The 144,179-nt window shown below is 42.1% G+C and overlaps 4 protein-coding genes across 8 annotated transcripts in view; 3 read left to right on the top strand and 1 right to left on the bottom strand.

Moving 5' to 3' along the window:
* nmbr (neuromedin B receptor) overlaps positions 1-45,042 on the bottom strand; it is a 53,303-nt gene extending 8,261 nt beyond the window's left edge. Inside the window, exons 1-3 of the mRNA XM_041959096.1 lie at positions 44,615-45,042; positions 19,005-19,146; positions 16,839-17,054 (exon numbers count right to left, since the gene is read on the bottom strand). Of these exons, the coding sequence (XP_041815030.1) occupies positions 16,839-17,054; positions 19,005-19,146; positions 44,615-45,042 (786 nt within the window). The remainder of the gene's footprint in view (positions 1-16,838; positions 17,055-19,004; positions 19,147-44,614) is intronic.
* Positions 45,043-50,172: 5,130 nt separating this feature from the next.
* On the top strand, positions 50,173-53,426 carry gje1 (gap junction protein epsilon 1). Its single transcript, XM_041959373.1, has 4 exons — positions 50,173-50,211; positions 50,930-51,112; positions 51,839-52,036; positions 53,229-53,426. Exons 1-4 carry the CDS (start codon positions 50,173-50,175, stop codon positions 53,424-53,426), a joined length of 618 nt encoding a protein of 205 aa, XP_041815307.1.
* A 7,330-nt stretch (positions 53,427-60,756) lies between these two features.
* vta1 (vesicle (multivesicular body) trafficking 1) lies at positions 60,757-120,913 on the top strand. 3 transcript variants are annotated; one of them, XM_041958571.1, is made up of 8 exons: positions 60,757-60,935; positions 77,405-77,499; positions 83,655-83,782; positions 90,737-90,812; positions 95,518-95,632; positions 104,498-104,740; positions 107,615-107,686; positions 118,471-120,913. In XM_041958571.1, exons 1-8 carry the CDS (start codon positions 60,845-60,847, stop codon positions 118,614-118,616), a joined length of 966 nt encoding a protein of 321 aa, XP_041814505.1. In that variant the 5' UTR covers positions 60,757-60,844; the 3' UTR covers positions 118,617-120,913. The 3 variants fall into 3 exon arrangements, with proteins under 3 accessions (XP_041814505.1, XP_041814504.1, XP_041814506.1); XM_041958570.1 differs by having other exon boundaries at positions 107,612-107,686; positions 118,471-120,912; XM_041958572.1 differs by lacking the exon at positions 107,615-107,686.
* Positions 120,914-124,382: 3,469 nt separating this feature from the next.
* Positions 124,383-144,179, top strand: part of adgrg6 (adhesion G protein-coupled receptor G6) — a 101,705-nt gene continuing 81,908 nt past the window's right edge. For all 3 annotated transcript variants that reach the window (XM_041958292.1, XM_041958290.1, XM_041958291.1), the window contains exons 1-2: positions 124,383-124,489; positions 137,390-137,481. In XM_041958292.1, the coding sequence (XP_041814226.1) occupies positions 124,488-124,489; positions 137,390-137,481 (94 nt within the window). In that variant the 5' untranslated portion in view covers positions 124,383-124,487. The remainder of the gene's footprint in view (positions 124,490-137,389; positions 137,482-144,179) is intronic.

Raw genomic sequence — 144,179 nt, 5'->3', positions numbered from 1 at the left:
AATCACTGAGTGGCTCTCACTCTACTGTGGACTTGTTTGTGTCTTTAATCTTCTTTTATTCCCAGGTTTTAGCATTTTTTCCACTATAAAAGCTCAGAAGAAGCTCTTATTGTCACCTCACACCTGCCACTCCTTGGTTAAGAGTTGAGTTGCTGCTTTTAAAGTGCTGCTTGCAGCATTTAGCCACAAGATCAAAGGTCCCCACTTGATGCTGAAGAGCTGCAGCTCCGTCACACTCAGTGGCTTTAAAGCAGGGATGTCAAAGTCAAAATACACAGAGGGCCAAAGAAACAGATTTGCTACAAGCTGAGGGCCGGACTGGTTAAATTTTTTTAAAACATATTTTAATAATTGCACATAGCCTATTAAACTAAGATCTAACACAATGTATATTATTTAATGATTAAATGAACAATCCAATATTCTTTTATGGCTCTGTCAGTAATTTCGAGTGTAAACATTTTTCAACTGGCACACAGACAAAAACAAACTTCCTTCAAAGAAAAAAAGTCCTGTGCATTAAATGAATAAAGCAATATTTTCTTATGGCTCTGTCAGTAATTAAGGGAAAACATTTTCAACAGGCAAGTTGAGTTCAACTGAAAAATAAATCTAAATAAATAAAATAAATTAAAATACAAAAATCTATAGGACACAGACAAAACAATACTTTCCTTTTTGGGGAGTGGGTAACTGAAAGTTAACATCTGTTCTGGCTGCTGATGAATCATGAAGCCGATACCTGTTTCCCGCGCTGCAGTGAGTTCGCGGGCTACCGTTGCATTGTGGGGAATGTAGCATTGGTGCGTGCAAAACACCAGCGGGCGGCTGCAGCCAGTTCTAATATTAATCAAATATCATCCGGGGGGGCCGCATATAAATCATTTGCGGGCCACATCCGGGCCTTGACTTTGACATATGTGCTTTAAAGCTTCTGCAGAGACGCAACTGCTCACCTTCAGTCAAACAAATGAGACAATGTCCAACATGCTGTTTTTTGGCATGACTTTCCATCGTTATCTTTCCTGATGCTGCATTCATGTGACGTGGGAATATCCAGACTTTATAGTTCAAAGCAGCCCTGGAATCCCCCCCCCCCCCCCCCCCCCGGCCATTCATTTGATTTGATTGCATTCATTGTTCTCTTCGCAAACACTCATGTCTCTGCTGCAGAAAGAAGCTGCAAGTGTCAGACGGTGAAGAGTCTGAGCTCCCTTCAGAATCTACTTTATGTGTGTCTGTTAAACCATGCTGCAATAGTACTAATACTTGAAAAGGTAATCAGAGCCTATGGGAGTCAGTAAGTCATGTGACCCCTCGTCTAGCAACTGTCTTTCTACGACAGGAAGTTGTCGTCTGTATCTTGTTGATGAGCAAACAGATGATTAAAAAGACTAAAATGACCAAAATTAAACTAAAATACTTCTGGTTTTCTTTGACCGAAATTAGGCTAAAATGCGTAAAGTTCTGGTTGACTAAAAAAATGGATGAGGTCAATTAATTATGATAAAAACCAACCTGACAGAAGAGTAAGATTAACTCTAATAAAACAAATACTTAACCAAAAAAACATTTTACTTCAGATATTGATCCACACACACACACACACACAGTTTGTACATTTGAATGTTTAATAAACTGAAGAGGAAATGAAAAATTGAAAGACGTCATATCACTCTATTGTATGATTGTGCACACACACACACACACACACAGTCTCCTGCAGCTTATTTGTGTACGCTGTGTGCTGCTGGAGAGTTTTTTCTGGCTTTTCTTTTGTCAAGGTTTCATAAATAAACATGAACTCTTGTCATTGTTTTTGTATGAGAGGCAGAAAACAGAAAAGTGTGAGTTGCACTGCTGCAATGAGCGTTTGTGTTTCTTAATGTTGTTGCTTTTGGAGTTGCTGCAGCTGGTCTTATTTCGACTAGTGTTGCAGTTTTGTCGGTCGGAGCCCGGTAATGGCTGCACATGGGAGAACAATATGTGTATTCTGAGGCATATATTTATAATGAGAGGCTGATGTGAGTCCACTAGTCCACAACTGGAGATTTTGGCCAATCACAAGTCAGAGAGATGCTGTCCCTTTTGGCTGTTCTACAAATGTAGATTGCCCCTTAATATGGTGAAAGCTCAAATCAATAGCAGAAAATCCTGCAACTTGTGATTATTTCCCAACAGCTTCTTTGCCTTCAGTGGCGTACAGAACAGAACACATGTGAACACGTTCCAGCTCATTATGCTCGATGCCGCAGCGCTCATATCAACGAGTGGCAAAGAGGTGTGATGACAAACAGAGGGGAATAGCTTTTGAGTGTGTGTGTGTGTGTGTGTGTGTGTGTGGTGCACTAGTCTCTCGTCCCTCTGTTGGATGCCCGGGGGCGCTCTGCCCTCAGGCCGCGAAGCGCTGCAGGGGCGCCTTTGAGAAGACGAGTCGTGGCGAGGGGGGCCGGGGTCGTGGCGAGGCTCATGCCGTGGAGAGCGGGCCCTCAGAGGCGTGAGGTTTCACAGGGTAACCGACCCCTTCTGCTGCCGTTTGAACCTGTGGCTTTGGTGGGCGGGGCTTAGCAGAGTGATATGAGGCAGTACTGCAGCGTTAATGCTGAGTGTTTTTAAGAACTTGACCAGAAAAGACAAATTGTTCTGGTTTTTCTACAGTAAAGCACCTTTTTTGGATATGATGGCCATCTTCCTTGTGGACACTGATACAGTGTCAAGACAAAGTGGTGGGTGGTGTTTCCAATTCTGGCAACGTCGAGAGACTGATATAGGTTTTACAGTGTGAAAATCCTCAGTGTACTTTTGTTATGAATAAATAACTGAGTTTGCTCGCTCGCTGTGTGTTTGGAAGAGGTGGCGTTTTTTAATGATATTTCAGAAGTACTTCAAAGGAGAAGATTTGAGTATTGAAGCAGCCGTGTTGATGGACACTATTTTCCCATAATGCAGTACAGAAAGAAAATAGCAGCTGGATATTAGTTGAGGATGGTTGGGAAGCAGCAAGAACACCTCAGAAAACCAACAAATAACTACTGCATCTGTAATAGCTGCATCTGTATGAAGTGACATCGTGAAGCTGCAGTTTGCATCATTTCCTGTCAGGTATGTTTATTACTTATGTACTAACCACAAAAACTCTATGCTATAAAGATTAGTGTATTAGTACACACTTTACATAGTTAATAGGTCATATGGATTTGGACATTTTTCCTTTTGGTAATATTTGCTATTTAGAAAATGCAGGTGAAGATGATACAGTCATGCTACATGCTACATGCTATATGCTACATTTGTGCCACAAACAGATCATTAAACCAGGAGCACAGAGTAGTGACGCCTGCAGATCTGCCTTTGGGAAGCTTCACCTCTCAGTGTTCAGATGATTTCACTGGAAGCTGAGCCATTAAATTCAGCACATTAAAAAAATCCTCCCAGTGCAGCTTTAAGGGAAAGGTTAGTCTTTTACTGAGCCTGTCGTTTTTATTACAACTTGTTACTGTCAAGACCTGAAAGTTGCTGCTGAAATGATGACATATCTGCAGACAAGACGCACTGAATCATTGAGCTTGTGGTGATGCACCTGCAGGGAACCAGTGAGGAAACTACATAAGCAACCAGTAAACTGCCACTGCATCCATGTTTTTAGGACAGCAGAGGGGCGAGAGGGGACGAAGATGGAACATCAGAGACCCTTAGAGGACGATCTGCCGAAAACTAAGTTAATAGTTGGTGTTTTCAGTTGCAGCCTCAGCTCATGACTTTCACTTTATTGATTTTCAAGTCCTGGAACTGCAGCTTTTTAAAATGCTGCTGCTGTTATTTCTGGTGTCGTGTGCTTCCAGATGATTCTGCAGTGTCTCATGTCACCGATGTATCTTCATTTGTTTTGTGTTTATTAAGATTATATTTCTCTGTTTGTGTCTGCCTGTTTCTGTTTGTTTGCTTTTAAGATGAACAGTGAGCACATTATTACATTATTGTGTACAGAGGCGCTCGAGCCTGGTGCCTGAGGTGAGATCTTAATGTACAGCCCCCTCTCAGTCCATTTTTTAGAGTCAAGCAAACAAAGATCTATGAGCTCTAATAACAACATAAGAGCCGATCGCATCAGCTGCTCATCGTTTTTTAACCCTTTAAAAGCAGCAGACAGTTGAATGAGATCAGGAGAAAATCACTTAATTAAAAATGTTGCATTAGTCACGTCAGTGTACACATGTGCACAACAATGCCACGACTGTAACTACCCCCAGCCACCTCCATACACTGCTGACACTCAAAGGAAAAACTGTACAAACTTGACATATGTGTGAAACAGCTGATAAGTGAGTGAAGAAAGGACAGAAGGTCAACGGCTGTTGATTTTCTTACTTTTTCGGAACGATTAAATAGTTATTGAAGAAACTTACAGTGAGATCTGTGCATCAAATTATACTCAGAGTGACGCAGATGCAACGTATTCCTGCTGCTGTTGTGTCACTAAATGTCACACCGCGGTGAGGTTTGTCTTGTCATGGGTTTTTTGTCTTGTTATTTCTTGTTTTATTTTGAAGGCCTAACTCTCCTCTCGTTTCAGAGCACTTGCCCTTCCTCATGTGTCCCGTGTGTCCGCCCTGATTACCTGTTGTCTCCACCTGTTCCTGATTACCCTCCACGTGTTAAATAGTCTGCGTCTCCCTTGTCTTGTGCCAGTGTGTCTTTGTCCGTCAAGCAATTCACCCGAGCCTGTCATCTCCCTTGCCCGTACCACAGCCACAGTTATTGTCGTAAGCTCTTGTTTCCTCTTCGTGAGTGTTTTTTTGTTGTAATTTTGATAACTTAGTTTTTGGTTTATTTTTGTAAGATTCTTCTTAGCCGATTTGTTTTCCTCCTTGTAGAGTGATTTTCTGTTGTGATAGTTTTGTCTTTTTGTTTCCTGTTCCTCCATTATTTTAGGAGTAGATTTTGAGTTCATTGTTTTCCTTACCTAGTCTTGTTTAGTCATAGCTGTTTGAGTTTCCTCCTTTGGGAGCGATTTTTGTTTCTAGTATTCATAGTCGTAGAGTTCCTTAGTTATTCCTCTTAGTGAGTGTTTTCCGTTCTTTGTTATTTTCCTTATTATAGATATTTATTATAGCATTTTGCCTAGATTAATTTTATAGCCGGTTTGTTTAACACTTCGCGAATTGGTTCCTGAGTGTTCAATAAACTTCTGTGTGTACTGATCTCTGCGTCTGAGTCCCGGCCTGACACTAAAACACTAATTAGTCCACTCAGGTGTCCTTACAACAGGTGAGTCTCATCATTGTAGGCTTGTAAAAGTGAGCAGCAGCAAAACTCTTGTTTGGATTCGGAGAGGTCTGAGTGAAACCTCAGCCAACCAGACATAAAAACTGCCACACTCATAATATTCACCTTCAGAAAGGTGAATTGTCTGCCCCTTCAGGTGTGTTAATTGATGTCTCCTCCTCCTAGTCCAGACTATTGTTGGCCCTACGAAATAAATAAATAAATAAATAAAACTCCAATGAGCATTTTTTAGATAACTCTATAAAGGTGTATTGTCCTCTATTAGGTCACATGTGTTGATAATTGATGATGTTTTGATTAGTTTGATCTGATGAGAGCATGTCTCAGAATATGAATTGGATGTTTGAATGTGAAGTGTGCAGATACAGATTGGAGGTTTGCGCTTAAAATCAAGTAAGTCAGATGGTTTGTTGCACAGAGACTCGAAGTAAGTCGAGGTAGGAAACTGTTTGGAAAAAGACAGACTTTTCAGTATTTGATGGTGATTGGATGAAAGACCGGTGACCGTCTAACAAGCTAACTTCAACCAATCAGCTCAGCGCACCATGTGATAAGGTAGAAGAGCAAAACTTTTGACGAAGCCAGTTGAGACAAGAGCAAAAACATCTTTTCCATCGAGAAAACCCCTCAGAAACGTTCTTCGCTCTTCTTTTAATTAAGAAACACGAATATAACTGATGCTATAGCAGCATCTGTGCTAACCTCTTGAGGTTGTTTTCAGACGGAACTACCTGCAGTCTCACAGACTACACAACACACCAGAGATCACGAAACCTAGGCGCCTAAACCTCAGCGTGGGTGTTAGCATGTGGTTGGTAACTCCTGTGTGTCTTCAGAGACACCTACTCCACCTTCAGTCCTACAGTTACTACGCTATCTCACATCTAAAGCACGCCTGCCTGTGGCGACCAGTAGTTCCTCATTGGATGCGGATTGGTCCAAATGACTGTTGTGCAGCCACAAGTGCATGAACCTGTCAAGGTGGATTCTTGTGTGATCTTGCGAATCCGGCGACCTCGCATCAGGACATCTCACAGGTTATAGCGACGACAAACTGAATCGACCTGATTTTAGCTGCAATCCAGAGAATAAATGTCACCTCATGCAGCAGAACAGAACATAATTGTTGCTGCTGGTGCATTTCTGAAGGTGCTGGAGGACGTAGTTGACCCCGTCCTTTCTGCGCTGAAAAAGCCTCCATCAGTAGAGGACATGGAGAATGGCGGTGATGATGATGACGATGACGTTAGCTGGCAGTTGAAGCAGGGAAGTAAGGAAGCCTGTTGAGCTTGTGTATTACATCCCAGAGAGCCTCAGTCAGTAAGCGACGCGGCGCAGTTTGAAAAGATTTTAGCTTGTAAGGGGGCTTGAATTCTCAGAAGTGGAAGGCTGGATCCACCAAAGTGTTTCATGAAGTGACAAGTTATCTCTGCAAACTTTTTAAGTTTTCTCTGGTGAGAGTTCACTGACCCGGATGCCCCAAAATACCTGAAACCTGCCTGTCACCTGTTGGGTACTGGCAAGCTCCACATGAACACCCCTCTGCTCATACTGCCATCTGTAACTGACTTACTATCTAACATTCTGTAGTCGTGAAAATCGACTATCGCTAAGCAACATTTAACTCTTCCAGCCTCTTCTATAATTACATGCTAACACCTTTTTGACGTTTCCCTGGGTACGGCAAACCAGCTGTTCTCCCATAGTAGAAAGTCGGCTGCAGTGTCAGTGTGTCGACGCAGAATCACGCATGTTCAAAGAGGAACATTTCTTTTCTTGAATGCCGTAGCCATACCTTCAACCACCTCTTTTACCTGGATGAGGAAAAACACCTGTTAATGCAGGTGTAAATGCGTGCAAAACAAACGAACCACATTTGGGGGTGGCCTGGCTCCCATTGTGATCACGTCAGCAGATACAAGTGCTATGCAAGCACCAAACAGGTAGCTGCAAGTGTCCCTTCCCTTCTGTTCCTAGCATTGCCTCTCTTGACCTCTGACCTCTAACTAATGTGCATATTAAGATCTGATCACCATGTGGGCACAGTCAAGATGACGAGAAGACATTATAATTTAAGTAAATGGATCTGATGTGATTATCCAAATAACCCATCTAGAAGCAGATGACATGTTAGAACCAGGTTTAAATGGGGCCTTGGTCTCGCTCTGTTTCTGCCTCTGAGCTCCAGTGAAGAGAACCCTCAATGCTGCAGCACACTGTGATATCTGAGCAGCAGAGCCCTGACCTAAACCCGATCCAGCACCTTTGGACACTGTGTGCCAGACCTGATCATTCAGCACCAGCACCGGACCTCACTGATGCTCTTTTGTCTGAATGGGAGACAAACCTGCAGCAGTTCAACATACAGCTGCAATCCTAACATGTCCAAATACCTCTGGACATACAGTGTGCATCATAAATTTAAACTAAATTATCTTCCAAAACAACCAAATCTCAATCTTCAACGTTTCTTAAACTTTCTCGTATGTCTTGCATGTTATGAAAACCTTTCCAGACCAACGTGTTGCGACTTCTTCTACACCTCGTGACTTTCCTTTTCCCAGTTCTTGTTCCATGAGTCCAGAGTGCTAGAAGGTGCTGCGTTGTTTGTCCAGCCAGAGTCATGGCTGCCTGTCAGCTCAGAGTGTCCTGCGCTCTGCATCACCAGCAGCCATGCCACACTGACACGGATGATAGGTTTTAGGCAGGTTCTGTCACCCGCCTGCTTGTGGAATCATTTTGTCAAATCCTGCAGCTGTCAATCAGCTGTCACTTGTCACATGCTGCTGCTGCGCTGCCGACTCAGTAAGCACGAGCTAACAGAAACGAAAGCCTCGACTGCGTACACTCGAAGTAAAGCAAATGTAAATCTAATTCTAATTTTTCCTCAAGAACAGGCCAAAAGCACGACTGATTTTAAATTAAAGCTCCACGAATAACATTTTCTTAATCGGATGACGACTCCATACTCTAATGTGACAGACTGAGTCTCAGTGACGGGAGAATCGTCACCAGCTCAGCATCTCAGCAGAGCTTTTCAGCGGCAAACACTGAAAATGAGAGCAGCTGAAGCTCTGACGGAGGGAACGTGCACGACCTGCTCGGCAGCGAACAGCAGACGCAAACAGTTAGAGATTAGCTGGTGGAGAAAAGAGACGGATATTTTTGGCAGGAGTCGATGGAGACCAAACCTGAGCTAAAAGAGAGTGAAAATTGGATTTACGTCCATCAGGTGGATGGTGCTGTGTCTGCAGAATGTGGAAGTAAAACTATTTTTTGTTCCAGGTACCAAACGTTTTTATATGGGGCTCTATGGGGACTAACTCGCCTTGGGAGCCAGCCTCAAGTGGCCACTCGAGGAACTGCAGTTTTTGCCACTTTTTCAGAAGTCGATGCTTGAAATGAACCTTTTAGTGTCGATACTTCAGAACTCTTTGTTGTAGGTTTATCTGCCCCCAAACTGTCAAAAACAAAATCCGAATACAAATTGACTTTATCTTTAAAAGGATGGACTAAGGAAAGGTTTTCTTCATGCAAAACTAAAAGCTCTTTAGTAAAATGATGACTTCAGAAACAACAGTAAACATCCTCAGCGGTGTCGGGAGTTGAACCCCGTTTGCTGGACGTGAAGGTGAACAGATCATCACGAGCAATTACCTGGTTTATGTGAAGTGTGGGAAAGCTCTGCATACCAAAACGCTGACCCGTATCTAAAATCAATAGCACTTCCCACCTTCTGCCTCAGATTTTTCATTAGTCATTACCAGTATTTTTGACATTTGTTGGACCTCCTGTGGGGGTTAAGCAAAGCTGTTTTCTGTTCGCTTTTGATGTTGCACGGCAATAATTGAGTTCAGTCCGCACCACCTGCTAAGTCGATGTCCGTAGAGCCTCCAGTCTGATTGATCCTGCAAATCTCACAGAAAATGATAATGTCATGACCCGTGCCATGCACGGCGGTTTTGTTTAGTTTTCCTCTCGATGTTTTGCCTTATTCAGTTTGTAAGTGTTCATTGTAGTGTTCTTTGTTCATGTTCGTTTCTCTGTTCTACTCTGTGTATTCATTATGTCTTCTAGTCATGCCATGTGTTATGTGCTTGAGTCTTGTCTTAGTCCATAGTCATGCCATGTTTTATGTAAGAATTTTGTATTGTCTTAGTTCTCTACCCTTGCCCTGTCTTGTTGGTACTTTTGTTAAGTTTCCCATTGTGTCTTGTCTTTGCCTGGTTTTCGTTACTTCCTGTTTTATTTTGAAGGTTCATGTTATGTGTCCTTTTGTTACTTTACTTCCTGTGTTTTCCCTCCCGTGTGATTGTCTGATCGTTTCCACCTGTGCGTCATTAGTGTTTGCCCCTAGTGTATTTAAGTCCGTGTCTTCCCTTTGTCCTTGTCGGTTCGTTGTCTGAGAAACCTTAGCCAAAGTCATAGTCTGTGTTCTTGCTATAACCCATGCCATAGTCCCCTCGTGAGTGTTTGTTGTGTGGTTTCTTTGTCATGTCCGAGTCTGGTCTCACGTAAGTGTTTCTGTGCTGCGTTATCTTTGATCACGTCCGTGTCGTGTTTCATGTGTATGTCTCCTTGGTTTGCTCTTGTCCTTTGTTTCAGTCCATGTAAGTGAGTTTACTTTGTTCATGTCCAGGTCTTGATTTATGTAGTGTTCCCCGCCCTCAGTATTGTCCTGTCGTGCGTGTTATTTGTTTGAACGTGCATAACTTAGTTTCTGTTTTCTTTTCATAGTTTTGTGGCTTGCCGATTTGTTTTCCTCGATAAAGAGAGATTTTGTGTTTGAGTACTTTTGATATTAGATTCTTGTTTCATTCTGTTTTTAAGAGTGAACTTTGAGTTGATAGTTTTTCTTACCTAGTTCTGTTTGTTGCATATCATAGCTTTTGTGTTTTCCTCCTTCGGGAGCGTTTTCTGTTCTTTATTTTATTTGTAGTTTATTCCTAGTCATGTCTATAGTCTCCCACAGTTTATGTAATTGAGTTTCTTGTCTTGTCGTAGTTCCGCCAGGTTTTGTGTTAGTGCTTTTTTCAGTTGCTCAGTGTTTCCCTGTGTAGCCTTGTGTGTCTAGCCCTTAGAGTTTGTGTTAGTTCCCTTAGGTGTGTCTTATTTGTGATTAATAAATTTGTTAATTTAAATCTAGTGCCTCCCTTGGTTTGTCTGTGTTCATGTCCTGATTGTGTTGCCCTAGTCTTGTCTCGTTGTGTTGCGTGTTATTGTTTATCCATAGTCTACGTCCCCTTTGTTTGTCTGCATTTGGGTTCAACCCTTAGTTCCCCTCTTAGTTTCCCTCCTAGTTTCCCCTTAAGTCCCCACCTTCCTGACAGATAATAGTTTTTATGGTTTTTTTTTCTGTCAAACACCTGAGCACAAATGATTTTGTTGTTTTGGAGCTGTCACTTAAAATAAGAGTCAAGCCTGCAGCTGAAGTGGAGAGTCGGTAATGAGTCATCTGAAGTAAAGTAGTGTTTAACGCTGGTCACAAGTTTTAATCAGAGCCTTCCAGGTGTTACACAGGTTGTCTGATACTGCTGATACGACAGCTTACAAAATGTAGAAAAATGGAAACACACTCCAAATTTCTCCGTCTTGTAATTTTTTTTTTTATTTTTTTTTTGGAGAGCCTGAAAAGAAGCTCATAACTCATTTTTTTTATTTATTTATTTTTTAAACTCACTTATTTTCCCTAAAATGTTGTTTCAAAGCTCCACACTGCAAAGACTGCAACTGAATTTATTTCACTATTATTACTATTTAATAGTCTTTCATTCAAATGTATGTTTTCCTAAAACAAATTTAAAAACACTGAACTCTTAAATATATATAAAGATTAAAATTGAGTTCAGAAAACACAGAGAATTCTATGACACTGTATCTGCTGTCATGGTAACCACATCCCGTACCGTATCATTGTCCTATAGGTCCACAATAGCTCTGGTTCAGTCTGTCAACAGTTTATCTCTGCATGTGTATTATTTGTATGATTTCTAATTTTTTATCTGAAATGAGCTTCCATACATGCTGCATGTCGCGTCTCCTCTGCTGTCACATTAAAACGCCACGTCGGTAAACGTGAGGGGCTGCTGCAGACGCTTAGCTTGCCCACCTGCCTTTAAAACGCTGATAACTACAAACCTGTGGAGTTAGTTTCAGCTGCATTTAACCTCCAACATCTGCTGAACGTTAGAGATGCTCCTCCGTCACGTCGCTCTTTCACTTCATTACAGCTAAGTACATCCTTCGGTCTGAAGCCATGGAGCGATGCTATGAGTGTTTTCTTTAATGGGGTTCAAGGTCTTTTTCCAACACACACACACACACACACACACAGTCATGTTTCCATCATTTTTGAGGACCTACATACACTGACATTCATTTCCTATACTAGAACCATAACCACTGCTTGGCTAACACTAACCTAAACCTAAACCTAACCTTAAACCTTCACCCTAACATTTAATGACTTACATTACGGGGAACCCATAAGGAAGGCGAGTCCCCACAATGTGACTGTGTAAACAGATTTGTGTCCCCACAACATGAGTAACAAACATCCACACACACACATACACACTAATGTCCCAATATCCACCTACAGAATCAGACGAGTATTATTCTGAATTTAAATGTCTAAAACATTAGAATGTCGGTCTTTCTGTACCAAATTTAAAATGCAGTTCCAGTGCAAAACAGTCTGTTATATTAATATTATTTAACTCTCATATTATCTTTGGGGTCAGTTTGACTCCAGTAAAAATTTAGTCTCTCTAAATTAATGAACAGGTAGCTTTTTTTGCATCATATTTCATCTAACAACGTTAAAGTTCACATGTTTTTAATGCATCTGTGCTCTGTGGGCTCAGTTTGCTGTTTTAACTGTGTGAAGGAACTTGAAACCTTTTTCACACACTTATTTTGGTTGTGTTGGCTGAAATTTTATAATCTTTATAAACCGTCTTGATGCTTTAGAGCTTTAACCGAACGTAACCACACCTGAAGCACTGCTGAGAACCTCTGATGGTTCCCACAACATGGGAGAACGCTGATGCTTCCCGTGCCGGGTCGGAGGGGAAACACGTTGCTCAGCAGCCTTCGAAACACTCCTCTTTCTCTCTCTCTGCACTGAAAATGACCTTTAAGCAAAGGTTTTCTGCCAACGAGGTTTCGTCGCTGCTGTTCGAGAGTGAGAGTGACACAGGGAAGAAGGAGGAGGACCCCGATAGCGAGGCAGCCTCCTCTGATGAGACCGCCGGGTTTGACCCTGTTTCCTCTCGACCACCAGCGCGTTCTGTTCTGTTAACTCTCCTCACGAATACAGCAGAACACGTCTAAAGAAAACGTCTCATTTATTTGATCCCAGCACTCGCCTGGTGAGCCTCTGAACATCTTCATCTTCCTGTGTGGCTAAATTCTAACTTTCTTTTCCTTTCTTTTCTTCATTTTGTAGTAGCCTTTCTGACCCTTCTTACTTATTTCATTTATTTAATTCTGTTTTCTCCTGCTTTGAGTTTCTAGGAGAGGTCCCTACACAAACCTTTAGCTTTCCTGCATAAGCTCTTGTTGGCATTAAATGAATGTATTTCTGAATATACAGCATGTATGTTAACATTACATGTGTGCTAGTATCTTGGGCCATCTTACAGATTTTTTTACTACTTATATATACTTCACTTATATATTTTTTACTTTGTTATATATTTTCTATTTTCTATAATTTACATATATATATATATAGTTTGATTTTGTATTGAATCCTTTTTATTCTCTATTTGTTTCTTTCCTACATCTCCTTTTTAACAACTTTTCCCAGCGTGGGACCATTAAAGTTTTTCTTATCTTATCTACATAAGTATTTGTACATGTGTGAATGTATTTGTGAGGATATCATATCTTTGATAATAAGCGTTTTTTTTTTTTTCCAAATGAACATCAAAAACCACCAACATGAGTGTTTTCAGATGTCGTGGGCTGAACTGTAGCTTCCCATTCTGGTGTGTGTGTGTGTGTGTGTGTGTGTGTGTGTGTGTGTGTGTGTGCGTGTGTGTGTGTGTGTGTGTGCGTGTGCCCGCTAATCTATTTCTTATCTCTGGGAACATAATGAATTAGCTCTGCTCTCAGATAAGATAGTAGGCGTGTTTGGTATTGACGTGGGCGTCTGCAGTTAATGTAGCAATTGGCTTCCAACCTCAACAGATGTGGAGATACAGGCGGCGTGTGAAGAGGCTTTTCTCATTTAAGAAAGGGCCGATAGCATCGCTCCCCCACGAGAGGGCAGAGATGGATTCAACTGTAATGAGATGAATTAAACACAAGATGTGACGTGACAGAGCGAGACACAAAGGGGGGAAGACACGAAGAGACATAAAAAGGAGGGAAAGATCTTCATGTATTTGATGGGCAGGGTACATGAGAATCAATCTGTTATCACACGCTGCTATCGACTGTTTCTAAAAACGGTTTCTAAAACCATGATCGTTCATGTGCTGCTTTATCTGCCTCCACGCTTCTGATTTCAGTCTTTCCTCCAGATGTTGAGCCTGATTTGCTCCCGTTCAGGTCCAGCACTGATGTTGGGCGATCAGGTCCGGCTCACAGGTTGGATGGACCAGTCAAGTCCACAACAAAGAGGGAAAGTCTGTCACTTCCAAACATTTCCTACTAAATGGTTGAAAGTTTCCTGGAACTTGCTTTGTAATTTGGAGCTAATTCTTGAGAAGTCAGAGGTAATAGCTGCTTAATTAATTAATTAATTATTAAAAATTTAGCCTTCATGTGTGTGGAATTGTGTGCTTGCCAAATTATACATCTTTTGCATGTTCACCGGACCTGCTGTGCACTGTTGCCTGGAACTAATGAAGTGAAACTGTACCAACTGAACACTGACACTGTTATAAATAGGGCCCATTGAAGTGGTTCGTTCCACAAAACCTCCAGTGAAACCAACAGGAATTTAAGGAACTGCCGTATAAAGTGCTAGCAGAACCATTTCTTCAAGGACCTCGCTTTGTGCATGGGGGCACTGTATTAAAACAGGAAAGGGTCTCTTCTAAACTAGTATGAAATAATAAGAGGAACACTATTGCATGCTGAATCAATCAGCAATAAGCTTAAAACACACCAAAAGCCAAAGGACCAAAAGTGCATAGACAGGGGCGTCCACATACATGTGGCCATGAGATCTGGGAAACAGAAGCATGTGTTGCTTGTGTTTTTTCTCCACAGAGTAGATGTGGTGGTTCCGTCGTGGGAACAGACAAATTGATCAATAACGTCTCATTGGGGCATATTTTGAATATCTCTCAGGCTGTTTTTTGCTTCTGATCTTTACAATCTATGACTGCCTGCTTGTAAAGATCTTTAGCTCTAGTGTGCCTCACACACTGGCGGACCATCAGCGGGTATTTTTCATATCTCTGTGATTATCTCCGATGATCCTGCTCTTCTCTCAGCTCTCAGGGGTTGATTCACTGCTTGTTTGTCAGCGACTCTCCATTAACCCTGAGTGTGTCGGGGTCAACTTCAACTGCAAAGAGTCCCCTTCAGACCCGCAGAGACTCTCGGGGCTGCGGCAGAGAGACGACTTCCCTCTTTAGTATTCATGTGTTTTTAGGATGACACTTACAGATAATGGGCTCCGCACAGAGCATGAAAAAAGAAAAGCAAGTCGTAATTACAAATACAACTCGACCACTGGTTGTGTTGCAACTCTGATTCCAAAAACCGTGCCGTGTAAAACGCAGAATGTGATCACTTGCTGATTCTTTTTGACATAAACTCAACTGAAAACAGCACAAAAACAATATATTTAATGCTTTTCTTCATCAGCTTCTTTGATTTTTGTAAGTATCTCCTTATTCTGAATTTGATGCAGCAACGTTTCAAACAAGTTGGAACGGGAGCAACAAAAGACTGGATCTGAAACGGATCCTACTGAATGTATCATCGCCATCATCACATCCATCTCTAAAAAATTCAGCTCCCCCTGACCTCTCCTCCATCTGTGAAGATCAAGCTGGTGTAAAGTGATTACTCACTCTGGCTGCCACAGTCCTCCACTAAACCTCCCTCATGGCTGAAATATTTACTGAAGCCGTGGGAGTGGGAGGTGTGGGTGCGAAAAGCATCGCGTCCCAGTCCATCCTGTTAAACTCAACTTCTAGACTGGTTCACTTCAGCAAGAGCAAGAAATCTGCTCTTGACTAGTTTTGTTGTCAGGGGACACTTTTTAAAATAAAAATCAAATTTGAAAAAGGGCCTGCACGGTGGCTCGGTGGGTAGCAGCGTCGCCTCACAGCTAGAAGATCCCTGGTTTGCGTCCCAGTAGGGACGCCTGGGATCTTTCTGTGTGGAGTTTGCATGTTCTCCCTGTGCAGCGTGGGTCTTCACCGGGTTCTCCGGCTTCCTCCCACAGTCCAAAAACATGCTGAGGTTAATTCATGATTGTAAATTGTCCGTAGGTGTGAATGAGAGGTATGCTTGATTGTCTCTATGTGTAGCCCTGTGGTAGGCTAGTGACCTGCCCAGGGTGTCCCCTGCCTTCGCCTTGGGATAGCCCCCCCCCCCCGTGACCCTGCAGAGGATTAAGCAGTGCATAGATAATGGATGGAAGTTTGAAAGAATGGAAACTAGCATGTATTTCCTTCAGACTAACTGGAGTGCAACCCACGAGTCAAATCTAGCTAACAAAGCTCAGCTCAGGCGGCGTTTATTTTCTCTGTTTAACGTTACCAGAGAAACCAACAGCATCCTTCTCACAGAGCAACAGGTAATACAATACATGCAAAAACAATGGAAATGTAATGTTGTAATTCTTGACGTTTGCATCATGAAACTCTTTTTTGTTCAGCATCTTTTTTTCGCCCATTCGATGCACATCCGTCTCACCTTTCCCAGATTCAGCTGGCACGAAACGAAGCTTGCAAATGCGGGACATTAAGGCTGGTGCATGCACACAATCATGCAAGTATTGGCCTGTTGTCACATTGTCAACTGACTTTGACATTTACAGCAGGTGTAAAGTGTAAAGATCAATATGTTCATTTATTTATGAGCAATCAATCTTTTCAGCCTGTGGTTTGTTTGGCGGCTCAGAAAACACATCCATCACGTGTCTGATCCCTCGTCTGTTGCTCTTCCTGAGCTTTTTCTTTTTCGTGTTCTTCCTTGTCTGATTGGGGGGTCTGTGGATGGGTGTTATTGGCTTGTATAAGGACATCCGGATTGATTTAAATAAATGCATCAGCTGTTCTTCTATTTTATTTCTGACAGAGCAGCTGCTTGTTTTTCGCGCTCAGTGGTTGGTTCATGTGTCATTTCAAACTTCAGTCAGTGACCTGTTGCATTAAAACAAACAAAATCAATTAATGTGTGTGTCAAGTGCATTTTTGGGCTTATTACGTATTCTGTAGTGCACAATTAGCAGCTCATTTGTGCTTCTCTTCATTTTTTAGTAATTTTCTTTACTACGTGAAGCTTTTTCTCACCACAGAAGGACCTCACGTGCCATAAACTGCATTTCTCTTTCATTCATTCATTCATCCATCAGTCACCTGTCTTTTGGTGTGTTCGCTGACTTCCCCCGGCATGTCGTGGGCGCTCTTAATCAGTGTGCGGGCGATGTGGTAGTAATACACCGAGATGATGGCCAGAGGGATCAGGAAGTAAACCAGGAAGATCATCACTGAGTGAATCTTCGGATGCATCTGATTGGACAGCGGGTAGGGCACGCAGTTCACAAAGGTGACATTAGTGTTGTCTCTGTGACCCTGAGAGGAGAGAGCAGAGAAGGAGAGAGGAGATGAGAGGAGTGGGGGAGGAGAGAAGAGAGGAGAGGAGAGAAAAGAGAGGACAAAGGACAGAGGACAGAGGAGGGGAGAAGAGAGGTGGGGAGGCAGTAGAGGACGCAGAGGAGGTAGGGTGAGAGGTCAGAGGAGAGGAGAGGAGAAAGCAGAGAAGGAGAGAGGAGAGGACAGGAGAGAGGACAGAGGAGGGGAGAGGAGAGGAGGGGGCAGTGGAGGACGTGGAGGAGGCAGGGTGAGAGGAGAGGAGGGAGGGTTAAAGGTCAGAGGAGAGGAGAGGAGAGGAGAGGAGAGGAGAGGAGAGGAGAGGAGAGAGCAGAGAAGGAGAGAGGAGATGAGAGGAGTGGGGGAGGAGAGAGGAGAGGAGAGGAGAGAAAAGAGAGGACAGAGGACAGAGGAGGGTAGGCAGTAGAGGACGCAGAGGAGGTAGGGTGAAAGGTCAGAGGAGAGGAGAGGAGAAAGCAGAGGAGAGAGGAGAGGACAGAGGAGAGGAGAGGAGAAAGCAGAGAAGGAGAGAGGACAGAGGAGAGGAGAGGAGGGGGCAGTGGAGGACGTGGAGGAGGCAGCGTGACAGGAGAGGAGGGAGGGTGAAAGGTCAGAGGAGACGAGAGGAGAGAGGAGGGGAGGAGAGAGAAGAGAGGAGTGGAGACAAAACAAGGAAAGGAGACAGAGGAGAGGACGTGGGGAGAGTAACAAGTAGAAAAGGGGAATGAGGAGAGGAGGAGAGGAGACAAGGAGAGGAGAAGAAAGGAGAGGGAATGAGGAAAGGAGGCGAGGAAAGGGTACATGGCCGAGGAAAAAAGGAGAGGAGAGTAAATGAGGAGAAGAGAGGAGACAAGGAGATGAGAGGAAATTAGGAGATGAGATGAAACAAGCACAGGAAAAGAAAAAGGGAGAGGAGTTAAGGGAGGAGAGGAAAAGAGAGAAGGACACATGCGTAAAGATCATAAAACAGACTGAGGAGTTAAACAGATGCACTTGTCATTCATAAATCTGACTCTGAAAGAGTTTATAGCTGTTTGTCTGACGGGAAACTCGATGCAGCGCAGTGATGAACCTTCAACAGGAAGTGATGAACAGCACACATTCAGTCTGTTACACTCACATTACGTGCTCATGGTTAAATGTAGCCGCTGTTAGCCGCCGTTTGATCATTGTGTCACAACGATCAGTGCCGACAGATTTCAGGAGCAAACCCTACAGAGTGTTAACAGGTTGCAGCGTTTCGGGTGGTGTCGTGACCACATCTGTAATCAGCATAATGCCTTTGTTTTTGTTTAATTGATTAATCTGAGTGCCTTCCTTTCAACATGGGCTCTCGATGGTTATTGTTGGCTGTGGAGATCATGTGGCATTAATAAAGGTTAAAAAAAAAAAAAAAAAAAAAAAACACCAACAGCAGAGCTACAGGAGTAAATATTGAGCTTAGAGTCATCAGGTGGACACAAACACGACTCCAAATTATTAAAATGTTGCTCTCTTAACAGCTGGATGTGGAAATAAGCAACTGTTTAGTAACAACTTCACCATATAACTTAATGTTGACTTATTTTTCGCTACATAAGCTACGTAGCGCATGTTAATAGTGATGTATTTTAACCTATGATCTCTTCCTGAACCAAGTAGTTTTGGTCCCTGATTCTAAGGAAACTGCAACCGCCTAACAACAGTATCAATGTTTAGACAATGTTTCACATAAGATGATCGTATCATCATGATACAACGTACGTGATTCCACTAAAATCTGATAAAGGATAGTATAATGATAGTAACCCCAAGTCGAGTCTGGCAATCCTAAAGAACCAGAGCAGAACTGATTCCCTGAGAAGAATGTCCGGAGCTTAGCCGCAGTGGTTCGGTGGTGGTTGTTGTATCAGTGCAGCAGCATTCGTTGTATCTTCAGTGTCTTTATTTTACCTGCATGGTGACAACTTGTGAGAAAATGGCCTCAGGGACAGCCAGCAGGACGGACAGCAGCCAGATAGAAACAGCCTTCAGACACGTCCAGAAGACGGCGCTGGATGTCTGGATGTCCATCGGGTTCACTATCGCCTTGTACCTGATGGCCACAGAGAGAAAAACATCAATTTAATATGACATAACAAGTAGCTTCACAATCAAACATTTGTCGTGTGATCAAATGTGGCAACAAGCACTAAACTCAGTCCCAACGTCAAATACAGAAACAGGCCAAAACCTTAAAGCTTGTGCTCTGTCAGAGAGGGATTATACAAACGAGAGCAGTGCAGCACAGCTAATGGGTAGCTAGCTTCCTCTGTTTTGGACTCATTGCTGCTCTGTTCCCTTTAAGGTTAGCACTGTGAAGGCGGTTTGCTATTAACAGCACAAGTTTGAATGTCAAAGTTCACAAAAACTCAACTTGTTTATTGACTTTAGACTTCAGTGTGGTGAATTTAATTTTAACCAGCTCCATCATAGTGTTAGCACCGGGGTCCTCTTCGCTTGTTGATAAGTTTCTCAGTTTTTACAGTTTGCTGATGAATAAAACATGATCATCAGCAAATATCAGAACAGGACTGAACAAAACTCCCACATGAACACAATGAGACATCTTCATTAGGCACATACAAACATCATCAAAACCATAAACACGCCTTGCAGCAGCTGTAGCATAGCAGCAGCAGCAACAGTGAACCTCCATCTAGACCTTTCACCTCCCAAAGCCACCAGACCAAACACAAGTAATTTCTTCTTCATGTGATGCTGAGGGACTGCAGGCTTCAACAAGCTTCCTGTCACAACATTTTATTATTCTGCAGCACACACACAGATACTTTGGCCAAATTTCAACATGGATGTATGAATAAACAGACTGAATTAGACTTCAAAGGGTTGCCACTGTGAATATCCACACTAAAAAAAATGTCAAAAACCATTATGAAATGAGCTCATCGCCCCTCTTCAGGTTTTCTGGGCTGAAACCAGACATAAATCATCTAATAATCATATCAGTTTTCTTTTGACAGCATTAGTGGCTCCAGGCTCATTGTTAGTTAATGAGAAGCTGCAGCAGCCATTGGATAGTTGTGGCTGAAGTGTGGATGATAACGAGAGGAAACAATAGGATTTTGTCACTGTAATATTAATTATTCTTCATATGTAATCACTGAGCTGCAATTTAAATTCTTCATTAGAAAGAGCTGATCTGTGATTCAGCTGGAGGGGGGCATAATGTAGGACTTAATTATACTGCATAGAACATGGATGTAGTTTCCATGAAATCACCCATAGGTTTCTGAGGAGCCATTGTGCAACTCAGTGACAGTGGCTCCGGCTGTCGCCATCTTGAAGCCTGGTTGCTGAAACCTAGCAGCTCGCTCTCACTCAAAGCTGCCACTCCCAGTTAATTTAAACACAAGATACTTGTGCTCAAAAAGAGGATTCATTCTCAGTGAAGAACCTTGGAGCTCTAATCTGCCTCTATACCTGCCAAAGAGCAGTGATTCCTAACACGTCTCTGGGGGTCATCAGGTGGAAACCTCCCTTCAACAGTGTTTCGCCTACTTAGTCCCACTACACCTCCAGGAGGTTAGGCAGTGAACTCCGGTGTCCCAGAGTCACCCCCCCTAGTGCCAGTTCACACTGCTCCTACACAATCCAAACAGCACCGCCACGTTCAACTGACCCAGAGATGCTCCAGGTAGTGGCCAGTACCGATGCTACCATTTAACTATTGCTAATGCTAATGCTAACCGCTAGGAAGAACAGAAGAAGACAATACAGTTCCGATGCTACCATTTAGCTAATGTTACGTGCTAACCGCTACCTGCTAAGAGGAACAGAAGAAGACAATAAAGCTAGATTCACCTATACTGTTAATGTTAATTGCTAGCTACCAATACTAACTGCTAAGATACTATCATACTCTCACCGCTTTAGCTATTGTTAGCTGCTACAATGCTACCACAGGCCTAGATGCCACATGTAACTGCCGATTGCCACACTACCATCATCTACCCCTGCCTCTCACCAACTGCACCAAGAAAAAGCGGGGTGGGAATACAAACCCTGGTTCGGGTAGGGGATAGAAAATAAAGAGGTAGAGTCAAAAGATGAAAGTAGGGATTGGATACAGACCCTTGTTCGGGTAGGGGGTGGAAAATTTAGAGGGTGCTGACGGTGGAGGCCTAAACCACAGACTAGATTTAACAGCCTCTTCTAACATTTCCTTCAAGAAGCAGCAAACCCTACCATTTCCTTCAAAAAGCAAACAGAGCAGGAAAACAAACCCTAACATTTCCTTCAAGAAGCAAACAAAACAGGAAAACAACCAAAAAGATCCAAAACCAAGCCAACTCTGTATCTTACCACGCAAACTCACCTGAACAGGCCGCATGGTCCCAAAGAGAGACTCTAGCTGGCCACACCCCCACCTTATCTAAACTTCCTGGTTCTCTTCCTATTGGCAGAGCGAGAAGATGGGGCGGGGAAAGCAGAGCAGAGGAGAGGTGTCTTGTTCAGACTTTAACCTCTTCTCTTGCCGGGTTAGGCATGCATGTCCTCTGCCCCCCCCCACCCCCCTCACTGTCCCTATTTCACCCCCCAACTACTATTATTTCTCCTGATCCATATCCACTGACTAGACCTAGCAGCCTCATCTGACATCTCCCTCACTGTCTTTCTTAAATTTTGCCCATGCACTCCCAGCTCCCTCAACAGTGAAACAGCTGACCCTGCAACAAAACCTCTACACCCCACTTCAACCGGACAGACCCTGGTCTTCCATCCCCTCTGCTCAGATTCTGTCTTTAAATCTGCATACTTAGTCTTCTTCCTTTCATAAGCTGCCTCCACTGAATTTTCCCAAGGGACTGTTAACTCAATAAAATGCACAGTCTTTTTACTCATGGACCATAAGACAATGTCTGGCCTCAGATTACTATAAACTATTTCCTGGGGCACAACTAGCTTTCCTCCCAAGTCGACCAGCATTTGCCAATCATCAGCCCCTACCAGGCAGCCACCTACCTGCTTCCTCCCTGACTTAGCAGCTCTATTTTCCTCCCCCTCTCGAACAAACTGCACATCTAACCTCTCCTTTCTAGAACTTCCAGAATTCACCTGCTTCCTTCTCTCCTCAATGCCTGCGGCTAAGCTTCTCAGCACCTGATTATGCCGCCATGTATACCGGCCTTGTGATAAGCTAATTCTACAACCTGACAAAATGTGCTTTAAACTTGCTGTACCTGAGCAGAGTGGGCACGATTGATCGCCCTGTACCCAGAGACTTAGGTTCTGCGGGGTTGGCAACACATCGTATGTCGCCCCTATCAGAAATTTAATACGGCCTTCCTCCATCTTCCACAGGTCCCTCCAACTAAGTTTCCTCTTCTCAACACCTTCCCAATTCAACCATTGTCCCTGTTTGGCTTGACCAACTGCTTTTGCCCCTCTTAACAACTCCTCCTGCCTACGCACCTGTTCCACTACAAGCTTTCTTTTCTCCTTTAGACCTGCTTTATTCCACACTGGTTTGCCTGGGCCAAGCCCCAAGCCTCCCCGGCCAAATTGAACATTTCCTACTATTTCTGCATGCCTAAGAGCTGCCTCTGCCTCCTGCACTGCTGCCCTTGGGTTCCATTTCCTCCCCCCAGAAGGATTCGGAACCACATTGCTAACTAACATGTCCTTACTCCCAGATAATAAAAGTTCTGTCCTAACCTTAGTGCATTTAAACTCCTCTGTTAGACTGGATACTGGCAGCTGAAGCATTCCTTTCCCATACAGAGCTACATTGCTTAAGCACCTGGGAGCACCCAACCATTTTCTAATATAAGAGCTAACTAGCCTTTCCATTCTCTCTGCTACAGATAATGGGACTTCAAATACTGACATTGGCCACATTAACCTAGGATACAAGCCAAACTGCAAGCACCACAACCTCAGTTTTCCTGGGAGCCCTGATTTATCTATTTTCTCCAGCCCTTCTGCAACATCCTTTCTAAATTGCACAACCTGTTCAACATCATTCAGGTCCACATTGTACCACCGTCCTAGACTCTTAACTGATTTCTCCCTAATTGTTGGGATATCCTCACCATCTATAGCAAACTTTCTATCACTTACTTTCCCTCTGTATATTGAAATACTCCTTGACTTACTAGGCTTAATCTTCATACTAGCCCACTTGAGATTCTGATTGACTTTATCTAACAACCTCCTTGTACATGGCACTGTTGAAGTTAGCAGTGTCATATCATCCATATATGCCCTAATTGGTGGAAGACGCATTCCATTCTGCCGTCTCTCTCCACCTACGACCCACTTGGAAGCCCTAATAATTACCTCCATAGCCATTGTGAAAGCTAGCGGGGACACTGTACATCCTGCCATAATACCAACCTCCAATCTTTGCCAGCCTGTTGTGAGCTCTGCGATACTTGCACACAGTCTGATGTCTTGGAAATATGCTTTCACCAAGTTAATAACTATCTCCGGCACTTTAAAGTAGTCAAAGGAACTCCAAATAAGGCTATGTGGCACTGACCCAAACGCATTAGCCAGATCTAAAAATACAACATTCAAGTCTCTTTTTTCCCTCTTAGCTGTCTGAATCTGTGTCATGTCTCGTCAAATCTGTTAAGTGTTTTTGTTCACTAGCGTCATGTCTTGTCATACACTTCCTGTTTTATTGTGAAACCTAACTCTCCTCTCGTTTCAGGCCCTTGACTTCCCGGTGTGTTTCCCGCCTGTCTGATTGTCTACCCCGCCCTAATTGTCTCCACCTGTTCATTGTTACCTCGTGTATATATAGTCCGCGTCTCCCTTTGTCCTGTGCCAGATTGTCATGTGCCTTGTCTCGTACTCGCCTTGCTCTCTAGCGTCCTTGATCCTTGTCTGTGTAAGTCTAGTTATCAGTATTGCCTGTAAGGTCTTTTGTTTGATACTTTGCATCTAGTCTAGTTTGGTATATTTGTTTGTTACTTTGTTATCGCCTCAGCCTTCGAGCTTGATTATTCATTTTCTAGTTTTCCAGTTATCCTTAGCGTTTTCTGTTGTACTTTGTATCTCCTTCAGTTTGCCATTCATTGTTTATCCTGAGCGCTTTGAGTTAAATAAACCTTTTATTTTGAAACTCTGCTGAGCTGTCTGTGGTCTGCATCTTGAGTCCTCAAACCTTGTGCCTCCGGGCTTGTCAGTACAATCTGGCCAAACATGGACTCAGCAGACCCTAGCCAGTTAAGAACAGCTCTTACAGCTCAGGGCAGCCTCCTCCACCAGCACGAGGACCAGCTGCGTAGTATTCAGCAGGGAGTAAAGGATCTCTCAGACAGACAGAGCGAGTTACAGAGATCAGCCATGGCACAAATAAGTCTACTCACAGAACAATTCCACCGGATGAACATCCACCTTGCCAACGCTGCTTCACCTGTCGGAGAATCCCACGCTGAGCCGACCGCCATTCCGCCGGTCCGCGACCAAGCTTTGGCCGCTCCGCGCCTCGCTGCTCCGGAAAGATTCTCAGGAGACTCCGGTGGATGCAGATCCTTCCTGGTGCAATGCGATTTGCATTTCAAGCAGTATCCCGGTGCGTATCCAAATGAACAATCCAAAGTGGCATTCATGATCTCCCACCTGTCGGGGCGAGCTTCCGCCTGGGCCACGGCCGAATGGTCCAGAGAATCTATGATGTGTCAAGATGTTAAGACATTTTCCAAAATGCTGTCCAAAATCTTTGATCATGAGTCACCAGCCCATGACGCCTCCCGGGCGCTGCTGCGCCTGAGGCAGGGTCAGCGCAGAGTGGTTGACTATGCCATAGACTTTCGCAGGCTCGCCGCCGACAGTGGGTGGAACAGCCCGGCATTAAACGATGCCTTCGTCCACGGCCTGTCCGACGCGCTGAAGGACCAGCTGGCTCCGCTGGACCTGCCCTCGGATCTGGAAGCCATCATATCGACGGCCATCCGGATCGACTCCCGACTACGCGATCGGGAGAGGAATCGCCGGTGGGACAACGCGCGCCGAGGAGACGGCTGGAGACAACCTCCGAGGAAGGAGGACCGCCGCTTCGAGCTGCAGTCCGCGCCTCCGCTGTTCACGCCCACACCGCCGCCTCCTGGAACGGAGGAGCCCATGCAAATTGGGCATACCAGGTTGACGGCGGAAGAGAGGAGCCGCCGCCGTAGGGAAAACGCCTGCTTCTACTGCGGTGAACAAGGCCACCTCTTGGCAACCTGCCAGGTAAAAGAGCAGGCTCACCAACTGAAAGGAGGTCGCTGGTGAGCCGTAAGCCTGGACTGAATCCTCCTCGGGCATTGACAAAGGTAACATTGAAAATAAATCAGAAGTTTTGTGACTTAGAGGCACTGATTGACTCTGGGGCTGATGAAAATTTCTTGGACTGGCAATTAGCCAGGGATTCACAGGTAGCCGTTAAGAAGCTATCACAGCCCATAAACGCCAGCGCCTTGAACGGGCGTTTCCTATTTCAGATTACTCACTGCACCGAACCATGTGAGCTGACCATAGACAATGCACACAGAGAAACTGTCAGTTTTCACCTATTCGTTTCAGCTCAACACTCGATCATTCTGGGTTTGCCGTGGCTTCGCAAAAACAACCCCCACATAGACTGGGAAACTGGGAAAGTCCTGGGGTGGGGAAGGGAGTGCATGACAAATTCTCCATGCTTATCTGTCCACAGCATAGAGACCCAGAGCATGGCAGCTATCGACGTTTCGAAGGAGGAGAGTGAGCAGTATCCGGACTTGGCCCGGGTGCCGCGGTGTTATTGGGATCTCAAGGAGGTTTTCAACAAGAATAAAGCAACATCGTTACCTCCTCACAGATCCTCAGACTGCGCCATCGAGCTGCTCTCCGGAGCTCCCATCCCCAAGGGGAGACTCTATTCACTCTCGGTGCCTGAGCGTAAGGCGATGGATGAATACATCCAAGCTTCGCTCAGGTCCGGAATAATCCGACCCTCATCCTCCCCCGCGGGGGCAGGGTTTTTTTTCGTTGGAAAAAAAGATGGGTCCCTCAGGCCATGCATAGACTACAGTCCGCTTAACGATATCACTGTTAAGAACCGCTATCCCTTGCCGCTAATGTCCTCTGCTTTTGAGCTCTTACAACAGGCCCAGTGGTTCACCAAGCTGGACCTTCGCAACGCCTATCACCTGATCCGCATCAGGGAAGGGGACGAATGGAAAACCGGGTTCAATACCCCCAGCGGACACTACGAATATTTGGTAATGCCTTTTGGACTGACGAATGCCCCAGCAGTGTTTCAAGGGTACGTTAATGATGTGTTGAGAGAATATTTGAATGACTTTGCTTTCGTGTATTTGGATGATATCCTGATATTCTCGCCTGACTTGGAGTCTCATCAGCGCCATGTACGCCAAATACTCTCTCGCCTACTTGAACACCACTTGTATGTTAAAGCTGAAAAATGTGAGTTTCATGCTAACCAGGTGTCATTCTTAGGCTATGTGATCACCAAGAACCAGATTGAGATGGATCCGGAGAAAGTGAGCGCGGTGGCTAACTGGCCAGTTCCGACTAACAGGAAAAAATTACAACAGTTCTTGGGCTTTGCTAATTTTTATAGAAAATTCATCAGAAACTTTAGCTCTGTTGCTGCTCCTCTCCATGCTCTCACCTCTGCCAAATCAGTATTTCAGTGGTCTCCCGAGGCTGAGACGGCCTTCCAGCGTCTGAAAACAGCCTTCATCTCCGCTCCTGTCCTCACGGTACCTGACCCGCAACGGCAGTTCGTGGTCGAGGTAGACGCATCCAACGAAGGGGTAGGAGCAGTTTTATCTCAACGATCAGCTAAAGACAATAAGATTCACCCATGTGCATATTTATCACGCAAGCTAAACCAGGCAGAAAGAAGATACGATGTGGGCAACAGGGAGCTATTAGCGGTTAAGACCGCTCTCGAAGAGTGGCGGCACTGGCTGGAGGGAGCAGAACAGCCGTTCCTAGTGTGGACTGACCACAAAAACTTTAAGAATATTAAGACTGCCAAGAGACTCAATGCTAGACAGGCCCGATGGGCGCTGTTCTTCAGCCGGTTCCGGTTCACTTTGTCGTACAGGCCCGGGTCTCAAAACACTAAACCGGATGCCTTGTCACGACTTTACGAGCCGGAACCGGCCGCCAAGGAGCCCGAAACCATCCTACCACTGAACTGTGTGGTCGGAGGGGTCTCCTGGCAGATAGAAAAGGATGTGCAACAAGCTACTGAGGGTGATGAAATCCCTGCAGGCTGTCCCAGCGACCGGTTGTTTGTACCGGCTCGTCTGAGGTCACAGGTGATCCATTGGGCACACACATCCTTGCTTACATGCCATCCGGGGGTAAAAAGGACAGGTTATGTGATCAGGCAAAGGTTCTGGTGGCCCACCATGAATAAAGACATTTTGGAATATGTGCAGGCTTGTGCAATCTGTTCCAGGAACAAGACTCTCCGTCAGAACCCGACCGGACTCCTTCAACCCCTGCCTATCCCTCAGAGACCCTGGACACACCTCGCTCTGGACTTTGTCACCGGCCTGCCCACGTCGAGAGGTAACACAACCATACTCACGGTGGTGGACAGATTCTCCAAAATGGCCCACTTTATTGCATTACCCAAACTACCGTCAGCCAAAGACACAGCTACTGTTATGATCAGGGAAATATTTCGCATACACGGACTACCTAAAGACATTGTTTCAGACCGAGGGCCACAATTTATCTCCAATTTCTGGAAAGAGTTCTGTCAGATGCTGGGTGCTACCGTAAGCCTGACATCCGGGTACCACCCACAATCCAATGACCAGAGTGAACGAATGAATCAGGACCTAGAAACTTGCCTCCGTTGCCTGGTCTCCCAAAATCAAACTTCCTGGAGTGACCACCTTACTTGGGTGGAATATGCACATAACACTCTTCCCACAGCAGCCACTGGAATGTCTCCATTTCATGTGGTGTATGGATATCAGCCCCCTCTGTTTGAGGTAAACGACCGTGAGGTGACCGTCCCTTCAGCCCACGCCCTGGTAAGAAGATGTCGACGCATTTGGGCAGCGGCACGAAGCATGCTGTGCCGTAACCAGGCACGGGTGAAGGCAGTGGCGGATCGACATCGTAAAGCGGCACCACAGTATGTTCAGGGCCAGAAAGTTTGGCTATCCACCAAGGATCTTCCTCTCCATGTGCATTCCCGGAAGCTGGCGCCCAGGTTTGTGGGTCCCTTTGCAGTATCCAAAGTCATTAACCCTGTGTCTGTCCGATTGAAACTCCCCAGGTCCATGAGAGTCCACCCCACTTTCCATGTGTCTAAACTCAAACCTGTTCGTGAAAGCAACCTGGTACCCCCCACCGACCCACCCCCACCTCCTCGCCTAGTAGATGGAGGCCCCGTCTACACGGTGAAAAAGTTGCTCGCTGTGCGCCGTCGGGGACGGGGATTCCAGTATCTAGTGGACTGGGAGGGGTATGGTCCTGAGGAGAGATCCTGGGTCCCCACAAGCTTCATTGTAGATAAAACGCTTATAGAGGACTTTAACACACAACACCCCGATGTCCCTGGGCCGTCAGGTGCCGGCCCTAGAGGGGGGGGTACTGTCATGTCTCGTCAAATCTGTTAAGTGTTTTTGTTCACTAGCGTCATGTCTTGTCATACACTTCCTGTTTTATTGTGAAACCTAACTCTCCTCTCGTTTCAGGCCCTTGACTTCCCGGTGTGTTTCCCGCCTGTCTGATTGTCTACCCCGCCCTAATTGTCTCCACCTGTTCATTGTTACCTCGTGTATATATAGTCCGCGTCTCCCTTTGTCCTGTGCCAGATTGTCATGTGCCTTGTCTCGTACTCGCCTTGCTCTCTAGCGTCCTTGATCCTTGTCTGTGTAAGTCTAGTTATCAGTATTGCCTGTAAGGTCTTTTGTTTGATACTTTGCATCTAGTCTAGTTTGGTATATTTGTTTGTTACTTTGTTATCGCCTCAGCCTTCGAGCTTGATTATTCATTTTCTAGTTTTCCAGTTATCCTTAGCGTTTTCTGTTGTACTTTGTATCTCCTTCAGTTTGCCATTCATTGTTTATCCTGAGCGCTTTGAGTTAAATAAACCTTTTATTTTGAAACTCTGCTGAGTTGTCTGTGGTCTGCATCTTGAGTCCTCAAACCTTGTGCCTCCGGGCTTGTCAATCTGATGCCAAATCATGCTAGTATGCTCTAAGCATCCCGCAAATCCTGGTATCCCTGCTTTTTGCACTGTCGTATCTATCATACCATTCCTTTCTAAGTATTTAGCCAGCCTCTGTGCTACGATACTAAAGAAAATCTTTCCCTCAACATAATTATGTTGTAATTAATTAATTATGCATACCTCTAAGCCTTAATTATAATATATACAAGTGAGTTATATAAAAATTCCAATTTTTTTTTGGTACCAGGCTTTAAACGTTTATTTCTGCTGTAAAGTTGGGCATTTTAATATGGGGGTCTATGGGGATTGAATCACTTTTGGAGCCAGACTCAAGTGGCCATTTAAAAAACTGCAGTTTTTGGCATTTCTAAACATCTTCATGTACCAACTGGCAGGAAGCTGAGAAGCTCGTCCATTTGTTTTATTACTTTATTATTTATCTTATGCATTGATGTTTATGACTTCTAGCCTGTATTTGATTTGACTTTTTTTTTGCATTTTCACATACATCTGATCAAATCTGTTTGATTGTTCTCTTCATATTTCACGCGTTTTAAAATAGATATTTTTTACCCTCATGTTTAAAATGTGCTGCTGCTGCTGTCCAGAAGAAAACACATAATAAAAAACACAGTGAGGCACTTCTCCAGGTTAAATAAATGTATACCAACTGTTGCAAAGAAGACGTTATTTTATACTACAGCATCATTTGTGTAGAAATGTGATATTGAGCTCTCTTTCATCCTGGTGATGCTTGTATTAGACTGTCAGGATGTTAAACCGTGTTTAAGTAACTCTGACTGCTTCCAGAGCTGCTTTCCTGACTGGATCTTGTTATTTCCACCAGGATATCATGCACTTGTGTTCTGTCAGATGCTGTATCATACTCAGATGCAGGATCGCAGCGAGGTCAGCTCAATCCAGTGTTTCATTCTGTCTGCACAACGACTCATTTGACTGCACCTCACTCTCTGTCATACACCTGTTGCCCATAAATCTAACATCACTGTGCTGGACCTCGCTTTATATATTATTGATGTAATGGTTCATTCAATATTAATGTCATGTAGGAGCTTATAAGTTCCACGTTTTGTCCGCAGGCAGTAAAGGCTGGTACATAAAGTCCAGGCTGATGCATGTGTGTGCATGTGTCTATAAGGACCTGGAAACACTGCTGAACAGTAGAAACAATATGAAAGCAGATAATAACATAACAGAGGATTGTGCAGACTTGGTGGCAAAACACAAGCTGTTGACACAAAGTTAGAAGAATACTGTTATTAATCTATAAATCTTGTTCCCTTTTTTTCCCCTTCATTAGAACCAAGAGACCAAACCAGGAAAAACAGACCTTCAAAGCAACTGAATGCACCCTGAACAACAAAGCTTATCACAACATCAGCAAACAGTGGGCAGTGAAGGACGGGACGACCTTCTGGGACAGTCCCTCAGGAGGTGTTTTTCATTGAAAAGCTGCATTGTGCACCTCAGTTCCAGGGTCAGTATCATCTGTCTGCATCTGCCCAAACGCTCAGAATGATGGTGCACGCCCTTCAAATAAAATAAATCACTGTCCCAGTTCTTTTATTTGCAACCGTCTCAACGCCCGAGCAGGACTGAGTGTAAAAAAGCAGCTTCTGCTCCTCAAAGTTATCCAGATAACTCAGTGATTGTGCTTGTTGGATCAGGCCCTATTTATTTTTCGTTACATTCCTGATTTAAACTTAAAAGAACTTTGTTTTAGTTGCTGTCTGATGTTAGATATTACATTAAAAGACCAGTCGATCTATTAAGAATGAGAGCAGGTTCCACCCTATGGAAGCACATTGCATGACTCCAATAAACCCCAAAAAGAAAGAAAAAACCTCTTGGACACTGTCTCACTGTCTGATCTGCACGACACTCATTAAAGTTGTTTTAATTAATTAAAGTTTTTCACTTCACAGAACATCTTGAAATTATGACTCATAAGTCTGGGGAAAAGGCTCATAATGATAGAAGTCTTTTCTTGTAATTTTGAGATACAGATCCCACTGTCGTCCAAAAACTATTGATAACACATTATTAAGCCATACTGTTCCACTGGCTGATGTTCCTTCATCACCATGAACACACATACCATCATTTATTTTGACTCAGTCCCACACACACACACCATCCTGCTGCCACAAATGTTCACTCGAGCACCAAATGTAGATCAATCCGCTGCTGAAAATAGTCCCTAGCAAATGCTCTATTTCATCCTGTTTGTCTGATAAAAGCAGCTGTTTTAGGAAATTACTTGGACTTTTTAAAAGTGAAACTATATATTTGTGAGCTGTTTTTAAGGATTTATATATTCAGTAGAACTCGTGTTTATTACTCCCAGCACTGAAACATATGTAGCTGTTAGCATTTTGCTAAACTTTTGTATTAATGGGGTATACAGTCATCTTTTAAGTTCTCCAGTGTTTTTGTTGTTGCTGTTGTTTGGTCGATGGCTGGTTGCTTTTCTTTCCGATGGAAAAAAATTCACTTCCACATAGTCCTGTATTTTGTTTTTGTTTGTTTTTTTCCTATTTGGTTCTGTTAAAAAGTCTTTGGAACTGTAGATGAGTGATTTATTAGCATATACAGTGATCCTACACTGGAAATACTCTGGAAAGCTGTGAATAAAGCGTGTACAGGTAAAGTGGCCGAGGATTGTGTGTGTGTGTGTGTGTGTGTGTGTGTGTGTGTGTGTGTGTACATACTCATACAGTGATATATCAACCTCACCTGTGTGATTATACAGTATGATTCAGGGGCAATGAATGCAGGACAGAAACACAAAGTCAGACCTTGAGCATTTGCTGATCTGAACACCTTCTATTTATCACACCTGGTCTGCTCTCTACAGCTCTTCTTCCGTCCCCTTTTATAGTTTAATGACCTCTCCTACTCATTCCACTTCTCGACTTTCTTCTACATCCTTGTTTTTTCCATGTGGAAATGTGTCTTTCTCATGTGGTCTTTGACATTCTTTCCTCTGACCACCCTTTACCTTTGAGAACAAGCCATCTTCTGCCATTAAAACCCTTTGTCAGGGTTTTTATAGACTTCACCATCACTCCATAAAGCCGAGCGGTATATCTTCCTGCTCTTCAGAGCTCCTGCTGTCAATGCTTTAGTGGCAGAAAGCTGAGAGAAAAATCGATTCCGCGAACAAAGCTGGTAAGAAATCTTTTCTTCCTTTCCACTTCAGCTTTGATTCCTTTTCCTGCCAATTCTCTATCACACAAACCCGTCCCACAGGCCTGCAGGAATATTTTGCTCTCTGTTGTCAGGATGATCTCGAGTCCTTGACGTCTGCGCTGGTTGCTCAATAATGCTGGTGATCTAACAGTCAGTCTCTCAACAAGGTATCACAAAAGCTAAAAGGGATGTGGCAGACGGAAGGACAGCTCTGCCTTCTGATTAGATACTGGTGGTGCTCCCATACCAACACAGGTATGAAACCTGGATTTTGGTGGATCTTTGCACTCCAGTGGGTGTCTTCTAGATGACAATGACACTGTATGAAAGCGTCTGTAACGAAACTGTCAAAACAGGTCAATGTTGTTCTTAAAGTCAAACTGAAATAGAAACCAGCTGGAGGCCATCACCTGTTGCTTACTCCCATCATGGGGGAAAAGTATCCTGAGGTTACAGGATTTCTCATCGCTGTGAGTATTGACAGTCTGGTCATTTGTCATGAACACAGCTGGACCCATGAGAGAGACATGTAATGAAAGCTGGAAGCTCTCTGTCGTATAATACCGGATGTGTGTGAGAGGCGATGATGACTCAGCAGGTGATGAAAAGTCGTCACTGCCTCCTCCGTGGAGGTCTGAGAGCGTTTTTTCATGTTTTAGTGAAAATGTTAAACAATAACAGGCTAATTAGGCCTAAATAAATTTAAAAATCTTCCGAAAGTCCAGTATCAACAGTTTTTGCTTAAACATTTTTTTGGTCCTCGGACAAAAGGATCGAGTGGAACTCATTTATACAACTTGTTAGATTTAAGCTTGAACTTAATCTTGAGATCATTTCTAAATGCTGACATTTGATTCATAAAAGCTGCTGAGCATTAAAAGAAGTGCTTGAGCAGATTCCTGCGCTCTCAAATAAACTTAAATTAATGTACGTAGTTTTGTAACTTTGATAATTTTTTTTTTACTTTTTAAGTCTTTTATCCCTGTTTCAAACAGTGTGTTGAGCAACTTGTGCTGCAACAAAGCAATTTCCTTGTGGGGGTCAATTATGTTTTTTTCTGAATCTGAATTTCCAAACACAGAAAGTGAGAATTAAAATTTCATTAAAGTTTATTAGTGAGAAAGACTGTCTTAAACCTCATCAACACATGAACAAAATACTGAGTTTGATGTTTACAGCCAGCAGCAGCACTGTAGAGGGGTAGTTCACTTGTACACTGTCAATAGCAGCATGGTTCTAGGGACAGTCAGTCAGCCGGTCCACCACTTTGGTCCACAAAGAAATATGTCATAAACTATTAGATTTCCAATTTTGCACAAACATTCATGGTTCCCAGATTATGAACCTTAATAACATCGATGATCCTCTGAGTTTTCCTCTGGGGCGAAGGGTGGCATTTGTGGTTTGAAGCAGATTGCCATAAAATTTGGTACTTGGTAATTTGCTGGTACATCCATTCTCATTATGGACTGTAATGATTTGGTGATGCTTTACCTTTTAATCTAGTGCCATCATCAGGTCAGTTTTGTTGTAGATACATTTTGATGTATCTAGTGGTTCTAACAGACCTCAAGCTTGCAGTAGGTTGCTGTCAGTCTATTTTGGAAATAGTCAATTTACAGTTTGGGAATAAACAGACCAAGTCAAAAATCTTTGATGTTTTCTCTTCTCTATTTTGATTTTTGTGGCAAACTGTTACTGTTTTACCACCTGATTACAGAAACTACCCAGCAGCACTCAGCTGCTGTGGACACATTCAGCTGAAAACTGTGTTTGTGTGCATCATCTTGATAGGAAGTGATTGGGGCACCAGTCGCCACTCCAATCATTATGCTAATCATCCATTAGGCTCGTTATGCTTGTTGAGGGCCTTCAGGCAAGTTAGGAGTTGTTATGTGCCCGTTAGTGGCCTCTAGTCTCGTTAGGGGCTCATTAGAGGCCATCAGGGTCAGATACAGAGCCAGATCGTTGCCCACAGCTGTGTGATGAGGAAATGAGTTTCCTGTTAACAAGCTGAAATTCAAGCGTTTTAGACGGACAATGACGCTGTCTGTTGGTAAACAAACTGGCGGGAGGAGGAGTTCTGCAGCTTCCACTCATGTTGGACTTTAGAGCCAGGAAATAAAAACAAATCATTCATTTAGCCTTCTGAATTCAGGAGACTGGCTGAAATAACTGATGCTTCTGTGGCTCTGGGAGGGCATTGCCCAGTAACAACATTTGCTTATGTTCAAGTGACAAAGGAGGAAATACTGTGATGTTGTTACAGAGCCACAGAGGCAGGAGGTCAGGATGGCGATGGAGGGCGAGTCTTACCTAATATGAGCCTGCCAAAAGAAATGACAATCCTTGTGCCTAAAATATACTCGACGACTTTCTGTCTGCATCTGTATTTTAACCTAAACAAACTGAAACCAAGGACAAGCTCAGTCCCCTGGCTTTCAGACAGACCTGTGTCCCCTCTGGCATTAGCAGCTGAGTGATTCATCATACGCGATGGCCTGTTAGTAGCTACTGCAGCCATAAGGCTTCATGGTTATTCATCCTCTAGACGCAAAATCAAAACTCAAATAATTCCATCAGTGCTACCTGTGCCATGACGTATATCCCATCAATAATTCAAACTGATTAACTTTATCGTTCTGAAACATTTTGGTCAAGTGACACATGAACAAATAAGGTGAAATCAGATCCATTAAGGGATTGAAATGGAATTGAATTTGATAAATTCTATTGAAGCCAAATGAGAGAGAATAAAGAGTAAGAAGAAAAGATGTTCATTTCATTTCAGTGCCCCTTTGGTCAGCTAGTATCAGTGCTCTCACTTTTTAAACTATGTGATTGCCGAGATTAACGTGTACGAGGTCTCCTGTCTTGAAAATACGGCCTCATTTGAACGCAGCATCAGAGAACACCAAAACTCCGCTGATTGTATTGCAAACTGACAAACTTCTGCTCAGTTAAAAAACGAATAATCACAGAAAACAGCACCTTCCAACATGAGTAACACAAACAAAAAGTTAACATTGATTTTAGCATTAGATTTCATGTTTGATAAACAGTTAACGTAGCTGCAGCTGACTAATTGGAATTTTCTTTAATTTTCCTTTCTATGTTTTTGACCGCTGACTCCCCTCAGCTAAACTGTTTAATAATGAAGCCATAAAACACTAAACCTCAGAGACAGCATTTTAGAGCATTTCAAACCTGGTCCAAAGATGTTAAAAACCAAGACATGCTGTCCCCATTAGGTAGGCAAGTCCCCGTAATGTGACTGTGTCAGCAGACATAGGTCCCCACAACGTGAGTAGTACACACCCACACACACACTGCACCCTGAGTTTCACTTGTAGCTACAAAGTCTGTCCCCTGAGGTCTCTGCTGTCTGACCTTGAGCCAGAGGCAGAAGTGTTTCTGTAAGTGTCTTGTTTTGTTGACTTGTGTCTCCTGCAGCATGATTAAGATACATGAATACCAAGCACTTCCATTTCTGCAGCTACAAATAAAATACACCAATACAAGAAGAGGTGCAAACTTTGGTCCCGAGCTAATACTGACACCACTCTGGCCTGAAAACCAAATCATATATTTCAAAGTCAAACTCTTTCTCAGACACATGCACATGTACAGCTACACAGATGCTGGCAAACATCTCTTTCAGTGCAACATATTCTTTCTCTTTATTCTCCAGTTCCAGCGTAATTACCAAACTGTGAAAGGTTCGACTCGCAAACTTAAAAATAAAAGCTATTTATCCAATCCCTCGTGGTCCTTTGAATTGATTACAAGCAGATTATAGATGACTCCAGTAATAAGGCAGACATGTACAAAACATTAATGGTCATGATGAGTAATATGTTAACGTTGCAGTCCTTTTTCTGCTGCTTTTGCATTTATAAGAAATGCAAACAATACAATCAAAGTAGGCATTCATTTTGTTTGCAGTCACTCTACATGCATCTTCACTGTCTGCACTGAATTCTCCTTATTATATACACAATACCTTGTCGACCTGCAGGAGAATCTCCTCCAGGCGCCATGCTCCATTCTTTTTGTTTCCATTTCATTTATTTCATTTATTGTTTTTTTATTTCATCTTCTTGTGTTTTGTAAATATGATAGATTGTTGTGGATTTTTACATCTAATTGTTCCTGGAGATACTGAAGAATTCACACAAGAGGCATTTTTAAAGGTTAAAATTACTTGTTAATTTGCAGAAAAACACATCACTGAGCAAGGATTTCTTTCGATAAATGAACAATGGGATTAACAATGAACAATGGGGCAGATGGTGGGTAAATCCTTGTCTCTGATTGGCTCTCCCAGCTAGTTGTGATAAATACAGGCCCTGCTTCTATTTCTAAACCTCTTTTCTGTCAGATTTTCAAAATTTAGATAAAACTTGACTGTTGACACATTCAGTGAATGGTGAACAGTGATTTTCAGTGCATTTCAGATACACACTGTTTGTCATGAGCACTCTATCCTCAGGAGTCAGTTGCTAATCCCCCTCCTATTAGGTGCAGGTGATCTAGGTGGGATTAAACACCTGATGCTGAGAGTCTGCAGGGACACACTTGTTGTCATATCATTAATCAAAACTGCTGGCTGCTGCATGTTGTCACCCTGCAGTTAATGTGCTCACTACACTGCAAAAAAATGATCTATACAGGAACATGTATAACCAGGTTACTCGCCATGCAAACATCTTGAATATCAAAACCGGGATTTACTGCTGTTGCATGGTGCATTTGTTTGCACAGGTTCATCCTCAACGCATGTCATGTAGCAGTTAGTCCTCAACAATACGTCATCATGATAAATTATGATATTTTATTATCAATATTGGTATTGACCATAAAGCCAGATGTTGAAACTAGACAATGTTGTCAGCCATTTGTTTTAATTAATGTTATGACAGCCAGCAGCAGTGAGCAGGGCTGAAAGATCTGCTTCCTGTTTAAAAAAGGTTCTTTTCCTTCTGTTTTTGCTGGTGAACTACCGCTGTACAGCACTGTTTGCAGCACTGTTTATTTTGCTAAAGCTAACTTTGAAGAGTGTCCTGATCCAGTGCAGATCTTTCTGCAGCAACAGAACAGTTAAATTCTTTTTCTGTGGACATTAAAAGGGAATACTTTCATATGGTTTCACACCATATGAAACCATGAAGGGAAAGGTGTGATGCAGTATTTTTTAATGCAGAGCTATCTTCTATGAAACATCTAAATTGCTCATTTTACACTGGTTTACTGTAAGAGTCTACATGCTAACAGCTCTGTGAGGCTCAGCTAAAGCAGCAACAGCATGCTAACATGCACATGGTGGCAATGCTAACATCCTGATGTTAGGCAGGTATAATGTTTAGCATATTCACCATCTTAGCTTAGCATGTTAGCATGCTAATATTTGCAAATTAGGCCTAACCTTAAAGTACAGTTGAGATTGATGGGGATCAGTTTTGCAGGTATTTAGTTATAAACTGAATTAATGACAAACTGATGATGCGGCCAGAAGAAAAGTCAGAATATCACCAAAGTCAATACAGCCTAATTTATCCAGAGGGGAACATGAGAGCCTGAACCAAACTCTATAGTAAGTTTTTGAGGTATTTCACTCAAAACCCCTAACGTGAACCTGCTGGTGGCACGCGAACAAAAGCCAGAGAATCATCAAAGTCATTAGAATTCATCCTCTGGGACCATGAATGTCCATCCAATAGTTGTTGAAATATTTCTGGACCAAAGCCGTGGACAGAAGTCAGACACTGATAATATTTACACCTCAGTACAGACATGACAGAGACTGTTAAAGTCACAGAAATTCCACAGTCAATCAGAAACTCGGTAATGTTAGCATCATACGGGATATGCAGGTCGCTTATGTTTCATATCACATCCTGAACATTATCATCAAATCAGGAGACGTTACAGCAGACAGCAGTTTTCCTATGAAGGTCGCCTGCAGCTTAAAAACTTGTTCTTGTGACAGACGTGCTCCCTCTGTTGCTCCAGCATCCAGCTGTAGGCTAACAGTTATTAATAATGCAAGTATTGTTCTGATTGCTTTCCATTCCACAGTCTTGGCTTCTTACTCCTGTTTTCAGCCTCTCTCTCCCTGTCTCACCCCTACTTTAATAGCCCCCCCCCCCCCAAGCTCCACTGCAGTCCCTTCATCTTTTATCTCCAGTCAGCTGGGGTTAAAAATGCTGTGAGACGCTGTTGGATTTCTCATAATCATTCATCGAAGCTTGTCGAGCAGTCAGAGCTGCACTTCACAAACATGCATAGGCGACTTCATCCTTGCATTTAGTGTCAGATGGCTTCCTATTCAGACATTAACAGTCACAGCGCCGCTCGCCACGTCTGGGTGACCCTGACGGACTCTTCAGGCGCCGCTCTCCTGAGCATGTTTCGAAATGAATCTTTTCATCCAGCAGAGGTGGGACACAGTTTGAATTTTTAAGTACATTCCTGCAAATTCTATTAACTTCTAACCAACATGCAAATAACCGAACGCACATGATGGATTTCTGCTGAACTTGCTGCAGAACCGAACAAAATGGGTTCAGTATGCATTCATATTTCCAGAAGGCGTGACGCATCGATTAGGACTAATGGGTGAGTCATTCAGCATGACTCCAGTCCTGACTGTTATCCAATTTCATTTACAACCTATATGGATAGTTTCGTTTTGAGGGAAGTACATGTAAAAGTATCTGCCCACATACTTTAGTGAACCTTTGTTGCAGGTCTGTTCTCAGTTCCCTGCATGAAGCCAAGACCCAACAAGGCCTCCAAATGCAAAAATGCATTTCTGTTTTTGTAATCATCATCAAAAGTGACTTCTAAAACCTGTTTAAAAAATCACTGTTAGGAAGATTAAAGTGTTCGCGATGGTTAAGACGGCGGTTTATTGTCTATTAGAATTAGAACTGAGCAGATTTGGATGTTTTCTTCACCCTGACCTCCTCCCACTGTGGACTACGTGGCTCTACAACATTGCCACCAGATTCATAATTTGCGTGGCCACTCGAGGTCGCTTTCACTGTGGGGTAATACTGACCTCAAACCCTGTCCAACACCTCTCAGAAGAACTGGAGCCAGATCCAGAATAGTATTACCTCACTGATGCTCTTGTTTGGTTCAACACCTGGTGGAAAGACTGACGCCAGAAGAGTGGACATGCAGTGGACATCACTTCCTCTGTGTCAGGATTTAGAAGTCTTTCACCAGCTGCCTGAAGTCTGAATCATTGTTGTGCTGTGGTAGCTCAGGAGATCAACAACACTACAGCTGAAACAGTCAGTTAAATAAGTTGATCATTAGAAAGACTCTGGAAACTTGTTATGGGCATTTTCAAGTATTTTCAAGCAGTTCATAAGTCAGTTCATTGAATAGTTGATAAAGTATTTGGCAGATTCATCCATATCAAAATTATTTTTAGCTGCAGCACAAATTTCTGCCACTTCTTAAACTTTTCCTCTCTTCCCCTCTTGTTGTATTCAGCTAATTTTATTTTTTAACCTTATTTGAAAATCCCAAATTCTCTCCTGCACGCCTGCCGTGCTACATGTATGTTTTATTGATGTTGCAGTGGTTCATCTGCTTTGCAAACGGTGCAGGCAAATTGAATTTCACCTCAGAAGCCCATTAGTCCGTGCGCCACCCTGAGGGAGATCTGTCAGCTCTGGTTTACGTCCAAAAACGCGACCAGATTCTGGCATTTTCTTGTTTTCTCCCCTCTGTTTGTGAGCTGCTTCTTTTGTATAGTTTCCCAACAGAGCTGACCTTGGATTTAGAGCAGACAGCAAGTCTTAACCACCACTCCCCGTTTATTTTAAGAAGTCGTGCCGAAGTGACACAGACGGCTAAATATATCATAGAGAATTAGGATGTTAATTGCAAATTAAGGGAGCGTTTCATGCGTCATCAGAGTGTTTCATTGGTTAGGAAGGATTAGTTTCTCTCCACCGTGCAGACAACGGCTGATCACTGGTCAGGAGTAATGACGTGACGAGCCGACAGGAAACAGCGTCCTTCACGGTGCCACCGGTTGCAGATATCGCACACCGAGACCCGAGAGGGAATACGCACATTCAGCCGCCAGCTCGGATGCAAATTAGAAACCTCTGTGCATCTTGAGTGTTTGTCTAGTGTCAGTGAGTTGTTGCCATCTGCAGAGCCTGAGTCAGCCTCCACACCGCTGAGAGCATAAATTAAAAAGTGGTTCTGCTCTAAAGGGCTGGGAAACCGGCGACTTCACCTGACGGGGGACGGACATCAGAGGATTTACAGCCAGGTGTCGCCTCGGCAGCGCAACTACAGTAAATCCAAAATCTGATCCTGTAGTTCTCATTAGTTATTGATGAATTCAACCTCCCCTCCAACGTGAAGTATTTGTGGAAAGTTTATAACACCTCAGCCAGGGATCTGCGTTTACTCAGAGTGTTTGCTTTGTCCAATAAATCGTAACACAAGAGCTCGGCTGAACAGCACAAAGATTCCATAAAGATCAATCAGCTGCTATCTTACATAAACAGTTTTGCCGTGTTTCATGCAGTGTAAAAACTTGCAGCGCTACATCAGTTGAGGGACAAAGAACACAACAGGTGTTCTGCACAGACAGAAGAGGAAGAAGTAGTCGAGGTTCAGGAGCCTGGAAGTGTCGGTCTAGGCAGTGAAAGTCATAAAACTGTTGCCTTTTGGAGACTATGTACAGCAGTGCAGTGGTGAATTAATGTGGATCATCCAGCAGAGAAGCATGTCAGATTGTCAGGCACAGACACAGTTGGTTCGCAGGCAAACAAAAAAATCACAAAAACGCACCCAGTAAAGCATTAATCTACCGAAATCTCTTCTTGTGTGTCTTCCAACAACTCTCCAAATGTTGAACAGCATCAGTGCTATTTATGTCCAGCGCTGATGTTGTAAAATTCATGCTCTCTGCAGTATCTGTGCAGGCTGAGGGAAAGATTCAAATGAACTCAAACTTGATTACGGTTGGCGAAACGTCATGCTGACATTGATCCTTCATTTGGACACGCTACGCGTCCGGCCACCACCCGGACCTCCGCACACACCTTCCACTTTGAGACATGAAGGACACGCTGCCTCTTTTATTGACGCTGACGGTTGTTGCAGAATCATCCAATATGGCCGCAGCCAGCAAACACTCATGTCTGCATCAAGTCTATATCAGCTGTTAACATCAGCCTGCAGATGCAGCTGTCAGTCATCACACTGTCTGCATACTACAACAAATACTACTGCTGCTAGAACTGTTGATTACCACCTACCATTACTAAGACAACCACTTATTGGAGTATTGCTGTGTTATTTTCTTTCACTCGTCCTCTGGGTCGGCCTCTTGCTCTCTGATCATTCATATATTTACTTTCATCCCTCTATTATCCGCATCCATCTGTTCAAACTTAAAAGACCGACTCCCTTCTCTCCACCCGGTCAAGAAAGCCTAAAGCTGCCGCTGCTTGGCGAAGCCAGTTAGCTTCACCCGGAGCTCCTGGTGCTGATGTCAAGCATGTGAACACCTGCATCAAGGTAACCCTGATCCTCCAGAATCTAATTTAAAAGCCGCTCGCACTTTCTTTCTGCCTATCAGACTCAATTTCTCATTTTGGATTTTCAGTTTCATCATCCTGTCATCATCAATTTTTCCTCATCATAATCATTTCATCTCTCTCTCTCTCTTATACATATGAGAGTACACGCTCACTGTGTGCATAAACACACACACAGAGGTTAAAACCACGAATGATTGACTGGACCCAGAGTTGGACAGACATCTTTAAACATGACGGAGATCATAAATATTTCATGTTCAGCGGTATGAGTGAGCTCCTGCGGGACTGACAGCTGTATTTCTGAACTGTATTTCTGTGAAGACCCTGACTGACGGAGCTCGGTCTCCAGCCTCGACCTGAACCACATCAGAATTTCAACCAAAAAAACATGGATGAACCCTTAATGGCGCTGTGAAGAAGTGAGGACTGTGCAAAATGTCCCAACTTTTTTAAAAATGTCCTCAGTTCTGTCTCTTCAAATGTCCCGACTAACTTCACAAACTTGTTCTTAGTTCCTAAAATGTTTCCACCTCCCAAAAATGTGCTTGTCTCTACTCTCTAACGTTAAAAAAACATTATAAAATTTCCTAATTTTGAAAAATTTTCCTAATTTTCGAAAATGTTCTGACTTCTCAAGAAAAATGTGCTTCCTTACTAAAACTGTCCTTGCTCTCCTAAAAACAACCCTAAAGCTCTGAAACTCAAACTGGCCCTCGTAAAGATAGAAGGACACACACAGACAGACTTCTTTCATCTTTCAAACGGGATGAAAATATGAATAATCTCTTTCTACTCTGTTTTATTTTTGCTGTAATCCTGAAAAGCCTCCTCTTGCATCACAGTTTCTCCTTTCTGTTGCTGCTCCTTTACTCCCTTATCATCTCTGTACGCTCCTCCTCTTCATTCAGACCAGAATGGACATTATCTAATACTAATCAATGCTGCGCCACAAATTAGCTTAAGCAGCGATAATTATGCTGCACAGTAGTTACACACAAGGTTCCAGAGGCTCTTTGTCTGCAGCTCCTGCTCCTCATTTTAAATCTGACATCCAGCTACAAGTCGGGTGGAGAAAGTGTCTCTTTACCTGCAGCCTGAACTAATCTACAGCTACACAGGCTGCCCGCCGTGTAGCGCCTGCTGGGAATGAGTATCTCATCCCTCCACTATTTCCTCACAGCGAGGAAATGTGCATTAGATTCTGTTGCGAAGGAGTGACAGCGAGTGAAAGCAGCTGCAGCTCAGTTCATCAGTCAGAGCAGCAGAGTCCTGCTGAGACCACTGAGACGAGATGAGAGGACAAAGGATGCAAATGTTCCTGATAATATTAGGAGATTAAAAATACCTCAAAGATACCTAAGATCTCTGCACAGTGACAATATAATCCAAGAATATTATATGACCTTTTTTTAAAAAAACAGAACAGTGGTGGAAGAAGTACTCAGATCAAAGTACCACAGTGAAAACACTCCATTATAATCTGTACATGCAGAATTATGCAAGTATTATCAGCAAAATGTACAGAAAGCATCAAAAGTAGAAGTGTTTATCATGTGGAATGGCTGGAATGGCTTCCACAGATTTTCTTTACAGCTTTGCACCCAAGAAAACTCCATCATTATTGGCTAATGATGATTAATGTTACAAATAACCACAAGTTACATCTTGAAATTTAATGTGGCCTGTTTGATGCTATAAATAAATAAATGGAGGAGGGTAACTGCAGTGGAGTACAGAACAATATTCCTCTCAGAAATTTATAGGAGTAAAAGCAGAAAGTGCCATTAAATACAAGTAGCTTCAAACTGTATTTAAGTAGTTCGTAATCGACAGTGTTGAAGGAGGAGGACAATGAGTTCTGGTTCCAGCACATTTAACTCAGACTGAGAGCAGTGGAGGAGGATGTTTCCAGATCTGTTCAGACCTTGGAAAAAAAGTACTTCAAGTAAAAACATACTCTGTCGTTCATCAAAATGGAGCTGATTTGAATTATTTCATACACTTTGAGGTGGCTTAATCTATAATGATGCAACATATTTTATATGATGATGCTGTAGAGTAAAAAGTACCAATATTTCCCTTTGAATTGTAACAGAGTAAGAGTGTAAAGTGGTAAATAAGTGGTTCTCAGTGAATGTATTTTATATTCCATCACTGCCAGACATAAAAAAACATTATGCATTATATGTTATTATACCACACAGGCATTTAAGATCCATATAATTTAGAATTATATGAAATAAAACTAGGAATTTACTAGGAAATAAAACTAGGAATTTTAGTCACTTTGTAAGAACTACAAACACTTGTAGTGTCGCTATATGAGAAGATTGCACGATTATTATAAGAGTTGGTAATCAAAGAATGCTCACTGAGAAACCGCGTAAAAGATAAGATGGGCAAGAAATATGAAAATTAACAGTGAGACATCAGCTCAGTAATATAAGCATGTCATAGTTCGTTGGAACACTGCAGGAAAAAGATGACAAGCGCCTTAAAAAGTAATTTCAGAACGACAAGCAAGAGATGGAGGATGACAAAGTGAGGATGAGGGCATCCTCCCGTCCTACCTGTCCGCGCTGAGCGCCGTCAGCGTGAACACGGACACGCCGACCGAGGTGAGCTGGATGACGGGGATGAGTTTGCACGCTGCCTCGCCGAACACCCACTCCTCGGAGAAGTAGCGGAAAGCGTCCACCGGCACGCAGGTGACCAGCAGCAGCAGGTCTCCCGCCGCCAGGCTGGAGATGAAGATGTTGGGCACGCTGCGCATGGCGCTGTTGGTGATGAAGATCTTCACCAGGGTGATGTTGCCCAGCAGACCCACGGTGATGATCAGGATGTAAACCGAAGTCATGACGCAGCACACGACGAAGTGGACCGTCTCCCCGCTGTCCGAGGACGCCGACCAGCCGGGCTCCTCGGTGGAGTTGGGGCTCAGGGCCTCGGAGAGTCCGGACAGAGCGGGGGTTAAGTTGGAGAGGAACTCGTCGTCCATGGCCGCGGTGCGCTCTTGGTGCGCAGAGCCGGAATATCCAAAGGAGCGCTCCGGCGGAGGGAGAGCGGTGCAGAGGGTCCGCGCGGCCGGGCGCGCAACGGGATGCTCCGCGCGTAAAAACGCAACGCCAGCTGGAGACTTTTATTCCCAGACAACCTGCCGAGAGACAGAAAAAAACTTTTTCTACCAGCTGTATCTGACTGAGAACTGTTCATCTGACGGTGCCACACTGAAGGGTGAGAGGCGACTGACGCTCTGCAGACCAGGAGGCATTACTTTGACACTGGTAACACAGACTCTCCCCCCACTCTCTCTCTCTCTCTCTCTCTCTCTCTCTCTCTCTGCTCTCAGTGTGCGTGAGAGAGAGAGAGAGAGAGCAGGAGAGCAGAAGAGTGGGAGGAACGAGAAAGCATATGATGCAAATGTCGATAGATAGATAGATAGATAGATAGATAGGGGGAGATAGTGGATGAGAATGATAAAGAGGAGCAGGTGGAGGACACACTATGTGGTCAAAAGTATGTGGACAGTTTGGTCTATACTCCTGACTGCAATGTAGGCAAATCTTGTTGCCATAAAAAAAATGTTTTCCCAGTTTGGTGGTCTGCACAGACAGACCTCATGGCCACCCAACACCTTAGGGATGAGCTGGAGCACCGACTGTGAGCCAGACCTGATCAGCCGGGATCAGCGTTAGACCTCACTGATGGTGCCTGAATGGGAGCAAATCTCTGCAGCAGGTTCAATATGTGGAGGACAGACTGCAACCAGAGGAGTGCAGGTTGTTAGAGCAGAGCAGTCCGGAACAGGGTGCACATGTGGTTGCAGTGTTCAGTTATTTGGTACTTTTGACCATGGGGGGGGGGGGGGGGGGGGGGCATAATGATGATGAGACAGAGGTAGAGAGAGACTGGGAGATTGAAAGAGAGATAGTGGGAATGATGGAGAGAAAGAGAACTGAAGGCTGGTGGAGAATAAATGAGCGCTGTCCAAATTCTCGCAATAAATTAATAGTGTGTGTTTGTGTGTGTGTGTGTGTGTGTGTGTGTGTGTGTTTGTGTGTAAGAGAGCTATTCATGGTTGCTTCTACTTTATGCATGAACCATAATAGTTTCCTTCTAATTGCATCTTTTTAACATTGACATCTCAATGCTAACTTCAGAAGTTAGCTTCATTAGCGCCAGTTCCCTCTGTAAACTGTGTTTAATACAACTAATCTGCATTCATGAATAGGCTGTGCTGAAAAGCGTAATCGCTGCCTGGATTATGTTCAGAGTCGACGTTTGTTTGAGTGAATGAAACATTTATGTCCAAAGTTCAGGACTGTGGCACCAACGTTAACCAAAGCTGAATAAAGCTGTCGTCACCATGAGTGGACGGTGCATTGCAGCAACAAATAAAATCCGTTGTCAGTCAGGACCTGGCAGATATGGAAACATATTTATTAAACTTTCTTACATCTATGTGACTCCATTTCTCTTCAACAGCAAATCACCAAAATCGTGCTCATGACCTGCTTGAAATTTTCACCTGGATCTCAGCTGAAAGCAGATTCGCTCACAGCGCCCCCTGCCTGCTTTGTGCTGCAAGGCAGCAGCTTCCCTCCACGTCTGGTGAGGATGATAAAAGCTTTTCGATGTGTTTTGTTCATAATTACCATAAAAGCCTGAAAACTACTGTTGCAGCTGTGTGTCGATGGTCTTACGGGGACATTATTTCATTGAGGTTTTTGAACCTGCAGCATAATGAGGGAAGCTGCAAGTGATTCCTGCTCACGGGTCAGCAAACGATCAGAGGGAGCACTGATCTCACGCGGTCTTTATGAAATGATTTCCTCTCATCAGATGCACCTTCCCAACAGATCCTGCAAAAGGCTGAGATGCATTTTTAAGATTCTCCCACAAAACCCTGTCAGTGATCGGGCTTAAAAAGCTGCAGGTAGGCGACGAATGAGATTTAACAAACATCCAGGAGTCCACAACAGGCATGAAGAGTGGGATAAAATACACTGATGGCCTTATCTTCCACTAACACCTGCATGTTTTTTTTAACCCAGCAGTTCACTTTGTGTGGATTAATTCACCATATCATTAAATGACCAGGTTTCCTACACATCTTTAACACTAGAAGAGTACATCCTCTGATCCTCTGTGTTTCCATCTCTATCAGGGATGTAGAGGGAAATAAACAGGAGAGAAAACCACAAATACAAACAAATATCAGGTTCTTGTTCAGAAATGTGTTGAGTTCTTAAAATTTGTCCTGTTTTCTAACCACATAACTTCTTTTGGCTTGATGCTGCTTATTCTGAGAGCTCTATTCAACCAGTCGACTCTGGCCTTCATCGTCAGATTCGGTTGTTTCAGTAGAACATGAGATGAATGCACTTAAAGAAAAGCAATAGGGGAAACAGTGGCAGGTTCAGGGATCGAGTCCCACAAAAAACAGCTCTGGTGTCACTTCATTCCTCCAAAGTGCTTTTTTGGTGACTAACGTCCATGAGACAGAGCAGGCTCACAGCATAATCGTCATGAATTATGATTCATCACATGATTCGTGAGGTTTTTAGCTGCACTTTCTCCTTTTCAAACTTTTGTCTCTGTACCAGAAGGTCTTAAGATCGAGGTTGCCATCTGGAGCGTGTGATTCTGGCGCTTCAGGAAGCACAAACAGACTTAAAGGTTCACTTTTCCAGGCCGGGCGCATCTCTGCCTGGGTTGTTCTCAGTCACAGATGGCAGGGTTTCCATAGAGCGACTGATGGCTCCACGTGAACATTTCATAATGAAGTTCTTAACTTTAAAAAACCCAATCTGTAATTTTTGATCACATAAATTTGATGTTTGATCAGATACATCATTTGGGAGTCATTAGAAATCTGCCTTTTCAGAGTTTATCAGCTCACCAGATCTACTAATCTGCCAAATGTCTGGACTCACATTATTCCATGTTTGATGAGAATCATCATAAGATGAGAATTTAACAAGATTTTGCATTTTCAGATGACTTTTTGAAAACGTTTAAAAACTGAATAGAGTTAAAAATAAAAGGAAAGCATCCGAATCTCTAGTTGTGTGCTTTAGTTTGGACTGTTCAATCGACGTGTAACAAGGTAAATGATGGCTGAGCATTAAATTTACTGCACTGTGTGTGGTTTTAAATGTAAATAGGAAAAACGATTAAAGAAAATCTGCTAACATTACGTTATATTAGGTCGGTTTATAATGGCTCATCTCATTTGGATTAAAATAATAACAGATAACAAAAATAACATCGAGCAGGATGGAATGACACCAGCGGCACTCGGGGGGACTGAACGGTCGCCTCAGTCCTGGAGGCACAGCCTCCATCTCTTCATGGAGTTTGACCCTTGGGCAGACTGCAGCTCCAGATGTTGCCCAGCCGCTGTTCAGCAAAGAACACAGAGGGATGCGTAGCGTATTTTTAACGGAATTGATCGTGACCCACATCAGCGACGGACCTTGCGGATGCTTTGGCGTCTGAATACCAGCAAATGCCTGCAGCAGGTTTAATATGTGGACAGACCCCTCCACCACGGCGCCATCCCCAACATGTTCGCACGGCTATGACCTCATATCACACCTGTCAGTCATGTCGTGTTTGTGACGCCATCACTTCCCTCTGACAGCCGGAGTCCGAGCCAAGGCGCTTTTACGCACACGGTCCTCCTGTTCCGGGGCGCACAGGCGGCACGAGCCAGCACAAGTTGGCTGCCAAAGTTGCATCAAGTAAGACACAGTTAGTAAGGGTGATGCCGGAAGCTGTAGGAGGGGACTTTCAAAATAAAAGTATGAAAACTCCACCAAGGTGATCATATGAATGATGGAGAAGTCTCTCGTGTTGCCATACCAAGTGTCGAGCTCGTGGACACTTTCACAGTGTGAATGGGACTACGGCAAGTTGACACATAGTTTTAGAAATAAGTTGCTCTATAACTTAATCTGGCTGTGATTCTATGGATTCTATTTGTTTTCTCCTGTATTAATATTGGCCAATTGCATCAACACGATGTCAACACAAATAATTTATTTTCCTCTTGTTTTACTTTCATTTCTGTTGTTTCTTGGTTGTCATAGTGATCTCCTAGCCTCCCCATTGTTTAGGCTTTCCCTGTCAAACGCGTCTTTATTTTGAAACACGCGACCGGAAGTGCCCCAGGTTGATTCCGCCTGGCTTGACTCTGCTCCGTGTCCCGCAAGGTCCCGCAACTGGCATGAGTTTAGGATCCCTGAGTGGAAAAAGAGGGGGGAATGAACAACACGCCGCCAGGATTACGGTTGGTGTGTGGACTTCCATTTTATTTCACTTTGTCCAGTTTTGGTTTTTGGAATTTGAATTTTGATCGGGGTTTCTTTCTGTGTTGGTGGCTGGTCGCTCGTAGCTCGCCAAGGGACTGTATTTGGGACAACAGCAGCTCCGTCAATGCTCTTCCAGAAGTATTTGCAGTGCAGGGTGTGTTGCCATCACTCTTGTTTTTGACTTTTTATTTTCCTGATCGTGATTTAGTCATGTGCTCACGTAAACAAACTCCACAAAACCTAAAAGTAAGCTTTGTGTCAAAGTAGCTAAATTACCATGAATAATATATTTATTGCATTTAAAGTAAAGAGTTGATTAGAATTAACACATTTTAATTAACACATGTGTTTTTCAAAATAAAGCTCCAAATCTTTACAATAACAACAACAAAAAAAGGCTATTAAGTTCAGCTGAGCTCCTTTACCCAACCGGGTACATTGTATTTTTGTTGCATGTTTGCCATCTCTCTCTCTCTCTCTGCATTGTGTGTGACAGGAGGTTGTTTTTTTGCTGACATAGTTCTATAGGGATTATAATGCAGGGACCACATGCCCCCCCAGTCCATTGTTGGCCCCTCTGTCTCTGTTGTCCCTTTTCTACTGAGTGAGTCAATTGATGGAGGGATAAAAGGCAAAAAAAAATATGCATTGACATGGGCTTTCAGGGCAGAGAGAGAGAGAGAGAGGGAGAGGGGTCAGTTGGAGATTTTGTAGCCCTACTGTTGGTGGCCTTTAACTGGTGCCAGCAGCAAACCAGCCATGAGGGCCCAGAGCAGCCCTGGAATTAAACAGGGGACATCGACAGGCAAACCATGTCTTTAAACTACATCAAAAACTTCTACGAAGGATGCGTAAGTAGATCACAAAGGCCGATTGTGGCGCTTTTATTGTTACTTTCAACCAAGCCCACCTCGCTGACACTTTTTACCTTTCAGGATTTGACAGTTACAGAGGAGCGACATTGAACAATTATCCCTCCCGAGGCTTTAAATGAAAAGACATTGATCTGGTTTCATTCTCAGCTTTTTAATCCATCTCCTTTTTTGCCTCCATCTCCATGTAGCTGAGTGACATATTTGTAAGTCAAAGGGCTCTTTTCTTTGTTAGTGTGTCATTTGGGCCTTTTTTTCTGACTCAGTGTTAGTGTCAGAACAGAGCAGGTAAAGAGAAGAGATGGGAAATGTTTCCTCTGAATGGGTTTTGTTTTAGCCTTCAGAGCTCAGGGCCTCAGTGAGCCTCTGTTGCAGCTGCATTTATCTGGCTGACAAAAGCTATTTTCTCTTTGTCTGTGTGTGTGTGTGTGTGTGTATGTGTGCACATTTGTGTGTTGCATGTTTGTGCAATGAAAATGTGAATACCTGTTTGTGTGTGTGTGTGTTTGTGTCTGTGGACGATTTAAAATGCCTTTGTGTCCGTGTGTGTGTCCATGTGTGCACATCTGAGTGCTCTTGCTTGTGTGTGTCCCTGTCTGTGTGTAACCATGCCAACATTGATGTGCATGTGTGTTGCATTGTATATTTGGGTCTGTGCTTACCTGTGTGTGTGTGTGTGTGTGTGTGTGTGTTCCAGCTCAGGCCTCCTACGGTGATAGGCCAGTTCCACACCTTGTTCTTCGGCTCGGTGCGGATGTTCTTCCTGGGCGTCCTTGGCTTCGCCGTCTACGGGAATGAGGCACTGCACTTCAGCTGCGACCCTGATCGCAGAGAACTCAACCTGTACTGCTACAACCAGTTCAGACCGATAACCCCTCAGGTAGGACTTAACTCAACTAAAGGTACGATTAAATTAAACAGAGATGTATTGGTAGAACTTTTTCAGCCCGCTACTATATGCCTGAAAAAGCTGCTCCTAGTGACAAACAAAAACGATGCTGTATGTCAAAATGCCGTTCATTACTGCATCACATGTGCAACTGATATAACACAAGCTAAATTATGCTAAAATAAGATGAGAAAATAGTATAGTTAGCACAAACAAATGAGACTAATCAGCTTTTAATCACTGGCAAAATTCTACTATCCTATAGATCAGGTAAATTCTGAATATTCTCCAGTCAAACAAAAACATTTGCAGAAAACAGTCACAGGTTGTGCTCAGCATGATGGTTTTTCCATATTGGTAGAAAATGCAATTTAGGAGAGGTGAAACATCGCAGCAATCATTGAACTCGGCTGGATTCCTGCCAGCCTCAGTTACCAAAGACACAAATACCATAAACCTGCATTATCTGGATGACCAATGTGTCAAGTGATGAAAAATGAATGTACAAATATTCTTTTTCCTTACTTATTCTTGTTTTGTCTCTCCCTGCTGAACCTCTTTTCCTTTCCTTTATCCCTCCAACCCCACCACTTTCTTCCTTCACTCACCCACTCCACTGAATATTTTCTTCTTTCCTCTTTCTTCTATTATATATTTCAGAACTCCTCCATTCTGGCTATTGTCATTCATCCCTTTCCTTCTTTCTGCCCTCTCCAGGTGTTTTGGGCGTTACAGCTGGTAACAGTGCTAGTTCCTGGGGCAGTGTTCCACCTCTACGCCGCCTGTAAGAACATTGACCAGGAAGAGATCCTCGAACGACCCATCTACACCGTCTTCTACATAATCTCTGTTCTTCTACGCATTATCCTTGAAGTCATCGCCTTCTGGCTACAAAGCCACCTCTTTGGATTCCAGGTCTGTACATTTCTAATCATTTAAAATTTGATGAACTCAGTAAAGTGCATGTCCATGTCACAGTTATGCATCCAACCATTTTCAAGTTGCCTCACATGGTCATGGCCGTGGTGACAAAAGGGTACCCCTTACTGTACAACCTTTTCCAAAGCTCTTCCTGGCCAGCCAGAAGCTTCAATTCTCCAGCATGTCCCAGGTTGCCAAGGCTTCCTTTCCCAGTTCTTCATACTTGGAACACCTCTAAAGAAATGGGACAATGGGGACATCCTTACTGTCCCTGAATCACATAAACTATTCTGTTCATGTGATGGAACAGCAGCTCAATAGCAGATTTACATCGTCATGATCCTTAACATAATGAACTTAAAATGGCAAACCATTTTTAAAGAAAAATCAGCGCAGTTGTCAAGATAGCCTGGTTCCACACCAAAAGTTAGGAAGTTCTTCCTTGCCCAGTGGCCGATCTTTCTGCAAGGTTGTGCACAAATTCTATGTGAAAATTTTTGAGACACTCCACTGAGAGACATCAGAAATTATTTGAAACATGCAATCATGTAGGTTAGCAGCAGAGAACCTTTGAGCTCTGCTCCTGTCAGCAGTCAAGAAGAAGAAAAAGAAATTCAGTCAACCAAAGAGGTGTATTGAAGAGTGCTGTTGGTAGGGTCCAACATGAATCCATGCATCCACCCTGTCTGGTGTCTGATGTGGTGATATCAGGTCTGGTCTTTTATTTTATTCTGACAGCTGGATGGTGTCCCAGATGACAAAAGCTCTTAACATTTCAAGATCCTGGAACATGACGGTGACATCATTGTCCTCCAATACCCTGCACAAAACTTCATTACAAAACAAAAGAGTGCCTTTGTGCAGGAGGCACCAGAAAACATTTGCAACATGACTGTGCTGATGAAACGAATGAAGATTCTGCCTTGCCTCTTCTCTAATTGGTGGTCTGCCTTGGCTCTTCTCTAATTGGTGGTCTTGCCCAGTACATGCTAGGTACTAGCTAGCAAGTACTGGGTAAGAACCAACTCGAATATCATTTAGTAGTAAGACTGAGAAAATTAGTAAGCAGACTTGCACAGTGCCTTCCATTTAAATCAGAGAGACGTTGAAGAATTTTACAGTCAGGGCCTGGAAGTTCAGACAGTCATGAAAGTATTACCACCTCATGTTTCTCCTTTTCCCCCAGGTCCACCCACTGTACATGTGTGATGCCAGTGCTTTGGAAAAGGCCTTTAATGTGACCAAGTGTATGGTGCCCGAACACTTTGAAAAAACCATCTTCCTCAGTGCCATGTACACCTTCACTGTGATCACCATACTCCTCTGTATTGCTGAGATATTTGAGATACTCTGTCGACGGCTTGGTTATCTCAGCAACCAATGACACATACACAGAACCACACATCAAATGACTAAGGATGAAAATATATGACACTATTTCTGCCAGTTTTTATCAGGCTCCTCGTTAGCTACTGCTGGACTTTTATCAAACAGGAAGCTAACGTAAGAGCAAAACCTCACCTGTGGTCCATCGTGAGTCAGTTGCACCAAGAAACTAGAAAATGTGCGACAGTGTCATAACTGGCAAGTCTGAAATATTCTCTAGGTGTTTTTTGCCCTTAGCTATAGAGTGATCATCCCTAGTTGTATTTCAGATATCAGTGGGTCTGTACTGGCTGTGTCCACTGGTGTTGTATGGACGTGTTGGCCAGAGAATATGTACCTCTGACTCTGAATTGTTGGGGGATGGAATAGAAAGATTTCTGTTTTTCTTATTTTCCACAAGATGGCTGAAAGACAGGTATCAACTTCAGGGTGCTACTAAAACCTGTGGCCATGGTCAAGTTACAGCACAAAGTAAGCCTAGTTTGATAAGAGTTTAAGGGTCCCTAAAACACTTCTTGGAGTTGTACCCAGTTGTACCTCAGATCTGATATTCTTATGGAAAAAGACCTTGGAAGCATTAGCTGTACACATTTTTGCAGGTGTGCGCTAAATGCATCAAGATTCATCCAACAAACTTGATGCACCTCCTCTGGACTTCACTCGTAGAGTTCCAACAATGGACCTGAACAGCTCTATTTCAGGAGATTTCTAAAGTTTCAGTTTTAATCGAAAGGCATAAAGTCTTCATGTAATGTAATAACAGCAAACAATGCAAATAATTTAGCTAGTCACATGATTCTGTATCAAAGTGCAGAGAAATACTATAGTTTAGCTTGTCTTCCAGGTGCTGATCAAATATGACAGGCAGACTATAGAGCTGGTAGTGGATTATCACCAATGTCTTTCTTGAGAAACTGTGATCCAGTAACTTTACCCATGGGCAAGTGAAATGCAGGTGCCATTGCTCCTCACACTTCCATGTGTGACAGTTATCGCTTCCAATATGTGCCTGCTATTGCTTCTAGCTCGTTCTGACCTTACTGCCATCAACATGAGTACCACAACTCTGCTGTGGACCTTTGATGGTGTTGTCTGCTTTATCAAATATCTGTTTCAGTTTGGTGGGTCTTAAACAACTTGGCTTGTAGAATGGATGCCACCAATCTCATGCCCCAAAAAGGCGACAACAAATGGCTCAGTTTTCTTCCATAGATGTAAAAGCGTCTTTGAACAGTAATGCATTCTGACAAGGACGTCACTAAAAATGGTTGTACTCTTTGAAGTAAAGTTACGGAATTATTACAAAAGGGGTTCGTGTAAAAATCTAAAAAAAAAAGAAAGGAAAGAAACTTGAAAGAAATTTGTAGACTGAAGGATTACTGACAAATATTTAAATTTGGATATACAAATGTGTTGGAATGAAAATATTTTTAACAGTACTACAAGTTGCAATGTCCTTTAAGTATCTGAAAAACACAGCAACTGCCAGTAAGATGAAATACTGCACACTTTTTGAGCTCAGATTTTTAATACAATTGTACAAACAAATTGGTCCCAATATCCAAGGTGAGATGATGAGGTCTCAGCTAGTGTTAAAAAATATCACTGTGTACAGTAATTCTTAACAGACATGGACAGAATCAGCATAGAAATTTGAAGTTTATAGAATTTCAAGGCCCTTTTGGTCTCTTATATAATGTGATAACTATTATTTTTATGGATGAAAAGCAAATCTAAGCACTCATTCACTCCAGATATATTTGACTCAATGGTTGAGTGTTTGTCCATGTCTGATTCTCAACCATCTCTCCTCTACCCCCACTCTTTATTTCTCTATATCGCCTTTTCCAAGCTTGTAGTACTGAACATAATACTCTATGTAATTTCGCCTTCAGTGTTGCTGTCAGTGTATTCTGAAAATGATTACCTCTCATGTTTTGTAATGTATTTTTTTTTAATCAGACATCCATCCAACTTTTGTTATGAAGTTTTCAGCAATCTGTTTATCATCTCAGGTACAAAGTTGCATTACCAGACAAAAGTGGATCAAACCATCATTTCAAATCCTTTTAAACCTTTCGATAAGCTTTTCCAGCACTGAGGGACCACTCCAATTGATCCCAACCTTCAGTACCAAAGACTGGGTAGTCTGAAAGGCTTTAAGAGGATTTGAAACAGGTATGTGACTCCTGTGATTTGGGTTCGTCTGCGTTCTGGTATCTGTGGAGGATGGTTTTAAATTTTGCCTCTAAAAGTTCTGTCACCAAGACTTAGGCCTTGTTTACATTGAATAAAAATGTAGAACTCCACATCTGAAGTGTTCAGCTCATGTAGGAGAATGTGATGTTAATCAGTTTGATCAAATCTGGGGTCATTTGGTGGAAATATAGGCCTTATCCAAGATCGTCATCTACTATTCAGTCTTGAATAGCCATCTCCTGTAACACTGACTTTCTGTCTCATAAAATCTACTATGGGAATAATGTCAAAAATAAAAACTCAATGGGTATTAGACAGCCTTCTAAGAAAAAACCTTGGACACATGACTTGTGGCTTAAAACTTGCCTCGTTTTTCTGAATTTATCTCTAGGTCTTATAGCCTGGTCTCGACAACGTTTAAAACAGCATAATTCTGAAGCAAAATTAAGTCATCTAAATGTATTCACTACAGTTATCTGTAAGAATCTTTCACTTTGTGTTAAACTAAAATAATACCAAACCATTTTGTCAGGCTAACCATTAAGGGAACACAGAAAGTCCACAACAGAGGAAGCTAATAGCTTATTAGCTGTGTGACGTCATCGTCTTTTACCTGCTCTGCTGGAGTATGAATTGTTTCATAGTTTGCAGACCATTATGAGACAAAAGTCGATGCAAACATGTTCTTTTAGCAATCCAACTAGCGTGGAGTGCTATTGTGACTGACTAGTGCTAGCCTGTTTCCAGCTGGCTTGCAGGCTAGCAGCTAGGTTGCCAGCGACAGTAGCTTGCCAACTTTCCCTGTGAGTAACCGAGTCAATCCGCCACCAGGCCTCTAGCACCACCTACTCCATGGGGATGCATGGACTAGCTGTGTCACACGAAAGCTAGTACTTTTAACATCTCTAATCTTGCAAGAGCTAACCATTTAAAATAAACACTCAAACAGGTCAAACCTTGCTCAGGTTGGCCAATAAGGTTCAGGGGTTTCCTCTGTTTCGCTTATACTCAAAGTTTTTCCACAGGCTTAAACCTATGGGCTAGTCTTGGTAAAGAACTTCTTCAGATTTGTACATGAAGCTGTGGTCAACTGTCTTAGAATGACTGATTTAAAGTTAGTAACTTGAAAAGCAAATGGTGTATTTTGGCAAGTTTGAGTCATTAATAAGATTCTGGTGAATAACTGTTGAGATTGGAATATATTATTATTAGTCTGATGCAGAACTTAAAGATACACACCCTGATTTTTTAAATAGCACCACCAAAACCCAAACTGTTCTTTGGATGAACTCAACCGTGTTGTAAAATATCAACATCACACTGGGAGGTACTGTATATTGGGTTTTTGGTACTATTGAAAACTATTTACAAAATCAGGGACTGTATCATTAATGTCTTGATGCTTATTTTCACCACCAGTATCAGGGTCATTTGTGAAAATTCATCAGCTATGACACATCACAGTACACTACATTTAAAATTCACCTTTGATTTTTATATCTTTGATTTTTACTAATGTTGTTACAGGTTAAAGTGGAGCTACGACTCATTTCATTTTTCTTCAGCTGTCTGTGTCTGTATTGAACTCACTTTGTCCATCACCTCGCGGCTATGTCAAAGGAAAAGAGGCACATTTTATGACCAATATTGAAACAAAACTGTCTTTCTGTTTGCTTCTGTTCAGATGACCAGTTATTCTCCTGTTTGTTTTGTCTTGAGATGATTGATTAAAAATGTCCTACAATTGTCTTTGTTTCATTTTTGATTGTATTTCGTATGTTGACGTATTTACCCAAAAAATGAAGCTACAAATCAAGCAGCAGTCATTAATTGCCTTTTTATAACATCACACAAAACCATTTTGATTATGCATGATCTATTTTTAGCTATAATAGTAATGTGTGGCTTTATGGTGGAACTATCAGCCCCATTAACACTTACAGTACATTTTGATACAAAAATAATTGATCCCTTGAGGATGATTTCCAGTGACGATGATGACTCCCTGACAATTTTTGTAGTGGTTAGAATGTTAACAAATGTTAAGCATTTCGATATGTCGAACATTAAAAGCTAAATGGATGGTACCAAGCACAATATTATGGTAATTATTGCATTAAGGCATCAAAGTTCATCTTGAGTCTAAATCTGTAGAGCTAGGCCTGAAAACCTGAACCTGAGATGTCCTAAAATAACCACTGTACAGAGGATAAACCCTGGTGATGTAGGCAACAACATGGTAAATAAATTGTTCGGTGCAATGGAAGAAAATAGACACCGATTGTAATGATTTTGATCGTTTATTTACCAAAAAATGTAAACAATCACTGCCCCAAATGTGATGGTTTGCTGCTTTTCTCTGTTTTTATCAGTCTAATTGTCTGTTTTAGGGTTTTGGACTCCAGTTAGTTAAGTTAAGAAATATGAAGACATCACAGTCACTTCTGGGAAACTGAAGGTCATCTTTACCATTTTGTGGCATTTAATTGTCAATGAATCTTACAAAAAATGATCAAATAAATTAGCTGTAAGATTAAATGGGGCCATACCTGTTAATAAACTAAGAATTACTAATGGTCTCCCATCATACAGTAGAGGATTAGATAAATTGATAGAGAGAGACATTGATTCCTTGCAGGAGAAAGTCACTGGGTACATAATCCATGTCTAGCGCTTCTCAGCAGTAAACAAAGCCCAGCCCCATTTTAACTGACAGGTCTCATAAATCAAATTACATTAATTTATAAGGTGCTTTATCCAAAACAAGCTTGATAGAAGTCAAAGAAAGGACACAAAGTTAGTGTAGGTGAAAAGAAGGAGGCGCACTTCCAAACATTTGCATCATGATGCCTCTCTCTCTTTGGATCAACCCAAATGTTCACCTCTGGACTCGTGGACAGAGCGCTCACAAACTTTGGTCACACATACGATGCTCACCGTCATCATGATGTGAAATCTGCAAAGGCGCTGGACCTCAAGGGGAAAAACTAGCTATGAGATGGGACTTTAAGTGTCATTCATTTCAGTGGATATGAATGCAAGTTCTTGACCCCATGACCCAGCTCAAAGTGTGTTCCTGAATGTTTCTCGACAATGGTAATTTATGCAAGATGTGTTCAGGGTCTGCACTTTATACAACAACATGGAAATTTGGACTAATATTGTGTATAACATAAATTGGTTATTCTTTTATTATTATATATTACCGTACGATTATTCCTTTTTTGTACATAATCACATCCATATTGTAAGTCTACCACCGACATCAGATCTTAAGAAAGTCCACAGACAGTTCGTTTGAGTCCTCTTATGGAGATGATGAATGTGGATTTGGACAGCCCTTGGCACTGAAGGACCTCACAGGAACCTGTATGCCCACAAGTGTTCAAGAGCAAGGAAGCCTGGAAACAAGGAGAACTGGCCTGGTATTTTTAAAACTGAATAGAATAAATGTCCTCTAACTGTCCAACTGCCATAATCCTTGAGAGATTCTCTGTGTGCATAAAAATGTTGATCATTGAAGGCTGCCTTTAATTATTACTGTGCACTCACAGCAATACTCTGTATGAGCAGCAGCAAGCGTTTTAAGGACTTTTTTTTTGCCCTGGTTTTTCCTGTCCGACTGCATGCATACGTATTCAGCCACAGAGGAGTAGCTGCGGGCAATTTTAAAAAAAGCACTTGCACCTCCTTGTTTTCAAAAATCTAATATGATTAATTGCAAATGTTTTTAGGGGTTTTGGGGTTTTTTTTGTTGGTGGGTGTTTTTGTTATGTTTTTGAAGAACTTTTGACTTCAGTGTGTCCCCCAGCAACTCCCTTGTCTAGGATTTGGATTGATCTCAGCCAACATCAGTACATTGTCATTAGTCTGGTCAACAAATAACAGGATGAAGTCTGGTTAAATGTCTTGTACAGTATGAGCCGAAAAGTGCAAAAATGAATCACCAAGGAAGTGGGTGGGCTTGGAGGAGAGTTGTCATCTATCTATCAGCTGATGGATTCTCCTGAAATCAGGATCCAAACCCTTAACCACATACTGGTCTCCAAACTTCATGTGACTTTTGCTTCGAAGCCACAGTTCACTTGGAACAGGGCAGTGTGAACCTAAACGAACCACATGCAACAAAGATTTCCACCATGGTCTGGACCAAAGAAAACACCAGCAGACGGGCCTTTACCAGAGTCTGAAGAACTTGAAATTGTTATAGTCTGCCCTTTGCTGTGCCTCTCAGGCCACAGGTTCATCCAACCACAAGCTACGTTGTCAGTTTTACCACTAGCAAGAGACTCTCTTAACTGTAACAGGCGATCGCTCTGCTCCAAGGCCACCCACTGTCTGAGAAATGATGCAATTTTGTTCAATATGTAGCGCTTTTTGTGATTTGCCTTGTTCAGTTTGTCTTCATTTTGTATATTGTGAATATGTTTTGGCTCGTATGTCTGTCTGCAGACTCAATTGGAGGGGTCATGGTCTTAACCTGATCTCAAACCTGAATATTCTGAGTGCAACTATTAAACAGACCTAGTCTTTTGTCATCCAAAGTCTACTTCTGTCGGCCTCCAAGTGTTCTTTATCTGATCAAAATTCAGTTACCGTCTTCAGGTGTGTGTTTATGGTTAGTTATTTGTCAAGACTGGCTTAACAAGTATTTTTTTTATATATATATATATATAAGGGAATTTCTCCATTGTGAGATCAGTAAACAAAAATATAACTTTTCATTAACATCTTAGACTTTGGTTTCATATTCGGACAGCTCTTGGCAGTCCATGCCTTTGTGTGTAGTTTATGTTGCACTGGAATAATAAAAGCAGATGTACTTTGAAAATATGATCTTTGTCCATCTTGTTGCCTTCAAAATTCAAAATTATCTCCTTATCCTGTATGTTTATTTGAGAATATTTCTGCTAATAAAATGCTCAATATCATTCCTATTCCAAATGGCAAAAACTTTTTTTTAATATCAGATGTCACAAGAATGTTGAATATCCAGTCGAAACTTCTCCAGTACATGTTTTATTGGACAAAGAAAACTTCACTGTCATGAACCAGGAGGGGCACCTGAACAGCTGGTGACGTCATCTGTCCCGCGTGGGCAGCCGCTCCTATTGGATATACACGCGGAAGTGAGGGAAACACTTGCTAACAACAACAGGGAACCTGTTCTCACTGTCAGTGTTGTGTTTTTGTCTCCTGGGGGATTTTTAAACAGAAATGGCTTTACCGGCCCAGTTCAAACCCATCCAGCACCACCTGCGGACCGCGCAGGAACACGAGAAACGGGACCCGGTCGTGGCTTACTACTGTAAGTTTATGTGCTGGCTAATGTTAGCCGTGTCTGCTATTAGCATCCAAGCTTTGTTTACCTGAGCCGACAGATGAGAGTGTGTTAGCTTAGCCTCTAACTTCTGTTTAAACTGAGGGTTTATTCATAAACTGGTGACAGACAATGACTGTTAAAAATCATTAACGAGCCGCCGAGCTGTGGGTTTAAATCATTATGTACTCTGACGTTAGCTAACCAGAAGTTTGCCAATGTTAGCTTTGATAGTTCAAACTTCATTAGCCGGCTAACGTTTCCGTAACGCCACAACAACTGTAACGTTAATTGTTTCAGAGTTTCCCAAACAGTTTCATTACCGAGGCAGACATTTAGCAGCCTGTCTGGGACTCATACATCGTGGTTTTATATGGCTTCACTCGCCCTGTTTTTATCTAGCTGAATCTCAAGTTAATCGTACTTGCTGCCTGCCGTAGAGGTCTACAGTTAGTGGACGGTCCCGACTGGTTGCGGAGGTAAAGTCCTCGTCCAGCTTGTTTCATGCTGGCATTGTGTTTGGTGCGTTAGATACAGTGACAGACAGTCATGAGTCTCCACAGTCAGGCGGGGCTGATTCAGCTCGAAAGAATGGGCTCCACCCCACTGCCCTGCAAGATCAGTTCATCAACTCTGCCACATTATCAGTCAAATGAGTGTGTAACTTGCTTGTAGTTTGTAATAGTCTAGTAATTGTACTGATTTAAATCTGATATTCTATTGATGCTAGAAGTGAAATTCTGTAGTTTTTCCACTTACTGTTACTTCTGTGACACCACATAGTGCTGTTACCATCCCTTACATCCCCGTTATGAGATTCAGTATTGATAAAACAATCCTAACTTGAAGAAAAAACATGTTTTCCTACAAAAGGCTTTCTTTCATTTAACAAAAAAAATTCAAGAAAAGCTCTCGTGATACTCATTGTTTTCTTTTTTGTTCTTATTATGTTGCCCGAATTGATTCTGCTAATAAGTATTGTCTGTGAAGCAAAAGCCTGGTCTAACTTATACCTCTGCTTCATAAAGCTCCACTAATGACATGTTCATTCAGTTTAGTTATTTTGCCCAGTCCAACATTCACCAACCTGCTGCCCCAAACACTCACAGAGCACCAAGTCTGGAGTAATTAAAAAATATTAGCATTAGTTTAAAACTACAACTACAGCATTTTAGGAAATTGCTGAACCTTTTAAAAAAATCAAACTATATGTTTGATTCATTCCATCTTCATTAGAAATGTAGGGAGCTGTATAAGACCAGTGCCTGATTCAAGTGAACTACCTCATCTTACGTACATGCCACCTATGCTAATATCATAAAAATGTAATACACTTTCATGAAATATAATCATATCTTTGAGAGTGAGCAAATGTGCTATTTGACACAACAAATGCCATATATTTAAAAAGTGTGACTATTATTTAGCCTATTTTGTAACTAAACTAAATTGGTCATGAGATGGGATGTATTATCATTACAATTCTTATTGCTAAAGCCTAGTCTCAAAATATTGACAATTCTTTGTTCAGCTTTGTTGTGACTATAATTGACAAGATTGAACAATGATATGTAGCTTTAGCCCATGCATGCTACACACACTGAAATCAGATAATAAAATCAGAAATGGCATTTATCATTTACAGCTATATTACCTAGCACTAGTTATTTTTCCATTTGCCTATGATGCTCAAGTGGAACAACAATTAACAGCTAAACATAAGAGCACCCTAGCATTTTCTCGTGTATCAAGTAGCCCAAAGCATGAAGTAGGGTAAGCTACCTGAGATTACTTTTGATTGATAATATAGAGTGCACAGGCTTTAATACAGCAGGGGTCTGCATCTGACCTAGTTGAGCTATGACATGAGGCGCTGCTTGAGGCAGGATGCACATGAAGAGGAAAAGCAGAAAAGAAAGACAAAGAAACCTGTCAGATCAAAACCATGTGTCCAACATGCTGACAAAGATATGTGCCCGTTTCTTCTGACAGCAGAGGGAAAGCTTTTCATCCTGGAAAAGTAAGAATTATTTACTTGATAAGTGTGTTGCATTTTGATTTTCAGCTATAATAAGTCCATAATTTGGCATTTTACCAAGTGACTTTTTCTTTTGTTGTTATTAGGCAAGACTAGAAAACAGGTGTAAAATGAACTGTTCTTACAACTGATCATAAAGTTGTTTTTTGTTGGACAGGATCAGGTTGAATTGTTAATGGCACATATCTAGATGTTGTAGTTTTTTCATAGTTAGACTCACTGATTTGAGAAATACTGCTGTTAAAGATACTGAGTACATTTGGCTGACAAGGTGTTGAAATTTGAAAACAACTAGCTTCTGCTCCATTCAGCTCACAGTACTTGCTCACTCAAAATTGTTCACATATTTAGCATTCAAGGTCTTGCTCAAGAATACAATTCAATGTACAACACAATCAATCTCAACTATTCTCAGCTGCTGCTAGCAACAACAGCTGCAGCAGAGCTGCTCTCCTGTACCGTTTCACTCAGTCATTATTTGGGTGCACCAGTGACTCTCAATTCTGATGTCGAAGTAGGAAAAGACGCAGAGTCATTAACATCCGACTTAAAGAGCAGCAGTGTACAAAACATTCATGTACCAACTTCTGATGTTTTGCACACTGTGATGGTACAAAAAAGTAACTGAACACATGCTAACACATTTGTAATAATACTAATAGCCATGGGTGAGGAACAGTTGAGTTTCTTCCCTGTCGTTTCATCTGTGCAGCCTTTGGTTGAAAATCTGATTGTAGATCTTATGGATATCAAATGTATAACATAGATCATATTGTTTTAAGGGTGGGATGTGGTATTGAAAAAGTATTCAAATATCAATCCATTTGGAACCAGCTGGAACCAGCTTGGACCTTCAGTAGTGTGAACCAGCAGATTCAGAGAATGCCATCTCCACTGCCCTCCACTTTGTCTTCACCCATCTTGAATCTCCCCCATGAAAGTGATTGGCAAACTTGACACTCTGGGCTTGAGTGCCGCACTCTGTAACTGGATATTCGACTTCCTCATTAACACGGCGTCGACAGTTCGGATTGGCGGTCATGCCTCTTCCACTCTTGTGCTCAATCGCAGAGCGCCTGAGGGCTGTGTGCTGTAGATCTGTCAAAACTGGCCAAAAATGACATTCAAATATTCCTTCTGAAAAAACCCCACATAGGTTCAAACTAGGGATGCAGGATAATTATCGGGCCGATAAATATCAGGCCGATAACAGGAAATTATGACGTCATTCCGATAAGTCCGATATCATCACGAATAGCCCCGATAACATATGTGTTTTTGTCAGCACGGCATGCCTCGCTCCCACTATACGTTATCCCGCTTAGAACACAGCTTACTACTAAAGCATTCAATAGTGTGACACAAAATACTGATTAAAACATATTTTATTGATTTAAAATGAGTCTACTCTCGTCTGTCACCGCTCTCACTGCGCAGCGGCTCTGAAAGTAAACACAAAGTTGCGAAGCAGGTGTTTGGTCCTCTTCAAACAAATTAAAAATAATGTACGGAAAATGCTCCATATTATGCCACTCAAATCAGCTGGCGATTTGTTATTGAGCTTGGTACATTAAGGGATTGCTCCTTTAGTCTGTGACTCTTAGGAACACCGCTGATTTTTCGCAATTGACCAATCAGAATTGAGTATTTAAGAGTGCCGTCTTCTAACTTGTGTCAGTACATCATGCACTGTGCATTATTTTTGTTGTCATTGGGTAGTGCACTTTTTCAGTTTGTTTAAATAGAAATGTTTGAATCTAACTTGTGTCAGTGCATTAATTTTCTATGTATATTTATTTTTTGTAAACTTCTGGAATGCACTTTTTCAGTTTGTAATCCTGATGCATGTATTTGCATCATTTCAAGGGGCCTTTATTTTTTATATCAGTAAGTAATGCACCTTATTTAAATTGATGTGAGGTATCAGATAGGTTTGTTTGATAGCTTTAAGAACATATTTGAGAGGCTTGCCAGTAGTTTTTCATTGGAAAAATAAATATCTCTTCATTTAAAGAGTCAAAACTGTTTTTGGTTTTGTTCGTGGTATTGATGTCATGATGTTAGGTATATGTGTGTGTTATCGGTTATCGGTATCGGCCTTTAGGAGCTGAAAGTTATCGGTTATCGGTATCGGTTTTAAAAAACAGTTACCGTGCATCCCTAGTTCAAACTTTTTGAATATATATTTTTGCACATTATGTCCATAAGGGGGCAAACCAATACAGCAAGAGACATACATATTTCAACACACTTCTCTTAAAATATTTACATACCTACACATTACAAAATAAAGAAACAAGATACGTGTTGTTGAATTTTTTGCATGTTTCAGCTTGACCTACTTTACGTTTTCAATCAATGAAAGTGATGATGTGTGCAGAGTTTCCAGTTGGTGCCACATGTCCTGCTTTACTGTCTCTGCTTTGGATTTGGGGTGGGCAGAGTGATGTTACAATCCAACCCCCGCAAGGTCACGGGATTCGGGCCTCAGGACTGCTTCCACGTTCTCACTTGAGAGCGACAGTTGGTGGTGATGACAAACCTCTGTTGCATCTCTCTTGTTCACATTTGGAACCCAAAAGTGTCTATTTTAAAATAATGTGCGTTTTACTTTTTTGAGTCTTTTGTTTTTAATTCAAATGTAGTCTCCTTCGGCAGTTGCTTTTGTTTGCATGGAGTTCCAGATCAAAGAGACAATAATCAAATTTGATTTAGCATGGTATAGTATGTTTTTTTTTCAAGCCCCCTCTTAATTGAATTTACAGAACAGATACTCTATTGTGATATATATTTTTACCATGACATTTAATTACATGCACTCGTTGTACCCATCTACTGAGCATCAGTGATATCGATGAGGTGAGGCCCCTGCAGAGAGCCCGGAGGATACTTAAAGACAATACCCACCCAAGCCACAGCCTGTTCACTCTGCTGCCATTTGTTAAGCGATACAGCTGCTGTGCTCTCAGACTACAGAGTGGTTTCTTTCCTCCGGCTGTGAGACTCCACAGTTCTCTGCCATAAATTACAGTTTATTTTTATGACTTGTTATTTATTTATCCATTTATATCGTTTTGGTTTTGTGAGTAGCATAAAGGGACAACAACTTGCATTTCGTTATGTAGCCCTGTGTTGTAGACGGACGCAGAAATGTACCTTGCAGTTTGCATTGGCAGATAGCCAATATTAAATGACTTGGATTGGGACCAGGGCCAGAAAACTTGATTAGGACATCCCAAATTAAAACTGTGTAGTCAAGATGTTTTTGATGGCATGATACATGTCACTTGTGTGCTTCACAGTGACTGGGCAAACAGAATCCAATCTGCCCAGTCTTGTAGTCAGACCTGTAGGTTTTAGGTTCTTGTTATGATTCTAGTCAGTTTGTGGTTGAAGGGTCTTTGTTCGCTGATCTACCAGCCCACCCTGTCACACCATTTCAGTTTCACTTTTCACTGTACATTTGTTCATCTTGACTTTACAGTGTTAATTAAAACATTTATCTCGAGGGCTGTAATTTTCAGAAGGCTCAGTTTGAGTATTACTGTCATGTATTTGTGGTCATTTTTTGAGTCTCTGATGTCCCTGGAAAGTTTCCTTCAGCCTTGCTGTGGAAACACAACCAATCAGAGACTCAACATGGCTCATTACTGATCCCTGGTTGGCTACAGATGACTGAGGGTGGAAGATGACAGGGTGAAGGAGAGGCAGAGGGCCAGCTGGGAAGTGGATTTAGCCCGAGATGAGAGTGGTGATGAGTGTGTGTGTGTTGGGGATATGCATGGAAACATCACGTTCTGTGTTGATTCAAGCCAAGCTGACTGTGTACGTGTTAACAATATACTCCAAAAGATCATTTCTTTTTCTTTTTTTCTGGGGTGAATTAGGCTAGTCTTTTCTCACATGGATAATGTTTGTGTGTTTGTTTTGTGGGTGATTGTAAATTGGCATTTTTTGACGGTGTGTGTTAACAGCATGCTTAAACACATTTTTAAAAATCTGTTGGTCGTGAAATCAGCCATCATGACAAACCCATGAGTAGTCATAACCTGCTTGAAACAAATTTGTGATGTGAACACGCTGTGCTGTTTCTTTTCTGTGTTTTCTTCCCCACATTTTTCCATTTTTTTATAAAACAGACACTTACACACATATAAAATGAACAGGCAGGGTGAAATATTTCCAGATTTACTACATATGTTGTGTTTTCAATAGCATGATAGCGAGCGGGCCTCCTCAACTCATTTCCTCAAGGTGAAAAGCAAGAGTCAGAGATGGTTTACCAGCTTTGAGGTTTTGGGTTTATTCTGAAGTGGTTGCTGTAAATAAGAATGAATTCTTGGCAGGTCTTAAGCCATTTAGTTTTAATGTTTGAAGAGGAAATGATCCGCAAATTGATAGTTGGACACTTTTCAATTTCCGATTGATTCCGATTATATTTCCAGCCTCAGGTAAAGTTCTGCCCATGATGTTGTAGACTATCCAAATGTGAACGGCGGAGGGTTCAATTGCTGTCCTGTGGTTGCCAGGGCCTTGGTCAAACCCTTATTCTTTGTTTTTTTTGTGTGTTTTAACAAGCAGTGTTCGGTCGTAGGGCTTGGGAGGGTCTTGCTTGTTTTGAAAACGAAATATAATATTCAGCCCACGACAATTTCATACTGTTCCTTGTAAATAATTAATGAAGTTTCCACCGCTGTTCCACATGCAGAAAAATGCCCATTCTTAATTTAGAGACGCCCATATCGTTCCTGCTGCTGTGTGATGGCTGCAGATATTTAATAATACATGAAAATAAACAGATTTTTCTTGTGACATGTGAATTTAATCATTAAGATTTATTAATCTAGCACATTTCAGACTCTGTGAAATTATACAGCAAAGTGAAAGTGGCTCAACTCAGTATACATGAAAGGTATTGTGACGTCGGAGGTGTGTGTGTGTGTGTGTGTGTGTGTGTGCGTGCGTGTGCGCGTGCACGTGCGTGTGTGTGCGCCTTGGTGAACTATACAAAGCCATCCAAACTGTGTCTTTTTCTTCGGAGCTTGAATGTAGAGAAATGTTTATTTAAAAAAAAAAATCTAGGTATCACACATTGCATCATTTTATTTCACAAATAGAATAATAAATTCCCAACCAGTTCCACAGAGATAGGTATACAGCTTCTTTGCTGAAAGATTATAAACGATGCTATACAAAAAATTGTTGTTTCAGTATGTGGTATCAGCCAATAGTGCAGCATTAGGCCAGTTAAATTTTGACCTGTCTGTCAAGATGTTTGTTTGTTGTCATGAAGGTATGGTCAAAAAGAGAAAGTTAACATTTGTTATTGTACCTGTTTGGACCCAAGTGTCACATGCTGTCATATTCTGCACTGAATCCCGAGAGGATCACCTGTCAGTCAAACAGTGTGGCTGCTGCTGTAATGTCTTTTTCCTCAGATAGGGTACTTAGTGGATTAAGTAAGAATCAGGGATCGGGGAGTTGTGCTGTTTTAATCGGAAAGAGCAGCGACTGCTTATTTTTTGTACACTGTGTTGGCTCAGTTCGCAGCAGATAAGTGGTTTAACTTTATCTCAGCGCAAGAACAAGCTTTTCTCATTGATGTTTGACGTTCTGTGATAGAAGTGATTGGCAGGGCTTCTAGGAAGGTGAATAAGGTTGTGTGGGAATTGATTTGGATTATTTCCAAGTCTTTTTACCTACAAAAAGCGTAGTGACATGGTGTTTTTTTTCTTTTGAAGACTTATTGTAGAGCAGTCGGAACCTTTGCCGGGTGCAGGGTGGATGTCTCTGTTTGGCATGCAGCCACGGTGGTGGCTGTGTGCTGAAGTGGACCAGTGATCCAGCCAGACCACTGGAGGTCAGCAGCACCATGTGTCTGGGCCTCTGAGTCTAGCTGTAACTCTGTGTGTGTGTGTGTGTGTGTGTGTGTGTGTGTGTGTGTGTGTGTGTGTGTGTGTGTGTGTGTGTGTGAGAGGCCATACGTTATCATGAGGGCATGTCTTGCCTAACAGAGTAAGATTGTGTTGTGTGATCTATTAAAGTAAAAGTCTGGTAATATTCAGTATTTTGTCAGTATCTTTGTGGAATTTTAAGCCTTTATTGAAGACAGTAGAGATGACGTGACCCAAACAAGTACTCAATATATATATATATATATATATATATACATATATATGTATGTATGTGTGTATATGTATGTATATATATATATATATATATATATATATATATATATATATATATATATATATATATATATATATATATATATACTGATATATCTTCTTCCTCTGAGCCATCCATTGTTGCCCAGAAAATATTAAAACACACCAATGAGCCTTACTGTTGCTCTGACTGACATGTTCCTTCATCACCATGAACACACATTAGATTATTTTGACTCAGTCCTGCAAACACCTTCCTGCTGCCCCAAATACTCTTGGGGCAGCATAGAGAACCAAATGTTGATTAATCCACTGCTGAAAATAGTCCCCAAAAAATATCTGTTGAGTTTATTTTTGTTTATGATGTAGACTATACGCTATTGACTTTTTCTAATGAGAATATGCTAAAAGAGGTGCTTCTTCATTTGCCTTAATCATCAGGCTGAATCAGATTGAGCTGTTGTGCCTCCATCCTTTTTGTTTGACTGTTGTTTGATGCATTTTAACCATCACTCGATCTCAGCCCTACGTCAGCAGGTCTATCTAAATTAGCCTGCTAATGCAGGCCAATATTTTACGTCACCTCCACCCCAGAACAGGCCGATCAATAGCGGGTTGAGTCAAAGCCATGATTTGTTTAGCTGTAATGAAGCGGTGTAATTCACCAGCAGCTCCCTGGCTGACAGTGTTTGGCTGAGTTTCAACCGCTGTTTCACGCAGATTGGATCATTGACTTTATAAAGAGCTGGAGCTGAGGCAGAGGCCCAGGTACCCTACCTCTGTCTCTGAGGGACAGACACAGAGTTCTGTTTGCTTTCATTTTACCTTTATGTGTGTACAAGTGTGCACAATGGCAGTTAATTTAAACTTGAAGTGGTTTCACTTGGTTTGTTCAATGCCTCTTCAGCTCACGTTTTACTGTGCTCTTGGTAAACCAGCTTCTATAGTCATCTCATCAGAACAAGTTTCTGACCAGCTACTTTTTGACATATGGAAACTTGTCAGTATTTCTGCAATATTTTATTAGATAGATAGATAGATAGATAGATAGATAGATAGATACTTTATTCATCTTCAAGGAGAAATTTGCAAAAAGGAGAAATTTGCATATTGATGTTGTATTTAGTCTCAACATAGTTTCTGAGGATACTGACAGTGACGTTTTTGTGGTGTAATACAGCTTTAATAGCTCTTACTCAGGGTCTCTGACAGAGATTTAACTCTCTAGTCCTCTCTCTTCGTTTCACTCTGAGCATATTCTCCTCTCACACACAGCTATTCTCCATAATAACGTCCTTGTCATTTATGTGACAGACTACATTGGCCCAGTTTCAGATCTGTACAAATTCTTCACAACCGACGTCAAAATTGCGTCGAGGCTGTGGCACTCTGCCAGCACACTTCAGTGTTAATTCTTCCCTGCGAAACATTTTTTTTTTTTTTTTTTACAGCGTAACTCTGGATGACAGCTGTCACTTTGAGATAGATTTTCACCATCACTAAAACTCCTTCTTAAAGAAGTGTTTAATCTTTCCTGAGCGATAACACAGAGCGTGGGCTTCAACTCCCTGAACTGGATACACGAAAACCTTTTTAAAACAGTCTACATGTAGCACTTCAGCAACACTAATGAATCATTACTGCCTTAATTTTGAAAAATGAATATAATTGCTGTAAATGATGATTAGTGGAAAGATTGGCAGCTTCTGATCTCTGTACAAATATTGATGGTTGTTTAAACGTCTGTGGAGACCATGTACATCCCGGGCTTTCCTGCTTTGATTTCCATTTGTGCAGTAATTGGTATTGATTGGGCCTGACATGCTGATATGCGTATTGTGCAGCCCAAAGAAAACACTGTCGTAACAAATGAACTGTATAAGTTCCTACTGCCAGTAAATGCTGAGGTTTGGCAGCTCACAGCCCCATCCCAAAAACCTCTCTGGAACTAAATAGTCTCAAGAATTAGAGAGCTAAAAGCCCCTTGAGCACTTTTCTGTTTGTGTTTCCATCTCGAGAACCACAAAGATTAGGGAAACTAGACTGATAACAGAGGAATCAAAGGCATGTATTGAGACATTTTTTTGTGTGAATAGAAGTTGGAAATATGTGTCTGCGTGCAAATAGAGATTAAAATCATCAAAAGCAAAGTTCAAAATGGCCATTTGTGACATCTTAACATTCTCCAACAAACAGACAAATACAGATGTTTGTTTGAGTGCCATGGCTGTCTTTTGTCATTGTTTGGTCAGTTTCAGCATGTTCAATTAGTGTTTGCCTGTGTTTGGTCAGTTTGCCATGTGTACAGTTACCCCGACCCTGCATATAGTACGCATATTCATGGAAATGCAGCTTGTGCATGCCCAGTATTAGCGATACACTCAGTGGACCAGCTCTGTATTTGTTGTCGTTACTGTGTTGAGTGAGGTGATTTTTAGCTGAAATTGCTTCATTTTGGAAACAGAATAAATCTTTGTAGAGGTGTGGGAATCAATCAGCTGTATGATGTGATATCAGAGATTTTCCAACTGAAACAGCTGGATGACAGCAATCAAAAGATTATTGAAAAGAAAACGTCAGAACTTCTGGTAAATGATCACTGTGCCGTAGGCCGCTAGTTTTAAGAGCACATTCTAATACAGCTGCCACAATCAACATGTTCCCTGGTGTTGGAGAATGTTCGACTTTTCTGCCATGGACTTTTAATATTGAGACAAAACCCTCAACAAAATGCTTCATGTAACACCCTCAGTGAAGTTGTTATATCCCTCCCGACCAACGTCCGAGCACACTTCACTTTCTGTCCCTGAATGCATTGGCCGCAACAGCAGTTGTCCTTCATCTAAAACTTACTGTTTTAGAGTGATGAATGGTATACAGTTGAATAGGAAGTAGCAAAACCACTGACACTCTAATTATGTGCATACTGGGCAGAAAAGAGGTGAAGCAGAGTGGAAAGCTTCATCAAACAATCATAGGTTATTATGACCATTTTGACCACTTACAAATACTTGTGTGCTGTTTTCTTCTTGGACCAAAACAGTGGACAAGTAGAAACATTTCCTGCTTACCACAAAGATTAAGTCGAAAAAACAATCACATCAAATTTCTCAAGTAAAATGACCTGTTTCATAAGGGTGCACATTACTCTGTAATGGGCAGTCATTTCCAAGGTTTTGAAAGAACAGTTTTCAGTTTCCCACTTCATATGTGAAGGATCTCACATTTATGCTGCATGCAGTTTACAGGTTTTTATTCGAAAGATTTTATTTATTATTTTCTTTTGGCACTAGCTTGATTAACAGCGATAGCTAAATGTAGTAGTTTACTTCAAAAAGTGTTTTATTTGACACTTTTATATACGATATAGCAAAGATGACAGACATGTGACGTGAATTATTTTTGGAAATACGACTAATGATATACAGTCTCCAGAAGTGTATGATTCAATGTTTTTCTCATAGTCTATAGTTAAAAAAGCAGACATAATTGCAATAAATTGTAGAATTTAGAATTTAGAATTTTAAAAAACAAAACAATTGAAAAACTGCAATACATATTGATTTGGCACCAAACTATTGTGTCAGGAGATAAGCATGTCGTTTTGTTTGATAATCAGCCTGCCTTCACCCCAAGATGAGAAACTGCTTCTGTCAAAAGTGACATTTATTATTGAATGACTTCAAGAACTCATTCTTATTGCTGTGGAATCACTGGAGGTACTCCAGAGCAGTGTTTGATTGAATGGGTATTGGTTTGGGGTGTTTCATAAAGCAAAAGTACCTTTTGAGCCAGGCTTACCAAATCAGGCTTATTTTCAGGGAATTCTGTTTTGTTTCAGCAAGTTACCATGGAAACGTATCCCTACGGTCCTACTCAGGGTAGTTTTCATTACCTAGCTGGATTTGCGAGATCACATGAGCCGAGAATTCATCTTGCCAGGGTTAAAGTTAGATGCTTGTGGCTAAACCATGGTGGTACAGACCAGGCAGCTACAGGTGTGAGACTGTTCTTCTTTACCTCTTACATGCTGTTGAACAAGCTGGTCTCCGGGACATTCTGGGCTTCATAAAATAAGATAAGATCAACTTTATTAATCCCCAGCTGGGGAAATTTGGTGTTACAGGCAGCATCAATAAAAATAGCAATAGCAATAGCAAAGGCAATGGAAAAAAATACGAAACAAGAAGTTGACTATATATGTGTACATTTTATACAAAAGATCTATAAAAAAATATGTATTGACAATGGGAAGTATTGAGGAATATTGAAAAATTGGATTGGAACAAAAAATTGCACATGGTTGATATGGATAAGTTAAAGTTCATGAACCAGTTGATTCCATTCACCTTGGTAAAACAGTCAGTACCTTCCATGAGCACCAGAGGGCTCAGGCTTTGGGGGGGACACTGAGGGGGAGCAGGCCAATCTTGGCTTAGTTGACGTTGTTCAGTTTCTGTGGCCTTACATCCTCCCTGCTGTCAAAGCCTTCTGTGTTACAGTTCATTGTCTGTGAACAGTCAAAGTGAATGTTGCACTGTATGGCTATAAAGCACAAAGGATTTCTTTGTCACTTGATGACTTGCTAACCGCCCGACTTGCTGACTGTTTGCTTCAGTGGTTCAAGACTTGCTGGCTGTTTGTCTCTGTACAGACTGGTTGGCCGCCTCTGTGGCTTCCACACGAGTACATGCACACATGTGTGTCATGCTGGTGTTTTTTTGGAAATATTGACTGGCACGGGGCTTGGCGGCTTGGCGGTGACATCCCATCATTCTGCCCTGTGAAGTGGGACATTGTTCTGTTGATGCTGTGCAGGACAGTTACTCTGTGCTATGACTCAAACACTAAACACGAGGTGGAAACAGAGGGTTTACCGTGCACAGTGTAGAGCACAATTCCTGTCTGGTAAACACCACCACATCACAAACATGTGTAAAAGTAGCTGGAAATAAGTTTTAGTGTTTTGTTTTTCTTTTTCTGGCAGCACCAGATGGTTAAGTTACTGCTTCAGTTCAACTTTAACAGTTTCAGTTACACCTTCAGCCTCTGACAAGTCAACAGAAAGCAACATTCTTAGTTTTATTTTTGGCATTTTGCATTTTATTAGGAAGAGGACATGGATAAGCATGAGGTCCAAGCAGATTTCCATCAGAGCCTGAGGAATAAACACTTTTTTGGTCTGATGCCGATGCAGATATTGTGGATGCATGATTCCTCAGGGAAGCAGAATTATTTACAAAAAACTGTATTGTCCAAAATGACATCAGTGCACTCAAATGGTAAACTTCACTGGGAAATTGATAATTATAAACAACACCAAGCATCTTTTTTCTGCTTCATGTTTAGCTTTCATATTGTGAATATCAGACAACATATACGCTGATACACATATATATTTTTAATATATCTTTGAAAGGCTTAGGTCAGCTGATAAAATTGGAAAAATCTTGGCACCAAGACTCAGTCAAACCTGAAGGCGTAGACATGATGCACATATTTTTAGAGTCAGTGTGGCTGATCCCTTCCATTGTTATGAGAGATATGCAGCATTTTTACAGTTATGGGAATCAATATTTTCTCTCTGATTGCTGATGAAGTAAATTCATTTAAAAATACACAACTTTGGCTCTGATGCTACCGCCTCTCTCTGTCTCTATTCCCTACTCTGCAGTCTCATATAAGATCAATGTTCGGCCCACAGCAATTTCTGATCAGTTACATGTCAGATGTAATAGCCTATCTGCACTAAAGGCTCCTGTGCTCGACAAAGACACAGGAGCTGCTCCAGTGAGCGAGCAGAGCTCTTTGTCAGAGGGACGGCAGAAGATATTGTCGAAGCTGTAATGAACATCACAATCTTATGATCACTTTCTGTGATTACAAGCATGCTGGGTCATAGCCAACAGAATCTCGCTCAACAGAGGTGAAAGCGACAGCTTTTAAATCAGTGGATCCTCCTCCTTGAGTAATGCACTTTGTTGCAGTGGTGTACAGCGACCCCCATCTGCTCCGAGTATGTACGTCCTCAGTGATGCCTCTGCAGTTTATGAGAGACTCTGCTCTCTGCACCACACCCTGCTGTAGACTACTAACTGAGGACAGGGACTTTCAATGCAAATGTAATTATTTTTATTTCATTTACCTTAAAAAGCTTTGGGGAGGTATTTTGTTTATTTGTTGAAATTTTCAGTGAACTATGCGAAATGGTTCTGGGAGCTCCTTGCACTTGTTTTAAAGATAAAATTGAAAAGATCTTCTTTTCAGCATTAAAGCAAACACATGCTTAAGTACTCAGATCTTTGACTGAAGTAAGAGTAGCAATAGTGGAATAAAAAGTAAAATATTTCCCTCTAAAATGTAGTGGAAAGGAAATACTCAAGTAAAATGCAAGTAACTCAAAATTTTACTTAAGTACAATGCATGAGTAAATGTGCTTAGTCACATTCTACCACTTCCTATTCTAAATTTTGACAGTAAGATTTTCGTTTTCAACTGCAAATATATATTGGTTCCAAATATCGGTCAGTTTCCTTGATTACTGATAAGGTGTCAGTATCACCCCTTAAAAAAATAAAGTATATTGCTAATTACAATGTCCATAAATCCACTTAAAGTGTAAAAAAAAACAAAAAACAAAAAAAGGATATCTCAAACAGAAATCTCTACTCAGGCAAGGCAGAGATGTGGTTTGACTCGTGTCCACCATTGTTGTACAGTGTGCTTTGGCTCTGCTCCTGTCGCTGTAACAAGTAAACTGTTACAGCGACAGAGGTAATCTCACCTGCCTCCATGTTATCTGATAATCCTCCCAGCATCCTCACAGACTGCGCGGAAAAGCAAATCTAAACCAGTTTCCCACGTCAAGTCTCGGATTGATGGTGCGGTGCTGACTTAGCTGTGCTGCACAAAGCGCATGCTGCCTGTTCAGTGTCGAAAACTCTATCATTTTACTCTGCAACTTTTATTTATATATGTGTGTGTGTGTGTATAAAAGTAATAGCTCTTTCTTGCATTGTTGCACAGCATAATCCCAACCACCACAAAACCACAGGTTTTTGCTTCCAGACTTGTAAGGGCCCTCACTTCTATAATGTATTCCTCTGCTGCTACTTCTCTAACCTAATCCCCACAGAGATGGGCTACGTTTAGGGTTACAATGAGTTTTGGAAAGGGTTCCATCTGTTAGTATGAACATGTCAGTAATTAAAACCACAATTCCAAAACAGTTGGGACGCTGCGTGAAACATATATAAAACAGGATGTGGTCATTTGCTAATCTTTTTCCACAGTACAAAGACAATATATTTAATGTTTTTTTTTTGGTAAATATCTGATTATTCTGAATTTGATGCAGCAACACGTTGGGACAGGAACATCTGGGAAGTTTGTGGAATGTTCCAAAAACACCTGTGTGGAACATTCCACAGGTAAACAGGTTCATTGGTACCAGATGATGATTGGGTATGAAAGGGGAATCCTGGAAAGGCTCAGTCATTCACAAGCAAGGAGTGAGGTTCACAGGATATTATTATGTTGGCTCAGGAACATCCCATAGAACCATTTTCAGTAAATGCAGCTTGTTGGTAAATGATGGCATTATGTTTTAATTTACGTTTTACACAGTGTCCCAACTTTTTCGGAATCACAGTTGTAGTGTGAAACAACATCATGTGAGCTCAAACAGATGATTGTATGTCTGTTTTCATCAGGTTTAATCTGTATTAGGTTAATCATGTAAATTGTTTATCTGCCAATCTGCAGTCCAACTAATCAAACCAGTCATTCAGTCAGTCAGAAAGTCAGTCAGTAAGAGTAGCAGACAGTCATATCTCTGCATGCTCTCTGCTGCTGCTCAGGTCATCCTGCTGCAAAGTTTGAAGAGATATCTGACTGCAGAACTAATTGACAGATGAGGGATTGTGGGAGTTGGAGTTCTGACAGAGAGCCTTCTCTGTGCGATCACGCCTGTGGTGGCTCAGGTGGAAGTCTTCTTGGCCTTTTTCCTTCTGCTCCGGTGTGGGTTTGTATTTGATCCATTGCAGAGGAGAAAGAGACATCCACGGCTTGTCTGGGGGCTGCTTCGCTGTGAAAAATTCATCAGGACTTTGTGTAATGAGTCTTCCATATGACTCGGCCAGACCTTTGAACCAGGCTGCAGAGGAATGGACTTTACTGAGCAGTAAAAGATGTTTAATTCTGTCCACCTTTCATCTTTCCTCTCTACATCTCTCCCCTCTCCTGTCCTGCAGGTCGGCTATATGCTATGCAGACAGGCATGAAGCTGGACAGTAAAACACCAGAGTGCCGAAAGTTCCTGGTCAAACTCATGGACCAGCTGGAGTCAGTAAGTTAGACCTACTTCAGTCCTGTCTCTGCCTGTGTGGGGTCCTGTGGTGCCTAATAGGGGGGTGATAAGGAGAAAATCCTCCATTGCAGTCCATGTAATTTTTATAATAGTGGTCTTTTCATGTCAAGTGAATTAGGAAACTTTTGTCAGATCCATTTTGTACTAGTTTCACATCTTCTTTAGTCGATGCAGTTTGCTGAGTTCTTATTGAAGTGTAGATGTTCAGATTGGCATTTTTCTGAGCACTTGAAGGACTTCTTGTCCACGTTGTCTTAAATGTAGAGACTGGAAGTGCCCCTTTGAACTTGGAAATAGTAATGGTCGATAAATTGTAATCATCAATGTGATGCGCAATGAACACATCACAAAATGTAATGGAAAGAATGAGAAAAATCATTTTATATAGTTGCGACAAAGCGCTTAAAGTTAACACCCACCAAGTACCAAATGTGCGTACATTTTCCATTTGGAGAGAAAATCTCAGAAGGCTACAGGCCTCACTGGAAGTAAATGTTTGTACTAGAATAGTCATGTAATAAATCTACACTGAGAGTCTTTACTGTGCTTTGGCTTGCAGGGACTTTGTGATACATTCAAGTGCGTCTCGTAAACTCAGTAATTTATACAATGTTTTGGTGTCTCACACGCAGACACATAGTCATAAATAAACACGCTGTATCATAGACGTCTTCTGGGAGAGCGAGAGAGAGAGGCAGTGCGCTAGCAAGAGCTCATCACTTCAACAAACTTTCAGAAGTGCAGCCACATCTGCGAGTTCGTTGCTGCATTGTAAAAAGGAAGAGCGCAGCCTAAATGTGAGATACCCGGTGTGTTTGAGGTGCATATCGAGGCTGTCCTGCATAAGATCTGTTTGATAAAAAATACTGCAATGCTGTGTTGCATCAAATCAATTGATATTCATTAATTGTAATATTTTCTTACAGAATTGTTGAAATTTTATTCTTCCACCACATGATTAGACACTTTGTCTGATGATAAATGGGCACTGCAGTATCCCATTCATTTCTACTTAGGCAGATTTTAGAAAATTTTTAAAAGAATCTCAGCAAATTCTTATTAGCAAAGCCATATTCTTCTAAAGTGTAATATGCACACTCTAACATCTCTCTCTCAGCAGCATGTATGGGTCCTTTTTCACGGAGTGAAAAAATTAAACTTCCCCTTCGGCGATCAGTCAAGTAATTATTTTTCTTCTTAATTAACATCAGCTTGTGAGCATGTTAACATGCTGACTTTAACATTTAGCAAAGTACATCCCCACAGAGCCTCGAGCATGGCTGTCGACTTGTAGTCTTGTTAGACTTCAATATAACATCTAGCATTTTGTTGTGTGTCATTTGGATCTATTTTCAGTGTACCCATTAAGTACAATGTCAGGATCTAACCACCAACGGCCCTTCAGTGGCATTCCATCAAAAAAAGAAAGTTGGATCGTGGACTGACCAACACCTGCAGAAGGTACACCTGCTGGGGTGTTGCTACCACTACTTAGCAGTGTTGATAAAATCTCCCTTTAACTTAAATGTTACATACTAATGTTTCAGCTTTGTTTTAAATGTAGCGTATTGTAAATTCATGCAATATTACCTAAATCTACGAGGAGTAACATGTGAGAAAATGCCTCGTGAAGAATGATGGCCGACAGTGGAGACAGCCTTGTTACTGTTATCAGGACACATCAGTGAACTGAGCAGAGGTTTGGCTTCTTAACATGAAAAATGCTGCTGGACGGCTGTAGTCACAGAGCCGTGGCGAGGCCTGGGCTTTCATTTGACACACATTTACGTAAAGAAGGCCGCTTGTCAACAGGGGCCACACTAATTAGATTTTATGGAGTTGTTATGATGAGGAGGGAGGAGGTGAGATGAGACGAGAGGAGGTGAGCAGACTCGTTGTCCCAGTGGGGGTCAAACAAATGAGCCTTTTACCGAGAAATGAGCGGTGATGGGGCTGCAAAAAACATCTCCTGTCCTCAGTTTTCTTTTCAAAGTAATTTTGACCCTGTGGTGCCATATTCTGAAATGAAAAATAGACTTACATGTAAAAGTAAAAGTATATTTTATTTCTTCTTTCAGAGTAGTTTGAGTACCGGCATCTAAATTGCTAAGATTTGAAGCACTATTAGAGGAAATGTCTCAGAAAGTGCTCAACCTCTGCGTGATCAAACCCAGCGTTAGTGGAGTGAAACAAGGAGGTGAATGAGAGCAGATGGGGTGTTTTTATGGAGGGGAGGACACATGAGGGGGGAGGAGAAAAGGTGTGCATATGGGAAGTCCCGCAGCGATGCTGGTCTCACTTTATTGATCGCTCAGAGCCAATTAAAGCAAGCAGTAGACAAGGATGAAAATATGCAAACACACACACAGAGCTGCCCCCTTGAGCAGGTTTTACCGAGGCTCCAGGGATGTTCATTACTGTCACACACTCAGGATGTCTCTCGCAACAGGACTCACATCTGCTGCTTTGATGTGTGTGTTTTTGTTAGCTGTTACTCGGGTAGGAAGTGGTTTAAGCGTCTTTCTGTTTGTGCGCTCTGAAGTCCACAAATAGATGTTTTTCATGCGCATCACAATCAATGTTAACTTACAGCTTACAGGTTCTTGTTGCTATTTAGTGGATAGCTTATTAATGGAGTCTACTCATAAAATATCATATCTGCATGCCTTAAAAAGTTATGGATAGTTTAAAATTTACGGATGAAATATTTAACTGTTACACAACATGTACATTTAATCATATATATATGAATTATATGTTTTTAGTTCATGAGATGGGTAGTATATGATATGCATGCAACATTTTCCCATCATAGCAGCTTTACTAAATCTTTCCTGCACTTAGTTGCCACTTTATTAGCTAGACCCTTGCAGTCTAAGACATCAGCCCTGCAGAAAATCCACCCTTCACGAAGGTTAAAATGTTCAGTATTTGAATCTGTTTTGGAGGTGTTGATACACCTCAATGGTCATTTTGGGTGCTGTAGTTTCCGGTGTTGTGTAATTGTATTGCATTAGACTAGGAGGTGTTTCTTGGTCTGCCCTTGTTGATATAATATTTGAATCAGCCCAAACCTGAGCCAGAATCCATCCATCTCTCCATTTTCCTCCACTTCTCTGTACCTGGATCAGCTAAGGAAGCTCATCAAGGTAGCCCAAACATCCTTCTATCCAGCCAGGTCCTCTAGCTCCCTTTTGAGGATCCTAAGACCTTCACAGTTCACATGGGATAGTAATCCCTCCAGTGTCTTCAGGGGCAAATTTGCATAGAGAATAATAGAGCATCCACACAGAAACATCCAAGATGCATCCAGAGGCATCGCCTCGTCACCCGCAATGGAAACAAATCTGCTTGTATCTGTGATGTCATTCTTTCAGTTGTTAACCTAAGCTCTTGAACATAGGTGAGAGTGGCAAGTACACTGAGAGCTTCACCAACACCAGCTTCCATTTAAATGTGGTGAACTTGTTTGCATACCACCATGACCCTGGAAGATGTGTTGTCAGGGGCAACAGTTCCTGATAGGAAATTGGTCTAAAAAGAGGGAACAGATCAAGAGCGAATCCAGAACCTGCAATCAAGCTGCCTCAGTTCCACTTCCTGGAGTAAAGCCTCAAAGTGAAACTTTGGGCTTGGTTGGAAGGATTAGCAGGGATGTAAGTCCACTACCTTCAAGGCTGGATGAACAGTAAGCGTAAGGGTGTGGTCACACAGGCATGAATGCAGACGAATGACCATCAACTGCTGACTTCATTTCAAAGTTACCAAAGTTGAACTCCACTCGAAGCAAAGAATTTTCTCACGTGCTTCTCTAATTTCGTGCATGTGTTACCCGACCATAAATGCGCTTTTTCCAATTGGGCAGCAGGCAATGGCAGGAGTCCATGTACCTTTGGTCATACAGTGTATCTTTACTATGTACTTCTTGAGTTTGTCTTTGCTGTCATCCATCTTCAGAACTTTTCCCCTCTCAGTCAAGTTCAGTATTTTGAATCCAGTTTTCTTCGTGGTTACATTTCAGCATCCAGCTGTCCACGCACAGTAAAAGCTTCTCGGGGTGCTGTTGACAGCACAAATCCAGCAGCAGTCCACCACACATGGAGAAGCATGATTATTTATTTAGGACATTTTTTCATCAGGAGCACATTTTGCTGGAAAACATTTTGTCCTCTGACAGGTTTTTTTTGTGCAGCTCTCTGAATCATGGGGATACCCTGAGGTTTTTTTTGTATGGTTCACTTCTTCATGAACTGTTGCTGGTAGTTGTGACTCATTTCTACAGTGTGAGCGAGTCAAGACACAAACCACAGCAGCTTTTTTTTTCCCTCCCTCCCTCTCTTTTCCCTTATGACCTGGATTGTACATACAATACATGTTGGACTCATTAATTCTATTTTCCACCGTCATCACTGGCTCAACTCTCCGAGGCTTTGCTCTCATTGGGACGGTGGAAAATCACTTGTTTGAAAATCAGTTTAAACATGGTGGACGGTGGGAAGTCACCAGCAGCTACCAGTCAGATGCTGTTAAATTTGCTGGTTTGCCTGCTGCAGCAGTTACAAAGGTTGATTGTCTAAAAATACATTTACATGTTCTTTTATTTGCGTCTCAGTGAATTTGTGACATTATGATTGAGATATTTGATGGAAACTCTGTCTCTCTATAGAATATGTGTGAAATTTGCAATGGAAAATTGTATCAGATATGAGACATGCAATCGCAATAACAAGCACTGTTTTCCCCCCAAAGTCACAACTAAATAAGAAACAATCACAGTTACAGTTTGGTGGTGTTATGTACTTTAGATAACAGTCAAACCATGGCGGATCAGCTTAATCGGGAATTTGTGGTTGTGTTGATAGTGGTTTATCACCGTTTTGCAATGGTAAACATGGCACAAATCAAGTGTGAATATTTTTTAATGATTCTGATGGAAACACGGTAGTTCACTTTTAACTTTTGCCATTTATGCATTTTTAAAAGAGGTGCTAAAATTCTTATAATTCACTTAAAGTTTTAAACAGTCAAATGGAAACGTAAGAGTGAGAATGAGCCTGAGAGACTGTGTTCGGTGAAGTGAGATTCCTTTGATCCCAGATTCTTTTTATTCCCTGACCAGTTGTCCTTCCTTCATTCTGCACTCAGCCCGGCGGTTTTACATTCCTCTGCTCACACACACACGCACACACACACACACACACACACAGATTGATTTTAGCCAGTGAACAGTGTATCTATTCAGGCTGGTCAGGGTCCACCTGCTGGAGGGTCCAACGTGTTTGCTTTAGTGGTTTTATAAGAAACCTGAAGCCCTGCTGCACGCTGTAATGGAGAGAGAGAGAGAGAAACAGAGAGGGAGAGATTGTGGCGCTTTATGGAAAATATTAATTACAGGTGGAGAAAATACATGCAAAGAGAAGACAGATGGAGTGAGTCGGAGGCACACTCGATGGTGCCCACAGAGGCGTGGGCGTGTTCGCTCGAGATAAAATGTTTGAACATGACTGATAAATGTCCTGAGGAGAAGAAAGATCTCACTCACGTTGCTGTCGGAGCTACAGAGACACTCAGTCCATTCACGATTGTACCGTAGTGTTACTGAGTGGGGGTTCTTCCTCCACAAATGATCTTAATGTTGGCCAGGTTACTCATAGAATTAACATAAGTGACAGCTGATGTGACAGCAGCGGCTCACCATGAGAAGCTGCTGGCTCCATGTTTTCTACACTGTTCAGCGTCAGAGTTCAGCCACACTCAGGACAAAATACAACCACATTTTTAATTTATACTCATAAAGAGAGTATTAACAGAGGATGTCTGACTGTGATGAGTCAAGTCCTGATTATGAATGAAGATGTGGGAGAGCGTGTGTGTGTGTGTGTGTGTGCGTGCGTGTGCGTGGACAGATTGTGAGGCAGATGTTCCTTTGTGCTCACCCTCTAATCCTACTGATGTTTAATCATTTGATTAATTTCACGTCTGATATTTTTCCCTCCATGTAGTTTTCTGCATATTTGACCTTTCACAATAAGAGTCTGAGCTAATTACATGCCTCAGTAGGAGACCCCACAGCGTTTTGCTTTGTAGTCGTTGTTTCCAGCGAATTAACGTCTAATTAATTGTTTGTTTTCCAGATGAAGAAGGAGCTGGCTGAACACGACTCCATCACTCAGGAGGTAGTTGGTAACGCCCACATTGAAAACTACGCCTTAAAGATGTTCCTCTACGCTGACAACGAGGATCGAGCAGGACGGTTCCACAAGTAAGCAACGGATCTGTGCTTTGCTATGATCAGCTCTGTGTGTGGTGTTGTACAGTAGCATATGGTCGGTAGCTTCATCTCTGTGTCCACCTCCGGACCAGCTGCTCAGTGGAGCATTTCTCAGCATCAGTGTAGTTTTCAAAATTAAGTTATAAAGACATCAAAAACACTTCCAGTTCCTCTTTTCTTCTCGCCTCCTTTTCTTGTTTCTTCTTTCCTTGCTTCCTCCTGTCTCCTCTCATTTCTTCTCATCTCCTCTCCTCCTTTTTCCCTTGTTTCCTCTCCTCTCATCTTTCCTCTCCTCATCTTTTGTCCTTTTGTTCCTTACTTTCTTCCTTCATCTACGTATCTCCTGCCCTCTCTTCTTGCCTTTCTTCCTCTCATCCTCTCTCCACCTTCCTTTCTCCTGCCCTCATTTCCTCTCATTGTCTGTCTGTCTTTCTCCTCCAAACAAGCTAACCTTCCAACACCAATGACAGTTGCATCTGGCTGTATTTTACGGCGCTATTAAGGTACTCAAAGTTTATGGTTTGGTATGTAGCTCTGTTTTAGGGTCACAGTTCGGTACATTTTTCTGACAGCAAGTGTGTGAAAAAAAACAAATATATACCACCTCATATGTCTGTTTAAGTGTGTGTGTGCACAGAGCAGGCATCCTGTGTCCTGAGTTAGTCTCTGTCATCAAGGATTCATTTCAGCAGTATTTGTGAAAACTGAAACATTATTGTTGGATTTTCTGTCCATTTTCATATTGTTTGTTTAAAATAACCATCAAGATCCTTCCCTAACGTTTAGCCAAATAGTCTAACTCAACCAGACCTCAATCATAGAGGTGATAGACCAGAAAACAGTCGCCAAAGCCACCAGACTCCATTTACAGAAACAGTAATTTTATCATCACAAAATACACTTTTAGAAATTAAAACTCACCAAAACCGTCTTGGTTCATCTTACATTGTTTCACAAATCACCACCAACTCAGGTTTGGTTGAAATAGACCTCTAATACCCCGAACTGGGATAGGAGGGAGAGAGAGGGTGGACATCAGAGAAGCAGCCGGGAAAACAGCACATCTAACTCAATTTTTTTTGTTTTTACAATTCCAATTCAGAATATTTGTTGAAAGCCCTAATGTGTACATGTTTATATGAGACTGTCCTCATAAGAACAATCGCATCAGATAACAAAAAACGCCACATGTACTAATGTACAAATGGTGTAAACATAACTTTGGTTGGTTTACAACAAAACTCCACAGAGTACCTTTACTCTTAATGGACTGGTCGGTACCACTTTCTTCTCCCAGATTTTCCCAGACAGTGGAGGGAACTGAAACGTGCTTCTCTAATCTCTTGGGCCAAGTAATTTTTTTTTGTGTTTAGATAGCCCAAAATCACATATTTGTCTCAGAGGGTTTTACAGTCTGCACAGCTAGTCCCAGACAGTTCCAGGGCAGCAGGTCACTTCTCCTTCCATGGAAGTAGAACATTTGGCTTCATGTACAAAGCTGGTGCTTATGTAGGTCAGGAAACCACCTCAGCCATCGTGCCTGGCAACACTTTTGTGTATGTGCATGTGTGTAAATGCTTACGTGTCAGTATTTGATGTCAAAATGTTTGCGATAAGATTGTTCTGAGGTGTGTTTCCTGTGGATTGGGTGCTGTTTAAATCTTGCTAACACGACAGTTTGGAAATAACAAAAACATAACTTTAACCTTTGAAGTGCTAGTATTTTTCTCCTTTATTAGCACTTCCCTCTGTGCAGGAATGAGGCTACTATAAAATACGTTGGAAGGAGGTGCAAGGATAAACAAGGAGGAGGGGGAAGGGTAAAGAAAGATACAAGCAGTCCCATTTTTCACTCTTTGAAAATTGAACCATAAGCCAGATGTGGTTCTTGATATGTAGTACAGGTGGGTGATGTGACCTAAACTCTATATCACATTTTTTTTTTCACTAAAGGTATTTGTATCACGATATAAAAAATTCAAGGGATAGTCCACTCAAAACGTGACTGCATCTCTCCTCTATTAACAACGTAAGGGAACAAGAAAAATGATTGAAAAATCAGATGTGTTTATTGGCTCCGAGTAGGAGGAAGCTATAGGCCTTCATTCACATGGACGGGGTAGCCTGCCCCATAATGTACATTAATTAGTAAATGTAATGTGATTAATTCTCAGAGGTTGACAAGGGGAAGGATTTGGCATGTCAACATTGTCATTGCCAACATTTATTTGGCAGAAAACCCAGCATATATTATTTCAGTACAGCAGTCAGTGTACCACTGAGCATGTCTGTTGAGCACATTTACATATGGCAGCGACAGACACACACTGACATAATATGCTTTGGCAGAAAACCCAAAGTACATCGTAAAAGCACAATAGTCGGTGTACCATGGGGCACAACTGGCAAGTACATTTACATACAGCAGCAACAGTCACACATAGCAGCGCGGCACACGGCCGAGAAGACTTTCCTCTAGCAACAAAACCAGCTGAGCTTGTGTTGCGGCATGAAGTGTGCAAGACTATGCAAAAAGCCATGTGTTTTCCCACCCTTGGTCACACAACAATCATCAGACCAGATGTTGTGTTGTGGTCCACAGCTGCCAAGAAGGTCCTCATCATTGCACTTGCTATCCTTTGGGAGGAAGGGATACCAGAATCAGATCAGTTCAAGCGACTCAAAAAACTCTGAACCGACAACAATGTGCAATGAGGCGGGCTGGATCGCAACCATCCGCCCGGTGGAAGTTGGATGCAGGGGCAGATTAGCAATCCAACTTCTCTGTGCAGCTGATATGATCAGGGCAAGCCTACAGAGGGCCATCGAAGAATGCCGGGGGCTCAACAGCGGAATGGGGGCAACTTGGGTGGCAGAGACACAGCCCCAACTGGCCACTGCTCCCCCACCAGGAGGTGTACTGGGGACATCAGTGAACGTGGCTCCAGCTCACAATACTGCAGCTGCCGGAGGTGTGGCAGGCAAAAATCACCTGTACAACACACAGGTGTATAGATCTTCTGTGCTGCCGGGTCGAAGATGTGTGTGAAACATCCACGTTTTAGGAATTTGTAGCTCGTTTGCAGCAACATGCCTGTTTAGTATGTCATAATTCTAGTTTATTTAAAAAATCTAGGAAGCAGAAATGTAAGTAAAAGCTTTTTAGTGTGATGATTGGACTGTTTGTAATCATTAATAAATCCCTCTGGGCTCTCTGACAGATTATCTCAATCATAATATTTACTGACCCAGACTCATAAAAAATCACGTTGAAGTAACTTCATTCAGTGAAGTTGAATGAAAGGATTTGTTTCACTGGATGATTCATGATTATGATTTCTAAAATTTCCTCCCCAGTTCATTCTGTTCTTGCCACTTATCATCTGGAATATGATATGTAGAGTTTTAAACGGGTCTTTTCCTGACAGGAAATATCTGGGAATGAAATAAGTCCTCATAGGAGAGAGAGTTTTTATATGTATTTCATATGGTAACACTACATCCTCCCAGAGGGATCCCTCCTGTGTTGCTCTTCCTGATGTTTCCCCTTTTTGTTTTTCTTTTTCTTTAGTGGGAGGAGTTCCTTACCTTAATTGGTGGTGGGAAGGTACAGGGTGTCATATGTCGTTCGGCCACAGTTTTTTTAAATTTTAGCTGTTTAATACAGGAGAATGTAAGAATTTATTTCCGAACTTGTTTCCCGTATTCAAAAATGTATAAATCAGCTCTAGAAAAGTAAACGCTCTGAAATGGGGCAATTAAGATCATGAACAGGTATGAGAAAAATCAAAAACAAACTCTAATGCAGTCAGAAACACAGTTTAAAGCCGGGCAGCTGTGTATGGCTTAAGCTTATTGTTTGCCGTTTTTCTGGTCAGATTGCCTGATTGATTAATTATCTGAATAAACAACGAGTCGGCCAGGCTGAACAGCTCCTTATTCTGATTTCCCACATGTCAACAGATTTGATACAAACTGTGGTGAGGCTGTTTTAGTGGAGTGTTGTGGCTGAAGCTTGCCGTGATACAAAACTGAGCTTGGTTGCAGAACAGACGGATGAAATTGTCTGCATCTTCCAGCCCTCTGAGGCTTCATATTCTTTTTTTCTTGCTTTCTCTTCATTGTACAATTGCACAAAGTAATACTACCTTTTTCTCTTCACGACAGCGTGGTTTAGGATTTGTTTGTTTTGTTTGAATACGCTTTATTGGAATCGTCTGCACAAACCCAACCAGGGGTTCTGTGCTTTTATTCAGTTTGAGCGCCACATCACGGCCAGTCAGTTCATCTGCACAGTGTGAGCGATTTGCAGAATGGCAGATTAAAATGTGTTAGTTAACACAATGTTCAAGAGGAATAAAAAACAGTTTCTGTCCAGTTTAATGGGAAATTGAGAACTTTAGATTTTAGATAAAAACAAGTGCAGTAATGTTTTAAGATTCTGGTAGTTTCCCCTTCATGAACTCTACAGATGACACAATAAACCTTCTTTGGGGATAAACAGGGAACCACAACAGGAAAGTGAGTTTCCCTCCCTGTCAGTAAGCGTGAGGAGCGCGTGGCAGGTTGTTGACGATGAATGGATGCAGGCAACAGGTTCTCCGGACTTGTTTGCCGTGTAAATAACCGCTCAGAAGCTTTCTGTTTCCAGCAGGTATATTAAGCAGGAGTGGGCAGTATTTCTGTTCCGCTGAAGGGGAACACAAACAGCCTGCGGTTTTATGAGAAGCAGCGGTCTGAGCTAACAGGACACAGCGGTGCGTTATGTCACCTCTGGACACACACATAAACTAGAACACAGGTACAAACACAGTAAACACACAGTCACATGCAAATAGAAACAGGTATGCACACAAATATACACGCAGGCACATAGACACAGGCATATGCTTATACATACACGTAAACATGTGTTAGCACACATGTCACACACACACACATGTTGAGGTGAATGTTTATGGGAAACTTTAGTGCAATAGGAAACTTCCTCCAACATGTTGAGGCCACTGTTCAGTAGCTCTCACGCTGTGCTACAAGGAGCCCATTCATGTTCCTCACCTTAGCTGTGTGTGTGTCTGTGTGTGTGTGTTTCTGTGTGTGACATGATGGGAAATCACCCCTAACTGAGTGTCGGTAAATCTGGGCTGTGGCTGCTAAGTTTGTTTACTTTAAACCAAGGAAATCTGAGATGCCATAACTCCAATATTTAAACAAATGTATCACTTACTTAAGATTTATGCATGCAGCTGTTGTTATAATGGGCTGTTACAGGCTAGAACTGGGAAATAAATCATTTTAAGATCGGTGTTTGATTTAATAATAAGATTTAATTTGCTGTGGTAATATCCAGATGCAGCGCCTGAGATGTTTTCTTTTCCAGCAGGGATAAATTGGTCCAGTTTTTCTCTCTTGATACCAATACCTCAGGTACCTTGTGGTATCAAACACTGTGTGAAATTATTTTTCAGCAAAGTACTATCAGGGCAGGATTGCTGCAACAATATAAATTGAATTGGAGGCCCAATGAAATTGAATGCATGTGAAACAAGAGAAGAAACACTGACTTTTATAACCACAGCAAAGAAGCTGTATTCAAGCATGTCCGATACCTGATCTTCTTAAATAAGTTGTGTGAGGTCCCTGTTTTAAAGTTTTAAAGTTGTGATGTGTTTGAGTGTCACAGGTCCGAAAAATTAACAGTAATTTATTATTGTTTGGTTATTAACATTGTACATTGTATGGTACTTGATTACAATGTGTACGGAGCCACATTTTAGTATCTAATCACAGTTTAATCACAGTCTTGCGTCATGCTGCGGCCTGAAGTCACAGGGTGAAGTCAGCAGTCAGATCTACTCTGGACGGCTACCCTGATGCCATGCACGTGACAGCACTAAGTCCAGCTGCTTGCAGAGTGTCAAACACACAGTTCTCGTCGTGTAATAAGCTGTTCAAATGTGATGGCAGATACAGGAAGGTCTACTTTGTTTTGATTGCTGTTGTCAGGGTAATTTTTGAGTTTTTACCCATTGCAAGCCACCGAATGAGCCAATTTTTTGTTTGCAATCTTTTCCATTTGTTAATAAATCCAATTTATACAAACTCAAAACCACCACCATCATTGGTCAGCCAAGATTGGTGTTAAGTTGTTCTTAGGCTTGGTCGTCCCTCTTGCTTCTGTCGCTGTGATCACAGCAAGGGGTGGGATCACTCATCTTTCTCCTTTTATTCCTGCCAGCACATGCAAACACACACTCAGAATGTTCAGATCAGGTTCATTACTGTCAGCTGTTGAAACACAGTGTGTCTGTGGTCTGTCAGAGGAGGACAGGAGGTGTCTGTTTGGGGTGTTATGGTCTTCATCAGCAGATGGAGTCTGCTCAGTTGTCGTTGCGTCACCTATGTGTGCAGCTTTTTGTCTTCAGGTCACATGATGACAACTGAACCATCTCCATGACAAGTGCACAAAATGCTTCCACTGAGGAAGAGTGTGGGATACAGCTCAAAGCTTGGAAAAAGTTAGCTAGTGGACTGCAATGTGGCTGTTCCTCTTGACAGAAGTCTGTTTTGTGAAACTATCTGAACTGTAATATAAAGCTGTGAAATCCCATCAGGGCGGCAGCACACTTCATTGTGCAGTAGCTCTACTAGTTTCAAATGTATTTTGCCAGTTTAGTATTTCAATAGCAAACTGGATTTTTACTGGGAACTCTCACTCTTCTCCTCCATGTTTAACGCGCACAGTTCTGACACGTATTTTTGTGTCATACCGCAATGAAACACTGAGCTAATAGTTTTGTGTATTTGTTTTTTCCCTTCTTTCTCCTCCCTCTGTCTTCCTTCCTCCTTTCTACCTATTTTTTCTACCTCAATCCTTCTCCTCCTTCTCGTCTCCCATCTTTCTTGCTATCTGTTCTCTTTCTCTGCTTCCTTTTTTCCCTCCAGGAACATGATCAAGTCTTTCTACTCAGCCAGTTTGCTCCTGGATGTCTTGTCTGTGTTCGGGGAGTTGTCAGAGGAGGTAAGATAAAGACCCTGTCGCAAGTTTGATCTCTGCAAACTGTTTGCAAACTCTGAAATGATCATAATCAATGGAAAACAGACAAAAACTAGATTAATGTAAGTAATCTGGAGAAGGCAGGAAGTCAGATTATTTGTTCAAGGGTGTAGTGGGCTTTATTTTATCTTTTTTAAAATCCCCTGAAGAGACCAAAAAACAGCAAAACATTAATCCTGTTAACAAGTATTAACTGTGTAATTAAAGGCTGATTAGCTGTAATTTGTCTGTGCTTTGAACTGAAACTACAAGCCAACATAAGAGACAAACATCATTCAGAGCTGTTCACTGCACTGCAGTAAACGATGCCATGGAGCGTTCAGGCTCCTCTCATCGATGTGTAAAACTGAGAAATATCTCCTGAGCTTGTTTTGTGCTCAGGTGGTAATTGGTGTATATAAATCATCATCAAAATCACTGTTTGTTTGTAGCCTGGACATGTTTTTAATCACTGGGTGTGACAGAAAAATGTACTTTATATAAAAAAAATGTGCAGTTATCCTGTAAACTCCCTCTAACCTGCGGTGAGTCAGTCATGACAAACATGTGTTCAAACCCACAGAACTTTATTTTAAATTCCAGTGGAAATCCAAAAGTTTCCAAAGATCCCAAATATGTCGCGCTGCATTTTGTAGAAGTGTGTCTGAAGTGATGCACAAACATCTGTGGAAAGCTCATGTTTGAATATTTCAGTCAATGTAAACATCACAGCTTCAGTAATGAGCCACTGTAGAAGAAGCCGATACAGGAGATATACACACAATGCTTTTAGTGTGGAATAAGATGATTTAAACAAACTTAAATGTACTTACTGTGAAATAAAACCAGGAAGCTGGATTTTTAAGGAGTTGACCTGCTGCAGCATTTGTCAGGAGCACGTCATGTGTTGAAGCTAAGCATTTATCACACTTCACACAGATCCCTCTGAAAATGGTTCTCCACAACACCTGGAAACACACGTTAATGTGTAAAATAGGTGAAGATCTCTATTAAACTTTTATTAAACGTGTGGTCAGCTGCAGCGTGTCTTTTCAGAGATTGTGACACACACACACACACACACACGCCTGTTCATCTCCATATGAACGTGTGACACACAGCAGGACTTGCTGCACATTGTGTCCAAGTCACCCAGAAGCCATTAAAACATCAACGGGACACTTGCATCCATACAGTTTGCTGGCACACTGAGTGAGTCCTGATGGACACGCACACCCACACTGAGTCCACCGCCAGACAATGAGTCCTCAGAGTGGCCGGTGGTGAGTGCTCTGCAGACAGACAGTCAGGAGTGATTGAGTTTCAGGCAGTAAAAAGAGGTTTTCAGCAGCTTCCCGGCCGAGCTGAGAGGAGTCAGTGATCAGGCGAGTTGGCAGAGTGTTGTGTAACACTGTCGTACATCAGGAACCCTTATTCTCAGTGACAGCCTTCCTTCTGGACTGTAGTGAGTAGAGGGGAGTAGAAACCAGGTTCAAGCCCCCCAAATTATGCAGAATTCCCCCTGCTGAAGTGTCTTTTAGCAAGAAACTGAATAATCTGTGTAGCTGCCTCTGACCCTCCTGTGGAGAGGGGCAAGAAAAACTGGGATTTCCTCTCAGGAGTTAATATCCTATTAATTTAATGTAATCATTGTAAATGTGAAAGCTGTACAGTGGTAATAAAAAAAACACAATAATGCACAATAATCAAAACAATTACAAAAAAGTAAGCAAAAAAAGAGTTTTTGGCATGAATTTCAAAGGAGACAGATTTGGGTAGCTGTTAGGACTCTTTAGAAAGGCTCAGTTCACATGTAGGGAACCAAACACTGGAGGTGTGACGGGACGCCATTCATCGTGAATTGAACCATGAAAGCACGCTGACGTGGCCAAGTAACTGCTCGAAGACTCAGAAGTCACCCACCTGCACGACGTGGAGAAGCTGTGACAGACTCAGCTTTATACAAATCAACCTGCCAGCAGTCGTTTCTGCTCCACTCAACTCCATTTAAGTATTTCAAACGAATTGGAGGAAAAGCTGAGTCAACAACTTCCCAATTCTCTCTGATCTACAACCCTGGTTCCAAATCTTCGGGATGCTCATTCTGAATCTGATGCAGCAACACGTTTCAAACAAGTTGGGACAGGATCAACAAAAGACTGGGAAAGATGTGGAAAGCTCCAAAAACACCTCCTCAGTCTGGCCCCTATAACTGGCCCTCCCAAAGAATCTCAGGCATATAGGAAATGATCAGCTCAGAAATATCACTCGGAGCCTAGCCTAGCCTGGGGGATTAGCAAAATCTTTAAATCCACTAAGTCACCAGTGTAAAGTTGTGGGGAAATGTGACCTCTCCTCCAAGTTTGAGTTAGAAACCTTTCTGCTGCATTTTGAATACTACCTGGTATAAATATACCAGTTTCCTTTTGAATGCTAAAAGGAGCTCTAAATCCTGCCTGGGTAAAGGTGTTGTAGAGGTTTGCAGCAACATGTTATCAACAGTATGTTTCAGCAGAAAGCCATATCTGCAACGTTCTATCACCCAGGCTGTCACAGCGCTGAATCGCTGCAGACAAAGGCAGCGTTGACCATCTGTCTTACTGCCTACAACTGTGATTATCGCTCCCCACCATGAGTCAGTGAGCCCCGACAGGGACAGTGTCAGGCTGTACGTTACACATTCAGAAGTTGATCGTCTGTTCACGCTACAGAAAATGGTTATTTATTTTCATGGCTCTCTGCACGAGGTTGTAGACAACCTGAGGAAAGGCAAGATCGGTGAACTACACGTGGCTGAAAACACACTAAAGCAACCACTTTGCTGACCATCATCTGGATCCTTAAAGATGAAAGCTAGACTGTCTAGATTCTGACGAACATATTCAAAAGATTGTGGGTCCAATGGTCTGATAAAACTTTAAAACTGTGTATACTGAAAAGATGCGTCCAGCTGGGAGCATTAAAACCCATTATGTTTAATGGGGAATATCAGATTTTGCAACAGGTCAGATTGCACAGATTATTGAAGGTTTTCCTCTTCAATCCAAAACAATCCAATCCAGTTATGGCATTTTTCATGGGTTCATGTTTTATGGTATAAACTAGATCTAGACAGATTGATAGATAGAGAGATACTTTATTAATCTCCAAAGAGAAATTTATAGTTCCAGCAGCTTAAAGGGTGGAAACATAAGGGCATGTAAAATAAGAACAATTTTCAAATACAATATACTGATATAAATACAGATAAAAAAAAAGATTGATAAATGTGCTCACTGCATATCAGTATCTATGTCAGCTGAAGAAATGAAATTATATTACAGTAAAATATATTTGAAGTAGTTTAATAAGCATCTTTGTCCATCAGAGAGCACCGACAAGTTTATTTATTACATTTACACTGTAAAATATTCCATTCTATTCTATTCTATTCTGCTCAAATGATGTTCAAGATCTCTTTTTTTTAATTTCCCCCCCAATTGTAAATTGTAAACGAGTGAAAATTCTGAACTTCCATCATCTCCTGTTCACAGTTTGGGCAACCGATACCTCCCTCTCCTCAGAGACTTCATGTTTTATTCTGTTGTAAAACAGCTTCACTGTGAGTCACATTTTTGACATTAAAATTATTGGCGCTCCTTGGCGTGGTGTGATATCACAGCAGTGTTATTTCAGTGATTAGAGATGACTACCTTTAGCAACTCTTTTTTCACTGTAAGACTGAGGCTGAACAAACACGGCCTTACCTCAGAAAAGACCTCAGCTCTCCGGTGTGCCATTGTTTCTGAGCTACTGCTGAAAACATGGCACTTATCTGGCCAAAACAGGAATTCTCCATTCATTCTTATCAGCTTTCATGTCGGTGTAAATCAGCTGCCTCGCCTCTCTCTGCCTCTTCAACACTTTTCACCTTTCAAACATCCGGCCTCTTTAACCCACTCTCATGTACGCTTGACCCAATTAACACCCTGATGTCTTTACTTAACTAGCCGCTTTTACACAGCCTGTTCAAGGCGGGAATGTTGCACCGTTATTCCACCTCGCTGTTCTGCATAAAATGTACGGACACAGAATTGAAGGCGTGTTGTCCCGCCTTTAAGCCGGCAGCAGAGATGGTAACAGAGCCGAATCGACATCTGTGAAAAAAGGGTGAGCTGTGAGGACTGCTGTTTGGAATTGTGTTTTTTACGTATGCACCAGATCATCACACAAGGCGATCGTGCTTTTAACTTCATCGTAGCAGAAGAACGACTCCCGACTTATCCAGACACACATGAAAAGCTTTACATCCTAAATTCGTGAGGTTATCAGCTCTACTTGCAGGGGACACATCGCAGTGCTCTGAACCTGGTGTCCCGCCTCTTTTGCTGCTGATAAATTTCTGTCTCTAGTGATAGAAACCCCAAAGTCACGGCACACCACCAACCGTCTGAACTTACCCCTCACATTTACCCTTTAACCATGCCCACCTTAACTTCCTGTCCATACATACCCACCTCCCAATCACAACCAATTAGCAAATTCCTACCTTTTACAAGCTTCAACCCTTCACTACCTTCACTCGTTACCCCATCCCTCACCGCTCACCAAGTATTACCTACATTTTATTACCCCTGCTCCCTGCAAACTACCTTACAACTTGACTAACAACCCCTTTTATGTTTCTGTACCCTTACTCGACCTCTACCAGAACATCCAACACAGGAAGTACGCCCGCTGGAAGGCCACCTACATCCACAACTGTCTGAAGAACGGAGAGACGCCTCAGGCTGGCCCCATCAATATGGACGAGCCCGGGGAAGCAGGTGGGATACACTGATATGGCACTGGAACACACACACACACACACACACACACACACACACACACACACACACATCGCTCCCTATTACGAAACTATTCCCCACATTCTCTCCAGAGTTGCTCTTTAAAGAACACTGAGGCCAACTTCCTTTGTTGACATGGTTTTGTCTACTTCTACGTGAGGGTGTGTATGTGTGTGAGACGCTTGGCTCCTTATTGTGTCTTATCAGGTCTGGGACTGTTGCAGGAAAGCCCTGCAGTAGAAACCAGAAACTTCGGGAGAAGTTGGCAGAGAGTAGATTAGTCATGTAATGCACTCTGACATCTAACGTCTGAAGTAAGTTTGGGTTTGTTTATGAGACACTGAAATTATTACAGTCTGAAAAAGACATTGGTCTGTGCATGTATGTTTGAATCTATCAAGTCTGCACTGGACCTCCATGTGTGTTTATGTGTGTGAGGTTGACCGGAAATTTATTTTATTATTTTCTATTCCCCCCACATCCACCGCGAATCAACTCTGAGCCTCTGACCTTTATCACATTGAAAAGCTCTGGCCTCTCAAGCCAGCCGTATACCATAAAACAAAACCCTCAGGAGAAGGAAAGCGTGGGAAAACACCACCAGATCATGAGGAGATTGACTGAATGAATTAGACAACAAAATGTCCATTGCAGCCTTTAAAGTTCATTGCGTTCTGAGAAGCATGTGGTGGAAAGACCAGGGCAGGAAGCTAACCTTTTTGCAAGCCACAGGGGACGTTTCTTCCTATAATTCACCATTTTAGCAGCCAAGAGATTTGCAATAGATTAACACCCCCAATTGATGGATTTCTGCTCGAGTGGCTGTTTGAACGGCTCAACTTACAGGCATCCTCGACGCTGACAGCAGTTTTTGTTTGGCAGGTGGTGATTGAGTTTGACGTCTTCCTTGAGTCAAACCTGAAGTCCTCACTGAAATGATCTCAGACGTATTTTAATTTCTTCGTCTGTTGTCTGTCGTTTTCCATCTTTTTTACTTTCGTTCCGTCATTGTTAATAAACAGACAAATCAATGCAATATTGAAGAACCCACCACAAAGGAATTTACCATTTACAGCTTTTTAATACAATTCCATGGTAGCTCTCACAAGCTACAGTATATCTTCTTATACAGGGTACAGCTGGATGTCAGACACTTCCACTTTTGCATACTGCACCAAGTACCAAAAGCTGTCACGTTTAAAATTGGTAAAAAATCCTTTCAAGCAATATGCAGATCTAATGTAAAGCAAAAAATTCCTAAAGAAAGAAAAACAAGACTTTAGTTTGTATGCTGGAGAAGGATGTGTTTCCTCATTGTTTTAGTCTGTCTTCATGTTTAAATAAGTGTTAAATGACATGAATCCTGATAATATACTGAATGTAGATATCAGGAATGCTCCCTTGATTACAGTTCTGATGAATGGAAAAGATGTTTTTTTTTAAAAGATTTCCCTCTTCACACGGGTTCCAGTCCCTGAGGAGGAGTCAGGAATCAGATGAGTTTTATCCTCCGAAACAAGTGAAATGTAAGCTGAGGGCCAATATTGTGGCTTTGAAAGACAGCAAACTTGTGCGATTATTCTGATAATTCCATGACTCTAGTGGCTTCAGCTACGATTTATTCTGGTCGGCATGGGACTCTACAGCATCTGGATTCATTTTAAGATTGCATTTGAAGGTTAGAAATTGCGTCAAATGCCCCTTCGGGAAAGCGCGAGACATGAACACCTATGGGCTCGCACACGTTCCCCTTCCCCGCTGGGAAACTCATGTCAGTGAGCTGATGTTGATGAATTCCTCGCTAAAATAAAGGCCATCTGCTCGCCCACGCCCACCCACTCCACATACATGTGGGTGTGTTTGAGCCAAACATCGCCTGCTCACCCATGACATCACCTCAGCTACACATGCATGTACAATAAACACACGGTAACTACATGTATGTGTGTACGGCTTCTTTCCCCCGACGTTCTTTTATTGTTTTCCTCTCATGTCTCTCACGCGCTTTCACTCGCGCTTACATACACCGCTCGCTCCTTCTCCCCGTGTGCACCGGCTCGCTGATGATGACATCAGAATAACTTATTCCCACTGATGGACGGAGCCGCCAGCACACAGCTGATATCATCCACCCAGTGTGTGTGTGTGTGTGTGTGTGTGTGTGTGTGTGTGTGTGTGTGTGTGTGTGTGTGTGTGTGTGTTTGTCTTACAGACACATCAACAGCCCAGATGTTTGTTTTGTGTGTGTACGTATGTCAGAGAGCACATCTGCCCCTCTGTCAGAAAGCATTCCTTTCGAATACGATACTGATAGATTGATAGTTGTTGGTGTTAATCCTGTAGACACAACATGATTGTGGTAGGTGGAGGTCATACTTGTGGTCAAACGCTTGGCTTTCTAGGCCACTGCGAGGTCCAGAGGTTCACTGTGGTTCTAAACTGGCAGCTGTTAAAAATTTTACAATGAACGTATCATAACTTTGTCTTGCATTGTGATTACATGGTATGTGTCTAAGAGCACAACACCACAGGGACATTAAAACTTAGCTTTGTGAATGTCCCACATACATCCTGTCAGACTGAGTTACTGAAGCCTGTTTTTCTCTTAGATGCCCAATATCCATAGAGATTTCTTGACTTTTTTTGCATTATTTAACTGTATGTTGTTCTGGTTTGTTCATAACTCAGTATGGACGTGGACAGAGACAGCTGTAGTGTTGCTGCTAAAGTGCTACAATCACAGATTTGCGTATGCAGCCGTGTTCCACACTGTATGTGCACGAGGAAAACAATGGTGGTGACCTCACAACAGCGAGAAGAAGAGCTCCTTCGTTTGTTATATTAAGCTAAACAGCAACTAGAAGTCACATATAGTACAGGAAACAGGTGTCAAGTGTGCTTTTCTAGTGTTGGCACAGATGTCGCAAGTGTTATGGATGCAGTTCTGTGGTCACAAAGTTTTGGATGCACCAGAAGATTAATAACAGGCATTGATAATCGGTAGATGAATTGATAATGAAAGTGATGGTTAGCTAACCCAATCTCATTGTTGTTTCATTTCACTAATCATGTATTGGGGCTTTCTAATTTTACCGAAATAATAAATGTAAATGCTTTTCTTGGTAAATCAAGCCATCACACAAATAACACATTATTACGGTATCCAACTGACTTAAAGGCTGTTTCCAATTAATCAAAGCAAATACAGTGTCAAGCACCATCAGTTATGATTTTTTTTCTCTGCCTTTACTTTTGATGCTTGTATGAGCTGCATCAAAAATAAACATGGCCATCGTCCCACTCTCTGCTTCTGTGTTTAACACACAGAAAGACTCTGACGATCTTCTGGCTCTCCACAGGTCAAAAGTGCACCTTTACATTTTAATTTAGTCGGCACCACGCTGTTCTGTTGGACAGACTTCTGTCAGCTGGTTTCTGCTGGCTCTGGACACAGCAGTGATATGAACCAGTTTAACTCGGTTAATTAACCTCTGGAGAGAAGTGTGACTGTGGGCGACACACACACACACACACACACACACACACACACACACACACACACACAGAGTGTCTCACACAACCACAGACACTCACCAACACAGAAATATACCAGCGGTACTTACAGAAAGACCATTGTTTCACAGCAGCTGTAGTCTGACTTTCCATTGGCTGGGAGGGGGACGTGTTTAGCAAGAGGAAAGGAATGGATGGAGGCAGGGAAAGGGTGGAGGGTGGAGGTTTGGGGCCAGAGAGAGAAAACAACTTCCAATCCTGAGTTGTAAAAATATAAAGGATGTGTGCTGTGACCCAGTTGTCAGAGGAAAACGTATTGAAAGCGTTGTTCAACATTACAGTCAGATCCAGCGAGAGGCCGAGACAATATGGGAATATATAGAGAGACTGATAGGCAGTCGAGTTTGACTGCAAGCAAGTGTCTTTCACCACAAGATCCCCAAGTCACTGTAATGCTTTTTGATAAATTCTGAATAACCGGCTAATGAATCGTGGCTGGATGATAAAGTGCATGAAGGGATTGTCAGTGTCTGACTAACATCTTCTGCATGAAGAGCATAGCTTCCACGAGATAGAGAGCAAGATGAAGCGCATTATGTAAAGCATTATCCATCCTTACAATGAGATACTATTGACTATTGAATGGAAAGTGCAATATTAAATGTCTGATCGGCAGAGCCGTGAAGAATTGTGGCCATTCACGACATATTTGTTGCATTTCCTGCTGCCGCTTCACAGTAAAAGTCTCCAGTTGGTTCACCAGTGGACTCTGGACATTGGGGTTTCACACCTCGACCTGTACAAAAGAACAAACATGAACAGAGGTGTGACTCCAAACTCAGAATCTCAGAGATGCGGTTAGAAAGTAAACTGGGAGATGAACAGACAGGCTTTCCCTCTGGTCATCAGCACAGACACACTTGTTGAGCCAACAGCACAACAGCAGTTATCCCGCAGCGGAAGTACATGTGTTCACTGATCAGCACGGCACTGCACAGGCAATGCGGGCTAAACCAGACCCATGAAAAATGACCAAGAGGTCCTGGGGACGCTGTTGACGTTTGCCAGTTAACATAATGTTAAGAGCAAAGAGCTCTTAAAGAGCAGCTGGATAGCTCCTGACTGGGGGAAATTGTCTGACTGACTGAAAGAGCAGAACTATGCAGAGAAACTCTGCTCAGAAACTATTGTCAAAAGTGCCCTTTGGCAAGACACTCAGCCACTAATTGTCACAGTGGAGCGGCTCAGTGTGCAGCAGCAGAACAGTTGTACTGTGAATCATCCTCCCGGCCACTGTAAACAAGGGTGTCTTCTTCAGGGTGGCAGGAAGCAGGCTTTTTTACTCCAAAGTGGCCACAATTTTTTTTTTTTTTATTCACAAGCCACTTTGGGTGTCAACCAAATAAGATTTTTTCAATGGAATAAAAGCATCCAGATGATGGTTTCTAATGGCAGAGTCAGAGAGCCAACCAGAATCTTCAACCAGCACTGACAAGTTTGCTTCTGGTGCTGATCTTACTGGACTGGCCTGTCTAAATTAGACTTTAGAGTAATGTCTGCAGATGCTCTGCTCTGTATATTCCACTGCAAACCAGGTGGTGGTGAGCCTCAGATGGCAGGTAGTCATTAGTGTGTGTGTGCGTGCATGCATGCGTGCATGTATAAAGTGTGACAGAAGACGGCAAAAAGGGACAAGAGGCAACTTGTGCAACATTTTCAAACTCGTTCTACAATCGAAATGATGGCACATGTACTGATACAGACAGACCGATTCACACACGTACACATCACACAAAAATCATCTGTTCACCACTCGTCTCTGCATCTGGTGTTAATTATCTCTTAATGTGCATGCCTGCACATGTCTGCATCCATGTCTTTGTTAATGCATTTATTCTTGTTTACTATATGTTTGTGTGTATATGTGTGCATGTGCATATGTAGAAGTATGCGTGTGTACCCTTGTTTCTGTCCAAAGTTTAACGTTGCCCAACCATTTGCTCGTCTGTTATTGGTCCCAGCTTGTGTTGGCAGAGAGCTGGTAGAGATTAGCTAAACTTTCAGGCTGTATTTCTCTCATGGCACACTCTTCCTGCTGGAACTTAGTAGTTTGGGAAAATTTGCTTTTCAGGGTCCATTGCCATTTGCAAAACATGGTTATTATCGCCAGTTACATCTTAAAATGATAATAAGCTGTTTTTTTCAAAACTAATATGAACTGATAAGACTAGCTGAGACTCTGTGGTGAAAGAACACTTTTTTCATAACTATCTGTGGAAAAAAAAGGAAAAATACAATAAAAATGCTTCCTGATTTTTTTTGCATTTCACATTTGTGCTGCTGCTCAGAGTGAAAATGAACATTTTATTGGCTGAAGAATATAGAGTTGTTTCTCCTTCAGGTTAGTTGAGAGTGTATTAAAACCAAGAGAAGTGTAACTTCAAAAGATTTATAGCTTTTGCAATGAAATGAAAACTAACTAAAAGGAACTGAGATAAAATGGTTCATTACAGCTTGTGTTTTATTGTTGTCCATCACTTATCATCGGTAACGTGATGATAAATTTGGTTGTGTGGCTCTCTGCTCACCCTCCTCTTGATCTAGTGATTCAGCACTGCAGAGAGATGGTCTCTGTTTGTTATTATGTTGTTTATTCAGCTTGTTGAGCTCACAGCCATGATAAACAAATATTTTGCACCTTGTATTCATACAGTGCACATCCAGCTGTAGGCTTCATTATCTGTCTCATCCAAACCAATTTCATTCATTTTAATGGAATATAAACTGTCGCTTTCTTTGATTTAACAAAACTCCAATGTCTAGTTTGCTAATGTACCGTAATCTTATTGTCTTACTTTCAACATTTCAGCAGTAAAAGGATGTACTCATGGTGTGTGTGCCCAGATGTGACTGCAGAGAAGTGAGTGTGAACACTCACGTAACTTTCTCTGGATAAACAAAGTAAAATAATTTCATGAAAGACGAAATACTCCAGCCAGCATTTGTGAAGTGTCAGATCTCCTCTCAGTGCCCGCCTGCCTTCCTGCCTGTAACGCAGTAATGACAGGGTCTGGAGATTAACATGGTGTCAGATACAGCCTGTGTCTGCAAATCCAGCCAAGCGTGTTTAATCTGTCAAAATATCTTTGGCTGTCAAGAAATGTTTTCTTTGTGTTAGGTGTGGTTGCTGAGAGAGGCAGAGTTTTCAGCGTGAGGCTCATGTTCGAGATGAAAACACCACGGGCCATTTCTTTCTGTTCTTTTCTTCTTCCTTTCTTTAGTCTTCTCACAAGAACCCTTCTATCCACTGCTGATTTGTCTGGGATTGTTTCATCTTTCTTTCTTTCTGTTGGCCATGTCTGACATAACTCTGACAGCTTCCATTCATTACACAAGTTAACTCTTAATCTTAAAGATAGCTGTGATTCCCAGCTAAAATTGAAGTCTAACATAGGTGTATAGCTGTATAGAGATGTCGCTGTTTATACTTTCATAGGTCTCAGCCCATCTCAATACACTTTCACCGATTTGACACAACAGAAACGGAACAATAATAATAAATGAATAATGAACATGTGGACTACTTAACAGTGATGCTTCAAAATTAGCCAATAATGGTTACTTGTGTTACTTACTTGTGTTTCTGATATTATTGGAGATACTGGTTAGTGTTAGCCCTTATGTAATGCTAGCATGGTCGTCAGAAATTGTGACTCTGTTAAAACACAAATAAAAAGAGACTGATGTTGTTTGCAAGCGCACTGTGTTTACCTAATGGTTTTCTGAAGTGTTCCTGAGTCCAGGTATTAATCTCCTTTATCCAATCATGTGTTGACAAAGTGGTGAACCTCGCTCCATCCTCGCTTGTGAACCACTGAGCCTTTCCAGGATGCTCCTTTCATACCCAATCATGATACTATCACCTGTTACCAATCAACCTGTTTACCTGTGGAATGTTCCAAACAGGTGTTTTTGGAGCGTTCCACATCTTTCCCAGTCTTCAGTTGCTCCTGTCCCAACTTGTTTGAAACGTGTTGCTACATCAGATTCAGAATAAGCAGATATTTACATAAATCAATGAAACTGATGATGTCAAACATTAAATATAATGTCTTTGTGCTGTTCTTAGTTGAGTATACGGTATATCAGGCATGTCAAACTCATTCCATAACACCAGGCTGGAATCAATTAATCAGCTGATCTCAGTCTTCAGCTGATAACTAAGTGAACCCTTGATGTTGATTGGTTGGCCTGGTGTGCTCCTCCTTGGTTGGAACAAAAACCTGCAGCCACACGGCCCTTTATGGAATGAGTTTGACATGCCTGCTGTATATCAAAACGGATTCGCAATTTACCACATTCTGATTATGTTTTACACAGCGTCACCCCTTTTTTGGAATCAGGCTTGTATATAATTAGAATAAATCATAATGAATTCTTAAGCTACAATGCACTGAGCTCTCTTGACCACCATATACTAAAAAGTGTTTTGTCCCATTCATGTTAAAGCAGTGTACAAAAATAATGTAGCACTGGTAAGTATACTATGAAAGTTATAGGCATGGCTAGAGTGTTACGGGGTTTTTTCATGAATGGTAGTAAATGACGTCTAGAACAACAAACACAAAGTTTCAACAATGTGTTCAACAATTAACAAACTTGTTCTACTTCAGGAATGTCGCCAACGAATGCAGTAGCATAATAATAAAAGCATTTAAAGTCATGTACGACTAATCTGGCCGTCAGCAGTCCAACTATACACAGTGAGAATGCAGCAGAAAGCTCTGCTTCATCTCCTGTTGTGCATCTAAAACCAGTTTCTACTTGGATATCTATAAAAGTGATTTACACACTTTCCGGAAGCACAGTTTATTCTCTTTCTCATAAATTGTGATCATTTCAACTAAATCCATTTTTGAATGCTGCTTTTGATGATGAAACATTTTTGGTGTGTGATTGAAACCAAGTGAGGCCAAAGGGTTTAAATTTGTTGAATGCTTCTGTAGCATCTGAATTTATTTTCAACAGATGAGCACCCAATTTCTTTTCAAGCACTGACACCTCTGTGTAATCGAGGGGTAAGCAATTAGATGAATACATCTGGAATCAGCAATGAATGCTTGGGGGAAAACATCAAAATTGTGTGGTTTATCGGAGAAATGTGAGTTGCATAGACTTGACCTGAAGAACCTGGTTAATATTAAAGTCCAACATGGTGGACATGATATCATTAGATACAGGTTTTCACTTAGTCACTGTCACAGAAAAGAACGGAAGGTGCAACCCTCTCAACACCATCTTTTTTCCTCTCTCATTGTGTCTGTCTGGCAGATGAGTATGGAGCTGAAGGTCAGGGTTTTTCCCACGGGGGTTCCTTCAGAGGTGAGCAGCCTTCCGAGTCCTACAAGAACGAGGACCAGAGTTTGGGTCCGGGTCCCGCTCCGGGGATCGGCTTCACTCCCGGTCCAGGACCGGGGCCAACGGGCCCCCCCACCACCAACTTCAACAACATCCACATCCCACCCGGGGCCCACGCACCGGCCAACACTCCAGCTGAGCTGCCTCCACCCACAGGTATGATGCAGAGAGAGTCTGTCTGCATCCATGATGCTTTTAGCCACGCTAGCTGCAGGACTCGTAGGGTGGCAGTCGATGTTGCTCCACTGGTTTGGTGTGATGTCAAGTATCTTGACAACTATTGCCTGGATTTATTTATGTTCCCCAGAGGATGACTTGTAATAACTTTGCTGATCCTCCTTTTCATCTAGCGCCACCATCAGGTCAAAATTTTAGTCTATCCAAGACATTGGTTTATAATCAAATACCTGCAAAACTATTCATCATCGGCTGAGACTTAGCATGTTACCATGCTAATATACTAATACTAAGATGGTGAATCAATATACCTGCTACACATGTTAGCATGCTGACGTTAGCTGCTAGCATGGCTGTAGATTTTTAGTTATTATTTGAATCGTTCAAGTATCACTATATTGTGAAAAAGTATTGAACACTTGAAAAGCAAAAGTTGAAATGAATAACTGATTAAATTATTTTCAAATCTTACTTTTAAAGAAATTAGCAAGTTCCCCTGGTGGTTTCCAAGCAAATATAGTTCATCTTAAACATTATTCTAATCAGCTTTTCACTGCAGTCTAAATAAAGAGCTGAAGTGAAACTAAAAAAACTCAAAATTCAAAACGTCAATGACATTAGTAATCCCACAAATAACTAAAAATCCAGCCAACAGTATGTCATGTAGTTCACGCCATGTATTTAGATAAGGAAGAAGCTTTAACAAGAACAAAGGAGCAGTCTAATATCATTGTTTCTTCAGTATTTCTGTCAGTAGTTGCCTTTAATGAAGCCCATTTCCCCTAAGCCCTGCGTCACCACAGGTTAAACATTACAACGTGTGTCTATGTGAGCGTCTCAGTTAGCTCAGACACGAATATAATAACAGTAGGACAGGGAGGACTGGGCGGTGACGAGGTTTTTATACAGCAGAGATTACAACTAAACAAACTGAGACTTAGTTAGTTATCGCTGTAACTGACACTAAACTCCTCTTATTCAAATTAAATAAACCAGCTGTTCATGACCCAACTGGATGGTCTTCAGCAATGCTTCAGTAAAGGGAGCCAAGCTGGTCCAAGTCCAGCTGTTTACTGGACTTTAACCGAAACTCCCTGGAAAAGGGGAGATAACTATTAAACACAATATTGTGTTATCACGCCTACTGACACAATATACTGATAATAATGTTTGGTGTTTACAGTGTCCCATTACTCTCTGATTATTCCTGCTGCACATGATCTTTCATTTTTTACTAAGCAGCCCCTTTTATCATCTGCACTGGAATCTCTCCTTCTTGCTAATTTCCCCTGATAACACCGAGTACGTGACAGCCTTGCAGTATCCTGGTATTGCATTCAATAACACACACCTCCCTGGGAGACTCCCTCTCACACAGTCTTCAACAAGTGTGTGTGTGTGTGTGTGTGTGCTGTTGCACTTGTGCAAATGTTTGCAGACGTCCTCATGAGGATATAAAGATGAGGGAAACACTCCAAAATGATCATCTTCTACTTCAACAGTGGAGTTTGTTTAAAGTTCAGCATTAATTTTAACTATTGACACAAAGATATTGAGTGAAGTGTGTGAGTCCAAACACAAAGCCTTATGTACTGTAACCTCACTTTGTCAACGCACTGTTACCTCCTCACAAGTGTGTGTCCAGGAGTGAAGTCTTTGTTTCCCATGTCGAGGGACAGAGCACCAGACACAGTGTGTATGTGCTTCACACACACACACACAAAGCATTGTTGGGTGTGCATTAGCTGGCATTTAATCGCACGTTGCTGCTATTAGGAAGAAGTGACTAAATAAAAAGACAGAAGTTGACGTTGGTGTTCGTCCAGTCACCAACGAGCGTCGCCGACAGAAGCTGTGTGTTCACTTCCTGTGAGTGTTGCTGATAGCGAAGGACTGTTGGTGTGTGGGAAAGAGAGACGGGATTTGTGTCCACGCATGTGGTTGATTTCAATTCAAACTCTGTTTAGCTCCTGCTTGTATTCTCACACCCTTTGACGTCAGGGTTTCGGTTGGTGATCGATTTCCACTTTGAAGAATAAATCTGATTTAATACAAATGTGGGTGAAGCACAAACAACTCAAACACTGACGTTAAACCATTTTATTTTAGTTTCTTTTGAGGCATTCTGTTTCCATTTCTCTTTTCGCTGTCATTCACATGTCCTTCAATGCATAAGTTTGAAAATGAACAGTTATAGTTCTTAAACATTTTGGTTGTGATCCTGCTCATCTGAAAGGGAACCCAAAATATCTACAGAAAGTGATTCTGAACCAAATTTACAGAGGATAGTTTTTTTTAACTTTAGGGTTTTTTTTAATTCTTGTTAGAAATGAGCACCTGTTGCTATGGTGATGCAATGTGCAGTTTGCGAGGTTGTGTGTGTGTGCATGCATTTGTGTGTGTGCAGCCAGAAAACACATCTGCAGCCCATTTATGATCAATGTGTTAACAGGTACTTGGTTGCTTTTAATCAGTGGAAAATCAGAGTGTCTCCTGCTTCACTGACTTCCGAAAAATGACAGAAACAAACAAGAAAAAACTTATATGCGATTCGTACATAAACGAAAATCAGTAATAGGTGTTGCCATGTAACGAAAGTCCTCCAGATTAAAAGACGACATGAGATTTACTCAGAACATGGTGTTCAAATGTGCGCTGCGTTTGCTTAGAAAAGAAATCTTGATTACAAAATATTTACTTTGGGCGCACTTTGACTCTACCGTTGTGACCCTCAGATTAATACCAATAAAATGATGATAGTTTAATTCTCATTCTGCAGTTTTTAGAATTAATTATTCAGTATTTCTTTTAGTATTCATCATAATTTGAAGTGTTTTTGTTGACCGGCAGAAGCAGTTAAACCAGTGCCTCTTCCCCGATCAGTGCCCACTGTTGACCCCACACTGCTCAGCGCCCAGCAGCAGGGTAAGAACACAGACACACACTAAATATGATAGATATATTTTCACCTGGGCACCACAGACACACCTCACACACCACATTTACAGCAATCTTTGTCAGCCGTCTTTCTGTTTAATTCTCCCAAACTGATCCGACAGCTTCAGCTCAGTCATCTGCTGGAAGAAGGGAAGAGTTAATGTGCTCAGTCCTCTGAACTCTGCGGTGTTTCCAGCCTGGTATAGATCAGATATTAAAATACTGCTGCTTGGCAAAAAATGTCGTAGTTTAGGGCCAAAGTACATTTCACGCAATTCTGTGGTCCATATGGGATCAGTCTGTTACTATAGTAAAAACAAAAAAATGTGGAGCTGTGCATTGTTGGCGTAAACTCGTGAGACTGATTTTAAACTGTAGCTGCTTTTCATTCCAGCTTTCATGTCTTTACTTTCCCTTCATTAAACCTTTACCTCTTTCCTTTTAGTCGTTATTTTGATTTTGGCCTACTTTTGTTTTATCGCCCTGTTTTTAGCCATATGTGTTTGTTTAAAGATGAAACACTTTCCGCACACTAGCTCTCGCTGTGCATGTCTGTCACGCTCCATCTGTGTTCACTGTGTATGAATGTAGGCAAGGATGCCTTTTTGTTTATTTGTGCAAAGGTAGGTGATGCTTATAACTGCAGGATGAACATATAATCTGAGAAAGATATCCATAAATGCATGTGTGTGCACCCATTTATGTTAATCTGATGGCAGGTCAACATGTCACATGTCCTGTATCACTTTTAGCACAAGTCTGAACTGAGTGCTGGCAGATTAACATAAAGGCAGCAGTAGAGAGAGAGAGATTATGGGCATGTCTTGTTTCTTCTTGTCATCATCACTTATACACAAAAGCAGCTGAAACGCTGTGGAACAGCTAATTTTAAGATGCTGAGAGGTAAAAAAAAACACTCCCAATAATAATCTGATCAGCAGCATCTCCATTTATTTCCTACGGTCACTGGTGTCAACAGTGTGAATGAATACACGAATAGATGAATAGATGATGTCTCCATCAGAAACAACCTCTGCAGTCACTCTGCAGAAGAACATTTAAAGTGAGAATAAGAAAAGTGCAACAGAATACAGAGATTCATCTTTCTGAGAGGACGGCTTGAGTTGTAATGAGAGGAAGGAAATGATAAATAAGCTCACGAGGAGACGTATCAGAAAACATTAAAACATCATTTCCTGTCTTGTAAGTGAAACTCTGTACGGAGCCTCGTGTTCTTCATCACTGTAAACCAGAGATAAAGTTACTCTTAATGGAAGCACTGAGACTTCAGGTCCACTCCTAATGACACATTTACTGTCTTGAAAGAATGTAGGAAGTATATATTTGGTACTAAAATCTACTCTGTCGTTAAGACAGATTCAAAGTGAGACATTTACTGTCCTGGGAGAATGTAGGATTTGGGTGTTTGGGCTGGAACGCTTGAAGTGGCAGGTTTACCTGTAGGCTTTTAACTGCCTCAGAAATGTTTTTAAGTACGAAACCTGAAATGCAGAACCTGCATTTGAACATTTCTTCATCGCTAACAGGATTATGAGACGGTGTCACACACTCGACATGCGCTTTCGTCTCGTTGTTCATCCCGACAAAACTTGAGAATCTGAGAAGCTGAATGGGTTTGACTCTCCGCTGAGGTACTCCACTGTCACAGGTCTGCCTGTTTCTATGGAGTAAACTTCTCTTCAACACTTTTCATGTTCAGTTTCTGTATTTTGCATTCCTCCAGTATTTAGAGTAGTTGGTAGAAAAGGCACGTCTGAGTGGTCTTTGAAGTCCACTTTGATGTTATGATAGTGTTTTCAGGTCACCTGGTAGCTTTAGTCTGATGTTTTCAAAGGTAGAAAGAGAATAAAGTGAAGTGAAGAGGACAGAGAAAGAGTTAAATGAAGATGAGAGAGGGCAGATAGGAGAGTAAGGGACTCTTTTTGTCTTGTTGAACTACAGAATTACAACGTAAGTGACGTTACAGAGCGGTGCTTCTCTTCTCTCACGATCTTTGGTTAGTTACACTTGATAGAGTCCACCACTGGCAACATTTGTCACGTATGTACAACTTTGAAACATAAAAAAATCACAAGTTTTGAAATATTAAAAAACATTTTTTTTAACTTAACTTAAAATAAGAAGCCAGTGACTTGGTGATGTTAAAAAAACGTACATTACTTACACATGGTGTGTTGATACAGCACAATTTACATGTACGATATTTGTACAAAATGATGTTACGCCATCAGTACAAGAGTTAAAGAAACTGTCTTTCAATGCCTGAATTTAAAGGCCTGTTTACCTGAATGTTTTGCACATTGCTAATAAATACAAAAGATGTGATTTCTTAGCCTCAGAGCTCAGTAAAGCAACGTATTTTCCCAACCTGGAACCAGATCCAAAACAGAACCGGCTATCGGAACCATGGAGACATGACAAAGTGTATGTGGTGGTGAGCAGGGATTTTTATCACAGTAAAATGTATCACATTCCTTTGTATTATGTTAAAAACAGTGATCTAACAAGCCACTTTTATATTCTCTGTAGAAGAGATGATGGCAGATGGTCTTACCAAAGTGAGCCTGAGAAAAAGTTTGGAAAGGATGGAACATGGCTACCATTACCGAGCTGCTCAGCACAGCAGTGGTCCTCATAAAAACAGCACTCCTCTCTCTCCTGAGTTGCAGAAGATGTAAAATAGCCAGCGTGAACCGCTGAAAAAGTGACACCGCTGGAGATGGCGGTGACGGTGATGGTCACCGGTTGATTGGTCCCTACACCAGTCATCTGTCTGCCATCTAAGCTATCATTTCAACCACACCACCGCCACTTTGCCGCTGTCTAGACTATCATTAGCTGCTGGTGGTTAGCCGCAGTCAGAGTGAGAATGAGAGCGAGCGGTGGAGAGCTTATAGTCTGATCATGAAGCTCCATCCTTTTTCCATAATTCACTCTTTGCTAAGTCGTTCCCTTCAACAACGATCAGGTTATTGAGAGAAGACTAGTGACTGACAGTGACTGGAAAGTTGCAGGTTCGACCCCTAGATCAGCAAAGTTAGTCTGGGTGGGAAAAGTAGACAGACGAGCACTTACCACTCCGTCATTACCTGTATAAGTCATAAGACAGAAGTAGTCGAGGTGCATTTGCCGATTCGTGGAGCAAATGTGCAGTTATGAAGAGGTGACGTGTGTCAATGCCAACACAAAGGACAGTGGCCTGTCGTGACAAGTTGACACGTGTCATTATGTTACCACTAACAGCGTGGTCTTCAGGGGCGCACGTTATCAAATTGTCCCCAAAACGAAGTCGGCCTCCTGCAGGAAAGTCTGACAGGCCACACGACCAACAGCCCGACATTTTAACAGGGTTTCTCTCAATCCCTGAAGCTTTTAAAGCAAATTAAAGAAAACAGGAGTGTTTTTTTTTTAGTGACATTTAAGAAAGGTTAAAGCTGACAAACGCCATGTTATTGAACTGCATTTGAACACTCTCAACTCTTGAAAACCACGACTGGGCTCATGGACTGGACTGGGTGATCGTGCAGGTCGTCCATTAAGTTTGATCCTCGTCTCCTGCATATCAAAACTGCTCCTGTGTGTATGTGTGTGTTACTGTTTTAAAGTAAATTACAAAGTTTTCAACAAAGATGAAGCATGTTGCTCTGTCACGGATAATTGATCGTAAAATCACATTGCAGGTCTCGAGCTGAATATTGCCGATGCAGCAGGATTTGAGGTACATGTGGACACAGCTTTTTGTTGGGCTTTATTTTTCCTATAAAGATTTGGATGCATGATCAGCAGAACCCTTCACTGGATAAAGAGGTGAAATTAATAATTCAACCTCTTTTCAAGATTTGGTTCAGACTTAACTACCAAGTCATTGAAGGGAAAGTAGTTTTCTCTTTTCAACTCTGCACCTTTTCTCTTCACAGAGTCCAGGCTCGCCTGACAAAGTGTGCGTCTCAGGCAATTACACTTTTGGTCAATTGCTATTGCAATTAAAGCCTGTCTGAGAAACAGATTAAGCCTTAGGCCATGCAGATAAGGGGAAAATATTGCTTACAGCACTCCATTAAAACATGTCAAACAGCCTGACAAGAGGAGGAAAATGACCTAGTAAGCATGTGTTTTCTGCTCGGCAGCTCTGGCTATCTGTTCTGCATTTTCTATTCATGAGCCGAGGTATGAAACGTTTTAATCCGAACAGTCAGCAGTCCTCTTTCAGCTGGCCTCTCCTGACTTCTTTTGTCGTCCATGTGTGATGTAATGCGTAGCAACAGAAGATACGAGTCCTTAATCAAAGTGGGTGGTTGCCTAAATTACAACTGTTGCTGATCAATAGATCCCTCAGATGAATTTGTGTATAAAGTTCTGAAGCATTTATTGGACTTGGACTTGTTCAACTGACCACAGTGTAAAAAATTAGTCTTCTGTACGGATACATTTATTACATATTCATATCAGTTTTCTTAGCACGAGCTGTAGGGAGATAAACACACGTCCAGCTGAAGTAGAAGAGAGGAGTCTTTCGATAAAACACATTAAACTCATGGATCATCAGTACAAATCAGAAAAAGACAAGATACCGCAAACAAACCGTCTGATGACGATTTAGCCTCTGTTTTGTGGCTCCCGGTGTAGCCAGGAGCTATCTGGATAACAGATATCCAGGCCAAGACCTCCTCTTTCATGCACCACTCATTGTTTACAGTCCGATAAGAAACCCGAGATGCATGAATGGAAGATAACGGCTAATCTCGGTAAGCAGATATCTGCATGTGAATGCAGAATGCTGCATTAGCAACAAAGTAGCCTCCAATTTAGTAAAAACAACAGTCACAAAATATAAAACACACAAAAGATCCAACAAGAGCATTTAGAGAATAGATGGAAGATGTCTGACAGTATTTCTTGGTGACAGAATGAAATTAAAATGTAAACGTTCCATAAACGTTCTACTGTTGAATTGTTTAAATCCATTATTTTTCTTCTGTATAGGCTTCAGAAACAATTAAAAGATGATCATGACTGAAGTTAAAATTTGAGCTGCCAGTTTAGAGAGTCTGAGCTGCTCCTACTGATCCTTAGAGAACATTAAGATCTCACACTTTACTTGTAATTATATGTTCATAGATTATTAGTCGTCTTTTGACAATCAATCATAATTTTGTCATTTTTCAAAACATAATAGCAAACACTCACTGGTTGCAGCTTCTCAAATGTAATTTTTTTTGTCTGAAATGATGATTTGGTCTTCAGAAAGTGACTGTTCAGGTCACGTTTTATCATTCGCACCTTTTTAACGCCGTCCCTCTCCAGATCTGTCTCCTCGTGGAGCGCTGTGGTTTCTGGCCGTCCCCCATCTCTTTGCTGACTTTCTCCCTTAATTTTTCCGCTATTTTCCCTCCTCCTCCTCCTCTCCGCCGCTTCTCATCCTTGGGAGTATGCAGTCAGCATATTTGCGAGTCTTTTCCCAGCTTTTTGGAGGAGGAGAGAATTCAGCCAGGGGATTAGGGGCTTATGGTGCAACATTATTCAATCATTTTTTTTTCCTGTTCTTCTCCAGGACATTTTTAAGAGTAGAGGACCATGTTTTATGAGCATTACTGAGCCAAGAGAGACATTGTCTGTTTCTCTGTTCCTTCAGTCAGCACAGCTTCTCAAACTGGCATCCAGGGACCTCCAGAGGTCCTTTATGGGGTCCTAACATGTTAACATTTAAGTAGAAGAATAATTTGCTGTCATTATTATTTCATGTGCTAGAAATTAACTCAAAGAAAAAAGCATTGGATGTGTGGATCTTTACATTTATTCTGTTGAGTGGAAGGAAAGTCGAGTTTTGAGCTGCTGCCTGCTTTGTTGGTACAGACCAGTGTACACCAGTGACTCCACAGTTTAACCAGTGAACAAACACATAACTCACAAAGGTGATCCAAGTGATAGTCTGGTGGTCGCTACCCACCAACCACGATTAATATTTCACCAGTTTTCTGATGTCATTATTCTCTAGCTCACCTAATGTTAATGCCTACCTGCACTTAAGACTTAAGTAGTCCGCTGTCTCACTCCTCTGAGAAATTTACAGTTCAGTTTCAAGTTTTGATCTCAACCAAAACCTCAGTGACAGACGTTCCCTCGTGTTTTTAAGTAAGCAAGCTGCACAGGCGATGTATACAGCTGTTGTGACCATCTGTTCTTTAAGACACGTTCTCCTTTAGCTCGTCTGATTTCAAAAGCTGATGCACCAATCTGACTTTTTCTTTTCCAGTATGAATTATAATACCCAAAGTCAGGGTGCTAACCGATACAGACAACTGATCTGACACCTGTGTAACGATCTGGAACATCTGAGGAAGGTTACAGTCTCCTCATCATCGTTCTTCTCATCATCAGTGACGAGTGATGTTTCATTCAAATGTTTCATGGATGTCATCATTTCTGAGTGCTTCACTTGGTGCATGTGATTTCTTTCTTGTAAAGCACTTTGAGCTGCTCTACAAATAAAGTTTATTACTATTTTTATTGTTATTTAGTCACTAAGTCTCTTTCCATTACATGTTGTCACATTTCGCTTTTATCGGTACACAAAGTTTTCACCTCGGTGAAGCATTTTTACGATACCCTGAGGTTGGCTTTCTTTTTTCAGATATTTGGGCTTTCCTCTCAGGTTTTGTACAGACAAAGTGCAGTGCAGAAAAGCAGGTGGGTGGAAACAGTTTGGTTCAGTAATGCTTCAGTCACACGTTCGCGTTTGTTGTGTAAAGTTCGGCTGGCTTTTATTCAGACGCGACAGGACAGTGTGAAGAAGTGTGTTTAACATCAGGAGCGCAGCGGCACGTGGCGGTCACAGAAATGTCATCACGTGACGAGGCTGCTGGCGGTATTATAAACAGCTGTGCGGCGTTGTGGTGTCGGATGGATCTTGAAAACTCGTGGATCTGTTTCTCCAACATGATGATTTCATCATGTCACTGATACCTGAAGAAACTCGCCCTCAGCAACACAGCGCCGTCTTTTTACTGCCTGTTTCTGTGAGATGCTTTATCACTCGCCACGTCACGTCATGGTTGGAATATAAAGGTGATGTACAGTAAGGTGTAAAGGTGGAGGGCTTACTTTAAACAAACTATCAATCCAATTGTCTCCAACTAGAAACGTTACAAGTTTGAAAACGTGACGTTTGTTCGATTCATGACATCTTTTAAAAACTAAAATCATTGTCATTGGTTTGTTTTTGTTTTTCCAAATACACAAAGCTTTTTCTCATTTACATCTGGTTCAATGACGCCGTGCAGATGCGGAACAGTTTTAAATTGAGGCGATCTCTCGGATAGAAAGTGGTTCCAGTGGAAACTGCTCCCAGCGTGGTCTGTGGTTTCTCCAGAGTAACTGAGACGCTGTTTGTGGAGACACCTTCGAAATGTAGTCTGCTGTGTGAGCAGCTGTTACATGCAGTCCTCAGACTCAGATGCACTCGATCATAAACATAAAGGACCTGCTGTAAAACTGCTCTGGTTTGATCCGCAGTGAAGCCGAGGCGTTGAATATTATTCTCAGTAACATGTTTGATTTTGTGCTGTCAGTCATTTCATGGCTTGGAAACACGCAGCAGAGATCCGCAGCTGTATGAATGAATGTGTTTGATATGGAGAACATGTCCCGGCTGTGCCTCATGGACTGTTTGCAGAGCACAGTGAGGTGGGCTGGAGGGCAGCGGAGGTATGGTTCGAGTTAAAGAGAGTCCTCTGGGGAGGGCAGGACAGATTGAGGGAGGGAAAGTTAAGTAGAGAGTGTAGAGAGAGGAGGAAAGGCATGAATTCAGAAAGAAAGAGAGGATCGGAAAAGAAATGGGGGATAAATGGAAGGAAGCGGTTGTGAAATCAACGATGAACAAAATGCAGTATTAGTAGCAATTGCATAATTCAAATCGCATTTTTAAAATATATAAAAACACCCAAAACACAAAATATCATATACGTTTCACCTCTTTGTCAGCTTTTCCTTTTCACTTTCAATCATCCCGTCAGTGAGATTTCTCTGTTGGCGTTTCTGCCTGTTTAGAAATAAATGCACATCGACAGACGTGCCAGTAAAGCGCCCACTGTTCGAGCAGAATTAAATATAAAAGGGAGGAATGAGGTAAGACGGAGTAGATGTGACAACAAAGTGAAATCAGAGGTAAAATGTAAAGAGAGAACAAAGAGAAAATGTGGAGGAAAGCAATAAAAGGATGAAGAAGGGAAAAGGGATTTGTCACTTGAATGTAAACAGATGTTTTTGGGGCACTTTGGAGTTCTCGAAGTCTCTTAGAACAACAAAGCTGAAAGAGAGATGATGTTGATATTATCCAATATACAGTCAGAGATCTTAGAGAGGAAACCTGAGAGGAGAGGGATAACAGAGGAACAGAAAAACTAATAAATGAAAAGAGAAGAGAAACATGGACCTCGGCGATTCCAAACAGACTTTCTCTACTGGATGGATCTTTACAAGGGGGTTTCTGGGCTTCACAGAGACTCCTGCATGCCTGTAGCATACGCTGGAGTCCTGTATGTGAAGGAGGGCGTGTGTAATCTATAGTGTTACACCCACTATAAGATGCTGTGCTTCCTCCAGGCTCAAGTATCGTCCTCCTGGGACTCGGATAGGTGGACGGCTATAAGTTTAACAAGCTGCAGAAACACACAGAGTAAAAAGAGAGTTCTGCTTTGTGCTTCAGTTTAACGTGTTTGCAGAGAAAGAAGACTTAACGTACACTGAGCGAATCAACAATTAATCACCAAACGAAGTGATGTAACGGTGCAGTTTTATGAAACACTGGGGAGCAACCAGAAGACAGAACATATTGAATTAGCTGGTTTTAATTGTAACATTATGGTGTATGTTCTTTGGCAGTGTGAGGCAGCTTTTATCTGATTCTGCATGTAAAAAGAAATATTTTGACATAATTACCAGAGAGACCTGTAATAAGTAAAGCCAGATTCTGAGATCGTGTTGCATCACACGCATAGTGAGGATTTTGAGTCCAGCTGTGTCCCGCACAACCTGTCTGACTCACCTGTGAGACGGTAGAAAACTTCACTTTGCCAGTTTTGACATACAGTGACATTTCTGGTGGCTTTTCAAGAATCCTGAAAAATGCAATTACACATGCACCAAAATATCGATGCGAAGGCCACACGAATAGAGATTAGAGATTACGTAAACACAATTCTTCCATTTTAAAGATGGTGAAGAACAGAAAGAAACAAATTAGCAATCAGTTGTCTCAAATATTGTAGTGAAAGAAGTCACATTTTCACAGAGGCTGAAACAATGTCGGACACCGGCACTCAATGTTATGGTTCCAAAATTCTGACTAAGATTAGCTTTATTGATCCTGAAAAGGGATTATACTGTGCATAACATGCACTCAGCCATGGCTCTGGAGGCCGAGCGGTCGTCCATGGATCAGAAGGTCGGTGGTTCGATCCCTGGCCAAATTAACAGTCAGCCTTTGGCCCTTGTGGTCCACATGTGAAAATATCCTTTGGAGAGATACTGAACCCCTGTTTTCTGCTGGTAATAAGCAAATGAATGTGTGAAGGCTGAGTCGTGATGCTTCGAGTGCTCATTAAAAGTGGAGTATCTTGTGATTTAGAAGAACAGTCTTATTTCATACTTGAGATGAGGGAGGGAGACATGTGGTCGACCTGATGAGCTCACAGGGAGTGGTTTGTCTCAGAGGTTAAAGGACGACGCTGCTCACTCTTTATTAAATACTCCACACACACATGAACATTATGTGCAGGCCTCACTTACGGCTCCCATCATCAGGCAGATCACAGAGCAGTCTTTCTTTAAACGCTTCAGATGACGGAGACCCCCGAGCTCTGCAGCAGGTAGTTCTCCACCATAGATTACCCGCGTTCCCCTGAGTCCTGACAGCTGATTATGTGCTGGTGCCGATGACTTTCCATGACGCAGGTCATAACGGACCTTCAAGTGTTCTGACGGGAAGTTTTCCTACTGATGTGTCTTACAAGGAGAGAAGCTGAGTCCTTTTTAATCCAGATGATTGTGAACTTTTGGACCAGATATGTGTGTGTGTATATATATTATTATATTGTATTTCTGTGATCTTCAGGTTTACATTCAGTCAATTCCTGCATTTCTTTTGTCTTTCTTTTTTTTCTGTCCATTTTATTACTTGTGGTTCTTAGTTTTGTTTTTCCTGGAAGAACATCTTCTAAAAGAGTCATTTCATCACATTTTGATAATCAATTACTGGTTAAAGTCATTTTCCAATTAAAAATATCAGTCAATTAACCGCTTCTGAAAGTGAGGATTTGCTGCTTTTTCTCCACTTCATGTCACTGTTAAGTGAATGTTTTTGGGTTTTGGACTAAAGGTTTTTCACTATTTTCTGAAGTTTTATAGACCAAACGATTCCTTAATTGAACAAATAATTGACAGATTCATGTAGAATGAAATGAAGGAATTTGGCCAAAGATGATTATTTCTCTGGTATTTGATCATTTTGTGATTTATTTCTGTGCTGGTCCACTTCTTTGTGCTGCTGCTCACAGCCTCCATGAGTGATTTATCCTCAGCCTTCCTCTGATTGGTTTGTAGTCGTTGCATGGTGACTGATATCAGGCTGATCTCGTCTTTCCTCTTTTTTTCCACTCCGTCTTCCTAAACTTCTCCGTCTCCTCTTGTTGTCTTCAAATCTGACTCTTTTTCTTCCTTCCTCTCCTCCCGACACCCCACCCTCCATTCTCCAGGCGGTGTTCATCTCTCCCCGGAGGACTACACCAAGGCCCAGAAGTACTGCAAGTACGCCGGCAGCGCCCTGCAGTACGAGGACGTCGGCACGGCCATCCAGAACCTCCAGAAAGCCCTGAAGCTCCTCACCACAGGCAAAGAATGAAGCCTTTGTCCTCCTCCGATGTGATCCCTCCATCCCTCCTTCCTTCCAGCCCCCTATTTTCTCCCCAGCAGCGCCGCTCTATCTGTCACTGATCTGGCCTGCAGTGAGCTGAGGACGCAGGACACACACACACACACACACACACTCACACACACTGAGGCCGTCCTGTGAAGAAAGACGTTCAGCTCGTCGTCAGAGAACATGATGGAAATCAGTCTGCAACAATGGCTGCCTGTGTCCGACACTGTGTCACTCGGACTGACTGACGGACTGACTGACGGACTGACTGCAGAACACGTTGACTCTTTATTTCTAATTATTAGACCCCAAAAAACAAAAGCTTCATTACTGGCCATAATTGTCTTTGAATATATTCATCAACATCAGTACATACAGAACATAGACAATACAATCGTTATGACTCTGAGTGGCTGCTCAAACACCAGTTTGACAAAATGATCTCAACTCAAGGTCCACTTACTGGCTTTTTATGGGCTGACTGTGCTCTGTTATAAAGCACGCTTCACCTGCAGTGACAGTTTAGTGTAGTGGACCTTTTCATTTTCAGGTTCATGCTTTTATTTTTGGTGTCTACTCAAAAATCTTTACATGCTCTGATGTTAAAAAAAAAACATTATTTTTCTCATAGTGTGCGTTGCTGCAGCACCTCTGTTCACCCTCTGTCTGAAGCACTCAGTTTTAACGTCTGTCTCTTTATTATATGCAGCGTGTTGCGTTTGTCAACCAACATGAGGAAAAAAAACGAAAAACCTGATGCGGCAAATTAACTTCATTAGAAAAAAGTTTGACCGTTTCTTGCAGCGATCTCTGCTGGGTGATCAATCAATAATCAATCAATAAAGAAACATATAAGCATAAAATCTTGTATCACAGCACACAGTATGTACCTTAATATTAAAATATTGACATATTATGAAACTGTTGTGGATCAAATAACCAGATGGGAATGTTGAATGAGGTCCCTGACACATCACTGTCCTTCACACTGATCACAGCGACCAAGCGTCGCCTCAGATATTAAAGGATAATGACCTCAGTGCAGACTGTGTGCCGAAATCACTTTAAATTTAAACTGTTTAAATCATCGTACTGCCAGAGCCTCTAATATATATGAAATGTTAAAATTGGCCCAAAAATTCAGTTTTCATTTGGCTCAAATTTTTTGGAATTTGGACGGAGCCATGCTAGCTTTCCCCCCTGCTTCCAGTCTTTATGCTAAGCTAGGCTAACCAGGACGCTAAAAGACGACTGACGGACTTGCTTTGCGCGATTAGACACCGAAGGTTTAAATCACTGACGAAGCGAACGGCTCACATTGACCAGGGTTGTCCAGAAGACTGTGAGCTGGTTTCATTCAGACAAACAAATTAATCTTCAGAATAATCTTAAAGGAAAAAACTCTGATGCCAGAAAACTTTTTACTGTCTTTTCTCATCCGGAAAAATGCAACACAGAATGTATTTGACCGTCTACATTTGGATTCCACCTTTTTCGTCACAGCCCATACTGATTAATGTCGCTACATGTTTCCATTTGTTTACAAGATAAAACTTTGTCTCATCCATTCAGGCTTTTGCTCCAGAGCTCAGACAATAAAGAGAATAATGTGGAGGAAAGAAACTTTACAATCAGCGAGTGAATAAAACTGCTGGTGGGGTGTTGGGAGTCACCAGAGGGGGCGCTAATTCACAGATAGTCCATGGAAGAAATATTTTACTTTAATGTGTTGACATATCACTTTCTCTGTATATGTTGATTATTTCCGAGTTGGGGCAGAGATTTTTTTTTCCGGTTTCTATTTAACATTTAAGTTTCTCGGCATTTCTTTTAGTGGGACTTTAAAGGTTTTCACAAAGTGGCAGCCAGATGTTGAAATCTGCCAGAATCTGATTGATTAAAAACAGTTAGAATAAAATGTTTGAAATGACGGTATATTGACTTCTGTGTTTGGTGTTCGGGCTGCACTCACAGCATGTGTGTCTCCACTTTACCTCCTGTCACTGCACTGTAAAAAATGTACTCTGGAGTTAAAAATAAACACGTTGGTCCAGTTCAGTTTAAACACATTGCTCCAAACTCAGAAGAAATTCTTCTGTTCTCCAGAAGTGACTTCATGGAAACGTGCTTGAATGTGTTTCCTCTGATAAAATCAAATAGCCTGCAATACTAGCTAAGACGCTAGCTCAGTGCTAACCAGTTAGCCAGTTAGCTAAGTTGTTTTTGAGGATGGAGGTCTGAAGATTCTCCAGAGATGCACGCTGGGTAATATTAGTTTTAATGGAGCCTGATGGGAAAAGTGTTTTAAATCTTATATGTTTGGTTTTGTTTGATTTTTCAGGGTTGTTTTTTTTTTTCATTTCTGTTGCTCAGAAGAAAATGAATGATGCCAGACTTCCCTCTCAGTGTTGTGTCTGATGCCAGAGTTTTAAAATACAAGCAAAGATTGAAAGTTAGTGAAGAATATTCAGATTCAGCGACAGCTCTGTTCATGATCCTGCATTCTCTAAGAAACATTGATGATGATGGAACAAAATGTATTTTGTGCCTCAGCAGAAAGATGTTGGAGCAACATGATGAAAACAGCTGTTTGTTGAAAGTTTAAGTGGTTCTGTTTTTCAGTAACGTCCTTTAAAACAAAACTCATCCATTGACTTCTGAAAGCATTTATTTTATTCTTGATGCTTAATTGACGGTTTCTTTATGACACAACTTATGAAGGAGCTCTCTGAAGATAACTGAAGACAGAATGGGACAGTTTACCATTATCTGCTTTTTAAATGAAGTCTTTTTCTGTCTCTCTGGGTATATTTGTTGTGTCTCCTGGTCTAATTTGTTCCGGTTTGGCTCTATTTTTAGAAAAAAAAAATCAGGTCAATATTATTAGCCAGGTTTTTTACCTTTTTTGCTCTGAGTCCAGTCCCTGTACTTCTTGTTCAGTCCTCTGTCATAAAAGCATTTTTTATTGTGTGTGTATCTGCCAGGAACAAAAAGTTTTCTTTTTATGAGTATTATGCAATCCTTTTCTTTCCTGAATGCATTTCCCCGTCGCCTCTTCTCTCTCATGATGTCGTGTTTTTTGAGAGTGGGGTCGGGTCTGCAGCTCTGGGCACAGAATGACACCTTCTGTTCGACTCGCACATAAAAGCTGCAGGAGACTGAAGGAGCAGGAAACGATGCGGCACGCCGTCCAGCTCTGCGAGACAGAAAACGTTTTCGGCGTTTCACAGGACAGCATGACGTCCACTGAGACGACAGGAGACACTGCATGCACGTTCATCGTCATCATGGTGAAGCTACAGCCTGTTGTCTGACTTTAAATATCATGTAGTTCCATTTTTAAAGGTTACATTTTAAATATTGACTGTTTACACGTGTTCAAAGGCTGAAGTTCTGCTTTAAATGATGGAGAAGTTGTTTCACACAGATCCAACACCCACACACCTGCCTCTCTGCATAAAAAAAACACTACTTCCTGTCTTCCTTCCCACAAATCCCATGAAAAGACTTGTGCCACCGTGCTGTTTAGTATGCAAGAAAAAGCTTCAGTATGTAAGTCAACTAGCTTTTCTGACCCACAATCCTCCGCTCATCAACTGAGTATCGGCGCACATTCCAAAAGGCACGGCTGTTACTTCAAATTTCACGCTACGGACTCTGATGAATGAGCAACAGGGTCAAACTTCAGGGGACAATGTTGTAATGAAGTAGTCTGTCCCAACTTTGTGTAGCTGCGTGCAACAGGATTTACAAAAAGCGAAAGAGAAAAGGTGTGCAATTTGGAACGCAGCCCAAAACCAATCGTGTTAGTTTGTCTCTCAGCCTTCAAGCCCATTGGTTCCTACTGAAGATGTCAATCTTATAAAAAAATGCAAATATGTAGTTTCAATTTAAAAGGTCTCAATAATTTCCTATAACAGCTGCTCGCTGGAGCTTTTATTTAAAAAAACGGTAGATATAGTGCATGGAGACACAAAACTGGGTGAAAATCAGTTGAAACTGGTGCTTCATTTAAAAAAAATCCAGTGAAATAAGTCAAAATGAGACTTAACTGTGACCAATGAAACTAGGGATGTAGCCTTCTGTCATTTCTCCCTTTGGGTGTGGGTGGGTGGGTGGGTGATACATAGTTTTTATCAAATGTTGCTCAAGCAGGAGGAAAGTGCATTTGTTTGGGACTATTTTTGGTGGCGGATTAATCCACATTTGGTCCTCTAGTGAGTGTTTGGTGCAGCAGGCTGTGATACGCACTCAGTTTACACTTTTCTGCCCTGTTCAGTGACGTACAGAGTAAAAGAGTCGCCTCCCTCTCCTGCAGTGATTGAGGTGATGCTACAGGGTTTTTCTGCAGGGATTCATCACGATGCAAATCTCCGCTGCCTCCTTCCTCCACTCTAAACGTCATTAAGGCCGATTTTCCTGCCTGATAAAAAACGTCAAAGGCAAATGAGACGCAGCTCTTTGTTCCCGCTCGCTTCAGTCCCTCCATTGTCCTCCTGCTTTATCACAGTGTGGTTATCATCAGCGATCAAACGAGGCTCCGGGAGACATCCAGAGCTTAATATCACTGTTGTTTCTCTAATGATGAACACGCGATTTCACAGAGCCTCAACTTGATCGTATACAAACGCTGACGCAGCATCTCCTCCTTGTTTCACCCATCAGTTCATTGTGTGACAGAATATCTGTCAACATGGTCAGATTTCTGTTTTATTTAAAGATATGTGCAGTTAGAGGCTTTTATTCTATAAGTCTAAATTAGCAATATTAGCAACTGTACTTCATTACTCACTTCAAACCCATCAAGCCTTCTTTAACTTTCCATATTTTTGATTTATTTCATTTTTAAATGCCCTTCCACGATTGTCCAAGGTTGCATTCAGGTGCGTAAATATAGACATTGAGGTTGCACCATTTCTCCTGCGGAAACTGTCAGGATTAGTTCAGTCTCTCCCTGTTTTCAGTCAAACTTTAACTTTTACCCTGTCATTTAAACATGACAGAAAAGTTGTGTATTTAAACATGATTTCTGTCCAGTGGTCTTCATGTCATCAGGACCCACTGCAGCAGCAGCAGCCGGAGCACTTCAGGTCACAGGTCTGCAGTTTGTGGGTCAAGATGGACTCTGTGGTAACCAGCAATTTGGTTTTCAGAATAAAAGCTGAAAAGTTGCCTCTCAGGATACAGACACTGAAAATAATTTAAACTTACAGAGTGAAAGTAATATTAGAGTTTATATAGACAATGGATTATTTTAAAGCATTTTCACTACTTTATACATATACTTAGGGCTGCTTGATACTCATAGAGCAACTTAGAGCAAATAGCAGCTTGGCTGTGTATCTGTGGTTCTCTCTCTAATTTAAAGAACTAAACTTCTGGTCTGAAATTAAATGCATAGCCTACCTGTATGACTTTTTTTATTTTGAAAATTTGGCCACATATCCGTGCGGGCACATTTTATTGTGACAGCCTGACCGGAAGTATGTTTCATCTATCAGCGCTTGACTCCGCTTCGCCTCCAAACATTCAGACTCAGCGCTGGTTTTCTCTCAGTGGAAGCATCTCGACGCCGCCAGCGGAGAGTCCGGGTGACTAAAACGAACCCACCCGAGCAGGATAGCCCCCCTCTCTGTCTCCCTCTCTCTCTCTCTCTCTCTCTCTTCCTCTCTCTCTCTCTCGCTCCAAACTTTGGAGACTTTTGCGCGTCAGCGAGGCGCATTTTGGATTTTGTTGATTTGGAGTCTCAAAAGTTTCGGCGCAAGAAAAACTTTAAGGCAGAGAGAGACTTGCTCAGACTGTGGAGAGGGAGAATGACCCTGCAGGGGGACCAGCTGCCGCTCCAGTGAAAACATGTGAGTCCTCAAATATTCCTACTTTGGATGGTGTTGATGGGGGCATCTCTACTGGAACCAGATCTCCAGCTTCATGGAGAAGCTTTTGTGCGTTTTGGCACAAAGGCGCAGGTTTCGAGCCTTTTTTTATCCTTCATTTAAACATGATGATATTGTCCAAAAGCAACACAGGGATGTAAACATTTAGTGTTTGAGGTTTAGTCTTGCAGGAAATCTGCTGTCTGCTCCTGAAACAGCGCTCACACCTTCATGTTGAGCTCATTGTTTGTCCTCCAAGCTGATCCACAGCGACGCGCAGCAGCCCGCCGAGCTCCTTTCAGCCGTTTACCCCACCAACTGGATTCACCAACTGAATCCATCTGAGCCCGAACTGGACTCTTCGCTGTGGCACTTTGCTGAAACAGCCTTGGTCTGACTTTAAACTCATCTTCCTCAGCTGCTGAGCAGAGCTGCTGCAGCGCTTTCTCTCCTCTCTCTCGTTGTCACCCATCAGTAAAAAGTTGTGACTTTGTGACTGAGCTGAAGCTGAGGTTTGATTGTTTTGTCTTTAAGGATGAAAATCAGAGGAAACACACTCAGAACGAGTCTTTTCTGTCTTTTTTTTCTAACCTGAGAGCTGAATTTTCCGCTGGAAAAAAGAAAGAAAGAAAAAAGCTGTTTTCCATGATGTTATTGGCTGCCTATAGTTGCATATGTGTACAATCTGTCTCCGGCACACTGAGCAGAGTCAGAGCTTCACGCTCTTTAGAAAAGGAGTCTTTGTTGGAGAGTTAGTCAGAAAAGCCTCACACAGGTCGCACAATGTATTAAAACACAAACCTGCAGGAACATTATGATGATGCCTTTGTTGAAAAAGCTGCTGTGAAACAGGGCCGGAGCCACGACTTCAGACACACCGAGGCCTTAAATCTCCACCAAAAACTGCCAAAATAAAGTCTGGATTTTACATGTTTTCTAGTCAGATTATAAATTGCCATTCTCTGCATGAGGGAATAAAAATCTGAACATTCATAGAACGTCACATGTTCAGGGCGTCCAGCTGAAGCTAACTTAAATGATATTGATTAAAAGAACAGAGCGTGCACACGTGTATTTGCAGGTGTGCATGTATTGATATATACATGTCGGTGTGAGAGTGTGTGTGAAACCATCGAAACTCATTCAGTGTTCAGAGCTTCATGTAAGTTTTTACTGTAAAATCAAGTAAAATCCCTCCAGGTTGTCAAAACTCCCGAATTCCCCGAAAACTATGATCTCAGTGTCTTTATATTAATATTAGCATGTAAGATCAGTCAGCTGATCACAGACTGTTGATCCCTCGCCGTATGTCACAGAACTTCAGGGTCTTGAGTTAATAGTTTGGGTTCGGTTGTTGTTGCCCTGCAATTGCTGTATTATAGGAATAAAGTATTGATGCCCATGTGTGCAGGAACATTATACAAATATTTTACTTTTAATAAGGGTAATAATGATTCCTGTATGTTCAGATTATTTTTTTAAATAAGAGTAGAAACGTCACAGTGTAGAAATACTGATGGAATACTACTGAAATCCTTTTTGACCATTTTGGCAGTTTATTGGTCCACGGGGCTGAAACGTTCGCTGGTCCCGTTCCGCTCAGTTTGTATTGGATCGGTTTCGTGTTGATTCACCTGTTGGATCATGCTGGAGGTTGTCGTTTGTGCTGCTGTTGACCTCAGGTGAAAATGATTGATGTAAATCTGGTGGTCAAGGAGCCTCCCTTCTCCTCTGGTGAAGCTAAGAGTTAATATAGGTCAAATCTGAGGACCAGATCCTCTGTAGAGAAATACAGAATTAGAAAATGTTTCCACTTGTGGGGGTAATTTTCAGAAAAGTCATTTAATTTTGGGAGTTTTTAATGCTCTCAAATGTCAAAATGGGTCAAATTTGGACCAAAAGGTTTGTGATACGATACGAGATTAATGATGAAAGTAAGCATGTGATCATTTCAGAGAGATAAAAGAGATGAAGAGCACCTGCAGGAATGTGACCATGCTGAGAGGCTTACATGCATGTTAAAATGACAGCATTACAGTCGAAAGCCTCCACAGTTACGCAGCGGCGATGTGGTTCCCCTCCATCGAGGTCTGACTTTATCAAAGAAAGTGTTGTTTAAGGTGGACTCCGCCACTGCCAGCTGTTACACAACCTGCGAAGGCGATACGCCCAGAAAACATGTTGTGGTCCCAGAAGGTCGGAGGTTTGAACAAGCTGTCTTTAAAAGGAGACGTGAGGGGACGTCAAATAGCATCCTGTTGACAGGAAGTGTGCGCGCCGGGCGGGGGCTACCTGTCCCACAGGTGTGTGGGCGGACACGGCTCTCATCCCTGACACCTGATGGAGGTTTACAGGTGAACGTTTAGCTGGTGAAGTCCGCAGAAGCAGTTTGAGAGGAAAGTGAATGAAATCAAGACGAGAGCTAAACCTGGAGCGGAGATCAGGTGGTGCAGGGAGGAATGTGGTTTAATTAGCCAGAGGGGGGAAGATCTGATCTCTCCACCTGCAGGTTGGGTTTGATCCTGATGACATTATTCTAAAGATAAGAAGGAGGCATTCCCCTAATTTCCCTGCTGTCATTGGAGGAGGCAGGCGGGGGGCATCACCGCTTACTTAAAACTGCATGAGGTGAGATTTTAACAATCCAGCCTCGTTTCTGGCTAAAACACAAAGAAAAAACACGGCGTCTAAACATCACTCGATGGTTTGATTTTCAGTTCGTAGGAAGGTGGCTTGACGGGTGGTGGGCGTACGAAAAGTCGGACTTTTACACCTGAGAAAGGAGTTAATCTCCTGAACCTTTATGTTACGGATGCTTCGGTTAAGGTTCAGAAAAGATGGATCTGGCTAATTACTGAAGATGTCAACATGTCCTGTCCTGTGCCTCAGGCCAGAGTTGGCTTTTTCAGGATGTCACCAAGACAATAACAGCTGTCTGACCTTAATCAGGTGAGCTTCAGGTGTTAGCACAAAATGTCTGAAAATAAACGCTGTCAGTCAACATTTATGAAACATACCTGAGCAGCTGTTTGACAGAAAACTTAACCCAAGCTCCCTTTATTAGCTCTCTCTACGAGCTGTCGACCACATCTCTTGGTCTTCATCAGCAGGTGGACTCCCTGACTTGAGCTCTAATAAAGCTCTGATAAAGACCGTGAGACTGCTCCAGAAAGAGGAAGGACGTGGACCCCAGGTTAAGAGTATGTTCAGGGAAACATCCTGTATTATTATTCGTATATACACCTGTATTGTATGTAAATGTAGTTTGTAGCAGACAGGGTTGGATGACTGGTCTAAAAAGCAGATTTTTAGAGTGAAGTCAACGGTTTGCAAACTACAGGCTTTGTCGGATTTACCTCTTTTAACTTGATTAATCTATTAATGGACATGAGAAAAAAAAACATCACAAGATGTCCAAGGCGACGTCTTTAAAGGATAACTTTCGTTTTTTACAACCTGGACTTTATTTGTAGCATTAAATACGACCATTTAGACACCCAGACAACTTTGGTGGCATTTGGAGTCGTTTTGAAGAAATTAGCCCCAGAAGAGCGGCGCGTATATCCGTATAATGCAAGTAATTGGGGAACCCGTGCGTAGCCTCTATAAACGCATAATCTGGGGCGAAACTCGTTCATATTCCAATATTTTGTTATGATATGCTGGTGCTATTCCCCTCTGAGCCCGTGGTGGCATGTTATCAACACACAATGTTCATCGATGACAACAGAGGAGGAATGCCTCTGTTGCTCAGAGTAGGACTTGCGGCCAGGAGATACGCGTCTGGATGTGTCAATAAATGTCTGTGTCACAACACTGGAGGATTTCCGCGCAATGATAAACTTCTGTTAAACAAAACCAAGGCAAATAAACAATCTATACGTGTATACTACTACTACTACTTACTCAATCAAAAGTTGCCCATTTGGTCCAGCAGGCTTTGGCTGGGTCTTCCAGTTCACTTTTGGGAACACGAAAAAACGTCTCCACCACCAGTTACCGTCTACTCGTGGACGCGCAGCCGTTTGTTGTTGTTTGGCCAGCTGTTCCTTTCTCTGCCTCCGCGTCCTCCTTTCAACGAGCTCCTCTTCCGCGTACTCAGGCTCAAAACGGTAAGGACGTCCATCGTAAACAAAGTCATTGTCCACCACCTCAGAGTCGGAAAAATAATCATCCATTTTGTGAAAAATAACAGTCGCAAACTACAGCTAAACTAGTCGACCGCCGCAGAGTTAGCCGTGTTGTGGCTGGTTGCTCGCAGCATGCGGCGCTCGAAAATGACGTCATCCACGTCAGAACGTGGTAGTTGTCTAGAGACACTGGATGTTGATAACATGCCACCACGGGCTCAGAGGGGAATAGCACCAGCATATCATAACAAAATATTGGAATATGAACGAGTTTCACCGAAGATTATGCGTTTATAGAGGCTACGCACGGGTGCCCCAATTACTCGCATTATATGGATATACGCGCCGCTCTTCTGGGGCTAATTTCTTCAAAACGACTCCAAATGCCACCAAAGTTGTCTGGGCGTCTAAATGGTCGTATTTAATGCTACAAATAAAGTCCAGGTTGTAAAAAACGAAAGTTATCCTTTAAGTGTCCTCGACACAGATGTGGTCTGTTTTCTGTCCGTTGACTAAAAGCTCGCTCACATCAGTGTGTAAAACTGTGAAACTTCATGCAAATATGCACCATTTTTTGCAGAGTTTATTGTTGATGGTACAACAATAAACTGTCTTTTTTTAACATATTGTCTGGTTTGTGACTGCTAGCAGGGGCAAGCTATTGTGACAGAATGGCGTTTTAGATTTAGCGGCTAATTGTTTGGGCTAGCAGATTGGGCTCTCTGACAGAAATAAAGCCACAGACTTTTAGCGTCTTTTAGCTCTTTGTTTTGGTTTTCCTGTCTGGTTGAGTCTCAGCAGCAGGAAGCTCGGATAAACCCAGCCCGTAATTATGCATTACTTCAAGCTTTAATGTAATTTAAATGAGGGAGTTGTATAACAACTGTCATGAACAGGGAAATTAGGGATGGACTGCAAAACCATTTTTGTACCAGGCTGTAAATGTGTTTATTTCTGCAGTAATTTTGGGCATTTTAGTATGGGGGTCAATGGGGAGGGACTTGCATGCATATATCATACATTTGTTATGTCTGTCAGTTTGTTGTGGAGTTTTTCTGCCCTCTGGAGGCCATAAATCAATTAATGCAGCGTTAAAGTCATCTCTCCTGCTCTTGCAGCGGCGTAGAATAAGAGGGGAGAGTACAGGCAGTACCCGACGTTTGCGATTCTGTACTTATGTGTTGAGGGGGTGGAGGGGGGCAGTTTTATGTAAATACGCTCGCGATGTAATTCACCAGAGAGCGAAGATTTACAACCACATGCATGATGGGAGCTTGGCTGCAGCGTTGAAACCAGAGGGCTCTGTGCGAAGCTCAGACCTCCACCAACGCTGAAAGATTCTTAAAATTGCGGCACTTCAGAGACAGGGGCTCTGCTCTGGATTTAAGAGCCCCATTATTTCGCCCTCCACCCCCAGATTTGATTAAAATAGAAAACAGCACTTGAAAGCGAAGCTGTGTATCGGACTTATTACACATACCAGATGTGGAGATTACACCACCACACCAACGCAGCTTAATAAATATGGATAAAAACTTCATGAAATCATGAAACTCAGATCATAATCTAAATCAAGTAATTAATTCAGGACCCAAAGCTCATCCATTCTGTTGAGATATCTTTCTGTGAATCATGTGAAACAACCATTGAGGGAAACATATGAAGAGAAAGTGTGAGAACAAGCCCTACACTGCTGTAAACCACTATGTTTAAGTTCCTCTTTCCTCGTTTAAAGGTGTTGTTTGGTGTGAAACCCTCAGTGTGATGTTGTGATCCAGGACTTCTGGCCTACAAAATGTCTGACCGGAGGCCCGAGGGCTCGCCGGCCGCCGTCCAGCCCCGCGGACGCATGAATCGCTCTCTTTATGTGGCCGTGTCCGCGGCCTTGTTCGCTGACCTCGCTCCGCTTGTCATTCACTCCCATTTCCATGCACGGAGATGGAGGCGGGAGGAGGGGAAACGAGGAAACAAGACGCATGACTTGACAAAGAGGCGAGTTTTCTTTAATGTCAGGAGCTGCATGAATTTGCGGCGCTGGACGCGACGGAGCTGGACGATGAAATTAAATCGGGTTCTGTTCTCTCTGCTTTAATATTTATGATGCGCGAGCTGCGTTTGCAAGCATGAGAAGGGTTGTGTTCACTTCAAATGACGAGAGAGTAAAAGAACTTAATTAAAAGTTCAGCAAGACTCAAACTTCTCGTCTCAGGCTTCATCTCTTTTTGCTCTCTCCACCTGGTACTGTTTCCATAGCAGCCTGTAGCACGTTTTTAATAATTCATCAGTTTGATCGGTAAATGCACAGCTGCCACTTCAAGCTATTCAAACATACTGAGATCCTCTGCTGCTCTGCAGACTCGTGACTTTAGAAGGTTTTGAGATCAACCAGACGAACCCTGAGAAAACTTGTGACCTGTGCATGAAAGTCAGGCTGTTTTAATTCCATCATGACGTCTTCTGTGTGAAGACAGATCTGGACGGATCGGTGAAGGGCTGGTTTACCTGGATGTCATTTTCCTCACCTGATACCTCACTGAATCACAGCTGCAGCACATCAGCTGTTGATTCATTGATGCATCCTTTAGTTTTGAGAAGGTCCTCATTTTGGGAAACACGCTTATATTCTTTCAGCGAGATGTTCAGATATGGATCTTATGTCTGTGAGTTGTGTATGGAGCTGGAGTCTAGATGTAGCTAGACTAGCTTAGCATAAAGGCTGGGACTTCCTGCAGTCTCGGTTGGCTGTCTGGATCCTTCACAGCAACAGCACGACTCCAGCAAGTCGCTGCGTCTGACTGTTGGTCATCAAGAAACAATTCCAGCAGGTAACTTTGGTGTGTTTTCACATTTTTGTCCGTGCATGAATGAATCAAAGAAGATGCGATGTATTAGTAATCTTAAAAAGTGTATTTCTGAACTTTGGTCACAGCCATTAAGGTGTGTAGTCCAACAGTTGTTGAGATATTTCAGTCTGGGCCGAAGTGGTGAACCAACTTGACAACCCGAGAACCACGTTGCTATGCTAGCAGGCTAAAAAATGATAATTTGGAGAAACCCTGATGTTGTAAGTTGAAAATATCTCCAAATTTCAGTTTAAGAAATTGTAACCAGCAAATATTGATTTAAACTATGGATTCTTTCAACCTTTTGTCAAGCAAATTGATCAATTGCTCTGCAGTGGTTGCTAAATGTTCAGTAATCACCACAATGTAAACAACCAGCAACTGAAGTGAGAGACATGATTTTAAAAATACTTCTTTCACATTTTTAGCTCCATTTTTGTGTTGTTTCCAGTGTTTTAGTGCGCGATGCTGTAACTCTGTTTCTGCTGACTGTGATCGCTGTTTTTACGGCCCTGGCGTCACACAGCTGTCATCCAAAGACTCGACGGGCCAACTTCAACACCAGATACATCGTTTAGATTCAGGTTCACTGCGGGTCGGAAAGTTGATGGTTTGGGTGGAAATCAGTGTTGAAGCAGAGGAGATTGTACACTGATGATGTCATTTCCCTGCTTAGAAACACCCTTATTTTCATGGTGTTTGGATAATGTGACCTCTGACCCTTGGCCTTCTTACTGCTCATGCTTTGCAATGCAGCTAAATCACAGAGATGAAGCCACTTCTGCTGTTGCACTCATTGTCGGATAGCAAAATGCTAAAATAAGCTGTGCATGTGTATTTTTTTCCCGCACTACCATGGTTAAAAAATGCATCAACAGCGGTTTGATGGTCTTGTCAAGAGCTAAAACTAAGACAAAGATATGTAAAATCAAGAGAGAGTAAAACAAGCAAGATATATGCAGACAAACTGAGTTTAGCTATGAATTTATCTCAAAAAAGGAGGCAGCAAAGATGGGATGAGGATCATTCTCTGTTGAATTAGTAAAGACTTGCTGCCACATTTATGACCAACTGCAGTTGAGAAAGGGAGCTCTGCAAAGAGCTGATGTTGGATATATGTTTCTTAAATGGTGAGAACAGGACTTTACAACCTCGTTGACCTGAGCATCAAGATCAGCTGGAATGATTTGACTTGTTGTTGTTTAGCCGCAGGACGTTGTTTGATCATTAATGATGAGGCTGCTCTACGTGTAGTTGGGTGTCATCAGCAAAACAAGATTCAGAGTTGAACAGCCATGCTAGAGAGTAGAGCCAAATGCTAATGTCAGCATGCTAACATGCTCACAGTGATAATGTTAGCATGCTGATGTTTAGATGGAATTCTTCAGAATCTTAGTTTAGCGTGTTAGCATGCTAACATTTGCTTATTAGCATTGAAAACAAAGTGCTGTTCAGGCTGGTGGGAATTTTTTAAAGAATTTTGACTGGATGGTGCTGCTAGATGAATGATGGCTAATAGTTAATCATACAGATGTTCATGGCTACAAGTAGGTGAATTTAATTTTCCCCATGAAGTCACAGTTTGCACTAACAAGATTACTTCAAAAATAATAGATGCTCCTCAGAGGATGAATAATTTGATGACCATACAGATATCTAAATATTAACAGGATGATGGAGGGTGATGACTAGTGCTAGGCTGAAGGAGGGGAGGGAGGGTTGTGTTGGTTTGATTCCACAGATTCAGGGCTTTCCATTAGTCTGGTTTCCATTGTAGTGCTACATAAGACCAGTACTTCCTAAAAAGCCTGGTTTGGCCTGGACTTAACTGGCCAAATAATGTACAGCAGTGAGAAAAACAATCACCCCATCATACTGTGTGATTTATGACTTGTTCTTGTATTTATTTCCCTTGCATCACAATAAGTAAGTGTTGAAGCAGATGAAAGTTGTTAAACAGTTTTTTTGGATGTCGTCTCAGGTCATTTCCAGCAGGACGTGTGCAAGGAGTCGACACAGTGTAGGAAATGTGCTCAGAAGTGGATTATTGTTGTCGGTCTGATCTTAATCGCTGTTTGATTGTTTTCATACAGTCTGGTTTAACTTAATAAACACCAGGATGCTTCGCCACCAAGAAATGTGCTAAAATACATAAATCTCAGATATCTTCTGCTCAGCAGAAATCTGTGGAACAGTTTCTGAATGATCGTGTTGCCTCTCACTGAGCTGAAAGTTTATTTCTTGATTGGAATAGAAAATAAAATGTAAAAACCTGCTGAAGTGTAAATTTAACAGGTTAAAACACAAGAAAGAATCATAGAGTGACAAACTGGTTGTGCATTGAGCCAATCACCTGCAGACTTCCTGCCAAGGAACCAATCACCCCCCAATCAGTCAGTCAGGCTCCTCTTTGCAGACACAGCTGACCTTCATCAGTCAGTGATGCCTCAGAGGGAGAGAACAAACTGCAGCTCCAACAAACAAATATGCTTCCAGTTGTTTCGCCTGAAGGTGAGCAGACTTCCACCTGACAGACCACTGACAGCTTTCCTTCAGCTTTCATCAGCCGAGGTCAGCTTCACGGCTCTGTTCGCTGTTTCTGCGTGAGCTGCAACTTCCAGGTCACAGTTTTACTGCTGTTCAACTTTGACCTGTGAAGCTCCACAGTGAGCAAACAGGAAAGAGCTCTTTCTTGATGCACTTTGTGTTTGAAAATAGAGACGTGAGACGTGCCAGATCATTATTCATGAACCTTCATGGAGGAGTTATTGGACAGCTAACCAGGCTGTTTCTCCAACCACAACCAGGTCGTCTTTATGCTTAAAACAAACCAAACTTTCAGCAACGAGGCAGCAGATCAGAAAACAGAAAACATGGAGACATGATGATGCATCTCTTGCTTTGCATTATTTTCGGCCACTCTGCCCAAAGGACACAGTGCTGACACTGAACATTAGCACTGCTCAGTTTAAAGATCTGACCTGAACCGGATGATGTTCTGGGAACTCATCCCCAGAGGCAGGCAGCGAGGTTATGGCCAGAAAGTAATATTTACTAAGGTACAACTTTGTGTTAATTCTCATTTTATGCTTCTACTGCACAAAATATAATACATTTTTGTTATTATTATTATACATTAAGATAAAACTTTATTGATCTTGACAAACTACCCAGCAGTAAATAAATAAACTAAAATTAGCTCCATTTTTGCCAGTTTCAAAATTGAAGAGATGAACACATTAATGCACCAATAATTATGATAAAATAACGCAGATGTTTCTGAAATGGACCATTCTGCATAGTGAGTACTTTTACTTTTTGTACTTTTGTGCTGATCTTATGCAGAACACAGTGTTTGAGTTGTGATTTATAAACCCATCTAATTTCTAAGTCTAGACTTGACAAAAAGGAATTTTCTTTTTGACTCGTCTTCCAATAACTTTGCTTTTGTCTTCTGGTCTGTGGTTTTTCCTGACTGAACCCTCATTTGTGCTGGTGGAAGGATAAGAGGGAAAGCAGGCGCCATCAATTTAAGTTGATTTGGGATTTATCGATCACATGTGCATAAGTTATGAGAGTATTAAGTGAAAGATTTGTGTGCTTCATCGCCTCTGGTTGTGGGAATGGACACATCATCCCTCGTCTTTCTCCAGCTTTCTCTTGCCAGATAAGACAACGTGTCCGATAAGCTGCAGCGTCACATCAACACGCTCTTCTTTCAGGCGCCCTGAGCTGCCAAACGCTGCAGGTTTCAGGGCGTCGGCCTTTTAAAGCCCCTTTGGGGTCGCCTGTGGAAACGAGGTGGTTTCAGGTCTCTTTAGTCCCAGAACACGGACAACAGCAGCTGTGTTGAGAAACAGCACACTGAAAAAGCAACAATGTGTTGAGATGAATCGAGATTTGTTATGTTCTTCATCATGCAAACACAAGTTTATCTGCCAAACACAATAAACGCATGCAGGGTTTGTTTCTGCTGGTGCTGGTGAAGTCGGACCAACACTGGTTTTCAAAGGCTGATGCAGATACTGGCCTTTCTGGGAAGCCGATATTTCTAACTAATAATCAGCTTTTGGGATAAAACAGTTGAAAGATTCCACATTTTTTAACAATTATTTCTGCTTCTTTCATCAATCAAAGACTGTGAAAATCACTCAAATGTAAATCAGCGTATAGAAACAGAAAAGCAGGAATAACACCAGACATTTCATCTGTAGGAAAACAAACACAGCTTCCTCCTCTTTCTCTGATGTTTTTCTGATGAGATGAGCTGTTTCTTCACCTCAGCGTTTCCCCGACAGACAGACTCTCGTCTCTCTTGGGTTTGACTTTCGATGCTTTGGCGCTGAACCGTCATGATCTGCAGATGACGGACTTCCTCCAGCCTTTGTTTTAATCTCCGGCGAGCAGACGAGAGCGTCTCGACTCCTGTGGAGACAGTAAGAGATGAACTCAGGTGTCAACGTGTCAGCAGGTGTCGCGCTCAGGTGTCAGTCCCTTCATACGATCTGTGTGTGTGTGTGTGTGTGTGGATGTGTAATACTGACGTTGTGGGGATTTGCCTTCCTTATAGTGACAAAACACAAGACTCCATCAGGTTAATCTTTGAATTTTAGGTTGAAGACTTGAGTTAAAGCTAGAGCAAGTCTCCTGGAAATGAATGTACGTCAATGTGATGTCCTCTGAAGTTATGGAAACTTGACTGTGTGTGTGTTTGTAATTAAAATATAAAGATGAGGAAGAGTATGACGCTGCTCTGACCTCGTCTGACCTGCTCTGAAACACGGAAGGATTTACAGCTGAACTAAAGTCTGTTTTGTAAATGTCGTCGTGTGTGATTTAGGGCTGCAGCCGACGATTCTTTTTGTTACTGATTAATACGTTGCTTCGTTTTTATGATTAATTGAGCAATTGTTTAGTTTCTAAGAAGCCATAAAACTGTGAGAAGTTCACACGTTCTCATCAGGTGACGTCCTCATTTTGCTTTTGTTTGAGCAGAACGCAAAAATACCAAAGGACAGAAAAAAAGAAGCAAATCTTTACACTGAAGAAGCTGCAACTGCAAGTGGCGGTTTTTACATGAATGCATTGAGCAAAGGTCTGCACACTGTTCTATGAAGTATATTCTGAATTATATCAGATGATCTAACAGCCAGGTGTGTCCTTTAGGGTGGTGCAGGAGTCACATCCCGTCGATCTTTTAACATTAACTGCACTGTGCAGACGTTGCTGCAAGCGACAACTTCTGTTTCTGCCGGGCAGCGGAACTGGAAGAAGGCTGCAGAGTAGATGAAGAACACTTTGTTTTCTAAAGAATAAACATTTACATCACAGCAATCATGAAGTTCATCCTCCTGCACGTTATTATTCCGCTGATGATCACCAGCAGCACAGCCTCACGCTGACCGAATAGGTCGATAGCCAGTGACTCCCAAAACATCAGGAGCTGGAGTGTCTGTTACCTTCTAACAACATTATCATCACCTGATGGAGTCATTTGATTGGCTCTCTGGGGGCTTTATCCTCTGAGCTGAAGGTGTGTGTGATCCCTGGTCACTCGTTTGTACTGTGGCTAGTGGGCATAACACACACACACACACAGCTGCTAGCATGCTGGAGATTCTTGCAGCTGTTTCCATGTGTTTTTTATTTAATATGAAAATGAAAATAATTTGCTCTTTTTCTAACTTTTTCAGGAAGCTCACAGATATTAAACAGCTGAGACGTTGAGGGTTCATGGTGGCCACTTGCTTGTCAGTTTGCATGAGAAATCAAAGTGTGTCCAGCACTTCAGTGTCAGCAGGCAGCACAAACAAGCTACAAATATCTTGATAGCTGCTGTGAAAACCACAAGACGGCCATATTGTTCTGTGTTGCACTGACCGATGTCCCTCCCCCCTCTGCTCCTGCAGGGAGTCCTGTCCAGGCGGCGGAGGAGCAGGAAGGTGGAGGCTCCGTCACGTCGTCCCGGTCGTCCTGCTGTGGATGACTCTGCACAGGCACGGTAGGAACTGGCTCGGCCACCATGTGCTCTCTCTCCTCTACAACAGGAAGTGTCAGGGCAGATGGATTCAAGGTCTTTAAGCGAGGAAAAGACAAACAAGTTGCTCTCACAGCTGTGAAACCCACGAAGAAGAGTCAGTCTGTCCGGCAGAGACTTTAACTTCACACTACCTGAGATTTAACCGAGATGGACTGAAAATCCATATCACACTCCTTCATACACACATGACTGGCCTCAGACCAAAAACTCTCCCAGAGAAGCTTGAACACCACAAACATTAAGGCTATGTTAGCATGTTGCTGCTAAAGTTGCAGCTAATTAGACCGATTTTTATTTAGAGACACTTTGCTTTAAGGAGGCACAATAGATAAGTTCAGGAAAAGACGTGAAGAAAGAGGACGCAAGTAGAAAAAAACAAACACACCTGCTGTGCAACAGCAACCTGAAGTCCCTGGATGTGGCCCTCCTCGTGTTCTGCATGCGTGCATTCATCCGCAGCGCCACCTACAGCATCGGAGAGCGATAGCAACTCCTGCACAGTCCTGGGTGCGACTTGCAGGAGTGCGGACATGTATACCGCATGTGGTGGTGTGGTTCAGGGTTAAACACGTAGTCGCGATGTCATGGGGTCGCGGTCAGGGAACATTTTATTGAGGCGGATGGTTTGTGGTGTTGCACAAGGCGGCAAACAATATGCACAAACAACACACACACACACAGAGAGCTACCATTAATCACCATCATACTGTCAGACAGAACTACAAACCCGACAACCGCAGAAATCAATCACAGTTTTCGGTTATTATTTCCTAGAAAATAAACAGCTGTGAGAGCAAATGAAGAAAAGCTGAAACCATCCTCTGACTAAATGAAATAATAAAATCCTCTGTAGCCCTCAGTTAGACGAGAAGCAGAGCTGCGAACGAATTACCATTAATTAGATGTAAGAATTTTAGTGCCCAAAGTCTGTTTCATTATCTGAAGATACTGAGATACATCTAATTCAAACTGAATGAGAGTCATTTCCTTCATTCAAAGCGGCCGTGAGGCATTAAAGGCATATTATGAGCCTGTAATCATTGTATTAATGATTTCACTGCGGCTGTGAAATGCAGAAAGTTGAATATTTTACAGGGCAGCTGTGCTTTTGATGACAGAATGTAAATTTAATCATCAGTGCTTGCGAGAGGACCCCTCTCTAATTCGACTGATGAGATTAGAAAGCGGCTGGATGATATGAAGCGATGGAGCTCTTTTGTTAAACGCTGTTTTTAAATGTTTTCTTTTCGCGCTGACTTCCATGTGTTTGCCTTCGATCATGCTCTGTTTTTCATGTCATTCATGTTTTCCGTTTTGTGTTTTCAAGCCGTTGGGAAAAAAATGTTGCATTTCTGACTTGATGAGAAAGTTGAGGGAGTTTCGTATTGAAGTTTCCTCATAAAAAATTCATTGGCGACGATCCTTCCAACTTGTTAAAAAGCTCTTTGTGTATTTTTCAAAATATGTTGGAAAACCAGCAGTCGGAGATGCAGCGTTTTCATCTGACAGCAGTGATTTATATGATTTCCATCTTTCATTCGTGTCTTTTCTTCTTCCCATGTTTCCATCTTCCATGCACTTGTTTCCTCTTCGCTTCATCCCACTTCTGTCCTCTTCTCTTTTTTTTTTTTTTGTACTCATATTTTCCATCTCCGTGCCCGAGCACGCCTCGTTTTCTTCATGTCATGTGCTTCCATTAGCAAAACCGCTTGTCATGTTGCAGAAAAAGTCACGACTCTTTCATGAAATCCGCAGTCAGACATTATTTCCATCTGGTTCCTTCTTTCAAGTGCTTTTATTTTGAAGTCATGCTGAAACTTTTGCAGCTCGTCACCAGAATCATACTGAAACGCTTCGATTCATTCCTTTCAAATATTGCCAGAAATTCATCTTCGGCTTCTGTCTTCACTTCTGTTGTTGCGCTGGTGTGAATATAAACATGCCAAAGTACTGCAAGCGGCTGTTGTGTTGTGCTTGTGAATGACGGGTCAAATATGAAGTCAAGTCGGTTTTAATTTATGTAGCTCGATGTCACAAGTCACACTTCACAGCCTGTGCAGCGTTCGACTCCCTCTGTTCTCAGAGACGCACAAAGACGACTGCATCATCAGCACCAGTTCCATAAACTGGTTCGTTCAGTTATTTGTCTGGTGTTCACTTGATTGTTTTATTGGTCTTGTATTGTTCAGCTGTTTGTTTGATTGATCATTTATTCCTTAGTGTGTCCATTTGCGCGACCATTCGTTTGTTCAGTCGATCATCGGATCAGGTTGATCGCCAGTGACTCCCGAACCTCACATATGACACACATGTGCTCCTGCATCGTGTTCATTAATGCGCTGCTCTAACAGACTCCACCCTGCAGGTCCTCCTCATGTTGAACCTGCTGCAGGGATTTGCTCCCATTCGGACACAGGAGCATCAGTGGGGTCCAGCAGTGATGTGGGGTGATGGTGTTGGACGGGCCTTAGGTCAATTCTTCCACACCGAACTGGGAAAAGCCTTTTTTCTGGAGCTGGTTTTGTGTTTGGTGACATTGTCATGAGGAAACAGAAAGGAGGTTAACACAGTCTGTTGGACACTTTCTTTTGGCCATATAGTGTATTAAAATGAGTGCTGAGAGCGAGGAAAGAGACAGACGGTGGAGAGAGAGAGAGAGATGGTAGAGGGAGAGAAGGAGAGAGAGAGAGAGATGGTAGAGGGAGAGAAGGAGAGAGAGAGATGGTAGAGGGAGAGAAGGAGAGAGAGAGATGGTAGAGAGAGAGAAGGAGATAATGTATTTTCCATACCCAACCAGCAGCCTCAGGCCAAACCAAGTGGTTCACACACACTCGTAAAGTTCCCAGCAGTACGAAACCACAGCACACACACACACACACACACACAGAGAGAGAGAGAGAGAGAGAGAGAGAGAGAGAGAGAGAGAGAGAGAGAGAGAGAGTGGTTAGCGGTCCGTTTCTGGTGACAAGAACTCAACATGTGTGTGTGTGTGTGTGTTGTTGTTGATCAGTAGATAAACTGCATGTTTGAACAGAACAAGATCAGGAAGGTGTAAATGTTTGAGAGAGAGAGAGAGGGAGAGAGAGAGAAGGGAGAGAGAGACATAAGGTTTGACTGTAGAAACTCAGTAACTCGAGTATTTTCCACTCAGACTGATCTGAAGGGGTTTTGGTCTCTTCATATTAATATTTCTCAGAGTGCAGACGTGTGTGTCGGCTGGTTTGTGTGTGCGCGTTATTATAATCATTATTGTCATTATTGGATACATGCATGAGAGTGTCTTTAGTGTTAAAATATCGTGCAGCATTTGTAAATATCTTGTTTTTATGTCCGAGAGAATAGGCTGTTTCTGATAAAATCATCTCAGTACGCCCTCTGCTGGCGATCCGCTGCACTGGTTTTGACTTGTGTTTGACGCTCTACCAGGTGAGCTACCTGCCTGCACCATGTTGCTTTAAGCCAGTAGGATGCTTCACTTCAAACAGCACCTGGCTAGCGTGGTTTAAGTACAAGCAATCGTATTTCTCTGAGGAAAAAGGTGGTTTAAGAACAAGAAAAGCTCACCTAATGAGGACTACCAGCTACTGTTAGCAGCTGTTAGCAGCTTCTCTAACGCCCGAAGTGTAATAAGTATGTCTGAACTGTTTTTTTAGCTCTCAGTATCTGTCACCATGTCACTGTTTTACTGACTTTGTTTTGCACTAATAGCTGACTTGAACAGCTTGTATATGAGTGTTTGCCATTCTTATAAATAACAGGATGCACTATCAGGTCATAAATAATTCATATCGGCTGAACGGAATTGAAAGTGTCGTCATTAAAATATCCAGAACGAGTCGGTGTGAATTGTCTGTTGACCTCGGCTGGCAGGTGGAGGTAGTCTGTGATATTTACTCAAACACTAATGTGACGCTAGCTCGGACGCAGACTGCGGGAACAAATTTAATGGCCGTGCTGCCTCTGTCTGGCCTAACATCCATTAAAATGCACTTTTTGAGATTTTAATAAAGATGTTAGCGGTTCTAGTGGAACTCTTGATCATGCGTATTAGCAAAAAAGAAATGGTGGCTGTTTTTCCCATGATGCACGTCCACGTGAGCACTGTAGCAATTTAAACTTTATTCTTACTGCAGCTTTAACACTCCGTTGCCATGGATTAAAGTGTTTACCTGTAAATTCATGTTTCTGGTTTCTGAAAGAACTCTTGTCCAGGTGTGATTAACTGAAGAATCCTACAGGTGGATGCTGCTGCTGTTCCCTGATCAGTTGTACTTTAGTTTCCTGTTATTGACACTGTTGTAATAAACATTATCAGCAGTGAGCAGCTATGATTTATAGGCTGTGATAAATGAGAAATGCTGATTGAATGTCAGGTGTATATGCAAAAACACAGAATATTAAAGACACGGCGCCTCTGTTCGCCTGTTCGAGGAGGACCGATCATTTCACGGCTCTTTATCTCGATGCGTGGCAGCAGAGGTGGACAGAGGGGACGTTCGTGGGGACAGACTGAGGTGGATTTTTCCGGTTTGACACATTGAGTCTTAATGTGGGACAGGCTGAAGTTGATTTAGACTGACACAGAGAGATATTGCGAGAGACTATTGTCAACAGTCGATGATTAAAACTACGCCGGCGGCACCTCATGTCCACGATGAAGTGACATTTAATTCATATTGAAATCATCGGCACTCTGCTATCAGTCCTCCTCCCCCTTAAAGTCATTCCTCCTGAGGGAGAGGGGGGACGCTGGGGGGGAGAGAGAGAGGACAGGGAGGGTCCGTCATACATATTTCACAACATTAGGTGGGCGAGGATGATCTTATCAGCCATCATCGCTCTTCTTCTCGTCATTTCTTTGTTTTCTCTGACAGTTTGATTTTCTCCTTGTTTGTCTCCTCTTGTTTCTCCTCAGTTTTCTTCTCCTCTTTGATTATCTTCACTCGTTATTTCCCCTTTTTTTCTCCTCCTCATTGCATTAAACTTGTAACCTGCCCAAAGTTTTTCTCTTGTCTTCTGTTTTTCTCTCCATCTGTTCTTCTTTTTCATCTCTGTTTTCCTGTTTTACACTCAGAGAAGCGTATTGATCTTGAATATCACCCTCCTGTTCAGCTTATGTATTGATCAGTCCACTTAGCTTTCAGGATCACAGGTCACAATATTTGACAGTTGTTACAAGAGAGTGTTGTCGTCACCGTGAAGTTGCCAAGCAACAGCGGAGACTCCACAAAGTTCATTATGTACGTAAACCCCACGTAACTTGTTGATTTTAGATGTTTGGATTACAGCCAGGCTAGCTGTTTCCCCCATTTCCAGTCTTGGTGCTAAGCTAAGCTAACGGGCTGCTCGCTCTATAGCTTTATATTTGGCTTGAAGTGATGAGATTGGTATCGATTTTCCCATCTAACTCTCAGCAAGATAGACAATGAATGTGAGCCCCAGCCTGTTGGTTAAACCCAGCAGAGATCACAGGGAGGTCGGTACGTGAAAGTGGGCAGCAGAAACTGGTTTGGCACGAAAATCACATCAAAACAAGGTTGTAGAAAAAAGGATCAAACAGGCTAATTTAGATCATTTCATCAGTTAATTTCTGAATTTCACCCATTGAAACAAAGCAGAAACATCACTTACAAAGAATGAAACTTAAAGATAAACCAACGATGAGGATCAACAACCTTTATTTGTACAGCCTGAAGTCTTCTGACACAAAATCTACAACTTGTTTTTCTCTCTTTTATTAAAAGGCAGATGAAGCAGTTGTCCTTCGCTTTTCCACACATTTTGTAAAAGAAGCTAATAGAAAGCTCAGCCGAGGACGCCGAAGCAGCTCCTGCTTTGTGTTTGTGTGCTTGAGCAGCTTTTCTCTGCCCCAGAAACCATCAGGTAATCATTTTAATCAACGTACTGCAAAGCGAAATGTTTCATTGTGCTGTGGCGTGACCTCCCCTCTCCTGAATACTGACTAAAAGCGCCGTTTGAAATTAGATGCATCAACTTGAAGGCGCACTTTAATATACAACACGTCATCGTGCTGTTGTATTAAACACAAACAAGGCACCACTTTGTCCCATCCGCTGATTCTTCATCATTCCTCTCCTCCCCTCTTCGGTCATCTCTGCCTCTTACCTCCTCCCCCCTCGGATGCCACTCTCAATTATCTCCTAGTGAAAGACATGAGGATGAGGAGGGGAGGAGCAGAAACACCTGTGAGACTGAGTCAGCGTTCACCTGCAGAGAGAGAGAGATGATCAGAGTTAATTTAAGATGTTGTATCCAGGTGCATCATTACACGTTTGTTCAAATTTAGATGAACAAACAGGAAAGAGAGAAGCACAAAGTCCAAGAACATTATCGTCTGAAATGTTGAAGCATTAAGATTTACCCTCACAGGATCTAAAGCCAGACCTAGACCACAAGGACACTTACCAGAAAACCCTTCTGGTCATATAGTACATCTCAAACTGGAACTCACACTGCAAAAAGTGTCTCCGGGGTCTTCTGAAGAACCACTATACGTGCCGTGACGGTTGAAGCGCCGTGTTAGCGTTTTCTGTGGTTTCTCTGATGCCAACACAGTGTTGTTTATTTCTGAGATGGTCACTGTGTCAGATTCAAGCTGCAGCCTCCAGGCCTGAAGAGCGAAGCCAAAAAACTGCAGC

The sequence above is a fragment of the Chelmon rostratus genome, chromosome 18 (assembly GCF_017976325.1).
Source record: "Chelmon rostratus isolate fCheRos1 chromosome 18, fCheRos1.pri, whole genome shotgun sequence".
Classification (NCBI taxonomy): Eukaryota; Metazoa; Chordata; class Actinopteri; order Chaetodontiformes; family Chaetodontidae; genus Chelmon; species Chelmon rostratus.
The sequence above is the reverse complement of the archived record's forward strand: the minus strand, read 5'-3'. Positions and strand labels throughout refer to the sequence as shown.

What these genes read in the sequence shown, in the direction of transcription:
- gje1 (XM_041959373.1), top strand. Translation starts at nt 50,173, where the DNA reads ATGTCTTTAAACTACATCAAAAACTTCTACGAAGGATGC. An exon ending in AAAACTTCTACGAAGGATGC is followed by an intron (nt 50,212 to 50,929) that starts GTAAGTAGATCA and finishes TGTGTGTTCCAG; the next exon opens with CTCAGGCCTCCTACGGTGAT. An exon ending in TCAGACCGATAACCCCTCAG is followed by an intron (nt 51,113 to 51,838) that starts GTAGGACTTAAC and finishes TGCCCTCTCCAG; the next exon opens with GTGTTTTGGGCGTTACAGCT.
- vta1 (XM_041958570.1), top strand. Translation starts at nt 60,845, where the DNA reads ATGGCTTTACCGGCCCAGTTCAAACCCATCCAGCACCACCTGCGGACC. An exon ending in CCCGGTCGTGGCTTACTACT is followed by an intron (nt 60,936 to 77,404) that starts GTAAGTTTATGT and finishes CCTGTCCTGCAG; the next exon opens with GTCGGCTATATGCTATGCAG. An exon ending in CGAGCAGGACGGTTCCACAA is followed by an intron (nt 83,783 to 90,736) that starts GTAAGCAACGGA and finishes TTTTCCCTCCAG; the next exon opens with GAACATGATCAAGTCTTTCT.